Here is a 144,179-nt window from a genome sequence, read left to right as displayed (position 1 = left end):
CTAGTACCGAGGAAGGCCAATCCAACCCTGTGGAGAAGATCCATCTCTAGGTATCAAGTACTTCAGACAAGATCCATGTCCAGAGAAGATCCATCCCTCAATAATATCAACCGCGCTCACGGGGGTGTGTACAGTCTCCGGAGGGGCTCCTACAGCTCAAGCGCTATCACAAATCAATATAACTGCCGCAACGTACAGCCCGATCCTCTAACTGTCACTCATAATCAGGTTATCGGCCTCACTCAGTCATCAATCTCACCTGCGGGCTCACAATGTCATGAACAAGAGAGCAAAATAATAAGTATGATTTTTTATATTTTTACACGAGCCTAAGTATTTACTTTCATATATTATCTTATTTTAAATTATTTTTAGAAATATATTTGATACTTAATTCTATTAAATCTAATACCAAGGCTACTAGACTAAAATACATATGCCACTTGTTTTTCAGCGTGTAACTTGAAAGTTAATCTTACCTTCATCCTATGCAGAGGTGGAATTAGAGTTTTAACTTTATTTGTTTTTGATTTTAGAAAGACGACTTTAAATATTAATAATTAGATTCTAACTTTACTATTTATGTCATGATCTAAAATCAACCGTCGTGATGACGTCTATCGTGGAACTAGGTCAGTCTCAACTCAACAACCCAACACAGTAAAATAACTTTAAAATAACGACGGAAGTAGTTAACATTAAAGAAACCTTTTCTTTGAAAACATAATAAATCCTAGAGTACGATACAATCTAGCTCAAAATCGGGGTGTCACTGAGACACGAGCATCTAAATCAGAATACAGTCCACTACAGTGTCTAGAGAAATAACTAAAAATACAACTAATGATAAAGAGGGAGAGTCACGACTTGCGAATGCCTTGCAACTACCTTGATAGTCTCTGAACTCTGAAACATCAATCAACAATTGCCGCCATAACCGGAATCGCCTAGATCTGCACACGAGGTGTAGAGAGTAATGTGAGTACACCAACTCAGTAAGTAACGAGTGCAAACTTTGGACTGAAAGGTAGTGGCGAACTCAACCGATACAGATAAAATAGAAAAGAATTGTACAAAAACATAGGCATGCTTTCAAATTAAACAGGTAGCTCAAAACAGTACAAGTAAAGTAGGTCTGAACAGTATAAAGGAAATAACTCTGCTATCTCTACATGCCAATGCACATGTTATATGTGATGCACCATGCTATCAACCTCATGTGCTCCCACTCTCAAATGTGCAACCACTCAGTACTGTATGTGGCCCATACGGACCAGGGAAGATCCATTCCGAAACATATACATCACTAATTATAAGTCACCTAGTACCGATGAAGGTCAATCTAGCCCTGTGGAGAAGATTCATCTCCAGGTATCAAGTACTTCGGACAAGATTCATGTCCAGAGAAGATCCATCCTTCAATAATATCAACCGCGCTCACGGGGATGTTTACTGACTCCGGAGGGGCTCCTACAGTCCAAGGCTATCACAACTCAATATAACTGCTGCAACGTATAGCCCGATCCTGTAACTGTAACTCATAATCAGGCTATCGACCTCACTTAGTCATCAATCTCTCCAATTTCGCCTACGGGTTCACAATGTCATGAACAAGAGAGAAAAATAATAAGTATGATTTTTTATATTTTTATACGGGCCTAAGTATTTACTTTCATATATTATCTGATTTTAAATTCTTTTACAAAAAATATTTGATACTTAATTCTATTAAATCTAATGCCAAGGCTACTAGACTAAAATACATATGCCACTTATTTTTCAGCGTGTAACTTGAAAGTTAATCTTACCTTCACCCTATGGAGAGGTGGGATTAGAGTTTTAACTTTATTTGTTTTTGATTTTAGAAAGACGGCTTTAAATATTAATAATTAGATTCTAACTTTACTATTTATATGTCATGATCTAAAATCAACCATCGTGATGGCACCTATTGTGGAACTAGGCCAGCCTCAACTCAACAACCCAACACAGTAAAATAACTTTAAAATAATGACGGAAGTAGTTAACATTAAAGAGACCTTTTTTTTTTGAAAACGTAATAAATGCCAGAGTACGATACAATCCAGCCTAAAATCAAGGTGTCACTCAGACATGAGCGTCTAAATCAGAATACAGTCCACTATAGTGTCTAGAGAAATAACTAAAAATACAACTAATGATAAAGAGGGAGAGTCAAGACTTGCGAATGCCGTGCAACTACCTTGATAGTCTCTGAACTCTGAAACATCGATCAACAATTGGCGCCATAATCGGAATCGTCTGGATCTGCATATGATGTATAGGGAGTAACGTGAGTACACCAACTCAGTAAGTAACGAGTCCAAACTTTAGACTGATAGGTAGTGACGAACTCAACCGGTATAGATAAAATAGAAAATAATTGTGCAGAAACATAGGCATGCTTTCAAATTAAACAGGCAGTTCAAAACAGTAGAAGTAAAGCAGGTCTAAACAGTATAAAGGATATAACTCTGCTATCTCTATATGTCAATGCACATGTTATATGTGATGCACCATGCTATCAGCCTCATGTGCTCTCACTCTCAAATACGCAACCACTCGGTATTGTATGTGGCCCATACGGACCAGGGAAGATCCATCCCGAAACATATACATGACTAATTATAAGTCACCTAGTACCGAGGAAGGCTAATCCAACCCTGTGGAGAAGAACCATCTCCAGGTATCAAGTACTTCGGATAAGGTCCATGTCCAAAGAAGATCCATCCCTGAATAATATCAACCGCGCTCACGGGGGTGTGTACAGTCTCCAGAGGGGCTCCTACAGCCCAAGCGCTATCACAAATCAATATAACTGCTGCAACGTACAGTCCGATCCTGTAACGGTCACTCATAATCAGGCTATCGGCCTCACTCAGTCATCAATCTCATCTGCGGGCTCACAATGTCATGAACAAGAGAGCAGAATAATAAGTATGATTTTTTATATTTTTACACGAGCCTAAGTATTTACTTTCATATATTATCTGATTTTAAATTTTTTTAGAAAAATATTTGATACTTAATTCTATTAAATCTAATGCCAAGTCTACTAGACTAAAATACATATGCCACTTGTTTTTAAGCGTGTAACTTGAAAGTTAATCTTACCTTCATTCTATGCAGAGGTGGAATTAGAGTTTTAACTTTATTTGTTCTTGATTTTAGAAAGACGACTTTAAATATTAAAAATTAGATTCTAACTTTACTATTTATTTGTCATGATCTAAAATCAACCATCATAATGGTGCATATCGTGGAACTAGGCCAACCTTAACTCAACAACCCAACACAGTAAAATAACTTTAAAATAATGACGGAAGTAGTTAACATTAAAGAAACCTTTTTTTTAAAACATAATAAATCCCAGAGTACGATACAATCCAACCCAAAACCAGGGTGTCACTAAGACATGAGCGTCTAAATCAGAATACAGTCCACTACAATGTCTAGAGAAATAACCAAAAATACAACTAATAATAAAGAGGGAGAGTCAAGACTTGCGAATGTCGTGCAACTACCTTGATAGTCTCCGAACTCTGAAACATCGATCATCAACTGCCGCCGTAACCGGAATCGTCTGGATCTGCACACGAGGTGTAGGGAGTAACGTGAGTATACCAACTCAGTAAGTAATGAGTCCAAACTTTGGACTGAAAGGTAGTGACGAACTCAATTGGTACAGATAAAATAGAAAATAATTGTGCAGAAACATTGGCATGCTTTCAAGTTAAACAAGCAACTCAAAATAGTACAAGTAAAGCAGGTCTGAACAGTATAAAGGATATAACTCTGTTATCTCTACATGCCAATGCGCATGTTATATGTCATGCACCATACTATCAGCCTCATGTGCTCCCACTCTCAAATACGCAATCACTCAGTATTGTATGTGACCCATACGGCCCAGGGAAGATCCATCCCGAAATATATACATCACTAATTATAAGTCACCTAGTACCAACGAAGGCCAATTCAGCCCTGTGGAGAAGATCCATCCCTCAATAATATCAACCACGCTCATGGGGGTGTGTAGAGACTCCGGAGGGACTCCTACAACCCAAGCGCTATCACAAATCAATATAACCGCTACAGCGTACAACTCGATCATGTAACTGTCACTCATAATCAGGCTATCGGCCTCACTCAGTCATCAATCTCTCCAGTCTCACCTACAGGTTCACAATGTCATGAAAGCTAAGCCCGAACAATGATATGATGTATCAATAAATAACAACTGAGACTAAGATATGATATAAAATGCATGAATATGACTAAGTATAGAATGTCAATAAAAGTAGTGAGATCACAGCAAGAAACGACCACTAGGGTTCCCAACAGTATTGGCTTAAAGCCTGAACATGATATCTAGCATGATTTACAGCTCATTTACTATATCACATGATAAAAATACAGATATCAACAAGATAGAATCACTATATAGTGCCATGGAACCAACCAGGTTACAATTCTCATGGTGCACGCACGCACGCCCGTCACTTGGAACGTGTGTCACCTCAATACCAACCACATAACACATAATTCGGGGTTTGAACCCTCAGAATCAAGTTTGAAAGTGTTACTTACCTCAAACAGAGCAAATCTCTACTCCGAAATGTCTTTGCCTCTTAAATCGGCCTCTAAACGTCCTGAATCTAACCATAAATAGCACAATACAATTAATATAGGATAAAAGGGATCAATTCCACAAGAAAACTACTAAATTAAACCCAAAAATCAGAAATTGGCTCAACCCAGCTCCCGGGTCCACGTCTCGAAATCCGACAAAAATTACAAAACCCGAAAGCCCATCCACTCATGAGTCCAACCATACTAAATTTATCAAAATTCGACACTATTTGGTTATTTAAAACCCAAAAATTCACTCTCCAATTATCAAGCCCTAAACTTCCAAATTTTCACTTCAAAATCTCACTAATTAAGTGTAAAATCAGTGAGAAAACACCATTATTGAAGATAAATAGACACAAGAAACTTACCTCAGTAATCACTTCGAAATCCCTAAAAGAATCCCCAAAATCCGAGCTAAAAAATGATGAAAAATCTCGAAGTCCAGTTTATATAGGTGCTACCTAGGTTTTTCGCACCTGCGGTTCTATTTCCGCATCAGCGGAGCCACATCAGCGGGCAAAGATCCGCTTCTGCAGAAAACTAGTTAAACACTGTATTTGCTTCTGTGATCAAGAGACTGCATCTAAGCTCATCGCAGGTGCGGAAGTTACATCGCACCTGCGGCCCAAATTTGCACCTGCACCCTGAAATCCGCTTCTGCGACCTTCGCAGGTGCGAGAATGCCATCGCACATGCACCCTCTGCCTAGTTCTTCCTTGGCCGCATCTGCGACCTTTACCTCGCTTCAGCAGACTCTCACCTGCGATGCCCACTCCGCAGGTGCGGTTACACCAGAAGCAACAACACTTTAGTTGCATTCTTCAACTCAAACTCAAGCTGTTAACCACCCGAAATCAACCCGAGGCCCTCGAGACCTCAACCAAATATGCCAACAAGTCTAATAACCCGATAAGAACTTAGTCAAGTTCTCAAATCACCTCAAGCAACATCAAAAACAAGATTTACACACGGATTCAAGCCTAATGAACTTCGAAACTTCCAAATTCTCCAAATGATGGCGAAACCTATCAAATCAAGTCCGATTGACCTCAAATTTTGCACACGAGTCATAAATGACACCATGAACCTAGTCCAACTTTCGGAAATCTAATCCGACCCCGATATCAAAAAGTCCACTCCCGGTCAAACTTTTCAGAATTCCAACTTTCGGCAGTTCAAACCAAATTCTACTACGACCTCCAAAACACAATCCGGACGTACTGCTAAGTCCAAAATCACGTAACGGAGCTAATAGAACTATCAAAATTCAAATCCACGTTCGTTTACACATAAGTCAACATCCGATCAACTTTTTCAACTTAAGCTTTTAATTAAGAGACTAGGTGTCTTAATTCACTCCAAAACCACTCCGGACCCAAACCAACTAACTTGATATTTCATAATACAGTTGTAGAACACAAAAGAAGCAGAAAATGGGGGAACAAGACTATAACTCTCGAAATGACCGGCCGGGTCGTTACATTATATATATTTAATAATATTTTTAAAAATTACTCCCCCCGTTTCAATTTATGTGAACCTATTTCCTTTTTAGTCCGTTCCAAAAAGAATGACCCCTTTCTAAATTTGGAAACAATTTAGCCTAAACTTACAATTCTACCCTTAATGAAAAACTTTTATAACCACACAAATACTCTGGACCCCTTTTGGACTTGTTTAGGACTACAAATTTCAAAAGTCTTTATTTTTTCTTAAACTTAGTGCCTAGTCAAACAGATTCACATAAATTGAAACATAGGGAGTACTGGATTTACCTGAACCAGTAATCGAGCTACTAGCTCCGTCTTTGACTCTAAGTGAGTGGCTCTTACTTAGAACCTTCACACCAAGAAGACTACAAGAGGAAATATACATATATAGAAACTTTTACAGTTATTGAGGGAATGTATGTTGTACAAAAGTCCAAATAAAGCAATACTGTAAATAGTAAACGTACTATGATCAAGTGGCACTTCAAAAGTTTTTGCTATGATCAATTATTATCTCAACTTTCTGCGGAGTGAAGAATAACAAAGTTGGCAGCTAAGCTTCTGGGAAGCATAGTGTACATGGACGAGTTCGCTGAATTCAGTAGCTTTTACTTAGATTTTACATCTATAAATCTTTTGATTTGACTGCAATTGACTTGATCGCTATATCAAACGTATATGATCGCCATTCTTAATCGAGACTCAAAACCGAACAACAAAAAGAGAAAGATAAAATACCTTTTTAAGCTAGTCTAGCGGGTTCTAAACCTACATAGAACAAGAGTCATATCGAAAACATTCCTTTAGAAAATTCACTAATTATTTATAAATATCTAATAGCTAACTCACTAATTAAGGGGAGCTCTGAATTTCTTAACACGTTTAGAACTCATAAATTTTAAATTCTGACTTTGTGTACGATAATTTAGTAAATTATAGAGAAAAAGGGCCACTGCACATGTTCCTGCGACTTGCTAGTGATATGCTTATTATGATTTTTATCGTTCTCCTAACTTTACTTTACGCGTGAACGAACTCATTGCAAATGTCATCAAACCAAAACTTTTTCCTATTTAATTATTAATATCCCTTTTTCATAATATAATTATTAGCCTCATTTTTTATTTTATGTACTATGAAACGTTTATTTATTGTAATTTTTCGAAAAGAAAAGAAATTAATATTTTATCCGTGTAAATTTATGTGACACTTTTTATTTTTCAAGAATCAAACTATTCACTTTTGACCGTATATTTGAACATAGAATCTTTACGTTTTTCAAATTAAATTTATATATTTGAAAATTACATAAAATTTTTTATAAGTTATATTAATTAAGAATTCAAATTATTTAATATCATTAAATAATTTATTTGACACTCGAAATTCAAATGGAGAGCCTAGATTAGTAACCCTGGCCTTAGATAATCAGCTAACAAGCTGGCCAAAGCTGGTGGGGGAAGAATGGGAATATACAAACACACACATATCCCCACCAAATCGTGCATAAATATCACTATAATTTCATCTCAATCTTCTTTTAGATCTTATATAATTCCTTGGAGGTATTTGTTTATCTTATCATTTTTTTTTTTTGGATTTTAGGGTTTGGCCACTATCTAGATCATAGTTGGAACACCGATGGTATAATTAGAGGTGGAGCCAGAATTTGAAATTTATGGATTCTGAACTTATTATCGTATCTATAGCTCGTCTAAGTAAATTACTGTTTTTGTAATGAAATATTATACTTATGTAATGAATTTCATAATACAAATACAAAATCTAAATAAAAAGTACTCGGTTCGTCCGAACCAGAAACTAATACTCTAGCTCTGCTCCTGACAAAGACGGAGCTAGGATTTCAAGCTTATGAGTTTAGGATTCTAATCCGTTTAAGTTATTGGGTTTTAAATTAATATTTGTACATAACTAATGAATTTTTAAAAGATAAATATAAGGTTTGAACTAAAGATACTGAGTTCGGCTGAACCCATAATCGGTACTGTGGCTCCGCCCCTGGTCCCTGGGTATTGTTCATTCCAAAACCCTTAGTATTTGTAGTGTTTAATAAACATTATAAGAAAGGTCAAAACCCTAGCTCCCAATCTTTCATGAAAAGTAGAGAAGCTCCATAAATCCAAGGCCTCATGCACATGCTCCCCTCTTCTTTCCAATGAATTTTCACTCGAGAGGGCCAATTGGTGGTGGGGGTATATCACAGGTGGATCCTACCATGATTTAAAGTTTATGAGTTTTACGGTAATTTCGAGTTATAAATATAATAATAACTGGATTAACAGTTTAATATCTATAGAAATTTACTAAATTCTTTAATACAAATACGTAGTTTAGACAAAAATTATTGTGTTCACTGGAACCCATAAGTTTAAGACTAGATCCGCCCATGATGCATATGGTGTAGAAAAAGAAATTATTCCTCTATTTTAAATGAATGTAGGTACTTGATGAGACTGAACAGGGCAATTGATCAACTAGCTACGGGCAGTGGTTAGGGTGTCAAAATATTAAAAAATAGATATATTGAAAAGTTTAGGGGAATTAACATATAGTAAATATACATAAAACAGAAAAATTTATCTAGTAATACAATGTAATTTTTTGGCAAAGACGTATCTATATGATCCGCTCAAACCCCTTAAGTTGTAACGATGCCGTTTAGTCATATATAACATGTGAGATATGCATGTTGATTTATCGATTTAATTTATATATATTAACAGTGTAAAGAATCTTTACACTATATTATATTTTAACATGTTACTGCAGTATTTTTTAAGTTGCCAATTATAGGATATTTACTTGTAGTTATTTTTCGGCGGACCTCATATATCAGGTAATAACATGTAATTGTCCATAAAAAGTGGGATTAGTAATCTTAAAATAAGGCATTTAATTTAGGATTGGTAAAAGTTCTTTATACTGGAATTAGTATATTTTTCGAAAAAGGCCTAAAAATGTCACTCAACTTTCAGAAATGGTCTATTCATGCCATCCGTTAAAAAAAATCATTTTATGTCACTGCCATTACATATTTGGCCCATCCATGCTATTATTGACTAACAACTCAATTTTTATTTTTTTAATATTTATAACACCCGCATTTCCACGTGTCATATCATTATTGGTCCGAGTTAACCCATGCCCCACTTAATTTTAACCTTGGTTAGGTCTATCTACCCAAACCCACCCGATTAAAACTTACCCGAATCATTAACCCAACCCAAACCCTTCATACCAAATCCTCTTCTCTCCAATCGTCTTCCCCAAGATGTAAATCTTGGTGGTGGTTGTTATGACGATGATGGTGATGACCACCGTAGCATCTCCGAACACCATCTCCACTGCCACCGCTTGTCACCGGAAACTTCCACTCTGCAACCTTGTCTTCTTCTTCTTCTTCTTCTTCTTCTTCTTCTTCTTCTTCTTCTTCTTCTTCTTCTTCTTCATCATCATCATCATCATCATTTTCTTGAATTGTTTCAATCACCTCTTCTTCATCGTTGAGGGGGAAATCTTCATTTTCCTCTTCTGTTTCTTCTTCTTCATCACGAATGAGATGTAATCTCAGCCGTCCATCTTGGCCAGAAGCAAGGAGAGTTTCGGGCCGATCCCAATTTTCACCTCTGTCAACTCTAACCTTCCATCTTTGCTCACCGCACGCATGAAGAAATTTGTCTTTCCATCTGGGTTTAAGGACGATAATGGCGGTGGAAACTTCTTTTCTTTCTTCTCCGAATTACTTCTTTGCCAGCACCTTGAACTAAGTGGGAAAGACGACCGGAGAGAAGGGGATTTGGTATGAAGAGTTTGGGTTGGGTTATTGATTTGGGTATGTTTTAACCGGGTCGGGTTTGGGTAGGTGGACCTAACCAAGGTTAAAATTAAGTGGGGCATGGGTTAACTCAGACCAATAACAACAGGACATGTGGAAATGTGGGTGTTATAAATATTAAAAAAAAAATTGAGCCGTTAGTCAATAACGGCATGGATGTGTCAAGTGTGTAACGGCAGTGGCATGAAATGAGCATTTTTTTAACGGATGGCATAGATAGACCATTTCTAAAAGTTGAGTGGCATTTTTAGGCATTTTCCATATATTCTTTGAATTCAAATTTGAGACCTTTAATTCAGGACGAAGAAATTCTATTAATTACTACTTATCTATTGTATATGGTAAAAAGCAGTCTCAGAAGACTGATGAATTAAGAAACAATGTGTCAATCAGTAGTGATTCAATCATGCTCACACCAGATACAAACATATGGCCGGATAAGATGTTGACATCGAATATAAACTTGTGGTCGAATAAGAAGCAATTTAGGATATGACCGTTACGGAAACGTCACAGAAGACACCAAGATTTCTCTCGTCTTTATTAGCCTTTATTAGGCTTTATTACCCTTTATCATTCTTTATTGTCTTTTTATAATCTTTTATCATAGTATTAATATTAATAATCAATTGGTAGGTCATACACCCTATAGCTCTAGTATAAACAGAAGTTTTCATTTTATTGTAAGACATTAAGAAATGCTAATAGAAAAAGACTAGTATTCTCTCTCTCAAGCTTTATACAAGCGTTGTCGAGATTTTTCACTTATTTTTTATCCCGATGGGAGCATCTAAAGCCCAGACTTATCTTTTCTTCAATTATTCTTGTTTCAATCGCTTTGTTCTTCGTTAGTTTATTTTGTCGGATTAATTTAATTCATATATCTATAAATTACGTTATAAATTCGACTGTATCGTTTTTCCGGTAAACATATGTGGTAAGAGATTTTAAGTGTTTGTTTTAGGCAAATTCTAAGAAGTAGTGGATAAAGAAATAAAGTGGGGTCAATCTACATGGCATCAATAACGTGGTGTAAACCATGGGTTTTTCAGCTGGCAGGAATGGGCATTTTTGTGGCTAAAACGACCTTAGCACATAGCAGTCAAATTATGAGTACCCCCAAGAAGGACATTTTAGGCTAGCCCCCTATTTTATAGTGTGGGGACTGGAATAGAAAATTTAATTTTTGTGCACTGACAGTAAATAATTTTTTAACACCATCAAATTTATTGGTATTTAAAAAATAACTATAAGTAATTGAAAGAGTGTCTTGTGGCATAATTGATAAAATATTGTCATGTCACCAAGAGGTCATGAGTTCGAACCGTGAAAACAGTCACTTTCAGAATGCAAGATAAGATTGCATACAATAGATCCTTGTGATCCTGTCTTTCCCTGGACCTCATGCATAGTGGGAGCTTAATACACGGACTGTCCTTTTTTTTTTTTGTAACTGCAAGTAATTGTCAATTATAAATATAGCTAGTACATATAAAATAAGGCATATAACATAAGAAAAGACAAGTCAATAACTTGTTATAACCGATTAAAATAACAATAATATAAAATCTATATTTAGTATGAACTGATAGTTTGTTTATCAACTAGTTACTCAAATAAAATAATAGTTGGCAAAATCTAGCTTATGATTATATTTGAAAATGACCCATTGAAAGGCATTAACTTCTCACCTTCTATCACATTCCCCTTTCATATATCTCACTACATACGCTTCTATTTAAACACCTTCTTAGTTCTCAATTTCAAATACAAACTTACAAAAAACCAACTTCCTCTTCTTTCAATATCTTTACACACTACCATTGCTCAATAAAAAATCAAGAATAGCAAAAATAGGTTCGTGTTCTGCTTCCAAAGTCAGTCGTCAACTTTTTCACTCCACCATTGAGTAATAAAAACCCAAGAATAACGAAAATAGGTTCGTGTTCTGCTTCCAAAGTCAGTCGTCGACTTTTTCACAATAGATCAACAAACATGGTTAACTTCAATGATCAAGATTTCTTTTCTAGTAAATGTGTATGGGTAAATGGTCCTGTTATTGTAGGTGCAGGTCCATCAGGACTCGCTGTGGGTGCATGTTTAAAAGAACAAGGAATTCCTTGTATTATCTTGGAAAAATCTGATTGCATTGCATCATTATGGCAGAAAAAAACTTATGATAGGTTAAAACTACACCTCCCAAAACAATTCTGTCAATTACCCAAATTCCCATTTCCACAACACTACCCTGAATACCCCACAAAGAAACAATTCATTGAATATCTTGAATCATATGCTAGAAAATTCAATATCAATCCAAGATTCAATGAGTGTGTTAAATTTGCAAAATATGATCAATCTTGCAAATTATGGAAGGTGAAAACTGTTTTACCAAATGGTTCAGAAATTGAATATATTTGTCAGTGGCTTGTTGTGGCTACAGGAGAAAATGCTGAGAAAGTTGTGCCTGATATTGAAGGTTTAAAAGAATTTGGAGGTGAAGTCATTCATGCTTGTGATTATAAGTCTGGTGAGAAGTTTTTTGGGAAAAAAGTTCTTGTTGTTGGATGTGGAAATTCTGGCATGGAAGTTTCTCTTGATCTTTGCAACCATAATGCTCAACCATCAATGGTTTGTCGTAGCTCGGTAAGTAATCAAAACATATACTGACAATATAAAAATATCATATCAAGATACTAATCGTACTTTTTATGGACAGTTACTTGTAACTATATATCTTGCAGCTGACCTGATATATATCAGGTTACACTAAAGATAATTACAAGTGGTTGTTAATAAAAATTGAGGTTAGTAATATTAAAATAAGGTAGATTATCTGCTACATCGAGTTAAAATATACTAAGAGTGTAAAAATTCTTTATACTGTCGGCATATAAGGTTAAATCTTTCTTGAATTTGCTTAAAGCTAAAAAGAAACTACTTATAAAGTTTGGTTCTAATGGAGTTTTGGTTTGTTTTCAGGTTCATGTTTTACCAAGAGAAATCTTTGGAAAATCAACATTTGAGCTAGCTATGTTTATGATGAAATGGCTACCACTTTGGCTAGTTGATAAAACTATACTCATTTTGACATGGTTTATTCTTGGAAATATTGAGAAATTTGGACTAAAAAGGCCATCAACTGGTCCTTTGGAACTAAAGAATACACAAGGGAAAACTCCTGTTTTGGATATTGGTACATTGGAAAAAATTAGATCAAGAAAAATTAATGTTGTCCCTGGAATCAAGAGGTTTTCATGTGGCATTGTTGAACTTGTCAATGGTGAAAAACTTGAAATTGATTCTGTTGTTCTTGCAACTGGTTATTGCAGCAATGTCCCTTATTGGTTACAGGTGAGAAAATGTTCTACTCCTTATCAAATTTTTGGATTTTTTTTTTAAATATTTGGTTTAATACCTAAATTAACGTTCGTACTTGTACGGATATCTAGTGTGGGCCCTTTATCTCGAGGGGTTGTCAGACAGACACCTTAACTCGGTCAAAACACAACTTTTCATCAATAAGACCGAGTTATGGTGTCTGTTTGAGAACCCATCGTTAAGGGTCAGCTTTAGACAACCGTGTACGTACAGGTGTCAAATTTGGGAAGAAAAAAAAAGAAATTTTATGGAATATTCTTGAATAGTGGACTAATGTTGTTTTGTTATGTTTGGTATAGGAAAGTGAATTTTTTTCCAATAATGGATTCCCAAAAGCACCATTTCCAAATAGTTGGAAAGGAAAATCTGGACTATATGCAGTTGGTTTCACAAGGAGAGGGCTAGCTGGTGCTTCTGCTGATGCTATTAGAATTGCACAAGATATTGGCATAGTTTACAAACAAGATCTTAAGCAAAAAAAGCAAAAATTTCCCACACATAGAGGATGCATCTCTACCTTTTGATTCAATCAAATCAATATGTGCTTGGCAACTCGGTGCACAAGACATTCCGCGTCACGCTGCAATGTCCGTGGAAGGGCCGTATCCCAAAGGATGTGATGTAGCCTACATTAATGACTACTTTCACGGCTCGAACGCGTGAAAAAAAAGTGTAATTAGCCCTCTCCACAAAAAGTCCAAGTTTTGGTACAGTTTGGGCATTTTGTATTGGAATTTGGAAGTAGCAACCGGTCCAGTGGAAAGTTCGGTCCTGTATAAGTTATCGGATCCTCAAAAAAAAAAGTTTGACGGGGAAGTATATATATATATATATATATATATATATATATTGACCCATTGTACATTTTTGGTTTTGTACAATTACTACTAATAATTAATCAAATGACAAAGATATTCTTTTATTGTTAAAAGTATTCTTTGTAAGATTGTTCTGAATTTCATGTTTATTGTTTAATAAAAGCACTGATTTAAACCATAAGTTATGGTGAGATACATTAGATAAGCCTCAAATAGACACAAAAATAACCATTCTCTCATTCATATTGGTGCAGTTTTTAATGAAAACTGAGAAAACCTTTAATGAGAAAATGACTCCAAAATTTGCCCTTTCTCTCCATATTTTTCAAAGAACTGAGGGGTCGTTTGGTAGGATATATTAGGAAAAATAATATATATTAGATTTGGTATTATTAGTCCATTGTTTGTAGTGTTTTTAACCTATTCTTATACATAGCAAAACATGGTATTAGCAATACCATAGTTTCTAATATATGGATAAGTATGTATCAATACAGAACTGCCCTTTCAAAATCATTTTCAGATCTTTTTCAAAGAATGTGGAGGATATTTTTATAAACAAATAATTTAAAAAAAAATTAAATGCATGTTATTTTTAATACACCAAATCAAACAGTCGATAAGAACTAAATTCAGCATAATTAATCTCAGGATTACTACCACGCTTTATTCAGTACTATTCTTATACACCCTACCAAATCACCCCTAAATAGAATATGAAGTATTACAAAAGGAATGTCCTGTTTCAAGTTCTTTTCAATTAGTCATAGTCAGTACAGTTAAGGAATTTTGATAGCAACTAGTCATCATTTCAAGTTTCAACACCCTTAGTATACATATACGCATTTACACAAGAAGATCTGGTTGGGATACTTTAGAGAACTAGAAGTCCTTGGACTCTTTTTGTTCGTTGTCATCCGGTGTTTGGTACTTGTACTGGAATCATGACTAAGCATGAAAAGAACTTATAAGGAGCGCATCGATGAGAGTTACTTCAGAAATAAAAAAGTAAAATCAAATTTCCTTAGTTTTATCAAGTTGTGCCTATAGTCAAAATAGTTGTAACAAAGAAAGTAACATGTAAATGAAGCAAACATGATTAAGACCTTGAAGAAGAAATCAATTAAGTTCTAGTTAAGAATAAATGAAAGTAAATGGTCCAAGAATATTTATTAGAAAACCAACTTGCCAATATATGAAAACATGCATTTTGAATAGGTGGATAGGGTTTAATTTCTCTAGGAAGCTGGTGGTCTGACATTTTTATACCATATTTTGCTATAGCGATTAATAATTTTATTCCTTTCCATTTGATACCAAATGAGAGAGAAGCTAGCACATTGTTTTCATTCTTTAACAGATGTTATATGTGCCTACAAAATATAGAGACTAAAAGACAACTTCTCATTGCACAATAGTTAGTGATATTTTGGAACATGTTCATCACTATTTTCGGTTTAAGATGGGTCATGCCTAACAGCATCAAGGATGCCTACATCAGTTGGATCTGTTGGAAAGTTGATAAATCCAAGTAAAAAGAACTTGCAAAGTGTTTCGTCCACCTGTGTTCTTGTTAAGAGATATCTGGTGTTCCTATAGATAGGTGAAAGAAAATTGCAGTTGCTTGAATTCAGTCCATTTTCTAATCCTTCTATTTATTCTCATATATCTGAAGCTGTTGGATTGGAAAACACTCTTGTCTTTGTTGATTGCTTGTCCTTAGGCATCTTGTTAATCATTTAGCTTAATGAGTTCAATGACTGCTTCTGAAAAATGTATTTTTCTGAGGAGTACAGTGAGAAAGCTCCACGAGAGTTTGTCATACTCCTTGGACATATCAAGCTTTATGACAATATTCTCCTCTTTAAATTTACATATGTTATTTTACCAATAGTTATTTATCTATCTTTTCAAACTTTTGTACTTACAGGTTTCGAAGATTGAAGCTACAAGTCAAGATGAAAGTTTAGAAGATGCACAAGCTCATTAATTATTTTGTTAGGACTATTATTCAAAACTTGATATCATAATGTAGCTCAGGATGTTAGCTAAGTTTTTTTTTTTGTTAAGGTGTTGAACAAATATAGAAACTAATATCATAATGGGATGTGTACTTGATATATTATCTTTTTATATCTAGATTTTTCGATAACAATTTCATATTTATTGATAAAAATAACTCTTTGTGGCATTGAGCTTTAGGACTACTCATGGTTAATAAGAGACCAGGAATACGATCGCTAAATTACAACATAATCTAGGACCAGTTAAAGGTTGGTCGCTAAAATGGATTAACGATTGGAATATATATATTTTTCAACGTCTATTAGGGACGAGATATGTAGTTTAAAACTATTTCACGATCAGATTTTTTGCCCATCTCTAAAAGATATTCTAGGACCAGTAAAAGGCTGGTCGCTAACAAGGTTTAACGACGGGAATATATGAATTTTTCATCGTATATTAAGGACAAGATATGCTGTCTCTAAAACTATTTCACAACCAAAATTACTACCCGTCTCTAAATCTTTTTAACGACCAATTTTTTTGACCCGTCGTTATTGACTTTTTGCGGCGGAGGTTATTACGACGGGTTACGACCAGCTTTATCCCGTCGTAATTTCTCCTTTTGGGACCAGATTTGGCCTTTTAGGGACCAGATTTCCCTTCCCTAAAGGCTGTTTTCTTGTAGTGCACCTCATTGTACTAGAGTTCGAGTCAACTTTAATCATAGAGTTTAAGTATATGTACTGACATTGTAAAGATTTTTTTTTTTTACGATAATCTGTGTATTTTGACCTATTATAAAAGGTTTCTTTTTATTTTTTTACGGTTACCAATTAACGTCTGTATATAGAATCACATGCACTTGACTTTTCAGTCATCGGATCGTAATGTAATTTTTTTTATTCCATCAATACACAAAACTTACGCTCTACTAGTAAATATGCAAAAGAATATATAAGAGGTTTTCGTAAATGTCACGATCCGAATTTCCCACCATCGGGACTGTGATGGCGCCTAATATTAAACCCGCTAGGCAAGCCAACGTTACTGATTAGTTTATCATTTTCCTTTATCCTCCTCCACCAATAATGCTGCCGCAAGTCCTGATACATCTTAGCGGCGCCCGGATGAATAGAATACCAGGAACTATGGGCCTCCTCTAGAATCAACTCACGAAGTCCATCCACATTAGGCACAAAAACACAACCCTGCATCCTCAAAACTTCTCAACTCCGACTGTAACCTGCTTAGCACCTCAGTGCCGCACTGTGTCTCTAAGGACAAGCAAATGAGGATCATCATACTGCCGATCTCGGATACACTCAAATAATGAAGAACGAGCGATTGTGCAAGCTAGAACACGGCTGGGCTTAGAAACTTCCAAACTCACGAACTGATTGGCTAAAGCATGAACATCCAAAGCAAGCGGTCTCTCACCGACTGGAATATACACAAGGTTGCGGCTGACTTCCTACTCAAAGCATCGGCCAGTACATTGGCCTTCCCCGGGTGATACAAGATGGTGATATCATAGTATTTCAATAGCTCCAACCACCTCCTCTGCCTCAAATTTAGCTCCTTTCTGCCTCAAATTTAGCTCCTTTTGCTTGAACAAATATTGCAAACTCTTGTGATCCGTGAATACCTCACATGACACACCATATAAATAATGCCTCCAAATCTTCAGCGCGTGAACAATGGCTGCTAGCTCCAAATCATGAACTGGATAATTCTTCTCGTGAATCTTCAACTGTCGCGAAGCATATGCAATAACTTTGCCATTCTGCATCAACACCGCACCAAGCCCAATACGAGATACGTCACAATATACTGTATATGGCCCTGAACCCATGGGCAATACCAACACCGGCGCCGTGGTCAAGGCTATCTTGAGCTTCTGAAAGCTCGCCTCACACTCGTCCGACCACCTGAACTGAACACCTTTCTGGGTCAACCTGGTCATCGAGCTGCAATAGATGAAAACCTCTCCACAAACCGATGGTAATAGCCCGCCAAACCCAAGAACCTCCGGATCTCTATAGCTAATGTGGGTCTGGGCCAGTCCTTGACTGCCGTAATCTTATTAGGATCCACCTGAATACCCTATGTTGATACAACGTGACCCAAGAATGCTACTGAACTTAACCAAAACTCACATTTTGGAAACTTAGCATACAACTGACTATCTCTCAAAGTCCGAAGAACGACTCAAAGGTGATGGTCGTGCTCCTCCTGGCTGCAGGAATAGATCAAAATATCACCAATGAAGACAATCACGAAGGAATCCAAATAAGGATTGAACACTCGGTTCATCAAATCCATGAAAGTTGTTGGGGCATTTGTCAACCCGAATGACATCACTAAGAACTCATAATGCCCGTACCGAGTGCGGAAAGCTGTCTTAGGGACATCAGATGCCCTAATCCTCAACTGATGATAGCCAGACCTCAAATCAATCTTCGAAAATACCTTGGTACCCTGAAGCTGATCAAACAAATTATCAATCCTCGGGAATGGATACTTGTTCTTGATGGTGACTTTGTTCAACTGCCGATAAGCAATGCACATCCTCATCGACCCATCCTTCTTCTTAACGAACAACACCGGCACACCCCAAGGCGAGACACTAGGCCTAATAAATCTTTTATCCAGCAAGTCCTACAACTGTTCTTTCAATTCTTTCAACTTTGGCAGGGTCATATGATAGGAATAGAAATGGGCTGAGTGCCTAGAGCCAAATCAATGCAAAAGTCAATATCCCTATCGGGTGGCATCCCCATAGGTCTGAAGGAAATACCTCTGAAAACTCACGAACAATGGGCACAAAATCCATAGAAGGAACCTCAATACTAGAATCACGAACATACGCCAAATAGGCCAAACATCCCGTATCAACCATATGCCGAGCCTTCATATATGAGATAACCCTGCTAGTTGAATGACCAGGAGTCCCTCTCCACTCCAAACAAGGCAACCCCAGCAATGTTAAGGTCACGGTCTTGGCATGACGGTCCAATATAGCATGATAAGGGGATAACCAATCCATCCCCTAAATGACATCGAAATCTACCATATCGAGAAGCAGGAGATCTACATGGGTCTCAATACCCCCAATAACGACCACGTAAGCACGATAAACACAATCTACCACAATAGAATCACTCATCGGTAGACACATATACAAGAGCACTCAAAGAATCATGACGCACAACCAGATAAGGGGAAAAATAAGATGACACATAGGAATATATGGGCCCTGGATCAAATACAACTGAAGCATCTCTACTGCAAACTGAAATCGTACCTGTAATAACTACATCGGAGGACTCAACCTCGGGTCTGGCAGGAATATCATAACATCGGGGCTGGGCCCTACCACTCTAAACTATATCCTTAGGACGACCTGAATAACCACCCTGGAAACTCTGGAGCGGAGGTGCACTAATAGGAGCTGGTGGTGCACTGTAGGGAAACTAATCAGAATACTGCATATGAGAACCACGGCCACCTGGAGCACCACGAGAAGCCTGAAGTTCTAAATGAAACGACATGGGAAGATGGCCTCTACCAAAAGAATCCCTTCCTCCAAACGAGGCACCACTAAATCTACCCGAATGACGAGGCCTCTTCTCAGACCCCTGACCGCTCCCCTGAGCTAGAACCATCTCAACCCACCTAGCCATATTGGCCGCATCCTGAAAAGAAATCTCGCTCCTGGTCTCCTTAGCCATCTACAATCTAATAGGTTGTGCGAGTCATTCAATAAACCTCCTCACCTTCTCTATCTCGGTGGGGAGTATCAGAAGAGAAGGTCGAGCCAGATCAATAAACCTCGTCTCATTCTCGGTGAGAGTCATAGAACCCTGCTGAAGCTGCTCGAACTGCCTACGGTACTCCTCTCTCTGAGTGACGAGAAGGAACTTCTCGAGAAATAGCTACGAGAACTAGTCCCAAGTGAGAGCTGGTGACCCAGCTGGTCTGGCCAAACAATAATCTCTCCACCATTTCTTGGCGGAACCTGACAGCGAAAAGCAGCAAAGTCGACCCCATTGGTCTCCACTATCCCCACGTTCCGAAGAACCTCGTGACAACTGTCCAAATAATCCTAGGGATCCTCTGAATATGTACCGCCATAGGTAGTAGTGAAGAGCTTGGTGAACATGTCCAACCTCCACATAGCATTTGAAGACATAGTTGATCCATCACCGGTCTAAGCTACAACACCCGGTGGAACTACCCCAACTGGCTAAGCTGCTAGAGTCTAAAACTGGGGAGCCATCTGCTCCGGAGTGCGAGTAGCGGGAGTCTGTGCTCCTCTCCCATCCTAAGAGATGACTGGTGCCACAAGAAGTATCCCTGTCTGAGTGACACTCTCCATAAGGCCCACTAGATGGACCAAAGCATCCTGGAGTACCGGGGTAGCGATGAACCCCTCTAGGTCTTGAGCTGGCCCGCTGGAACTGTCTGGGCCTCAACCTCATCATCAAACTCTACCTGAGGCTCCGACACTGGTGCTGCTACTCTGGGCTGAGCTCTGCCCCTGTCTCAGCCTCTAGCACGGCCTCGTCCTCGGCCACTCGTAGGAGCTACCGCTGGGGGCTCGGGCTGGTGATTAGATGATAAAGCGGTATGAGTTCTCACCATATGCGAAAGAATAGAGTAGAAGTTCAATTAGCATTGAGAAATCAACTGCACAACAGAGATGAATAGAAGTGAAACTATTCCTAACTCTATAGCCTTTGGGGGATAAATACAGACATGTCCGTACCGATCCCTCAGAGTCTACTAAGCTTGTCCGTAACTTGTGAGACCTAAGCAACCTTGAGCTCTGATACCAACTTGTCACGACCCGAATTTCCCATCGCCGGGACCGTGATAGCTCTTAACATTGAACATGTTAGGCAAGCCAACGTTACTGATTAGTTTATCCTTTTACTTTAAATTTCACCTTCGATTCACTTGTATCTAGACATAATTAACTTAATAACATCAATAAATGCTAAAGAACTCAAACCCAATGCCTAATTATAGGTTTTCTATCATTTTTCCCAAAAAGTAAAAAATCGACCCCGGGCCTTCTTGGTCAAAACACAAGGTTCGAACCAAAACCCGATTACCCATTCACCCCCAAGACCGGATATGCAATTGGTTTTGGAATACGAACTCAATTTGAGGTCTAAATCCCCATAGTGATACGCTCCCACTTCCACTCAGAAATCTCAATCTTCTGAAATAAACCACCAGGGCTTTGATGCTCGTACTTTACCTGCTGACAATTCAAACACCGAAAAAATCAAAATTGGAAATTTTATTGCACTTAGAACCTTTTTAGGTTTTAGCAAAAATATTACCTTTCTCTATAAAAAGAATGAACTCATTATATCCCCACGGAGAAGCAAGCTTCTGGAATGGCTTTATTGCTTTGAATTGGTACTTCGCTAAATATCAATGGTAGAACTTCAATCAAAGAGTTAATTCTAAGCAGATTGTATACGATCAAAATCGAGGAGTGTGATTTTAAAGTCTTAAATCGGGCTATAGGCTCGAGTCCGTGAGACTCGAAGTGGGTATCGCATCTGGCTAAGGGACACCTACCTCGAGGAAGCTAATCGAATGCCTGGCATGAACTGCATCGAGGACAACATTATCTCGAAATCAATCAAGAAAGAGCGGGAATTTCTCGAGGACACGTGGACCTGGGTATTAATTATAGGATAAGGGTTGTACGAAATGGTACATGTTCGTACTAGGCCGTTATACACCTGTACCGATAGAATTATTTACCTTTATAAGCAAGGTACTATATTGGGGTTTTCTCCTCCTATATAAAGGGGACCCCAATCATTTTGTAAAAGGATTAGATTATTCACTGCAATAGAACATTCTTATTCTTCTCTTGTTTAACGTGCTCAACAATTATTCTTCAGCTTTATTGCCTTTACTTTATTGTTCATACTTTATTGGTCTTAGCTGACCTCGAGGTCCATGGATAGCCGAGATCGAGGCCCCTACTATTTCAACAATATTCGTTTGGTCTATTATTTCTTCTTACTTAAGCTCAATATCACTTATTTAATCACTAGTATTAGAATATATCACGTATCTTTAAAACCACAAATTATCTTTAATTGTTACTCATATTTTTTGAGATAAACAGTTTGGCGCACACCATGGGGCTAAAGATAATAGTGATTATTTTAGTGCTAGTTTTCTGATAACACACGTTATTCACTTTTTCTTGTCAAAGATTCTTTGATTTTAGGCTTAAAAATGTCTAGCACACAAAATGCACCTGCTCATGATAGTGAGGGACTTTGAGAAAACAACGGCATAGGGCTTGGTGTACCACCCGTAAACCCCGAGGTAGTGCCAAACCTGGGACCAGTTGATATCAGTTCCTACAATGCTCTAAACATGGACGCAGGCACAAACCCGTAAACAATGCACACGAGGAAGCCCGAGTGCGGAGGCCAGGAAACACGTGGACTGGAAGAAGGAGGAGTTAGCCTCCAAGTGATATTCGAGATGTTGCAAGCTTAGAAAGTCGCCATCGCTCAACTACAAAGTTAGAACAGAACTCTTAACACCGCCGGACCAGTAAACACACAGTACGAACCAGTGCTTGAAAGGCCCGATGAAATAAGCTCAGGGACTGACCCCACAATCATGAAGATGCTCGAGGAACTAACTAAAAGAATCGAGTCAGGAGAAAAAAGGATAGAAGACAACGATAAAAAGGTGGAAACTTACAACTCCCGGGTGGACCAAATACCGGGAGCACCTCTAGTTTTGAAGGGTCTAGATGCCAAAAAAATTCATACAAAAACCTTTTCCCCCAAGTGCAGCCCCGATGCCCATTCCCAAGAAGTTTCGCATGCCCGATATACCAAAGTACGATGGAACAACTAACCCTAATGAACATATTACATCATACACTTGTGGAATCGAAGGAAATGACTTGAACGATGATGAAATCAAGTCAGTATTGTTAAAGAAGTTTGGGGAAACATTATCAAAAAGAGCTATTATCTGGTATCAGAAATTTTGGGGACTCATTTGTGATATTGGTGGATGCCTTCGTGAAAGCACACGCCGGGGCCATAAAGGTGGCCATGAGAAAATCAAACATCTTCAAAATAAAATAAAGAGATGACGAGATGCTAAGGGAGTTCGTGTCCTGGTTTCATATGGAAAGGATGGAATTACCCCCGGTCTTCGATGACTGGGCAGTCCAGGCTTTTATGCAAGGTTTGAATGAAAGAAGCTCGATAGCATCTCGACACCTAAAACCGAACTTGATCGAGTACCCAGATATGACATGGTCAGATGTGTACAATCGGTATCAGTCAAAAATTAGGGTCGAGAATGACCAGTTGGGAGCCCCCTCGAACTCAGTTCACCCAAACAGGTTTGCAGCCAAGCACCCGAGGGACACAGACCGGGGATCAAGATTCAACAAGGAAAGGTATCAACCATATGCCGAAGACAGAAGGAACATTTCAAGGCGTAATGCACCTCAGAATGATCGAAGAGTAGATTGAGGCCAAATCTCACAGGGATTTATGGGCAAAATCGGGTCCGGCAGGCGTTCGGTACCAGTAGAGGCCTCCAAATTATCTGAATACAACTTCAATGTCGACGCCTCAAGTATCATCTTGGCCATTGACAAAATTAAAGATACTAGATGGCCCAAGCCCATACAGATATGTCCTTCTCAGAGAAACCCCAACGTAATGTCTAAGTACCATGGTACTCACGGGCATAAGACCGAAGATTGCAGACAACTTAGAGAGGAGGTAGCTCGTCTTTTCAACGAAGGATACCTTCGTGAATTTCTCAGTGACCGGGCCAAAAACCATTTCCGAGAAAGAGATGTAAACAGGAAGAATGAACCCGAAAAACCTCAACATGTCATTCATATGATCATCGGTGGAGATGACATCCCAAAGGGACCTATATTCAAACGTACTAAAGTGTCCATCACAAAGGAAAAACAGACTCGGAGTTATGCGCCCGAGGATGCTCTATCATTCTGCGACAAAGAAGCAAAAGACGTATCCTAGCCTCACAACGACGCCCTGGTAATCTCTATCCTTTTGAATAAAATTTAGGTTAAGCATGTTTTAGTGGATCCAGGTAGCGCGGCGAACATAATCAGATCAAGGGTCGTGTAACAACTCGGCCTGCAAGATCAGATTGTACCTGTGTCTTGGGTGCGGAATGGCTTCAACATGGCAAGTGAAATAATGAGGGGAGAAATTATCTTACATATAAACGTAGTCGGGACCATACAAGACACTAGGTTCCATGTCATCAAAGGTGACATAAGGTATAACGTACTCCTCGGGAGGCCGTGGATACACAATATGAAGGCAGTGCCTTCGACTCTCCATCAGATGATGAAGTTCCCGATAGAGGAAGGAGTGAAAACAGTTCACGGAGAATAGCATGTTGCAAAAGAGATGTTCGCAATTGAGGATATGGTGCTGACACCGGAACCCTTGACCTCGGAGACAACGACCTTCAAAGGTAAGCAGGTGACTAAGTAGTAGTCACAGCTCCGAGTCTCGATGGAAATGGAATAATAGGTAATCGAAGGCGAAGAAAGGAATTCCCCAGATCCTCGAACCCTCGTTGTTCCCGAAAAGCCCGATGCTACCAAGCCAACTACTGAAAAGAAAGGTACACCTAGGAACGGGATTAGTCCCCGCTCTCGGGAAAAAACTCATTTAGTTTCGTATTGATAATATAGATCGCATTGCTTCAACCCGTTTAAATATGACAGGGATTTCACTCGAAGAATAAACAGGTAAAATAATTAAAGCTTGTATTGATGATATGACTGGATAAGTCAATGTGCATTGCTTCAACCCGTTTAAATATGACAGGGATTTCACTCGAAGAATAAACAGGTAAAATAATTAAAGCTTGTATTGATGATATGACTGGATAAGTCAATGTGCGTAGAGGACCACTTTAATTCATTTGCAGGAAATAATCAACGTTTTGGGGCAATACGACCTAGAGAAGGGTTCTCTCGGAGTTGGCGCAACTGAGTTTCTCGGCCTTTGTGGTATTAAATCGGGGCATCAAAATCATCCCCGACTAGGTCAAGGCTCTCAGAGAGGTCATGGTCGCGGATAGCAAGACCTCGGAGTCGTTGATAAAGGATTTTACAGGCTCGGCACCATGGAAGCTCCCAAAAGTTTGTGATATCGAGAATACCCTTTCCTGCTCAAAGGTCGTAGGTCGTAAAGCATGTGTTGCACTCTTTTTCCCTTAGCTCGGATTTTATCCCAATTGGGTTTTACCGGAAAGGTTTTTAACGAGGCAACACTTATATGCTACCCGAGGAACAATCAACAAGCATTCAAGGCTTCTTTTCAATCAAACTCGAATACTGGGGGTGGGCATCACCCTCGGGGGTTAAGCTTTGAGAAAGATATTTTGCGCCTAAGAGGGCCTCAGCAGGAGAACTTTGTAATGGGCCAAACGGTCAATTGAACCTTGTCCATATAGAATAATCGAAGCCTCGATGGAAAAGTGTGTACGCATGTGTTAACTATTTGCAGAAGCATTCTGGTTATATCCAAAAACACTTTGTATCTCATACGAGCTCTATACTTACAATCCTACGGGAAGCGGGTTGAGGGCCAAAGCACCCCGAAATACCCGAGGACTGTCATTGATAATCAATATATCTGAGTCATCGAAAATTCAAATTAATAAGACCCTAAGGAGGCACCCCTTCGAAACAAAGGCCAAGTCCAATACTCTCAGTGTTTAACTTCTCGAACAAGTTCAGAAAGTTATCGGGTAACAAGTCCAAATGACATACCCAAAGGCTACGGTCATATAAAAGCTATGGCCATATAATGCGGCTTAAAGACGTCCGACTTCCTCTTTAAATCAAAAGGCTTTCAAACACTTTGTAAAGACCGGTTAAATCAGGCTACCCTCGGCAAAAGCAAAATACAAAGGGCTTCGATAAATTCAGCCTTCGAAAATCCCAAGGGTTTCGATAACATCGGCCCTCGAAAACACCTCAAGAGGTATTTGATTATGTTTACACAAACAAATCACTAATAAAGTTCCGATATGTCGAACCTTTGAAAAACCTACAGGTGCAAAAAACACATGCTAAGGCATAATTAAATTTTCACTAAGTCTTTTAAGCCGAAATAAGGGAAAAATTATATAGCCATTCTAAGAGGCCGAATCGGCCAAACTTAAGAGCCTAAGGGCTGATATGTAAGAGCCCAAGGGCCAATATATAAGAGCCTAAAGGCCTATATGTAACAGCCCAAGGGCCAATGTATAAGAGCCTAAGGGCCAACATATAAGAGCCTAAGGGCCAACCCCGAAAGGCTTAAGGGCCTAAAACTTATAGTTCGATACTCTACTTTCATTTCAATTCGGACTCGGGGGTCACAATATCCCGAGCCCACAATGAGTTGATTTAAACTCGGCTCAAAAATTATCTAAGGGTTTATAATATCTCGAACCAATCCTCAAACCAGTCATTCAAATGAAGTCTTCCATAAATAAAGGCAATGTTGAATACATGCCATGTTAAAACCAGCATTAGCCAAAGACAAGATAAAAGTTCCCCTCGTATATCCAAAAGATAATTACAAGAAATATTTACACAAGGAAGGCTTACAAGGAAACAAAATAAAGTGACCTAAAACTACTTCGGGGTCACATCCTTAACAGTCGCATCTTCAGGAGTTGCATCTTCCAGAGCGTCACCCTCGGGGACATCATCCCCGTCTCCTTCACTCTTAGAGACACCGGCTAAATCATCATCATCGGAAAGAATAACGGTCGCCCCTTCTTCTAAAATCTTCTCTGCTTTAATATCGGCCGAAAGGTCGAAGCCGTAGGCATGTATCTCCTCGAGGGTCATCCTCCGGGATTGTCGCCTAGCATGGTAAGGGCACTTGGTAACTTAACCTCTACCGTAGAATAAATCTCCCTTGCCCGAGCATTAGCTTTTTCAGCATCGGCTCGATACGAAGCCATAATTGTCGCAGCATCAGATTTAGCCTTGGCTAGCTCAATAGCATATTTGACTTTAAGCTCCTCCATCTCGAGGCCCCGAGCTTGGATCTCTTCCTTTGCACTTCAAAGCTGGCGTTCGAGCGAAGCTAACTACTCTCTTAGGGTTTCCTTCTCAGAGGCGAGATTGTCCATACCTTACCTCAACCCTAGTGTCTCGTTTTCTTTCATCTTAAAATCCTCCCGAAGCTGCACCTCCAAGTCGACCTTTTGCTGAAACTGTGAAATCAAAAATGTCAGCCGCTAATATAAACCGGTGCATAGCAAACCCTCAAGGGTTGTGTTACCTTTTCAACATACTCAGCCCGTCCTTGGCATGCATGCGCCAACTTAACTTGGAGATTGTGGATCTCCAACTCTTTTTTAGCATATAAGGTTTTGACAGCGTCCCTCTCCCCTAAAGTCTTCTTAAGCTCGGCCTCGCATTGAGCAAGATCATCTCGGGACTTGGAAAATTCCCTTTTGTGGAGCACCATAGCCTTCATGAAAAATAAGGAAAGTTAGATTCGGAACAGCTAAAACAAAGGCATAAAAAATAGAAAACTCACTTGTTCAAAAATGAATAAAACATCTGTGTCGGGGACATCTTCAAGCCCTGCGAGACATTCTCTAAAGATGTCATGCCCCTCTTGGCTTGCCTGCACTTTAAAAGATCTCAAATTTTGAGCCTCATTATTCTGTCCCTCGGAGAACTTGGGGCTAGGGGAGAATCATCCACGTTGATTACCCCAAGTGATCCACTCGGGGTAATCTCTTTTACTTGAAGAGGCTCGGGGTCATGTCGTTCGGACTCGACTTCAATATTATCTCCTAAACAAGGTGCCTTCTTTCGGAATGTTGGTTCGGGGACCCTGTTTGAACTCCCTTCGGAGATTTTTTTGGCTCTAGAATGAGCCGCATCGACCGCCATCGGCTCGATAGGCTTCGAAGCATTGACATTCTTTCTTTTACGATTTATCAGTAGGCAATTGTCATCTTCATATTCCTCCTAGTCCAGAAGGCATTGGGCCATTTCAGGAGATAATGCCGTCGCATCGGCCTTAGGCTTTCGAGCCAACCTTTTCTTTGGCTTCAGGGGATTTTTGAATGACTCTCTCCTCATTTTTCTTTCTTTGGGAGGCTTCAGAGCCTCCACTTCACCAGCTAGGGCCAGCCTCAATTCAACGGCGTCTCCAAGACCTACATGAAATCCCGTAACAGAAACACTGAAAATGAACAAGAGAACTCACCATGGTTTTTTGCCTCCCATCGACCCTTAGCCAAATCTTGCTAGCAATGTTGCGTGTAAGAGGAGGTGGAGGCCAGCTTTCGGACCTAACCCTCGAGGTCTGGGACCCCACCGAGAAACCAAGCAGCAGATATGCCATCGTGAAGAGGTCAGATCAAAGAAAAATATAAAGTCGGGGAAAAGAAAAGAAAGCAAGGTATAAACCTACTGCCTACTCATGTTTCATGTTCCACTCCTCAGGGAACGGCATCCAATCAACAGGAATCAGATCGGAGGTCTTGACTCGGACAAATCGGCTCATCCACCCACGGTTTGTCGTCATCGATACTAACAAACAGAGATTTTAAGGATCAGCGTTGCAATTTTATTAAGCCCCCATGATAAAGTTGAGGAGTGTACAGTCTGATCAAATGATCGAGGGTGAAGGACATCCTCTCGATTTAGTTTGAAAAGAACTTGATTAAGTAAATAATTCGCCAGAAGGAGGGGTAGATCTGGCCGAGCGTCACTCGGTATCGTTGGCAAAAATCGAGGATAACTGGGTATATGGGACCCTGAGTTGGAATTGCAGGGTCCAGTGTAAACGGGTAAGTATATATGCTCAAATACCCCGCTTTAAAAGTAGTGATATCCTCCTCAGAGGAAGGAATCACTACTTCCGTATTGTCCCATTTGCAATCCTCCTCTACTTGCTCGATCCCGGCCTTAGTCACCAAACAAATATATTGAGACATGGGCTCACATCGGCCTGGTGTGGAAACAGGTTTTTTGATTTTGTAATCGGATGTTATCTCACACGGCGGTGGGATGCATTCCCCGACATGAGATGGCACTATCAGTTTACTCTTAGTCGATCGAGAAGATGAATGAGCTTTTTCCTTTTGAGGAAGATATTTAGAAGTTTTAGCCATCACTATGCGGTAGATCCAAGAAAGTGAAAAATGTTGTTAGAAAAGAAAAAGGAAGAGCTAAAGGAAATTGAAAAAGACCAAATGGGACTTTAAAAGTAATATTGGAATAAAGTTTGTAAGGTTGTGGGATCTATATATTTATAAAATTATTTAAGCGTGCTGAGGAAGCCAAAAGGCCGACAGTCAGCCGCCTCCAATTAATGATTTTGGAAATCGTACAGAAAGCAACTTTTCAGTCACTTCTACCGCTTATGTCATGATATTGGCATCAGGACCAAGGCATCAGAAATTAATTTGCCAAAATCATTAAGGACAACGTATCGGTCGAGTTCGAACAAACACTCACGTGACTACTAAGCCCAATGGCTACCCGAGTTTGAGAAAATTCTCATTCGAGGACTATCTATAAAGCCTAAGGGCTATCTCTATTTTCAAGTTCGAGCAAATGCTCACTTGACTATTAAGCCTAAGGGATACCCGGGTTCGAGAAAATTCTCATTCGGGGACTATCTATAAAGCCTAAGGGCTATCTCTATTTCGAGTTCAAGCAAATGCTCACTCAACTACTAAGCCCAAGGGCTACCCGAGTTCGAGAAAATTCTCATTCGGGGACTATCCATAAAGCCTAAGGGCTATCTTTATTTCAAGTGCGAGCAAAACTCCACCCGACTATTAACCTCAAGGGCTACCCGAGTTCGAGCAAATTCTCATTCGAGTACCACCTATGAGGCCTAAGGGTTAGCTTTATTTCAAGTTCGAGCAAGTATTCACTCGACTACTAAGCCCAAGGGCTATCCGAGTTCGAGAAAATTCTCACTGGGGACTATCCACGAAGCCCAAAATAGCTAACTTTATTTCAAATTCGAGACCTTGCTCTTACTCAACTCGGACTCAGGAGTCCCAGTGTCCCAAGCTCGCATCAAATTAACCTAAGCTTAGCTCGAGGATTAACAAAGAACCTTAAGAGGTGTTATATTAGTCGATTAAAACCTAATGGTTTATTATGTTCCGGGTGCAGTATTCAGACTAATCGTTAGAGTTATACACTCGGATTTTTCACAAATGAAGGCAGAATGGAATTCAGCACGAGTCGAAGCTAAAATAAAGAAATTCTTATATTGACAAAAGATGTTTACAAAGCCCATGAGGGACCCTTACACAGAAACAAAGAAGTAAAAACAAAAGCCAAATCTACTTTCGGGAGCATATCCTCGAGAACAACATCTTCAAAAGCCTTCTCCTCGGGGACTCTATCTCGATCTTTAGAGAAAATTGTGGCCTGGTGAAAGACTTGACGAGTATGGGTCTTGTCAGCACAGCTATTTTGAAGCCACTTCTTGAGACATTGTACCGGTGTGGGATGCAAAAATTAGTAGATGATAGTGCCACCTCATTCCATGGGAAGCAAGGGGAATGAAGCGCCACACCAGGTTGAGGTTAAGAGAGATAAGTAGTGTCACACCTCCTTTTTACCTACACCCCAGAAGGGCGTAAAAGAGTTTTTCCAATTAAAGGACAATCGAAATGGGATTTGTTTATTTAAAGATTCAGAGTCGCCACTTGGGAGATTTATGGTGTCCCAAGTCACCGGTTGAATCCCGAATCGAGGAAAACTTGACTCTGTTTAACAGTCCGCGAACCAGTAATCCGAGTAAGGAATTCTGTTAATCCGGGAGAAAGTGTTAGGCATTCCTGAATTCCGTGGTTCTAGCACGGTCGCTCAACTATTATAATCGGCTTAATTATCTGATTTTAGACAATTATGGACATATGTGCAATTTTTAACTTTCAACCGCTTGTATTCAATTTATAAGGAAAGATTCAACGTCGTTTAAAACATGTCTTTGGATCGCGCCACATGAAATGCACCCGCAATCTGGAACACATTTTATTCAACGTTTTAAGATTTGATTTGGGTCACATGAAATGCACACCCGAGTTTAGGGAGGTAAATTATTAAAATAGCGCGCCTAAAGCAACTACGCGTTTTCAATTTGCGAGGGCCATGGAAAATTCAACTAAATGGCACACCTCGATTTCTAAAGAATTAAAATTAATTAAGCGAGGGTCATGAGTTTAGAGATTTATTTGGTATGACACACCTCGATTCCGATTTTTAAAGGGAACTTAAACTAAGCTTTTGAGGGCCATAAACTATATCTTACTTACTATGGCACGCCTCAAATCTAATTGCCTAAAATTCTTATTTTTAAAGTTATGAGGTCCATAGACTATTGGTGTTATTAATATCGCTCACCTTAATTATTTTAAGGGCTGAATTATTTAAAACTCTATGAAGTTAAAGTTCCCTATGGTCGTTTAGTTAACAGTCAAAGGCCACAAATGGGCTTCCCTTGTGAAGTCCAGAACCAGGAAGGCTAGTGAAAGAACTGGGCATGATTGGGCCGCAGTTACGACCCAAATCATATTCGAAAGAAGCTGTCAAGCTTGGGCCCAGAAATGAGCCCAATTTCGAAACCTCAACAGGTCTGAGTGAAGAACTCAGTGTCGAGTCCCTGCAGGCCAAAAACCAGCGATATTCAACAATAAAAAATGAGACCAATATGTGTGCAAACAACCTCTGGACTCGTTTTTCTTAGCAGCAAGCAATGACAATGGAATTCTCATCATGGACAACATGTATAATCTAATTTTAAACCTGTATCACTATGAGTAATGCATTTTGACTTTATCCCATTACAGAAAACTTTTACATATCTAAACAAGTCCAAATTTCATTGTCAAACCAATGCATACATCCAATTACCTCGAATACCCAGATATTGATGCCAATCAGACCAGTATTCGTAACATTTTACTCTCACAAAGCAAACAGTCACCCTTTTTAATCGAATGCATTCTGATTCTTAAACAAAACTGAATGATAAGCTAGAACTCAAAAGAGTCTAACCACATGCTTGAACATATGCATAACAAACAGTGAATGACTTAAATCACAGTCCCTATACAGAAGATCCCAAATGTCCTGAACTACTTACACACCATTCAAACCATCAGACCATGTGTTTCTATCACAAACGAAATGCAGCATGAGTTTTCTAGAGAATAACACACTACTCCTATATTAAAATGGACAGGTCAGGCTAAATACTATTACAATATACCACTAAACTCCAGAAATTCCAAGTAAACAACTAATATTGATGATTAAGAAAAAAAAGTATTCATTCATGGGATCTTCATGTAATTATAGCTCTCATACTTGCATTTCATCTCCTATAGAATCAGGGAATACCTAGAATTAAACGAAATAAGAAAAAGGGAAAATCAGTAGCAATGACAGCAGGGAATCAACAGCAGGTTCCAGTAACAAAAGCAAACCAACAAAATATGTCCACAACCTAGAAATGAAGTATTGCAGCCCAGAAACCAGTCTCAAACACACAATTAAACCAGCTGACCTCGAGACCAACCTCAATGACTAAGTTTCAAGCCATTTCTAAGTTCAAACAATCAGGAAAATCGATTCAGGAAGAAGAGGATTTCAGATTACAAAGCTGAAACTCAATGAAACAGTATTCTCTGCAGAAGTTTCAGCCGTTTAGTTGTTTTTCAGAATTTTCCTTCTCCTTTTTTTTTCTTGGGTCTCAAGTAACTATGCCTTTATAGGCAAGTTACTAGGGCAACCTTAGGGGTTTTTTTTCATTTTTTGTCCTTTCTCAGTTTTTCTTTTTGCTAGTTAGTCCCTTATTTTCTGACTTGGTATCCAAGCAAGGCTATTTTCAGCTTTCTAGGAAGCTTCTTGGGTGGTTACTTGAGAGATTCTCTCAGTGTATTGCCCCAATTACCCCTAATTTCCCTGAAATTTACTAGGGTCAAATGAACAAAGACCCTAACCCAAACTTGTCCAATGGGTAGTCTTCCAAATTTGGGTCCTCACTCAATGAGCTGAAACTGACCAAACCCCAAACCCAATCCGAAACAAACTTAAAGAGAAGGCAGCCTAAATCGAAACTGAGATGGCCCAATTAGCAATTATCTGGCTACCAAATAACACAGAACAATTAAACTTCAGACTAAATGGTTTACCAACTAACAATTTGACAACTAACCTAACAAGACTCTGACTACTCATGCATGAATGAATAGACTCCGGAACAAATGAGAATGATTCGAGAAGAGGAGAAAAAATAGAAAATTTGAAAATAAACGAGGGACAGATTAAACGAAAAGAAAGAAAGAAAAAATACCTGAGGAAAGTTCGAAAAATAAAAGGGAAGCCTGGGTCTTCAGATCCTCAGATTTCCGGCCAAATCTGAGGTTAATTGTGTACTCTTACGAAGAACACACGAATAAACTCAGATTTGGCACGAAATTTTGCCAAAACTCGACTTGGGATTTCTGGGCTCGTTTCTCATCTAAGATTCGAGGGGTTGGGGCAACGTTCGAGGGAAACGGAGTGGGGATTCAGAACAAGGGGGTCAGGGTGGTTCAATGGTGTGATTTTGATGGCGTTTGGAGGTGGTGCCGCCACCGGAGGCCGGGGATTTGGGGCGGCTCAGCTAGGGTTTCGGGTGTTTCTGGTGGGGGTGTTGAGCAAAAGGGTTCTGGGGGGGAGGAACAGATTTCGGACACTTAAATATTCCCAAGGCTTCAGTTCTAAGCCGTTCGATCAAGGGGAGATCAACGACTCAGATCAATACTGATCGAAACGACGTCGTTTCGTATGGGGGGATCCAGACCAGGTCAGGCGTGGGTTGGGCTCGGTATTGGGTAGTTTCCATTTGGGCTGGGACGGTTGGGTTGGGTTTGAGCCCAGATTTAGGTCTTCTTGTTTCTTTCTTTTTCTTTTTCAATTCCCCAATTCTTTTCCTTTTTCCAAAATTAAAATAAATCCTAAATTAATTAATAATAATTTAAACTAAATTATCCTACCCAATTAGATTAATCACTCATCATGGTATTTACAATAACTAATTAAATCCTAAATTTAAAGAAAAATTATACAATTCAAAATTGAAAAGTAAAATGCAAAATGAATTATTCTTGTGATTTTCATTTTTATAAAACAAACTAATTTGCTAATTAATCTAAAAATATAAAATTAAATCCTAAATGAAGATGCAACATATTTTGTATTTTTCATGAATTAAATAAAATAAACGTGCACAGACAAATGCAAATAATTAACAGAAAATGCCACGAAATCCAACAAAATTGCAAACATTGAAAGAAATTATTTTATTTTGAATTTGTTGGAGTAATTCATATAGGGCAAAAATCACGTGCTCACAAGCAGCAGAGTAAAGTTTGTGTATCTTCTGATACGGGAAGAATTCGGTGCCCTTATCTCGTTGTTTCGAGCCAATAACAACAATAACAACTCAGTATAATCCCACTTAGCGGGGGAAAGCTTTGAAAAAGGGAGTCATGACATAACTGATAAAGTTGCTGCCATGTGACATTGTGGTCACAGGTTTGAACCATAAAAATAGGTGATTAGATGAGGATATAGAGAAGGGAAAAGGGTAAATGTTGATGAAGAAAGAAGGGGTGTAGTTTTTGTTCAGCCAAGCAACCCCTTATTTATAGAAAGACGACGACGAAACTGATGGCGAATTCAATACTTTTGGGGAAACAAACCAGTGGTACATTCAATGCTTCTGGGGAAACTAACCGACGGGACATTTCGATCACTTCAAATGCCTACATCACGAGCATGATGTCATCACCAGAGGCCCGGGAAAATCGAAGTTCGAATTGTTTCATATTATTTCATTCTAAGAAACGTGGGGACTATCTGTATACGGTCAAAATCGAGGAGTATGATTTTAAGTCTTAAATCGGGCTATAGGCTCGAGTCCGTGAGACTCGAAGTGGGTGTCGTATCTATCTAAGGGACACCTACCTCGAGGAAGCTGATCGAATGTCTGGCACAGACTGCATCGAGGGCAGCATTATCTCGAAGTCAATCAAGAAAGAGCAGAAATTTCTCAAAGACATATGGACCTAGGCATTAATTATAGGATAAGGGTTGCACGAAATGGTACATGTCAGTACTACGCCGTTATACACTTGTACCTATAGAATTCTTTACCTTTATAAGAAAGGTACTATAGTGGGGTTTTCTCCTCCTTTATAAAGGGGACTCCAATCATTTTGTAAAAGAATCAGATCATTCACTGCAATAGAACATTCTTATTCTTCTCTTTTTTAACGTGCTCAACAATTATTCTTCAGCTTTATTGCCGTTACTTTACTGTTCATACTTTATTGGTCTTAGCTGACCTCGAGGTCCCTGGATAGCCGAGCTCGAGGCCCCTACTGTTTCAACAACATTGATTTGGTTTATTATTTCTTCTTACTTAAGCTCAATATCACTTATTTAATCACTAGTATTAGAATATATCACGTATCTTTAAAACCACAAATTATGATTACTCACATTTTTCGAGGTAAACACAGATGAATAACTTGAAAGTTCCTTTTGGTTTTTAAAAGCAAGCAATCATATTTTTTTATCAAGTAAGAATCTTAAACATCTAACTGATTTTGTCGATCAGTCTAGAATTTGGCATCCAATAGCTACTTGTATACACTAAACTAATGTAACATTATTTATATAAAATAGATTAGAAATACAAAAGCCATAAATATCTAAAGGCAAATACATTATGCATTCTGTTTGTATATTCATATTTTTAAGTACTAAGAGAGTTGCTAATTATGACTCACAACTGAAAAATGACCCATCTCGAGAAATTAGCAGAGAATAAATTAGAATGAGATGTAACACAGAAAATGTAATCAACTGAAAGTTAATATCTAAAACTCATATGTACATACTAATATACTAATGAATGTGCTGTATTTTTATTTATTTATTATTATTATTATTATTATTATTATTATTATTATTGTTGTTGTTGTTGTTATTGTTGTTGTTGTTGTTATTTATTGCAATTATACTTATATTATTCATAGTATGCATGACCGAGCTGAAACCTATGAGATCCATTGCAAAAGGTTAGCTTCGCTTAGTTCCTAACTTCCTATTATCTTTGATGTCTCAATAAACTTGTGTAAGTCTGCTTTTGGTCTAAGAGTTGAAACATTAGTTCAATTTAATCATGAAGTAAAATATTTTTGTAAACTGATAACGAGGGGTAGTTATTTGCAGTTCTATGCATCGAATCTTGATAAAACTCCGAACTTATTCATGTATCTAAAAATTGTTCACACATCTTTCAAAAAATATGTTCATACAAAATATGTGTTATCTTTTGTAATTTATCAATTTCAATAAAGTTTAAAAAATCACATATATTATAATTGAAGAAAAGAGCCTTCTTGTGATCAGTCACAAAAATTAATTTTGAAATTAGCTTTGAAAGAACTATACTCCATGTTTCTGTATTTTTTTAATGTTTTATGCATTATAATATTTTCTTGGCATAATTCTTTTTTATAGTAACATGGATAGTAATTGCAAGATGTTTGATTAACTTTTTTACTATTTGTAAGTGCATTTCTTCATAATAAATTTAGTAGAATTTAATATTGCTGGTAGTGATGAGTATATGAAATTGCTAACTAGAATAAAAAAGAGCATAATAACTTGTGGATTTGAGTTGACAAAATTACAAAACTAGAATTCTTTTAAGTTGAATATAGTAACTCATGATTAACTATTTCAGTTTCGGAGTTTCTTTCTCTATTAAGTTAGCTATCTAAGATTAATACTTTGTATTTTTATTTTATAACTCAAACATAATATTTAATACAGTATTTATATAATTTAAAAAAATTAGTACATATTGAGATAAGACACACACGCAAAGCGCGTACTCTAATACTAGTAAGATATATAAAGTTAAATATGTGTTCCAAAACTTCCACTTTTAACTTAAAACAAATACGTCTAAATTTTAGATCTGCTATATTGAAAATAAGATCAAGTCTCAGTTGTATAGCAAATGGATTGACTCGTGCCTTAAGTTTGGATCTTTTACAATTGAGTATGTTGAGTATTGAGATTTTGATGATTAACAAAGTTTGTTCAGATGCAATGTTCGAAGAATTAGGTCTTCAACGTAGTTACTTAACTGTTCTAAGAACGAGCTCCTCAGGGTAAAGGAACGGCTCCTACAGGTTGATGACTGTACGTTTGTTCAAGACAGTAACTTTATCTCAAAGTTACCAGGTCTGAGTTTGTTGGAAAAAGGCTACCACACATGATAAGGGTTGTCGCCCAAGAAGATACGAATAAACCAGTAAGAGACAATAATCCCAAAACTTGTGGAGTCCTTGGAACAGTAGGAGTCCTATCAAACGAGAAGCTGACTAGGACTCTTAGAAGATCTTGGAGTTCAGGAGTTTAAATACTATCTATTTGGACTTCTGAGATTACATTTTTACACATCAACTGAAGAGCTACATTTTGTACACTTCAATCGAGTACCAGTGTTGTACTCTTCTTGAGTCATTCTAGTGAATGTATTTTAGGAAATTGAGTTATAATCAAAGTATCAAAAATAATTAATGGGATGTAGTGAGTGTTTACTTTACAAGTTAGAGTAACTTGTAAATCAAATAGTTGTAGTAGGAGTACTGGAGAGTATTGAATTATAGTCTTGTAATTCATACATTTTGGCTTATTGTTCTTCTGAAGTTGAAGTTGAAAACCCTACGTAGTAGGTCGTGATTTTTGCACCTTTTGAGCTGGGTGGTTTTTCGCGTAAAAATCGTTATTTTTACTTTACTCCTTATTTTACTTCACGTTTAAGGAATATGATAAAGAAACTAGTTCTTTAGTAATTCACACGAGAACTCAAACTAACAATTGACATCAGAACAGGTTCTCTCATAAACACGACTAAAACCTAGAGAGATCTTGGAAACAAAATGAGTGCTCCACCCGGAATTAATGAAGGATAATCAACTACCAGACCACTCCTGTTCAATAAAAAATATCACAATTGGTGGAAAATAAAAATGGAAGACTTTCTGACAGCTGAATACTATGAACTATGGACCATAGTGAACCAAGGTCCACTGACTTCTACTAAACAAAATGCACAAAACAAAACAATTCCTAAAGACCCCTACGAATTTGTGGCAGCAAATTTCATAATGATGGAAAAGAATGCAAAAGCTAAGAAAATCCTTATTTATGGACTTGGCCCTAATGAGTACAAGAAAATATATACATGCTCTAATGCAAAGGAGATATGAGATACACTCCAAACTGCTCATGAAGGAACAAACCAAGTGAAGAGATCAACGATAGAACTACTTATGAAAAACTATAGGTTCTTTACCATGAAGGAGTCCGAGCCCATCCAGGAGATAATGACTAGGTTTACCATAATAACTAATGAACTGAAATCACTTGGAAAGGTATTTACCTCAGAAGAGTTGGTCAACAAAGTTCTAAGGATCCTTCCAGCTTCATGGGAATCCAAAGTCACAACGATCCAGGAAGCCAATGAGGTAGATAAGATCTCACTTGATGAGTTGGTTGGAAACTTAAAAGACTCATGAAATGACAAAGATAGAACTGTATAAGGAAGAACCAAAGAGGGACAAGGCCTTGGTTCTTAAAGTGTATGAGGAAGATAAATCTGACAGTGATGATTCCGACTTAGCAATGTTTGCTAAGTTCAAGAGGTTCATGAAGAACTCCAAAGATACATCTAAGAGAGTGACCAACGATAAGTCTAAATAGATTAACAAGGCTAATTATGATGAGTGCTACAAATGCAGCAAGCTAGACCACATGGTCAAGGAACGCCTGAGTGGAGAAAAGAATGAGCTATAAAGGAGAAACGAGAGATGATGAGAGAAAAAGGTTCCAACAAAGAAAAAATCCTAGTTAAAGGACTCACTGAAGCAATGAAGTAGGCATTCCTGGCAACATATGAGGATAATGGCAGTAATAAAGAGGAAGAAAAGAAGGATAAGGTCGTAAGTCTCTTTGCGGTAATTGATGAACATCAGTCAGTGGAGACAGGGCCTCCAGTACAACTTGGAATGCACATGGGAAAACCTCCTCTATTTGATGGACATAACTATGATGAATGGAAGATACGTATGGAAATATTTTTTTAGGCCACTGTAACACTCCATAAATTCGGACTAGGTGTGTGATCGGGTCCAAGCCTGCACTACTATTAAGTATCGAGGGTGGTCGATGCAGTTTTAACCCAACTAATTCTGGATCAAATCCACTGGGAGTTAATAATTGGAATTAGATTTATATGTAAGCTAGATGCGGGCTTTGAGTCTAGTTACACTTTCACAAGTTTGGATTTGATTTCTACTTCTAACCTTTCTCTAAAGATTGTAGTGTTTGAAACTAAAGACAATATTATTTTTTTGTTGTTTTTCAAGTGTTTAAAGAGACTAGGGTCGTGACTTCCACCTAGGTGGATATCTAACGGGTAGCAAAATTCTAGGGCAAGCTTGATTAGTTGGGATCATAATATAGCTATCACACTCGGGTACTCACTCTATACCTCTCGGTAGTTTGAGTGATTTTGCTAATTTGGCTTTCTTAAGTCCAAATGGGTATTCATACAATTCAAGTGGTTTTAGGTTAAGTCGGGTATTACTATCTCTAGGTTTAACCCTTTAATTGGGGCTCTCAATTTCTTGAGTTCTCCCCAATTCCTTGTTAGCCTAGCTTTCCTAGACTTAGTCTCTCTTTCTCAAGTAGAGACTAAGTAATAAAGGCATGAATCAATGTTTGCAACCATTAATTATATAGTTCTAGCAAGAACTAGGCTAAATATCACTAACCCATTCACATTCAAGCCCTAAAATCAAATACCCATCAAATACTCATACTAGGGTTGGGTCACAAACCTAGCAATTGGTTTAGCTATTCATAGAAATAACAGAAATTAAAGATGAAATGAAAGACAAAATTCATAATACTAGATTAAAGGATGAAAATCTAATGTTAAAAGATGAATCTAGTACAAAAATTCCCAAAACAGAAAACTCAGCCATCTCAGGTACTCCTCTAATATATTACATGACCTAAAAATGACAAAAACGTTCTATTTATACTAAACTAAAAATATCTGACAGAAATACCCCTACGGAGTTTGTGCGGCCGCATAATTCTGAGTGTGGCTGCACTCTTGCTTTCGCGGCTACATAATTCTAAGTGCGGTATGCGTTCTTCAATTTTGGATCTGGGTTGAGCTGAGCTTTTGCGGACCATATAATTTCGATCGCGGCCTCACAACAGACTTCCGCGGCCGCATGATTCTAACACGGACCACACTTTTCTCTTTTACTCAATTTGGAAGCTCTCTGAACCTCAGTCATCGCGGTCCGCGTAATTTCAATTGCGGATGCACAGGGACTTTCACGGCCGCACATTTCTGGTGCGGTGCACACTTATTTTTTAGATCAAAAATCACACTCTCTGAATTTTCCTTATGCGGGCCGCGTAATTATGCTCGTGGCCGCATCATGGCTTTCGTGGCCGCACAATATTTGTGCGATCCGCGCTTCAGAACTCTTTTCCCAGCCTTGTTTTTTGTTCAACTTTTGACTCCTTTGTGAGTTAATTAAAGTTCCTTTGGCTCATTTCGAATAATTCCTGCAAGCAAACATATTTCATTAGTTTCCGGAAATACCTTTAAGCATTTTTGGCCTAAAATACATGTAAAAGAGAGTAAATAATAGGTTAAAATCCCTACTTATGAACTTCCCCAAACTTAAGTTTTTGCTTATCTTCAAGCAAATAAGGTAATTCTCACCTCCACTAGAAAAAAAGGATATTTCAGCTGGCCTAAGGTGAATCAATCATGCATCAATTGGGACTAACAATTACCCTCAACACAAATGAATTATCAACAACACTATGTTATGACCTTTTGAGTACCATAGTTCTATTGTGACGCTGTAGCATCAAGAGATGACTTAATTCATCGAGGAAGCTCGCTCTATCATGTAGATCATTGTAGAACCCAAACTCCTTCTCCTCTACTCTCCATGAGCAAATCTCGCATTAGAATGTAACACTCAAATACTGATTGTTGAGAAGTACGCTCATCTCTCTCAAAAGAATGACACAAGTCCGGCTCTATGTACCATAAGCTTGCCTCTTATGTAAATCACCACAAATGTAATCTCACTCAACTCGAAATCATATATGGCTTTTATGGAAATGTAATGAAGTCTTTTTGATCAAGGTAGGACTTATCGGCATATGATGGTTTAATCTTTCCTTAAGCACTCCATTTTCTCATTTCGGCTCATACTTTCTTGACTCTTTGAGTCATTTTCTTCTTCCTTAGGGGAACTAGAGAGACGCACTGTCACTCTTTCTTGATCATGACAATTATTTTTCTCCTTTTCTAATCATTCCATGCCTTTCATCATTGCTTTCTTTCAATCCCTTCAACTTTTTATCTTATTCACTATCTTTTTGACATATTTATTTTTGGCTTTTCTTTCTTTTCTTTGCCTTCCCTTTTATTCATTTCTTTTTGTTCTTTGTACCTTTTATCACTTTCACATTCCTCGTTTCTCCCCCAAACTTATGCTTTTTCCAATTGTCTATCCAGAATGCCAAGGAAAGATCGGGTGTCAAGAGAGGGTCATTATAGAATGGATAAAGGCTTGTAACGTGATTATTGAAAGAAAAAACGCTTTGGCTCAAAGGGGTTGACTATGGATATCACATTGGTAGGCTACAGAAGCTTTAAAGTTCCAAATTGGATCATGGAGAGCCTACAATCATCTCTCAAGTCAAGCTACACTTAGAATTTTGCCTAGACAAACATTCAGGGCAAGTTCTAGACTTATTGGCATGGAACTTGGACTTGCAATTCAATTCCTCACCTCACAAGATGTTGTATTGTTAAAGGGAGTCGAGGTCCCACAACAACCCTAGCTAAGATTGAACATCACAAATGGCTCAAAGAAACCACTCAATGATTGTTTTAGTCAACAAAAGAGTCTAAAGGTCACAACTAGAGCTATTCTTTGCCAATCAACTTTGTTTCTAACCATAAGGTCGAACGTAAATGTGTTAGTACAAAGTGAAACCTGTTTGAGACACTTTTATTTATTACTACTATATATACCAAAACATAAAGAGAACAGTCTCAATCCCTTAAGAAGGTGGTCACACCATCCATCATTGGGAAGAGCCACCCGGTTCACACAACATCCACCTTTAGAAAGAACCTTGGCATTAAGAAAACCAAAGGCTAATTGTCAACACAAAATTTTTAAAAAAGCTACTAAAGTAAATAAAAGCTATGCTACTAAGGGAAAATAACGAAAAAAGTTATGAAGTATACTACAAAAATTAAACTGAATATATACAAAATTTAGTAAAACGAATATATACATAACGAAAATGAATATATACATCGAATGGTCAAAATATATACATACCAAAAGTGAAAATAAAGATAAAGAAAAATAGTATAATGGTTATTACATACCAAATGTCATCAAATCAAAATGGACCACCCCCCAAATGAAAGATAGCATTGTCCTCAATGCTAATAACAAATAAGAACAGGGAAAAGGGGTAGAGAGTAAAGAGAACTCCCTATATAGTCTCTGTCTACATTGGGTCCTCAATATCAGCACCCTCCGTATCCTCTAACTGGATCTCCACATCCTCTGACTGGGGGACTACAGGGTTACTGAGCATCTGAATTAGCTGCTCAGCAGTGTGTGATGTTGCAAATGGCTCGTCAGACGGGCCGGTTGCTTCCCCTGGTGCCTCAGACTCTGCTGCATGTGTTGTTGTGACTGTCTCCTTCATGTGCCCCCAGTGCATCCCCGTAAAAGGCACCAAAAATTGATTGGGTCTAAGCCTACACTACTATTAAGTAGCGAGGGTGGTCGATGCAGTTTTAACCCAACTAGGTCGAGATCGAATTGATAGGGAGTTAATAATTGGAATTAGGTTTATATCTACGCTAGATGCGGGTTTTGAGTCTAGTTACACTTCCACAAGTTTGGGTTTGATTTCTACTTCTAACTTTACTCTGAGGATTGCAATGATTGAAACTAAGGATAATATTTTTTTGTTGTTGTGTTTTTCAAGTGCTTAAAGAGACTAGGGTCATGACTTCCACCTAGGTAGATATCTAATGGGTAGAAAAATTCTAAGGCAAGCTTGATTATCTGTGATGGTAATATAGCTATCACACCTGAGTGCTCACTCTATACCTCTCGGTAGTTTGAGTGATTTTGCCAATTTGGCTTTCTCAAGTCCAAATAGGTATTCATGCAATTCAAGTGATATTAGCTCAAGTCGAGTATTACTATTTCTAGGTTTAACCCTTTAACTGAGGCTATCAATTTCTTGAGTTCACCCCAATTTCTTATTAGCCTAGCTTTCCTAGACTTAGTCCCTCTTTCTCAAGTAGAGACTAAGTCATAAAGGCATGAATCAATGTTTACAACCATTAATTCTATAGTTCTAGCAAGAACTAGGCTAAATATCACTAACTCATTCACATTCAAGCCCTAAATTCAAATACCCATCAAATACTCATACTAGGGTTGGGTCACAACCCTAGCTATGGATTTAGTTACTCATGAAAATAATAGAAATAAAATATGAAATGAAGATAAAATTCATAATATTAGATTAAAGGATGAAAATCTAATGTTAAAAGATGAATCTAGTACAAAATTTCCCAAAACAAAAAACTCAACCTTCTCAGGTGCTCCACTAATACATTACATGACCTAAAAATGACAAAATTTTTTATTTATACTAAGCTCAAAATTTCTGACAAAAATACCCTTGTGGAGGTTGTGCGGCCGCATAATTTTGAGTGCGGCCGTACAATTCTGAGTGTGGTCCGCATTCTTCAATTTTGGATTTAGGTTGAGCTGAGATTTTGCGGACCGCATAATTTCGATTGCGGCCGCACAATTCTGACGCGGACCACACTTCTCTCATTTGCTCAAATTGTAAGCTCTCTGAACCTCAGTCATCGTGGTCGGCATAATTTCAATCGTGGCCGCACATTTCTAGTGCAGTCCGCGCTTATCTTTTAGTCCAAAAATCACACTCTCTGAATTTCCCTTATTCGGACCGCGTAATTTGCTTGCAGCCGCATCATGGCTTTCGTGGCCTCACAATATTTGTGCGGTCCGCCTTCAGAACTCTTTTCCTAGCCTTGTTTTTTGTTCAACTTTTGACTTTTTTCTGAATTGATTAAGGTTCCTTTGGCTCATTTTAAATAATTCCTACAAGCTTTATATGCCGAAAAAGTTGCTAGATATGAGGTATTGTTTAAACAAATACTAATGTATTGTAGTTCCCATTTATTCCACTTCGTAATTTTCTGGTCACAAGTAAGGAAAAGCGATGTTAAATGGCTTTCAAACTTAACATCTCTGGTAAAACAAAAGATGTAGTATATAACTCTAGCTTATTTTGTGTTGCCTTGGTTACTGTAACGACCCAGTCGGTCGTTTTGAGTATTGCAGCTTTGTTCCCCATTTACTGCTCATTTTATGCTTATTAGCTGCTATATGACTTGCCAGGTTAGTTGGTTCGGTTCCGGGGATGTTTCAGAATGAGTTGAGACACTTAGTCTCAAGGTTGGAAGCTTAAGTTGAAAAGGATGACTAGATGTTAACTTATGTGTAAATGGCTCCGGAATGGAGTTTTGATGGTTCTGATAGCTCCGTTGGATGATTTTGTACTTAGAAGTGTGTCCGAATAGTGATTTGGAGGTCTGTAGTTGATTTAGGTTTATAATAGCAAAAGTTAAAAAATTAGAAGTTTTGGAAATTGAGATGTTTGACCGAGAGTTGACTTTGTTGTTATCGGGCTCGAATTTTGGTTCCGGGAGTTGGAATAGGTCCATTGTGTCATTTATGACTTGTATGTGAAATTTGAGATCAATCAGACTTGATTTGATAGGCTTCGACATCGATTGTAGAAGTTGGAATTTTCTAGTTTTCGTTAGGCTTGAATTGAGGTGTGATTTGTATTTTTGATGTTGTTTGATGTGATTTGAGTATTTGACTAAGCTCGTATCAGATTTTGGGACTTGTTGGTATATTTGGTTGAGGTCCCGGGGGCGTCGGGTGGAGTTCGGATGGTTAACGCATCAAGTTTGGAATTTAAAAGACTGCTGAAGTGCAACAGGTCTGGTGCTATCACACCTGCAGAGTTTTCGTCGCAAGTGCGAGCTTGCAGAAGCGAGCAGAGGAGCACATAAGCAGCCTGGGAAGGGTATGCAATGGTCGCATGTGCAAGGGTATTTCCGCACTTGTGTGGCCGTAGATACTGCAGATTAGGGGCAGAAGCGGAATTGGTTAGCTGGGGGTGTCGTGCAGGTGCGAAGGGAATTTCTGCACCTGCGAGTTTGCAAATGCAGAGGAAGCATCACAAAAGCGAAAGGGGCCTGGTGAGGTAGGACTATAGAAGAGGAGGAATTGTCCGCAATTGCGATACCGCAGACGCGGTTAAGTGGGTCGCAGGTGTGAAATCGATGAGAGAGTTTAAATTCGAAGGATTCCAAAGTTTTAATCATTTTTGGACATTTCAAGCTCGGTCTAAGGCGATTTTTAAGAGGGGTTTCAAGGGGTTTCTTGAGGTTAGTCACTTGTGATCATTTTTATTCAATAATATTGTTTCCCCATTGAATTTCCCACCTAGTTTGTATGTTTTTGAGGTGGAATTTGGGTGTTTGAGGCTAGGAATTCGGAGAGTTTAATTTGGGGATTTGAGCGGTGTTTTGGTATCGGAATTTGGTATATTTTGTATGGTTGGACTCGTGGTTGAAAGGGCTTTCGAGTTTTGTGACTTTTATTGGATTCCGAGATGTGGGCCTAGGGGTCGTCTTTAGAGTTGTTTTTTTGATTAAGAATTTAGTATTTTCTTATAGAATTGATTCCTTTAGCTCGTATTGGTTATATTGAACTGTTTGTGGTTAGATTCAAGGTATTTGGAGGCAGATTTGCGAGGCCAAAGCTTATTGGAGTATGAATTTGCACAGTTTAAGGTAAGTAACACTTCTAAACTTGATTCCGAGGGTATGAAACCTAAAATTACGTGATATGTGATTGATGTTGGGGTGACACACATGCTAGGTAACGAGTACGTGGGCGTGCACCATATGAATTGTGACTTGGTAAATTCCATAGAACTGTATAGTTGAATAATCTTGTCGTTACCCATATTTTTACCATGTGTTAGAGAAGTTGAGCGACTATTCATGTTAGAAATCATACTTAGGCTACGTGTTGGTACTGTTAGGACCCATTGAGGTTATTTCTCCTATTGAATTACTTATTTAATTTGTCATTTTGTACTCAGTCACAACTATTATTTGCATATTATATCTCAGTCTCTGTTGTCCTTTATTGATACATTATATCATCATTGTTTGGGCTGATTATCATGACTATTGTGAACCCTAGAGACTGGAGAGATTGATGGCTGAGTGAGGTCGAGAGCCTAATATTGTAGATATTTATGGGGTCGGACTGCATGCCGCAGCATGTTTATTTGGTCCATGACATGATTGGATTATTATAGCGCTTGGGCTGGAATTTTCTCTTTAGAGTCTGCACACCCACAGTGAGTGCAAGTACCTACTGAGTGAGAGTGCCAAGCGCAAGGGTCAAACGATTGGGAGGATTGAGTGACTGTAAGGATGGAGTGACTGTGAGGATGGAGTAAATGGGAGGACTGAGTGACCGATACTCCGAGAGTATGCATATGATTTCATTACTGTTTTTATACTTCAATTGGCATATATAACTTTCATGTAGATACCCGAGATGTACCATATCTTGTTTCAATTGAACTTGACATGATTTACCTGTTTGGGCTTTAACTGTTAAACTTGAAAGCATTTCTACATTTCTGTATTGTAATCCTATAACTAAACTGTACATGTGAAGCTCGTCACTACTTTCAGCCCAATATTTAAACTTGTTACTTACTGAGTTGGTTGTACTCACGCTACACCCCGCACTTCGTGTGCAGATCGAGGTGTATCTGGACACAATGGTTGCTGATTCTCAGAGTATACTGTCGTTCGGAGATATTCGAGGTAGCTACCCTGGCGTCCGCAAACCTTGACTCTCCTTCCCTATCCCTCAGTCTTATTTATTCAATTTCAGTTTTCTTAGATAGTATTTCAGACTTGTATTGTATAAATGCTCATGTACTCAGTGACACCCTGGTTTTGGGAATTTCTGTAATGAGTTGCGACGATTTTATCAGTTTTATGAGATTTTTATTTATTTAAACATGTTTTTAACATATCTTAAATTTGAAAGTATTTGAATTGACTGAGTAGTCGGCTTGCTTAGTACCATGATAGGACAAGTTGAGTTTTGGGTCGTGACGGTTACATGATTAGAAAAGCTATAAATACGTTTTTCTTATTTTCTGCTTTATATGTTTATTTGGAATATGCAACATTACGGTTTAAATTGGGGAGTAAATATATCAAGAATGCTCCTTCTAGCAAAGTTAAAGAAACTAAGGGGTCGTCTGGTAGGGTGTATAAGAATAATATTGAATAAGGTGTATTAGTAATGTAGGGGTTAGTATTACAAGATTAGTTATGCAGAGATTATTTCTTATCCATTGTTTAGTGTGATGTATTAAAAATTAAAATGCATTGCATAATTTTTAAGAAAATTATTTGTTTACAAAAATGCCCTCCATATTCTTTAGCTTTAAGGGACTTTAGAGATAATTTTGTATTTAACCATGCTAATGCATGCATTGATAGCCTTTGTATTGCTAATACCATGGTTTGCTATGCATTAGCTATACATAGGATAATACCAAATAGGGTGGATAACTAATGATTGTATTAATTATACATATGTTGAAAAAGTGTACCAAACAAGGTATTACTAATACACAAAGCTAATGCATGCATTATTTTCTCTAATACACTCTACCAAACGACCTCTAAGACTAACATCAATGATCTGGTGCCCTTATCCCCTTACCTCTTCTCCTCCAAAAAAAAAATTCAAACTTCTTATCTCAAGCTGTTTGTTTTTTTGGAAAGGGAGAATTCATGAATTCATACATACACCAAAACAGAAAGAAGCCATTTCATACTCTCTGTTGCCTCATTCTAAAGCCATTTCTCAGATTTTTCATCTTCAACACCAACTAAAAAGGTTAGTCAATCATGATCTTAGTTTAACTGAATTTTTATGTATGGCAATATCTGCAAAAATGTTTTCTGCAATAACTTTTTAATGCTTCTTTTCCTCAGTTTCTTTGTATTCTTGCTCCTTCTTCTTCCTACTGCTATGGATTATTTCTTTCCTATCAAGAATACAAGAAGAGAGCTTTAGAGAAAGAAAGGAGGGAACAGTCCCATTTAATCGAAGGTTTTCCCTTACTATATATAGTCAAGGCACCCTTACTCTTTGCTTGGTCTGACGCTCGCCTGCCTCCAATGTGTCTTGGTCGTCCCTTTAGGCGCTACTCCTTCCGACTCGACGGATGTCAGGAAAAGGTTGCAGAGTGAACTATGTTATCTTTCACTGCCCGATCTCTTAAACGGGACGTTGATCAGTTCGATCGTGACGGTCAGATTTTGACCAATACACATATCATGCAACAATAATTCTTAAGAATTCTCGTAAGATGAAGTCTTTGGATTGATGATAATGGGACTCTCAACAGTAATTTCACTCAAAAGCTACAAGTTGTATACAACTTGAATATAATTTTTTGTTGTACAGAATGTGTTAGAAAGTTTCAATTTACATACAACTTATATAAAACTTGTATGCAATTATGTTAGTTGTGTATATTGTATGTCGTTTGTACATGTGACATACAAAATATTTACAATTTATTTATGTCTTCTTCTTCTTCTTCTTCATGTTTCAACCTAAAATTCCAACCAAAACTAACTCGAATCTTAACCAAACTCCCTCAAAATTAAGATATGAACTCCATAGGATATTCCCAATCGTTTGCAACAACACTTAATCCAAATAAATAGCAATATTGTAAAATTTAATTTTTGAATTTAAAGCTTCAATGTTTTTAACGGTTGTTGCCAACATATGGACCGTGTTTCGGCTAGAGAGGAAAAGAAAAGCCTCGCCTTCTTCTATTGAGTAACAATAATACTTCCGCCGCTTTAATTATGTGAACTCATTTGACTGGGCACGAAGTTTAAGAAAAGAGAGAAGACTTTTATATTTGTGGTGTAAAATGAGACACATATATTTTCTGTAGTTATAAATCATTGTATAAAGGTAAATCATTTCCAAATAGTGAAATGGGTCATTCTCTTTTGTACAGACTAAAAAAAATAGGTTCACATAAATTGAAACGGAGGGAGTATATATATACAGATAGTAAACCCTAGTCCTAACAAATATGAAATTAGTCCTAAACATATATGGAGAACAACCACTACTAGAATTCCGGAAAAAGCGACCAAACTTTAGCGACCAAAGTTGGTCTCTCAAGAAAAGCGACCAAAGTTGGTCGCTAAATTGACGAAAATAATAAAATAATTATTTGATATACATTAGCGACCAAGGTTGGTCGCTACTTGGTCGCTAATTTTGTCAAAATATTGACTGGACTGGTCAGACTTACTTAGTCAAAGGTATATTGAGATTAGCGACCAACGTTGGTCGCTACAGGGGGACCCACTTATATAATTATAATAATTATAATATTATTTTAAAAAAATTATAAAATATAAATAAATATAACTTAAATTAGCGACCAAAGTTGGTCGCTAATTAAGGAGTAAGCAGATAGCGATCAACTTTGGTCGCTAAAAGGAAATCCAATTATAAAATTTTAATAATTATATTTTTATTTAAAAAAAATTATAAAATATAAAAAAATATAATTCAAATTTAGCGACCAAAGTTGGTCGCTTACGAAAATAGAGACCAACTTTGGTCGCTAATCTGGGACCGAGTTCTAACGTTTAACAATTATATTATTATTTTAAATATTATATAAAATATAAATAAATTTGATTTAAATTTAGCGACCAACTTTGGTCGCTAATTTAAATTTATGTATATTTAGCGACCAAAGTTGGTCTCTTTTTAGGTCAACAATGGTCAAAATTAAAAATCACTTTTGTATTTACTATCTAAATAATATAAATGTAACCCGCTAACACTTTTGTAATACAAAGGATGAATAGACTAAAATATACTCTAACATGCTATATATGCAGTTAAGCAGTACTACGAAGTGTGCGTGTGTGTCTATATATAAATATATATATAAGAACATGAAACGCTCGGAACATAGTGACAGGTTCTTTTAGGTATTGATACACTTGTAATTTGATTCATCGACTTATAACCTATATATATATATATATATATATATATATATATATATATTAACAATAAATTAAAATGTCTTGACTTATATCAATTAATATCCTAAAAGTCTGTCCCTGCAGAGCAAGACCTGCGCGACCGCGGTCGTTTTTGCGCGGACCCCGCTGGTTTTGCACGGACCGCGGTCATTTTTGTGCGGTCAGCGGTGTCGGAATCCGAGGGGTACTCTATAAATACGAGGTTTTGGGTTTTATTTGATATTTTGACCTAGAGAGCTCGGATTTTGGCGATTTTTCGAAGGTTTTTCAAGAAATTGGTCGGGGTAAGTGATTCTAACTCAGATTTGGTTAGAGTACATGAATCTATCACTAAATTCATCATTTAATTCATGATTTGAGATGGAATTTGGGAAGAAAATTGTGGAACCTTTCAAAAATGTAAAATGATGATTTGAAGGACCAAATAGTATCGGAATTGAATAATTTTGGTATGGTTAGACTCGTGAGGGTATGAGGATTCTGAAAATGTAAATTTTACCCGATTTTAAGATGTGGTCCCGGGGCTCGGGTTTTGCTAATTTCGAGATTTTTGATATTTTTCGAATGTTTTCGCTTGGGCTTTGTTCCCTTAGCATATTCTGACGTATTCGTTCTGATTTTGGATAGATTTGACGCGCGTGGAGGCCAATTCAAGGGGCAAAGGCATCGTGAGCTAGAGAATTAGCCAGTTCGAGGCGAGTAATTGATGTAAATGATGTCCTGAGGGTTTGAAACCCCAGGATTTCACATCGTAACGCTATATTGAGGTGACTTGCACGCCGGATAACAGGCGTGGGGTAGAGCACCATTGGGGATTGTGACTTGGTCCGTCCCGAGAGATATTTTACTACATTTTTGGTTGAGACATATACTTTATTATTCTGAATTGGGCTTTTTGCAATGCTTGGGGCCTTGTGCCGACCTGTAGAACCCTTAGGGGATTTTTGACTGGTTTTCCTCACTTATTTTGTTAAAAAATTCATATCCTCAGTCATGTTTCCAATTGTAGGCTTCTTGCCAATTATTTGAATCCTTCAGGGATTGATATTACTGCTTTCGCATATTTTGCATATCATTTGACCTCAGTCCAAGGTTTTAAATACTGTTTTGCAAACTCAGCCATCTTTCTAAGATTTGAAAACTTAAATGATATTTCGGGCTGAGAACTACTGTTTTACAAATGCCCAAGGGGCTTATTATGATTTCTGGACTGAGCATGGATTGGGCTGCGCGCCGCAGCAGTGATTTGAAACAGTGGTAACAATGACACTATATGATGTGACTTGAAACAGTGGTAACAATGGCACTGTGTGATATAAATTGGTCAGGTAACAATGACTGACCAGGACTTGATTGATGCCACGAGATGGCTTGTTATTGCGCTTGGGCTATAGGATCCCCTCCGGAGTCTGTACACACCCCCAGTGAGCGCTGTGAGCACGTGATTTTTGCCTCACGAAAATTACTCCAAAATAAAAAAAAATAATAAAACAATTTTTTTGCTTAGTGTGCAATTTTTAGAATTTGTGTATCGTTTATTAAATATTTGTGTTATGTCCGTAAATGTCTACTTTGTGTGTTAAAATGAAAAATAAAATAAAAACACATGTTGCATGCATAATTAGGATTTAATTATGCATTTAAGAGTTAATTTAAAGAAAATCACAAAAATAGGCATTTATCTTATTTTGGTCATTTAATTATGTCATTGTGTGATTAATGTTTTGTCTATGTGTTAATAATTGTTAAAAAGTAAGGTTAATTTTGTTTTATAATTTTAATTAGGATTTTTAATAATTAGGAATAGGATTAGGAAATATAAAATAAATTTAAAAAGGTGAAACAATCGGACCTGGACTGAAATCCAGGCCCAAACAAATTAATTCCCCACAGCCTAGTCCAAACAACCCCAGGTCCGGTCCAATTCAAGGCTAATACCAAACGACGACGTTTGGTCGTATTTCATCAAGGGCCGTTGGATCAAATCCATCCAACGGCTGAGATCTCACAACCCTTACCCGTAACCCCCTACCCGATCCACTGCCCCGATCCAGCCTGACCCCAACATTTAACCAAACGACATCGTTTGGTTAAATGAATTGATCTCAACCGTGCATCTTAATTGATCCAACGGATGAGATCAATCCACCCCATCCCTATATAAATCCAAATCCCTACCCCGGCCCCCTAACTAAACACCCCCTCTTCACTATTCATCATCTTCTCCGGAATCACACCCCTAACCCTAGCCGCCCTCATTCCCCATTGCCTGAAACCCGGCGGCAACAACGCCGCCGGTCACCACCTTAACACCCCTGAACCCCCTGACCTTCCTCTATCTGAATCTGTTAGCCACTTGGCTAGAATCCTCCTGAAGGTTCTCGAATCTTCATTTGAAGATTCGAGCCAAACTCAGATCCAAACTCAACCACCTCCGATGGTCCCAACAACGTAGCTTCCCCCAACTACCCTAGCTATAGATCTGGTGTTGGTTTGGCTCGAATCACCTCAGAGTTCTTCGAATCTTCTTTTGAAGGTTCGAACCAAACATGAACTCACTCAGATTCGTTCCAAACTAACACCAAATGACCCCTAGGCCTCCCTCACCCTTGTGTCATCTTTGGTTCCCTTCGAATCTGCCCAGAAGTGTTCGAATTTAAGATCCAAGAATCTGAAACCCTAAAAATTTTCCAATCTTGGAATTTTTCCAATTCGAGTGAAGGATTGAGGTCTAAGAGACTTTAATCGAGGTATTCTCAATTGAGAATACTTCGAATAAAGTCTGTTCAGCCTCAAAAAGGTCCGAATCCAAGTTGAGTTTGAGTTCGTATGAAATTGAAGATTCAGAGGTATTTTCCTATTTCTTTTTGTTTCCTACATATGTTGTTGTCTATTTTAGTTGTCTGTGTAATTTTTCATATTTTTGTTTTGTTTAAATTCTGTGATTCTGTCTTATACCCGCTTACTTGATCAAAGTGTGAATTGTTCTGTTGGTTATGTTTGTTTACAATGTGTGTAATCGACTCGATTAAGTTCGTCGATTAGTTATATTATAGAATTCTGTTTCTGAAAATGTTGTTTGAAATAATCTGTCTATCGGTTGTTTGTTGACAATTGTTGTAAATAATCAGTTTGACTAATACTCGTTAATTAAATCATCTTTGTTTGCAATTCAATAAGATGCTGTTGATTTCTGAGCATTAAGTTTCAGGCATTGTCAATATACTGACAATGCCCCTGCATCTGTTTGATCTTAGTCCAATGTTGAAGTCCAGTTTGATTTGTTATATTAAATTCAGTGTAATGTTGTTGTGATGTTAGGTTTAAATTCAATTTTACAAATGTTGATTAGATACAATTGTGTTAGAAAAGTGCATTCTCAGTTAAGATTCAGTCCAGAACTTAAGAGAATTAGTTATAGCTGTTTTAAATCAGGTTGATAATTAGGTTTGAATAGATTTTTAAATCTGTTTTGTACTAGATTCTGATTTTTGTATTAAGGGCAGTAATAACAGTAGGATTTCAGGGTTGTTTTGGGAATGAAACAGTGAAAGTAATGTGATAATAGTAGTGTGCTAATAGTGGAGTAATAATGGCTATTACTTAATGAGATAATGGGAAACAAAGGGTAATGGAAGTGCTGAAAATAAGGGAAAAAATATCTTTAGAAATCAGCCTTAGTGTTATTTGGGTGGAGATTTTCTGATTTTTAAAAGAGAAAAGGGTCCAGGCAGCACTTAAGAGAAGGGGGGCAGACCTATATAAATACAAGGACTCAGATAAAGAAGAAAAAAAACAGGGATTTTAAGAGAGAGATCAGATTTTAAAAAGAAGGAAAAAATCTGATTTTAAAAGAGAGGAACATATTTTAATACACACAGATATAGAAATACATATACACAGAGAGAGATAGAGAGAAATCTAGACAGAAATTAAGAGAGGAAAAACACACAGGAGCTGAAATAGAGAATAGAAAAGGAAAAGCAAAATCTGAAACATTGTTTTTCTGGAATCTGTCCGGGTCTGTTTGTTGATACTGCTTGATTTTAAAATCTGAAATTTCTTAAAGAGTCATTCTACGTTGTGTCTGGGTTCTCGGGTTCTGTATTGTTGCTCAAATCTGTGGAAATACTGGCATTTTCTGCTGATTTTGTTACTGCTGTCACTGCTGAAATTTACTTCTTCTACCTTCATTTCCAGGTACATATCTGTAAACTCATGTCATGCAAAGCTTTCAACATGACAAATAAATGAAGCTCGAAAATTATAATTTTGTCTTCCACTTGTCTAAATTCAGTAGTTCAAACTTCTGTTTTGTTTCATGTTGGTTAATATAGCAATATGCTTGATATGATAACTATTAGCTAATTATTCCCTTTTGAAGTTCGTATAAATGTTGTAATAAAGTTATTTATTTCGAATTTTCATTTAGTATAAGTTATATTTGAATCATCAAAATAGGGAACATGGCAGAAAACTGGCCATTAATTGCATCTCTTAATATTGCTAGCATAGACTACTGTGGAAATGTCAAGACAACTGCATTACTAGTCTATGTTGTTAAACATCTGATTTTTAAGGCTAAGATAGTATTGATTGTATCTTGTTCATATTTAGCATAATAATGGTCATGTTCACAATCAGTAGCCAAAAGATGCATCGATAAAATCTGTTATATTCACGATATTGGCATATGGTGAATGGTGTAGGGGTATATTCATGTTATATGTGATATTGTCTTATTAAGTCAACGATTTTTTTTATATTAATGTTTGCCAAATAACTCGTGTAGGTGGAAAATAAAAATTGGTTTGATTAAGTATATCTCGAATTCAATCAATAGCAATTAATCAAAAATAACTAGGCCTATCAGATTAAGAACAAGCAATGTAGAAAGAGATTAGATTTATAATGTGTAACAAGTTTAAGAATGTAAAAAATAACATTCGTTGCAAATAGAATAATGAGAATTCCTCGAAAATATCACTTCCTTTCAAGAATTGATTTTTTTTAGTTTCATACGCTATTCACATTTTGAATATACATATGTTGTATTTACTAAAAATAAGTGTTAATCATATGTTCATTCTTTTCTTTAAATTTGAATAGTTTGGAGGAATATAATTCATACGCGAAAAATATAATTTGCGATCAACGTCTAATAAATTGTGAATTCTTTTCAAAGAATTTAAGGGCATCTCAAATGGGGATTTCTCATGATTTTCACAATAAAAATAATATGGATATAATAAACAATTTGTGGAAAATCTATACTACCATTAAGAATATTTTGCGTGATTAGGGATGCGTTCGCGTAACCTGATTATATTTCTAAAATGCAATTCGAATTATGCGTTCGCGCAACTTCGAGCGAACATTTTAATAAAAAAGGGGTTTCTCCGAGGATGTTGAAATAATTTCATATAACCCGAGATGTGCAGTTCACTGTTTAAATACAAGGGTGATGATGTTATTAATTTTTATTTTAAATTTCGAACGTATGATATTTTAATAAAAAATATAATATTGTCAATCTTATCGTGAACGCGTATGCGTGGCACGATTCTCTATGATTATAAAAGGTATATAATACAAATATACGTACGTGTGATTCGTTTATATAATTGTAAACAATCTAAACAAAAGCGGTAATAAAATCAGGTAACAAGAAAAAGGGTATTTAGTAAATCAAGATAATTAAGCCAAGAATAAGAATAGTTAAGCGACCGTGCTAGAACCACGGAATTCGGAAATGCCTAACACCTTCTTCCGGATTAACAGAATTCCTTACTCAGGATTTCTGGTTCGCAGAATAACAAACAGAGTCATATTCTCCTCGATTCAGGGATTAAAACTGGTGACTTGGGACGCCTTAAAATTCCCAGGTGGCGACTCTGAAACAAATAAACAAATCCCGTTTCGACTGTCCTTCAATTGGAGAAAACTCCCTACGCGCCCTCGCGGGGTGGCAAAAAGGAGGTGCGACAAGCGCCGTCGACGATAAATAAAATGGATGGCTCGGGCTGCATGCCGCAGTGGGTACTAGAGAGTACCATCATATGCATTGCATTGCACTGATGCATTTGTTTTTATCTGTTATACTTGTCTCAGTATTTGGTACTCTGATTTAATTGACTTGTTGCTTCACTATTGTTGTTCTAAACTGCCAGTTATAGTTTACTTTGTACTTTTCCACGATTTCTTATTCTCAGCCTTTATTTATGTTTATTACTCACTGGGTCGGAGTACTCACATTAATCCATGCACCTTGCGTGTAGATCCAGGTATACCACAGGCTGAGTGAGGATTTGTTTATCTGAGCAGCAGTATCCGGGAGTATTGAGGTAGCTGCATGGCGTTCGCAACCTTGATCTCTCCCCTCTATCTCTATCTTTTATTCCGCATTTTTCCTAGACAAATTTGTAATAGGTGGATATTCTGTATTAGAGGCTCATATTCGTGACACCGGATTCTTTTGGGCTATGGTGTGGTATTTTAGTTGAATTTCCGCAGATTTTATTATTAATTATACACTTGAGAGTGATGACTTAGTAAATTCTCTGTGATATTTATCTATAATCTGAATAAGAATTTGGGATAATATTGTTGAATGGTCGGGCTTGCCTAGCAGTGTGTTGGGCTTCTTCATGACCGGGGTTGAGGTCGTGACAGTTGAACCTTTAGGATATGAATTGAACATTTAGGATATGAATTGGACTTTTAGTTTATGTATTGGAATTTTAGTTTATAAATTGGAATTTTAGGATATGACTTGAACTTTTATGGATATGAGTTGAACCTTTAGGATATGAATTGAACCTTTAGGATATGAATTAGACTTTTAGTTTATATATTGGAATTATAGTTTATAAATTAAAATTTTAGGAAATGACTTGAACTTTTGTGGATATGAGTTGAACCTTTAGGATATGAATTGAACCTTTAGGATATTAGTTTATGTATTGGAATTTTAGTTTATAAATTGAAATTTTAGGATATGACTTGAACTTTTGTGGATATGAGTTGAACCTTTAGGATATGAATTGAACATTTAGGATATGAATTGGACTTTTAGTTTATGTATTGGAATTTTAGTTTATAAATTGAAATTTTAGGATATGACTTGAACTTTTATGGATATGAGTTGAACCTTTAGGATATGAATTGAACCTTTAGGATATGAATTGGACTTTTAGTTTATGTATTGGAATTTTAGTTTATAAATTGAAATTTTAGGATATGACTTGAACTTTTGTGGATATGAGTTGAACCTTTAGGATATGAATTGAATCTTTAGGATATGAATTGGACTTTTAGTTTATGTATTGGAATTTTAGTTTATAAATTGAAATTTTAGGATATGACTTGAACTTTTGTGGATATGAGTTGAACCTTTAGGATATGAATTGAACCTTTAGGATATTAGTTTATGTATTGGAATTTTAGTTTATAAATTAAAATTTTAGGATATGACTTGAACTTTTGTGGATATGAGTTGAACCTTTAGGATATGAATTGAACCTTTAGGATATGAATTGGACTTTTAGTTTATGTATTGGAATTTTAGTTTATAAATTGGAATTTTAGGATATGACTTGAACTTTTGTGGATATGAGTTGAACCTTTAGGATATGAATTGAATCTTTAGGATATGAATTGGACTTTTAGTTTATGTATTGGAATTTTAGTTTATAAATTGAAATTTTAGGATATGACTTGAACTTTTGTGGATATGAGTTGAACCTTTAGGATATGAATTGAACCTTTAGGATATTAGTTTATGTATTGGAATTTTAGTTTATAAATTAAAATTTTAGGATATGACTTGAACTTTTGTGGATATGAGTTGAACCTTTAGGATATGAATTGAACCTTTAGGATATTAGTTTATGTATTGGAATTTTAGTTTATAAATTGAAATTTTAGGATATGACTTGAACTTTTGTGGATATGAGTTGAACCTTTAGGATATGAATTGAACCTTTAGGATATGAATTGGACTTTTAGTTTATGTATTGGAATTTTAGTTTATAAATTGAAATTTTAGGATATGACTTGAACTTTTGTGGATATGAGTTGAACCTTTAGGATATGAATTGAACCTTTAGGATATGAATTGGACTTTTAGTTTATGTATTGGAATTTTAGTTTATAAATTGAAATTTTAGGATATGACTTGAACTTTTGTGGATATGAGTTGAACCTTTAGGATATGAATTGAACCTTTAGGATATTAGTTTATGTATTGGAATTTTAGTTTATAAATTGAAATTTTAGGATATGACTTAGACATAGTACCTGGCATAGTGTGCCTTTAATTGTTGTTCTCATTAGCGACAATGATGATAAGAAGGCAATGACATGTGTTTCAAATAGTGATGGTGTAGGTAGGAATTTAACATTTCCTAGATTGATAAAAGAAAAGGTTATAGAGGAATTCTCTACTTCATTTTCCAAGAGGAAGTAGAGAATTCCTCTATAACCTCTTCTTTTATCTGCTTAGGAAATGTTAAATTCTTACCTACACCATCACTGTTTGAAACACATGCCATTGCCTTTCTCATCATCATTGTCGCTAATGAGAATAACAATTGATCAAAGACACACCCTGTCGGGTACTGTATCCAAGTTACTCTCTGTATCTAAGTTCATCCCGAGTAATAGTACCACGAGGATACTCACCAAAGCCACCAGACAACTTTATGATGCCAATGAAGTAAGATGAGTTATTCAATGAGACTCGTATTGTAAAGAAGAAGAAAAAGACTGATCCAGAAAGGTGGGTCGAGGGTCGAGCCTCGACTATACATGTAAGTTTTTTACTTTTCATTAAGTATTTTGATTTACTTTTATATAAATTTTGAAATACTAATTCAATATAATTTTTCTTATAGGTTCGCTTCACAGCTGATGTGGGGGAATTCATACGCAATCAGCCACCTAATGAGTCGGGCGAGGCAATCTAACTTTCAGATGAGGATGCTGAAAGAACGCTCCTTGAGTACTTTATATACTTTGAACTAGATAATAGAACCAGTTTTCGAATGGGCTTGTAATAAGCGTTAACTTAGTTTTGTTAGCTTAATGTATTAGTTCTATTGAACTTTATACTTTGTTGCTTTTTATTGTTGTTGTTGTTGGCATAAAATGCATGTTTAGGATTTTTGGTAAGCTGACAGGTGGTGTAGCTGCCAAAACAGAAATTTTCTGGCAAAAATATACCAAGAAAAGCGACTAACTTTGGTCGCTAATTGGTCGCTTTTCCCTTAAAAAAAATAATTTTCTGGGAAATAGCGACCAACCTTGGTCGCTATTTAACCCAGATTTCTCAAAAGCGACCAACTTTGGTCGCTATTCTATTTAAAAAATAATAATTTCTGGAAATATAGCGACCAAAGTTGGTCGCTTATAATTAAAAAAAATTATTTCTTGAAGTTAGTGACCAATTATGGTCGCTTATTTTTTTAAAAAAATAAAAATAATAATAAAAAAGCGACCAATCTTGGTCTCTATTTTTTAGATTTTAAAATATAATATTTGGATTAGAGACCAAAGTTGGTCGCTTTTTTATGATTAATAATAAATAAATAAATAAATAACGTATTTTACATTTAGAGACCAACTTTGGTCGCCAAAATTATATTATTAAAATAATAAAGCGACCAAAGTTGGTCGCTATAGTCTTTACCCGGAATATTTGGTCCTTTTACCTTAGAGACCAAAGTTGGTCGCTAATTAGCGACTAACTTTGGTCCCTAAAATAAAAGGACCAACAATATTGCGACCAGACATGTTTGGTCACTTTTTGGTCGCTTTTAGGCCTATAAGCGACCAAAGTTGGTCTCTTTTTGTGGTCTCTTTTTACCGGATTTCTAGTAGTGAATTAATTATACTATGGACCATCGGTGCTTCACCTCTAGTTACACTATGGACCACTGTTACGACCCAAAACTCAACATGTCGCTATGGCGCCTATCATGGTACTAGGCAAGACGACTACTCAGACATTTGCAACACCTTTAAACTTTATATATATATATATATATATATATATATATATATATATATATATATATATATATATATATATATATATATATATGTATATATATGTATATATATATATATCAAAACAGGTCAAACAAGTAAAAATCTCATAAATAATGGATATAACCGCCACAACCCAATACTGAAGTTTTCCAAAACCAGGATGTCACTGAGGACATAAGCCTCTATACAAATATTGAGTCTGAATCACTATCTATGAAACTGAAACTGAGGGATAGCGGAGGAGAGTCAAGGTCTACAGACACCAGGGATGCTACCTTGATAATCTCACAATGACGGTAAACTCTGATAATCAGCAACCACCATGTCCGGAAACCTGGATCTGCACATGAAATGCAAGATGTAGCGTGATTACAATCAACTCAATAAGTAACAAGTCTAATTATTGGGTTGAAAGTAGTGACACGCTTCACAGGTACAATTAAATTACAAAATTACAGTACAGAAATGTAGGCATGCTTCCAAGTTAAACAGTTAAAACCCAAACAGGTAAAATATGTCAAGTTCACTTGCAACAAGATATGGTACAACTCGATATCTATATGTCAATTATGTATGCCAACTGAAGTCCAAAATAGGGATGAAATCATATGCATACTCTCCGAGTACCAATCACTCAGGCCTCTCATTCACTCCATCCTCACAATCACTCCATCCTCACTATGACTCCTTCCTCACAGTCGCTTGGCACTCGCATCGGTAGGTACCTACGCTCACTGTGGGTGTGCAGACTCCGGAGGGGCAAATCCAGCCCAAGCGCTATAATAAGCCAATCATGGTATGAATCAATAACACATGGTGCAACATGCAGCCTGATCCCATAAATATCACAATCAGGCCCTCGGCCTCACTTAGTCATTAATCTCTCCAGTCTCTCGGGCTCACAAGATTCATGATAATCAGCCCAAATAGTGATGATCTAATGTATAAATAAATACCAACAGAGACTGAGATATAATATGCAAATAGTAGTTATGACTGAGTGCACGATTTCAAATTAAGCAAATACTTCAACATGTAATGCGACCTCTATGGGTACCAACTATACCAACATGTAACCTAAGCATGATTTCTAACATGACTTGCAGCTCAATTTCTCTAACACATGGAGAATATATGGATATCGACAAGATATTCAACTATACAGGTCCATGGAATTGATCAAGTCACAATTCTTATGGTGCATGCCCACATGCTCGTCACCTAGCATGTGTGTCACCCCAACAACAATCACATAATACGTAATTCGGAATTTCATACCCTCAGAACCAAGTTTAGAAGTGCTACATACCTAAAACCATGCAAATCTATACTCTAACAAGCTCTTGCCTCGCGAATCGACCTCCAAATGCCTTGAATTTAGCCACAAACAATTTGATACAATCAACACGATCTAAAAGAATCAATTTCATAAGAAAATACTAAGTTCTTAATCAAAAGTCAACTCAAAAGTCGACCCCCGAGCCCACGTCTCGGAATCATATAAAAATCACAAATATCCGGAAGCCCATTCACCCATAAGTTCAACTACACTAAATTTACCAAATTCCGATACCAAATCACCACTCAAATCCCCAAATTAAACTCTTCAAATCCCTAGCCTCAAACTCCCAAATTCCACCTAAAAATACACAAAACTAGGTGGGAAATTCAATGGGAAAACAAGATTATTGAGTAAAAGTGATCACAAGTGACTTACCTCAAGAAACCCCTAAAACTCCTCTAAAAAATCGCCTTTGCCTAAGCTTGATATGTCCAAAATGATTAAAATCACGAAACCCTCGAGTTTTAAACACTCCCAACCTTTTCTCTTCTATGGATCATTTAACCTGCAGATCTACTTTTGCGGTAATTCTTCCGCTTCAGTGGACCTGCCTCACTAAGTCCCCTTTCTCTTCTGCGATGCTTCCTCCGCATCCGCGAACTCGCAATTGCGGAAATGCCCTACGCACCTGCATAACTACCCCCAGATGGCCAATCTCCGCTTCTGCGCCTAATGCATCGCATCTACGACCACGCAGGAATGAAAAATAACCTTGCACCTGTGACCACTGCCCACTTCCTTGCAGGACACTTCTACAATTCCCTGCTCGCTTCTGCAAGCTCGCATATGCGATCAAAACTCCATAGGTGCGATCGCACCAGTCCTGGTACACTTCAGCAATCTTTAAGTTCTAAATTTTGATCTGTTAACCATCGAAACTTCACCCGAGGCCCCCCGAGACCTTAACCAAACACACCAACAAGTCCAACAATAGGATACGAACTTAGTCAAGTCCTCAAATAATGTCAAACAACATCAAAAATACGAACCACACCCCAATTCAAGTCTAATGAAAACTAAGGAATTCCAACTTCTACAATCAATTCTGAAACCTATCAAATCAAGTCCGATTGACCTCAACTTTTGCACACGAGTCATAAATGACACAACGGTCCTACTCCAACTCCCAGGACCAAAATCTGAGCGTAGTAACCACAAAGTCAACTCTCGTACGAACTTCTAAATTTCAAAAACTTCTAATTTGTCAACTTTTGTCATTTCAAGCCTAAATCAACTACGGACCTCCAAATCACTATCCGGGCACTCTCATAAGTCTAAAATTACCTAATGGAGCTATCGAAACCATCAAAACTCCATTTCAGAGTCGTTTACACATAAGTCAATATTCGATCAACCTTTTCAACTTAAGCTTCCAAATTTGAGACCAACTATCTCATCGCATTCCGAAACATCCCCGGAACTGAATCAACTACCCCGACAAGTCACATAACAGAAACTAAGCATAAAATGAGCAGTAAATAGAGGAACAGGCTACAACACTCAAAATGACCGGTCAGTCATTACATTCTCTCCCCTCTTAAACAAACGTTTGACCTCAAATAAGTCTAGAAACGTACCTGGAGTCTCAAATAGGCGTGGATATCTGATCCGTATCCCCCGCTCGGTCTCCCAAGTATTCTCCTTAATTGGCTTACCTCTCTATTGCACCTTCATTGAAGCTATGTCTTTTGACCTCAACTTTCGAATCAGCCGATCCAAAATGGCCACCGGCTCCACATCGTAAGTTAAATCACAATCCAACTGAACCGTGCTGAAATCCAAAACATGAGACGGATCGCCGAGATACTTTCAGAGCATAAAAACATGAAATATTGGATGGACACTCGACAGACTAGGCGGCAAGGCAAGCTTGTAAGCCACCTCTCCAATCTTATGAAGCATCTTAAACGGCCCAATATACCGAGGGCTGAACTTGCCCTTCTTCCCGAACCTCATAACACCCTTAATGGGTGAAACCTTGAGCAGTACCTTCTCCTGAACCATTTAAGCAACATCACGAACCTTCTGATTGGTGTAACTCTTCTGTATACAATACGTTGTACGAGCCGATCCTGAATCAATTTAACCTTGTCCAAAGCATCCTGAACCAAGTCAGTGTCCAATAGCCTAGCCTCACCCAGCTCAAATCATCCTACCGGAGACCGACACCTTCTCCCATACAAAGCCTTATATAGATCCATCTAAATGCTTGATTGGAAGATGTTGTTGTATGCAAACTGTGCAAGTGGCAGAAACTGATCTCAAGAACCCCCAAAGTCTGTGACACAAGCGCGCACCATATCCTCCAATATCTAAATAGTGCACTCGGACTGTCCGTCTGTGTGAGGGTGAAATGTTGTACTCAACTCAACTTGTGTGCCCAAGTCCCGCTACATTGCTCTTCAAAACTGCAATGTAAACTGTGTGCCCCAATCTGAAATGATGGACACCAGCATACTGTGAAGGCAACGAAGCTCGTGAATGTATATCTCAGCCAACCGCTCTGAAGAATAGGTAGTCCCAACTTAATGAAATGCATAGACTTGGCCAACCGATCCACAATCATTCAAATAGCATCAAACTTCCTCGATGTATGTAGGAGCCCAACTACAAAATCCATAGTGATACGCTCCCATTTCCACTTCGGATTCTAAGCCTCTTAAGCAATCCGCCCGGTCTCCGATGCTCATACTTCACCTGCTAACAATTTAGCCACCGAGCTACAAACCCCACTATATCCTTCTTCATCCTCCTCTACCAATAATGTTGTCTCATGTCCTGGTACATTTTTGCGGCACCCAGATGAATGGAATACCGTGAATATGGGCCTCCGTGCTGAATCGTGTCTTTAAGGACAAGGAAATGAGGATCATCATACTAGCGCTATCTGATATGAACATATAAGAAAGACCGAGAAACCACACAAGCTAGAACCCGATTGGGCTCTGAAACATTTAATATCACGAACTGGTTGACCAAGGCCTGGACATCAACTGCAAGCGGTCTCTCACCAACAGGAATAAATGCAAGGCTACCAATACTCACCGCCTTTCTACTCAAGGCATCGGCTACTACATTGGCCTTACCGAGATGATATAAAATTGCGATACCATAGTCCTTTAGGAGCTACAACCATCTCCGCTGCCTCAAATTTAGATCCTTTTATTTGAACAAATGCTAGACACTCCGATGATCCTTATGGCAACCAACTCCAAAAAGTGAATAGGGTAGTTCTTCTCGTGGGGCTTCAATTGGCTCGAAGCATAAGCAATTACTCTACCCTCCTGCATCAACACACACCTAATACCAATCTGAGAAGCCTCTTAATACACTGTATAAGAGCCAAAAGTTGAAGGCAAAACTCGAACCAGAGTTGTGGTCAAGGCAGTCTTGAGCTTCTGAAAGCTCTCCTCACACTTATCCGACCACCTGAATAGAGCACTTTTCTGGGTTAATTTTGTCAAAGGCACTGCAATAGACGAGAAACCCTCCGCAAAACGATGATAATAAATGGTCAAGCCAAAAAAAACTTCGAATCTCAATAGTTGAGGATGGTCTGGGCCAGCTCTGAACCGCCTCTATCTTCTTTGAATCCATCTTAATCCCCTCACTGGACACCACATGCCCAAGAACTCCACCAAAGTAAGCCAAAACTCACACTTGAGAACTTGGCATAAAGCTTCTCCTCTCTCAGTCACTGTAGTACAATGCTCAAATGTTGGGCGTGCTCCTCCTAGCTACGTGAGTTCACCAGGACATCATCAATGAGTACTATGAGAAACGAGTCGAGATATGGCTGAAATATACTGTTCATCAAATGCATGAATGTTGTTGGGGCATTGGTTATCCCAAAAGACATCACAAGGAACTCATAGTGGCCATAACAGGTCTTGATTGTCGCCTTTAGAATATCTGAGTCCCGAATTTTCAACTTGTGATACCCAGACCTCAAATCAATCTTGGAGAACACCCTCACTCCCTGAAGCTGGTCAAATAGATCATCAATGCGCGATAGAGTATACTTGTTCTTGATTGTAACTTTGTTCAACTGCCTATAGTCGATGCACATCTACATAGTACCATCCTTCTTCTTCACAAATAGAATCGGTGCATCCCACGACTATACACTAGGCCTAATAAACCCCTTATCAAGAATTTCCTTAAGTTTTTCTTTCAATTCCTTCAACTCAGCTGGTGCCATATGATACAGAGGAATAGAAATGACTAAGTGCCCGACATTAAGTCAATACCAAAATTAATATCCCTATCGGGTAGAATACCCTGCAGGTCTGCAGGAAACACATCCAGAAAGTCTCCCGCCACCGGAACATAATCAATAGTAGGAGTATCTGCACCTACATCTCTCACAAATGCCAAATATGACAGACACCCCTTCCCAACCATTTGTGGCCTTCAAACAAGAAATCACCCTGCTGGGAACAAAATCTAGAGAACCTCTCCACTCGATCCTTGGCAACCCTGGCATCGCCAATGTCACAGTCTTAGTGTGACAATCCAGAATAGCATGACATGGAGACATCCAATCCATACCCAAGATCACGTCGAAATCAACCATACTAAGCAATAAGAGATCAAATCTGGTCTCCAATCCCCCAATAGTCACCACACACGACCGATATACACGATCCACAATAATAGTATCGCCCATCAGCACAGATACATAAATAGATGAAGCTAAGGACTCATGGGGCATATCCAGATAATGAGCAAAATATGATGACATATACGAATAAGTATAACCAGGGTCAAATAATGTGAAAGCATCTCTATTGCATACTGAGACAATACTTGTGATAACCGTTTCTGAAGAAACTGCATTTGGCCTGGCAGATATAGCATAGAATCAAGCCTGATCGCCACCTTATCGGCCTCCCCCTCTAAGGTAACCTCTAGCTGTCTACGCCCCACGCTAAGCTTACTAGGCGGGTGGTAAAGTAACTGGTGCTGAAGTTGTGGCCTGACTCCTCTACTGAAATGGACCTCCCAAACGATGAGGATATTGTCTCCACATATGCCCAAACTCCCTACACTCGAAGAAACTCCCCTATAGTGGTGGTGGGGACTGAATCGGGCCCCTAGTACCAGAGTAACTGTAAGAGGGACCTGGCACAGATGAACTATGAATCGATAGAGCATGGGATGAACTCTGATCTAGGAGAGCACTGAGAGATGATTGACCCGGACGAGCACTGTACAAACCATGGCTAGTTGATGCACCATGATTAACTGGGTGAGCTATCTGAGCGAGCCTATAAGGACGACCCCTGCTGTGGTGGAACTAACCCTGGAAGGAACACTGTTGAAACTACCCGAACCACGAGGTATCTTGGCCTCCCTCTCCTCACACTCCTGACTACAGACCATCTCTAGTCGCCGAGCAATATCGACTCCCTCATCGAATATAGCACCTAATACACTCTCCCGATTCATAACAAAACGCAACTAATAGTGGAGGCCATCAATGAACCTCCTAATCCTCTCCCTCTCAGTGGGAACCAACCAAACTACGTGATGAACCAACTTTGAAATCTCATCTCATACTGGGTCATAGACATGTCGTCCTGATGTAGCTGCTCAAACTGCTTGCGCAGCTCCTCCCTGCACGTCTGGGGCACAAACTTCTCCAAGAAGAAAATGGAGAACTCATGCCATGAAAGTGGTATTGCACTGAATGGTCTGCGCCTCACATAGGACTCTCACCATCTGAAAGTAGTCCTAGTAAACTAAAAAGTGGTAAATGAGACCCCACTGGTCTCCAGAATACTCGCCTTATGAAGAATCTGCTGGCACCTATCCAAGAAGTCCCGGGCATCCTCCAACTCAACCCCACTGAATGATGGAAGTTGGAGTCTCCCAGATCTCTCCAGTCTCTTATATTCATCATCACTCATAATGGGGCCCATCTAGGCCCCATCAACTACAACCAACTAGACTGGTAGTACCCTCGGTATCTGAAGTCCCTGCATCACCTACTCTAGAGTACGAACGGCGGGAGTCTGAGTACCTCCCCCGTCCTGAGAAGTGGCTATTGCGGTCTAAATAGAAACCACCTGAGCAAGGCTAGTGTACACAATCAATATCTGAGACAAAGACTCCTGAAGGCTTGTAATCACAATGGGCATAGCTAGTGCCGGAGCTGGCCCCACTGGCTCAACAACATTTGGAACTTGCTCTTGAGTTGGGCAACTGGTGTATTTATAGGTGCTACTCTAGCTGTTGTACGAGCTGCACCTCGACCCCTAATGCGGCTCTGGCCTCTCGTGGCCCTAGCCGGTGGTACTAGTGATTGTTCGTCCACTCCGGTAGCACGTGTCCTTACCATATTTGAGAGAATAGAATAATAAAAGTTTAGTTCCCAAAATCAACAAATTCGGACGATAAGAATATAAGAATGTGAAATTTTCCTAAGGGTTCGGCAGCCTCTCAAAGATAAGTATAGACGTCTTTGTACCGATTGACAAGACTTTACTAAACTGGCTCATGACTCGTGAGACCTATGTAACCTAGATTCTGATACCAACTTATCACAACCCAAAACTCAACCTGTCGTGATGGCGCCTATCATGATACTCGGTAAGCCGACTACTCAAATATTTCTAACACTTTCAAATTTATAAACAAATTTAAAATATATCAAAACAGGTTCAAACAAGTGAAAATCTCATAAATACTGGATAAAACCATCACAACCCAATACTAAAGTTTCCCAAAATCAGGGTGTCACTAAGTATATGAGCATCTATACAAATACAAAGTCTCAATCACTGTCCAAAAAACTGAAACTGAATAAGTAAAAACTGAGGGATAGGGAAGAAAGTCAAGGGTAACTACCTCGATAATCTCTAAATGACGGTATACACTGATAATCAGCAACCACCATGTCCGGAAACACCTGGATTTGCACACAAAGTGCAGGGTGTAGCACGAATACAAAATATTCAGAAAGTAACAAGTCTAACTATTGGGCTGAAAGCAGTGACGAGCTTCACAGGTACAGTTCAATCACAAAATTATAGTACAAAAATGTAGGAATGCTTCTAGAGTATCAATCACTCAGTCATCCCATTCACTACATCCTCACAGTCACTCATTACTCACAATCACTCCATTCTCATAGTCGCTCGACACTCGCACTCGATAGGTACTTGTGCAAGCTCCGGAGGGGAAAATCCAGCCCATAATAAGTCAATCATGGCATGCATCAACAACACATGCTACAATGTGCAGCTTGATCCCATAAATATCCTCACAATCAGGCCATCGGCCTCACTCAATCATAAATCTCTACAGTCTCTCGGGCTTACAGGAATCATGATAATCAGCCCAAACAGAGATGATATAATGTATAAATAAATGGCAACAGAGGCTGAGATATGATATGCAAATAGTAGCTGTGACTGAGTGCATGATTTCAAATTAAGCAAATAATTCAACATGTAATTGGACCTCTGTGGGTTCTAACAGTACCAACATGTAGCCTACGCATGATTTCTAACATAACTTGCAGCTCAATTTCTCTAAAACATAAAGAATATACGGATAATGACAAGATTATTCAACTGTACTATTCCATGGAATTGACCAAGTCCAATTCTTACGGTGCATGCCCACATGCTCTTCACCTAGCATGTGCGTCACCCCGACACCAATCACATAATACGTAATTCGGGATTTCATACCCTCAGAACCAAGTTTAGAAGTGTTACTTACCTCAAACCGTGCAAATCTCTACTGTAATAAGCTTTTGCTCGTGAATCGGCCTCCAAATGCCTCTAATCTAGACACAAACAATTCGATACAATTAACACGAGCTAAAGGAATCAATTCCATAAGAAAATACTAAGTTCTTAATCAAAAGCCAGAAAGTTAACTCGAAAGTCGATCCACCAGCCCACGCCTTGTATCCCATAAAAGTCATAAAAACCCAGAATCCTATTCAACCACGAGTTCAACCATACCAAATTTACCAAATTCCGATACCAAATCACCACTCAAATCCCCAAATTAAACTCTCCAAATCCCTAGCCTCAAACTCCCAAATTCTTCCTCAAAAACACAAACTATGTGGGAAATTCAATGGGGAAATAAGATTATTGAATAAAAATGATCACAAATGACTTACCTCAAGAAACCCCTCGGCAATCCTCTCAAAAATCTCCTTAGCCCGAGGTTGACATGTCCAAAATTATTAAAATCACGAAACTCTCGAGCTTTAAACACTGCCTAGCCTTTTCGCTTATGCAAATCATTTAACCGCACCTGCGGTTTCGCTTTTGCAGTAATTCTTCCGCTTCAGTAGACTTACCTCACTAGGCCCCATTTCTCTTCTGCGATGCTTCCTACGCTCTGCGATCTCGCGGGTGCGGAAATTCTGTTCGCACATGCACAACTTCCCCCAGCTGGCCAATCTCCGCTTCTGCGCCCAATGCGCCGCATCTACTACCACGCAAGTGTGAAAAATAACCTTGTACCTGCGATCACTGCCCATTTCCTTCCAGGCCGCTTCTGCATTCCCCTGCTCGCTTCTGCGAGCTCGCACGTGCGATCAAAACTCCACAGGTGTGATCGCACTAGACCTGGTGATCTTCACAGTCTTTAAGTTTCAAATTTTGATCTGTTAACCATCCGAACTCCACCCGAGGCCTCCGGGACCTCAACCAAACACACCAACAAGTCCTAAAATATGATACGAACTTAGTCGAGCCCTCAAATCACGTCAAACAACATCAAAAACACGGATCGCACCCTAATTCAAGTATAATAAAAATTAAGGATTTTCAACTTCTACAATCGTTGCCGAAACCTATCAAATCAAGTCTGATTGACCTAAAAATTTTCACACGAGTCATAAATAACATAATGGACCTACTCTAACTTCCAGAACCAAAATTCGAGCCTGGTAACCACAAAGTCAACTCTCGGTTAAACTTCTAATTTTTCAATTTTTGCCATTTCAAGCCTAAATCAACTATGGACCTCCAAATCACTATCCAGCCACACTCCTAAGTCCAAAATCACCCAACGGAGCTATCAGAACCATCAAAACTCTATTTTAGAGTGGTTTACACATAAGTCAACATCCGGTCAATATTTTCAACTTAAGCTTCCAACCTTTAGGCTAAGTATTCCGAAACATCTCCGGCACCGAATCAACTACCTCGGCAAGTCACATAACAACAATTAAGCATAAAATGAGCAGTAAATAGGGAAACTGGGCTATAACACTCAAAACGACTGGCCAGATCGTTATAACCACCGATGTTTTCCCCACGCCTTCATAAAAGTCTGCCAATTGCTAATGTGAAGACCCAAAGCTAGTACGAATGCTCTCATTTACTGTCTTCTCACGAATCCACTTTAATATGTTTGGTTATTTCATGAAAGACTGAATTGTTGGTTGTGTGCAATGCTGGTTGACTGTCACGATGAAGATGAATAGGAGAATTGCAAGTCATTCCTTGACTAGACAAAAATTCTTTTAGCCATTTCACCTCACAAAACAATCATTGCCATAGAACGATACTTGGCTTCTGCAGATGATCGAGACATATTATGCTGCTTCTTGGTCTTCTAATATATCAGTGAGTCACCTAAAGATACAAACCAACTTGTGAGTGAGCAACCTGTCAAAGGACAACTTGCCCAATCAGAGTCGCACCATCCATAGAGACACAAATTACATTTACTACTTTACAAAAATGCCTAGTCCCGGATTCCCCTTCAAGTAGAGTATAATCTACAATGTTGCTTGCCAATGCTCTTCTTTCTGTTGTTGTATGAACTGGGATAAAACGTAAATGCAACAGGAAAACTCTAGAAGTGTGAAGCAAAGATATATAAGTTATCCTACCAAACGACGATAATGTTCCGAGTCATCAAAAACTCGTCCTTCTACTGATGATTTTTCCATAAAGGCACTCCCACAAGCTTAGAACCCAAATATCCAACCTCAGAGATAATATCCAAGGCGTATTTATCTTGGCTCAAGAAAATTTTATCAGAGTTTCTAGAAACCTCTACCCCCGAAAAGTATTTCAATCTACCTAAATATTTTATGTGAAAACGTTACCAAGATATATCTTAAAATTGGGGAAAACCGCAGGTTCATTACTAGAAATAATGAAATCATCGACATACACAAGGACATTTATTAGCACTTCACTCCTTTGTGCAGTAAAAAAGAGAGTAATCAGAATATGAGCATTTGAATCCATAATTTCCCAAAGTGATTGATAACTTAACAAACAAACACATTGGCGCTTGTTTCAACCCATAAAGAGATTTCTTAAGTCTACATAACTTCCCTAGACTCACAACCTGAAACCCAGGAAGTAGTTTCATGTATACTTCCTCGTGAAGATCCCCGTTCATATGCACGGTCATTTGATACAACTCTCAATTTTTCACCGCTACAACTACCAAAAATACTCGCACAGTCACTATCTTTGCCACCAGAGAAAATGTTTCAGTATAGTCAATCATTTCTACTTGCTGATTCCTAAAAATAACTAGAAGAGCTTTGTGTCATTCAACCGTTCCATCTGAGTTGTACTTTATCTGGTAAACCTACCTGCAACCAAGAGCTTTCTTATTAGAAGACAGATCTTCTATCACCCATGTCCGACTTCACCAATGCTTGTATTTATTGCTTCATTGCCTCTCCATTTTTCATCATTCATAGCTTCGACAAAAGTCGTTGGTTCATACATCGTAGTAATCGCTGCAAGAAAATTTCTTTATTGCGCGGAAAATTTATCGCAATTCATATAGTGCGCTAAGGGATAGGGCATACCTGATGTGATTTCATGAAGTGGATAAAGGCCAAAATAGACTCAATTTTTGGTTCATATTAGTAACATAATCATACAAATGGATTGGTGTGTATTTCTAGCAATGTCTGCATCCCAATTGCTCTCCCCCTCCATTGTTTCACATTGCCCAACTTCAATTCCTACTTCCTGGCGAGCATATTCGTTGAGTTCGACTTCCTATTGACCATCTTCTCTGTCTCGACTCCACGGTCTTGGACTGGGTCTAAGCCACCCCTTACATCAACCTCATCATCATCTCCAAATTCTTTTGCAAGTGTTTCCTTATCATTATCACTGCCTGGTCCGGTCATCAATGAAGCGAAAGGAAATTTAGTCTCATAGAAGGCAACATCTCGTGAGATAAAATACCTTTTCATTTCTAAATCATGCATTATCCCTTCTTTCTATAGGGATATCACAGAAAAATACACCTACAACTTCTACTCAAAAAGTTGTCACCCGTCCTCCCTAAATTATGTGCATGAACACATGCATCCAACTACTTGAAGAGCCCATATTAGGAACCCGACCATATAAAAGCTCATACGGGGGTTTTTATCCAAAGTTCAGGACAGAGTTCCATTAATCAAATGACATGCCGTCAAAATACATTCCCCCCGAAACTCTAAAGATAAATTATCTCGAAAATGCAAGGCCTGTGCTACAGTCAATATTGACAATGTTTTCTTTCTACTCTTCCATTCTGCTGAGGAGTTATTGTACATGAAGTTTGAAAAATAACCCCATCGCTCCTGAAAATTATAACTCACTTATTGAATTGTCTCTCTATCGTAGCACAAAATTTCTTTACAGTTTGGCTACATCGTTCTAATCAATCAATAAAAAAATCCACACAGCATGCGAATAATCATCAACTATAGTAAAAAAAAATATGATGCACCGTAAGACGAAGTCATCAAAAAGGTCCCCATAAATCACAATAAATTAATTCAAAAATTCTATAAACTCTAAAATTACTTAAAGAAAATTTGTCTTTCTTTTGTTTTCCTGATGACACACATTGCAGCTCTTATTTAAAATGTCAATATTATTCTTAAAATCTACGATAGAAATTAATTTGGTCACTTGTAGAGATGGATGTCCCAAATGCTCGTACCAAAGATCTATCGAGTCAACACCATCAATCTTCAGCGCACACAGTCTCGACTTGTTCTAAAAATAGTAGAGTCCATCTCTTTGTTCATGCGCTCCAATCAACATCCTCGAGGTGTGGTCCTATATAATACATAAAAGTTGAATAGGAAAACAATCTGACTAATCCATCAATTGCGATACAGCTATTAAATTGCTTGTTAAACCAAATTCCCTTCAAATTTTGTTGAACCCTCATTCATGGCTACAACATTGCTTCCATCAAGAGAAATAATAGGACTGTTGAAGTTTGGCAAAATGCCAAAGTCCCACATTGGTTGGGAGTTAAGTTTGGGGGGGATTTTTCCCCTATAAAAGAAGGCCTAATGTTTAGGATTGATACACACCTCTCATTTGCCTTCTCATCTGTTTAAGGCATTTGTATCTTCTCTCTTTAGTATTATTTCACTTGTATTTTTGGAGTGGAATAAAATATTGGTTGTGTCCGAGGAGTAGGCAAAATTAGCCGAACCTCGTAAATTCTGGTGTTCCCTTTATTGTTGCTTTATTGTCTTATTTATTATTTGGTGGCTGTCATAATTTTTGGTATAGTAGTTGTGACTTATTCACACTATATACATTTGGCTTCCGCAACAATTGGTATCAGAGCCAAGGTACTGTCTAAGTATGCTCTGTGGTTGCAGCATAGTCTGATCTTCCACATCAGAAAAGATTTATCTTGGTAACTGAGTCAAGGTTCTGTCTGAGTATGCTCTGTGGTTGCAGCTTAGTCTGATCTTCCACACCAGAAAGGAAATAATCTTGATTTGTGTCGTCAGCTATTAAATAATATTTGTGTCAAAGATGGGAGACAATAAACAAGAAGAATCTACATCAAGTGTCAACAATACGTCATCATTGGCATCTTCGCTTATGACAAGAATTGTGTCAAATGCGAAATTTGCGGTAGAAATATTTGACGGGTCCGGACATTTTGGGATGTGGCAAGGCGAGGTTCTAGATGTCCTTTTTCAACAAGGGCTAGATCTGGCCATTGAAGAAAAGAAACCAGATGTTATTGGAGAAGAAGATTGGAGAATTATCAACCGTGTTGCTTGCGGTACCATTCGATCCTACCTTGCTAGAGAGCAGAAATATCCATACACAAAGGAAACTTCTGCAAGTAAATTATGGAAAGCACTGGAGGATAAATTTTTGAAGAAAAACAGTCAAAATAAATTGTACATGAAGAAGAGACTGTTTCACTTCACCTATGTTCCTGGTACCACGATGAATGAACATATCACCAGTTTCAATAAGTTGGTCACAGATTTGCAAAATATGGATACAACTTATGATGATGGTGACTTGGCCTTAATGTTGTTGGCGTCACTTCCTGATGAGTACGAGCACCTTGAAACTACTCTACTCCATGGAAATGACGAAGTTTCTCTCAGAGAAGTTTGTTCGGCTTTGTACAGCTATGAACAAAGAAAGCGAGAAAAACAGAAGGGCGGAGAAGGAGAAGCACTATTTGTGAGGGGTCGTCCTCAAAATCAAATGAGGACAAAGAAGGGAAGATCCAAGTCAAGATCCAGACCCAGCAAAGATGAATGTGCCTTTTGTCGAGAAAAAGGGCACTGGAAGAAAGACTGTCCGAAGTTGAAGAATAAGGCCAAACATAACAATGGAAAGGCCATTATGGATTCAAATGTAGCTGATTGTGATGATTCAGACTTCTCATTAGTTACAACAGAGTCATCAACATCATCAGACATATGGTTGATGGACTCGGCTTGTAGCTATCATATGTGTCCCAACAAGGACTGGTTCGTGGAATTTCAAGAAGGAGAATATGGAGTCGTCCACACAGCGGATAACAGCCCTCTTACCTCATATGGCATTGGTTCAATACGATTAAGGAACCATGATGGAATGATCAGAACATTAACAGATGTTCGATATGTACCGGATTTGAAGAAGAATCTCATCTCTGTGGGAGCCCTAGAATCAAAAGGGTTCAAAATCATTGCAGAAAATGGAGTGATGAGAGTATGCTCCGGTGCACTAGTGGTAATGAAGGCTAATCGGAAGAATAATAATATGTACCGCTATCGTGGCAGTACAGTTATTGGGACAGCGACAGTGACATCCAGTGATGACAAAGAAGCAGAAGCAACCAAGCTATGGCACATGCGCTTGGGACATGCTGGAGGAAAATCCTTGAAAACTCTATCAGATCAAGGATTGTTAAAAGGAGTAAAGGCTTGCAACTTGGAGTTTTGTGAGCATTGTGTCAAAGGGAAACAGACAAGGGTTAAATTTGGTACAGCGATCCATAATACTAAAGGCATTTTGGATTATGTACACTCTGATGTTTGGGGTCCTTCCAAAACACCTTCATTGGGTGGGAAGCACTATTTTGTAACCTTTGTTGATGATTTTTCCCGAAGAGTATGGGTGTATACAATGAAGAGCAAAGATGAAGTGTTGGGAATTTTTCTCAAATGGAAGACGATGGTGGAGAATCAAACAGGCAAGAGGATCAAGTGTATTCGCACAGACAATGGAGGTGAATACAAAAATGATCATTTCAATAAGGTCTGTGAAAATGATGGCATCGTCCGACACTTCACTGTTAGACATACACCACAACAGAATGGAGTGGCAGAACGTATGAACCGGACCTTGCTGGAGAAGGTACGGTGTATGTTGTCCAATGCTGGCTTGGGCAAAGAATTTTGGGCTGAGGCAGTTACATATGCATGCCACCTCATTAATCGCTTACCATCTGCTGCTATTGATGGCAAGACACCATTTGAAAAATGGTATGGAAAACCTGCTATAGATTATAACTCTTTGCACGTGTTTGGCTCAACTGCATATTATCATGTGACGGAGTCAAAATTGGATCCAAGGGCAAAGAAGGCTATTTTTATGGGAATTACTTCTGGAGTCAAAGGATATCGCTTATGGTGTCCTATGACAAAGAAAGTAATATTCAGCAGGGATGTTACCTTTGATGAATCTGCTATGGTAAATAAGGTAACAGAAGATACCAAACAAAATGAAGGTGCTTCTAAGCAGGTGGAGTTTGAGGGAAAATTTATTTTTCCTACACAAGAAGCAGAGGAGGAAACAAATGAAGATTACCCTCTGGAAGGAGAGCCAGTAGAGGAGATTCCAACTCAGGAATCTCAACAACAACTTGAATCAATAGCAACCAGCAGGCCAAAAAGAACAATAACGAAACCTGTTCGTCTCATAGAGACGGTTGCTTGTGCAACCTCAATTGTAGCTGATGATGTTCCTACTACTTATAAAGACGCTGTCCAAAGTTCAGAAGAAGATAAGTGGAGGATTGCCATGAATGATGAAATACAGTCCCTTCATCAGAATCATACATGGAGATTGGCCAATCTCCCGAAGGGAAAGAAAGCAATTGGGTGCAAATGGGTATTTGCAAAGAAAGAAGGATTTCCTAACCAAGTAGATGTTCGCTACAAAGCAAGATTGGTGGCCAAAGGATATGCTCAAAAGGAGGGAATTGATTACAATGAAGTGTTTTCTCCAGTTGTAAAACATTCCTCCATTAGAATTATGTTGGCTTTGGTAGCACAATTGGATTTGGAACTAGTTCAGATGGATGTAAAAACTGCGTTTTTACATGGAAACTTGGAGGAGGAAATCTACATGACTCAGCCAGAAGGATTCAAAGTTGCTGGAAAAGAAAATATGGTGTGCAAACTTGAAAAATCGTTGTACGGATTGAAACAATCTTCTAGACAATGGTACAAGCGATTTGACGAGTTTATGTTGTGGCAAGGGTACAAGAGAAGCAAATACGATCATTGTGTGTATTTGCACAAGCTTAAAGATGGTTCCTTTGTATATCTTCTCCTATATGTTGATGATATGTTGATAGCTTCCAAGAATTTGGAAGAAATTGATAAGTTGAAGATTCAACTGAAGAAGGAGTTCGAGATGAAGGATTTGGGTGAGGCAAAGAAAATTCTTGGCATGGAGATAATTAGAGATAGACGTTCAAAGAAACTCTGTTTATCTCAAAAGGAATATTTGAAGAGAGTACTTCAACGTTTTGGCATAGATGACAAGACTAAGCCAGTTAGTACTCCACTTGCTTCCCATTTTAAGCTAAGTACTATTATGTCGCCAATGGATGAAGCTGAACGAGAGTATATGTCAAAGGTACCATACGCAAATGTTGTTGGTAGCTTGATGTATGCAATGGTTTGCACAAGGCCTGACATTTCACAAGCTGTTGGAGTTATTAGCAGATATATGCACAATCCAGGGAAGGAGCATTGACAAGCTGTGAAGTGGATTCTACGGTATATTCATAATACTGTAGATGTCGGGTTAGTTTTTGAGCAGGAAGACAATCAGTCTGTAGTTGGATATTGTGACTCAGATTTTGCGGGTGATCTGGACAAACGAAGATCAACTACTGGTTATGTGTTTACTTTTGCAAAGGCACCAGTTAGTTGGAAGTCTACTTTGCAGTCAACAGTTGCTTTGTCTACAACAGAGGCAGAGTACATGGCTATTACAGAGGCTGTGAAAGAGGCAATTTGGCTTCAAGGATTGCTAAAGGAGCTTGGTGTTGAACAAAAAGGTATCACAATTTTTTGTGATAGTCAAAGTGCTATTCAATTAGCGAAGAACCAAGTTTATCATGCAAGGACGAAGCATATTGATGTTCGGTATCATTTCGTACGAGAAATCATAGAAGAAGGAGGAGTCACAGTGAAGAAAATTCATACTACGGAGAATCCTGCTGATATGCTAACTAAGGTGGTGACTGCGATCAAGTTTCAACATTGTTTGGATTTGATCAACATTGTTGAACACTGAAGATTGAAGATGAAGACACAACCAAAATTTGTTATTGAGAGAGAATTGAAAATGTGGAATTTTGCCAAGGTGGAGATTTGTTGAAGTTTGGCAAAATGCCAAAGTCCCACATTGGTTGGGAGTTAAGTTTGGGGGGGATTTTTCCCCTATAAAAGAAGGCCTAATGTTTAGGATTGATACACACCTCTCATTTGCCTTCTCATCTGTTTAAGGCATTTGTATCTTCTCTCTTTAGTATTATTTCACTTGTATTTTTGGAGTGGAATAAAATATTGGCTGTGTCCGAGGAGTAGGCAAAATTAGCCGAACCTCGTAAATTCTGGTGTTCCCTTTATTATTGCTTTATTGTCTTATTTATTATTTGGTGGCTGTCATAATTTTTGGTATAGTAGTTGTGACTTATTCACACTATATACATTTGGCTTCCGCAACAATTGGTATCAGAGCCAAGATACTGTCTAAGTATGAATAATTTGCTAATATGATTAGATGCCCTTGTGTCGATGATCCAAGACACATAGTACCAGTCATGTTTTCACCCGAACTTATCCATTGGTTATTCAAGATAGCAATCAGCCTCTACCATTGCTCGTTTCTCAAGCTCGGAGGCCTAGTATTTTTCGCTTCCGACATAGTCCCGGAGGCACCTCCTCCCATAGTCTGCGCAGTATTGGCGCGTAGTGTAGCACTCACTTGCACCCTCCATTCGTTCCACCCATCTATTGTTGCAGTCCTCTACCACGTCCATCGGTCCTGCCATTGCCACGAGGCTGATCTCCCTACCATTCTGAAAATTCAATAAGCTGTTCGGAATCATACCATGCGCTCTTACAATAGGAGCAGTTCATATTGTTCTTTCCCTTTGTTTCGACCTCTGTAGGTAGGCCCACCTTGCAGTAAAGGCCATAGCATCACCGGGCTCGTCTGTTCCTTGAACCATTATTTTTGCACGTTCTCTTGCACCAGCTTTAAGTAACTTCAATTCAAGGTTGGCAACGAATCTTGAGCGAGCAGGTTCGACCTTACTGTCTCATACAATGTTACATCAATTCCGATGAGGAAACAACTAGCCTTCTCCTCTCCCTTTTCTTCTCTAAGATCACATCAAGATTGCATGTGCATTTTCCGCACATACATGTCAGAATCTGATCGAAGTTAGCAAGTTCGTCCCATAGTTTAGTCAATATTTCATACTACCTCCATTCTAATTTATGTGAACCTGTTTGACTGGACACGGAGTTTAAGAAAAAAATGAAGACTTTTAGAATTTGTGGTCCTAAACAAGTCCAAATAGGCCCCAGGGTATTTGTATGGTTATAAAAGCTTGTCATTAAAGGTAAAGTTGTAAGTTTAAGATAAATTGTTACCAAATTTAGAAAGGGTTCATTCTTTTTGGAACGAACCAAAAAGGAAATAGGTTCACATAAATTGGAACAGAGGAGTAGTAGTTAACTATGGTCATTCCCTTCTGTCTGTACTCTGCAAGTTCAGCCTTCAATTGTTGTATTCTCGGGCCATTAGAGATTGAAAAACATTCTCTAATACTTGTCCACAAGTCTTCAGACACCTCCATATGAAGTATGGTCAAACGCAAAGTGGGTTCAATTATGTTTCGGATCCGAGACACCAACAACGAGTTGATGGTCCAACAATTTTCAAGATTCGGGGACTATTCATTTGGTCTCCTGAGCATCCCGACTATAAAACCAAACTTTCTCCTTGACCGCAAGGAGATTTAGCTCCTTCATCATAATTTTTTCCTCTCAATTGTACATGTGTTATCGGTATTTCAGGATTGTCATTAAATGTTATATCGTATAGAGAGATTGTCTTTCTTTGACTACCTCCATCGCCACTATTACTCCTGCCAGCACCGCCTTTGTCTTTACTGTCGTCTCCGGCCATAGGTATTCGGTCAAAGAGGAAGAGAAAAGTCTTTCCTTCTTGTATTGATTAACAAGAATATATATACAAGTAGTAAACCCCTAGTCCTAACAAATATAGAAAATATTGAACTCATGAAACATATGGTTCACAGAAGAACTTATTTAACAACATTAGGAGAAGTTCAAAGAGAAGTCAGCAAGGATTGATTTATCCCTAAACTCAATCTAATAACCTAGTTATATGTATTAATCCCTTTATCAACGTGGCCACTCGTTGTTTAACTAACTGTCTCACTTAAATTTCCTTTCTCGAGTTCAATTCAAGTTATAGAGGAACTCCAATAAAAGAGCTCTCATTTTTTCAATGGAATGTATAAACAAATAAAGATAATCAAGTAGATCGATTAAATAGAAACAATAATATTAATCAACAAATAATAAGGTCCATAAATTCCTAGATTATTGTGTTTAATAACTGTTGGGATAAAAAAATAAAATATCCCGCCCAGGAATAATATCCACAGTAAATAACAATAACACAAGAGAGTAACAACGACACCAAATCTTTTAACGGGGTAAAACACAATACCTGAGCGGAGCAATATTTTCACTATAATATTACAACTTAGTAGTGTCAAGATACTACTACAACTTCGAAAGAAATAACACTCTTTATTTTAAACACTTCACTATAATATTACTCACACTCACTATTTATCTCACAAACTACAATCTGTGGATTACTCTCTCTACGCTCTATTGCGCTCTCTGATTTTCGGTGTGTCTGAAATGAGGAACAAGGGCCTCTATTTATAGTACGAAGAGTTGATAGTTTAACCAATCAAAATTGATTGGTATCTGACAACTTCAACCAATTTGCCAATTTGCATATCTTGCAAATTGGTTCCACCACCCAGCCCCAAATCCATCCCGTCAACATTTTTCTCTTTTTTTTATTTTATTTATTTGGCTAGGTCCCACAAATCTCTCCCTTAATTTTGATTTTTCTTTTTCATTCCAAGATTCAACCTCAATCTCTAGAAATCTTCAAGTTTGAGAGGCTTTGTGAAGATATCTATAACTTGATCACGAGACTTCACATATTTAAGCTGGACTTCCTTCTTGGCAATGCATTCTCTAATGAAGTGATACCTTGTATATATATGCTTGTTTCGATCATGATACACTGGATTCTTCGCGAGTGCCTGTGCGGATTTGTTATCAGTACAGATCTCTATGTAGCTTCGATTTGTGGCAAATTGAGCTCCTTCAATAATCTTCTTAACCAAATAGCATGACATGTACATGATGTTGCTGCTACATATTCGGCTTCACAAGTCGAGAGAGTAACTATGGACTGTTTCTTTGAACTCCACGAAATAACAGAATCACCCAAGAAAAATACAAAACTAGTTTTTTTTAATCATCAATATCTCTCGCATAATCACTATCACAAAATCCCATAAGGTTGAAATCACTAGAAGAAGAATAAAATAGCTCAAAGTCAGTCGTACCTTTTAGGTAGCGAAGGATTCTTCTAGCGACTTTCAAGTGAGTAGAGCTAGGAGCTTCCATGAAGCGACTTACTACTTTAACTGCAAAAAGTATATCTGGCCTGGTACAAGTCGAGTACCTCAAACTTCCCACAAGACTTTTGAAAAATGTGGGATCCACTTTTTCTCCTTCATCAAACTTGGATAATTTTGTCCCACTCTCTATCGATGTGTTCACGGGGTTGCAATCGAGCATGTTGAACTTCTTCAATATCTTTTTTGTATAGCTTTCTTGAGAGATAAAAATTCCATCCTCCATTTGCTTCACTTCTAGGCCTAGGTAGTATGACATGAGCCCTACATCTGTAATCTCGAACTCACGGGACATATCTTTCGTAAAAGCTTTAAACAAACTTGGGTTATTACCCATGAAAATAAGATCATCAACATAAAGACAAACAAGTAAGATATCTCCATTAGTATGAATTTTAAGGTAAAGAGCATATTCATGGAGACAACGAGTAAACCCATTGTCTTGAAAATACTTGTCGATGTAACTATTTCATGCTTGTGGGTCTTGCTTTAATCCATATAAAGCTTTCTTCATCCGCAACACTTTATCTTCATGGTTTTTGACCACGAAGCCCAATGGTTGTTCAACATAGACTTCTTTTTCAAGATAGCCATTCAAGAAGGCTGACTTGACATCTAGTTGATGGATCTTCCACTTTATTTGCGCCGCCAAAGAGATCAACAAACAAATCATCTCCATGCAAGCAACAGGTGCATAGACTTCTTCATAGTCAATGCCTTGCCTTTGCTTGTAGCCTTTAGCCACAAGTCGTGCCTTGTATCTCTCCACATCTCCATCAGCATTCTTCTTTGTTTTGTATATCAATTCTACTTCAATTTCTCGATCATTCTTGGGAAGAGTTGTTAACTCCCAAGTGTTATTCTTTTCTGCTGACTCGATCTCCTCCTCTATGGCCTGTCTCCACCTTTTATCTGTAACAGCTTCATCAAAGTTCATTGGTTCAGTGTTAGCAAAAAGACAATACAAAAAATCAAAATTAGTAACTTCTTATGTGCTATCATAGAGCTCTAGAATACTCCTTGTCCTTTGCGGCTGTTCATTTGAACTTTCTTGAGAAGAGGGAGATGCAACATTGGTTGGAGAAGGAGGTGGAGTTGTATCCTACACAGGTTCCACGGTCTCTGGTTCTTCTCCATCACCAAAGTATGGAAGAAAATCATATGAAGTTTCTTCCTGAGCTTCCCAATCCCATGCCAATTCTTCATCAAATTCAACATCACAACTTACTACCACCTTGCCGCTGCTTGGGTAGTATAACTTGTAGCCTTTTGAACTCGTATCACAGCCAACAAACACATGCTTGACACTTCGATCGTCAAGCTTTGCTCTCCCTTGATGTGGCACATGAGCATAGGGTATGCTCCCAAAGATTCTCAAGTGTTTGACACTTGGTTTTCTTCCACTCCATGCTTCTTGAGGGGTTTGATCTCTAATATTTCTTGTTGGAGACATGTTGTTCAAATACACTACACAAGAAACAGCTTTGGCCCAAAATTCCTTGGGTATACTTTTAGCTTTCAACATACATCTAGCCATATTAAGAATCGTTCGATTCTTTCTCTATACAACACCATTTTGTTGGGGTGAATAAGGTACCGTTAGAGGGCGACGAATTCCATGAGATTGACAGAAGTCATTAAATTCGTTTGAAGTGAATTCGCCTCATCTATCGGTTCTTAGAGCTTTAATTTTATAGCCATTTTCTTTCTCCACAAGTACTTTAAAAATTTTAAAAGCAGCAAAAGCTTCAAATTTTTGGTTCAAGAAATAAACCCAAGTCTTTCTACTAAAGTCATCAATGAAAAGCATAAAGTATTTACTTTTACCAAAAGAAGGTGGATTGATTGGTCCACACACATCAGTGTGAACAAGCTGGAGCAGCTTGGTTGATCTTGACATGGCCTCCTTTGGAAAACTCCTCCTTGCATGTTTTCCAAGAAGATAAGCTTCACACAATTGATTGGGATGGTTGATTGATGGTATCTCATGCACCATGTTCTTTTCTTCCATTGATTTGAGTGCTTCAAAATTCAAGCGCCCAAATCGCATGTGCCAACACCATGATCATCTTGCACATTAGCCTTTAAACACTTTGCATCAATTATTTTAAAATTCAGAGAAAATAATCTATTCTTTGCCATATGCACTTTAGCAATTAGAATTCCACTTGAATCTCTAAGCCAAAGATGCATATTTTTCATGTGGATGTCATATTCCTTTTCAAAAAGTTGTCCCAAACTCAAAATATTACTTTTTAATTTTGGCACATAATAAACATCTTGAATTAGCTTGTGACTACCATCTTTACAGGAGATCAGAATCGTACCTATCCCTTCGATTTGAATCTTTGAGGTATCTCCAAAGGACACATTACCTCTCACCGTTTTATTGATCTCCACAAACTTCTCTTTGCATCCACACATATGATTGCTTGCTCCATTGTCCAAATACCACGAGCTACAATCATCTATGTCTTCTTCCTTGAGTGCCAGCAACAACGTTGACTCATCTTCTTCTTTCTTGTCGTCAACAAGGTTAGCTTTTTCTTCAACATTGCTACGACATTCCCAAAAGAAATGGCCAAATTTATGACAATTATAACACTCAATTTTTGATTTGTCATACCTTTGTCCATTATTTTCTTGATAGTAGCTGCGTCCTCTTCCGTCTCTTTATTCAGGACCACGACCTCTGAATGTATGGTGGATTTTAACTTCATTGTTGAAGTTGTTACCATTACTTCTTCCTCTTCCATGACCACCACGGCCTCCTCCTCGGTTATTTCCTCGATAGCGTTTTTCACCTCCATAATCCTTAACGGATGCCTGAGTTTTAAGAAGTTGCTCCAATGACACTTCTTGTCTCCTCTTGATCTTTTCTTCATGGGCTTGTAAAGAACCCTCCAATTGCTCCACCGTCATAGAGTCTAAATCTTTAGACTCTTCAATAACACACACCACAAAATCGAATTTAGGTGTTAAAGTGCGAAGGATCTTTTCTACCACACGGACATTTTTTATGTCCTCCCCATATCTTCTTAACTGATTTACAACAGCCTTCACTTTTGAACAATAATCCGAAATGCATTCGGATTCTTTCATTTTTAAAACTTCAAAATCAGCCCTTAGAGTTTGAAGTTTTACCTTCCTCACCTTGTTAACTCCTTGGAGAGAATTTTGTAAAATCTCCCAAGCTTCCTTTGAGGTGGTAGCATCCGTCACCTTCTCAAACGTGGCATCATCCAGACATTGGTGGATGAACATTAGGGCTTGTTGATCCTTCTTCCTTGTCTTTGCCAAAACATCTTTTTCATTTTGAGGCAGAGCTTCCTCATTATCGGGTTTTGCATACCCTCTATCTACGATTTCCCACACATCCTGGGAGCCAAGAATGGCTTTCATGCGTAGACACCATTTCTCATAATTATCTTTTGTGAGCCGGGGATACTGGAAAGATAGCGGACCATTATTCGCCATGGCTCTGATACCACATTGTTGAGATAAAAAATAAAATATCCCGCCCAGGAATAATATCCACGGTAAATAACAATAACACAAGAGAGTAACAACGACACCAAATCTTTTAACGGGGTAAAATACAATACCCTAGCGGAGCAATATTTTCACTATAATATTACAACTTAGTAGTGTCAAGAGACTACTACACCTTTGAAAGAAATAATACTCTTTATTTTAAACATCTCACTATAATATTACTCACACTCACTATTTATCTCACAGACTACAATCTGTGAATTACTCTCTCTACGCTCTATTGCGCTCTCTGATTTTTGGTGTGTCTGAAATGAGGAACGAGGGCCTCTATTTATAGCACGAAGAGTTGATAGTTTAACCAATCAAAATTGATTGGTATCCGACAACTTCAACCAATTTTTCAATTTGCATATCTTGCAATTTGGTTCTACCACCCAGCCACAAATCCATCCAATCAATATTTTTCTCTTTTTTATATTTTATTTTACTTTATTTATTTGGCTAGGTCCCAAATAACAACCCATAACTGAAAGAATAAAAGAAAAAACAATGTAAACATCATAAAACATATCAATCCTGGTTAACTATAGTGTTAGAGGTTGTTCTTTTATGTATTTGACAGTCACCTCTATTCATCTCTTCCTCGGAAAAATGGTTTAAAAAATCCTTCACTAAGTTATTCATCCCTTTTTAGTGTATCATATCATCACGCTATACTAAAACTGGGAAGCCTCTAACTTCAAACTTATATTACCACAAGGCCCATTAAAAGTTATATAACCATTTTATCGTATCTAGTATTTTCTTATAGATAGTGTTTTTTGTATTTGTTTCATTTTATGATATTTTGATTGCTCTGTAATGATCGAAATATGTTAGACGGATTATATACCACATTAAGCCTAAATAGCAAGTGATCATAACCCCATTCCAAATAATAAATAATAAAACTTTAAAAGAATCAAAGGCAGTTAAATGGGTGAATAAGGCCTGGCATAATTCTTATATATTTCGTTTCGCATATAAGTTGTTCATTATTTTATGTATTACTACTTTGTAAAAATATTAACACTATGAGAAGTAACTTTTTTAAGTTTAGCTATGTACTACAAATCATAAAGACACCAACAGTGGTACCTTGCCTTCTCTTCTTTTACATGATTGTGCCTATATTCATTCTGTTTTTTTTTTTTTCACTGCAAAATAATACTACCAATATAGGGATAAAAATTTGATAATGGAGCCATTGATTTGTTATGTATGTGAACGGAAATCAAGTGAGTTACGATCAAGCGGACTCAATATTGGTGGAGCCATGGGGAGGCACTGGTGGATCAGAATGGAATTACAAGCTGAAAAGTCCCATTAAAGAAATATTGATTGTTCATGGAGATTTTATACACTCCATCATGTTTAGAACCGTTACTGAACAAGGTACTCCCATCGACTCACCCAAGTTTGGTGGGAATGGAGGTCGAAGAGACAAGGTAAGTTTAAAAAAATTGTGGTCAGACATATTTATTTCTCATGATTGGAACGTTCTTCTCAAGTTAAATTTGTCTCATGTCATAGCAATGAGCTTAAATTATGTAAAAAAAATTAATTATTAAGATAATTAAACCAGTTATAGCAGGTTATTCATTTATCTTACAGCCTTCAAGACCTTATCACGCTATTGATTTGAAAAATCACGTTATAGGTCAACTTAATATGATAGTGTAGCAACTTTTTGCATTTCCAATGTACGCAGCTTAAAATCTATAGTTATATAAGCGCCTTTCAAGTCAAAGATATGAATGCACATGTTGTTTTATATTTTAAGTTTTCCGCTTCCTTTGCATTGAGAGGATTCAACTAAGTGTCAAATTTGCTTTAGGTCACAGATTTCGAATCCTAATATGACATTCTTGCAATTTTCTGAATTCTTGTCAAAATTCCTGACCCAACTACTTATTTATGTGATTTGCTATAATCTCAGGTTGTTATTAAGAAAACTCCATTGGAATATTTAACAGGCATCAAGGGGACATTTGGACGTCATTATGGCCGTTCGGTTATAAAATCTCTATGTTTTATAACTAATGCAAAGAATTATGGACCATTTGGGTGTGAGGCCGGTGGAAACCCATTTTCACTTGTGATGAAAGAAGATGTAGCTATTGTGGGATTTCACGGGCGTTCTGAGTTGTTCCTTAATGCTATTGGTGTCTATTTGCAGAAACTTGCTCCTCCCACTTCAGCAAAGGAACCTATGGTTGAAGACATTGAAATCTGTGACGTATGTTGTGATAATTCCCTCCTTCGCTTAATCACCTCTACTTCCGTTTCTTCACCTCATACTTCATCAAATGAACCTGAAGCTAAAACAATTGAGGAAAATGAACCTATGGTTGAAGAAATTGAAATCCATGACGTCTATATTATTTTTCTCTTAATATCATGAATCAGATAAATTTCGTTTCTTGTTTGTTTTATTTTATTTCTCTCCGATTAATTGTGACTGTATATACTAAACCAACAGATGCATGCCATGTGTCTGCACTTAAATTTCTTTCACTTAATATATATTTTTACGCTATTAAATCACTTAACCATTATAAGTTAGTATGATTTGGTATAAATACAGAATATGAGCAAGTTTTTATTGTCACAGACATGTGCATTCACTATTTTATAACAAAGAATTGGAACTTATTGATAGAATTATAAACTTCTTGTTGTAAGAATAAAGAAAAAAAACAACTAAGTGTTATAAAGCTTATCAATCCTGGTTAGTTATGATTTTCAAGAGGTTGTGTTTATATGTTTGACAGTTACCTCTATTCATCTCTTCCTTGGAATGGTTAGGATAAATCTTCACTTAATCGTCCATGACACCAAGTGAATATATTCTTTTAATGTAGTTGAACATATGCGTAGTAAACCATTTTCTTGACATGCTTATTTTGGATAAATAACCGGTTGCTCAAACTCTAACAACATATTGTATAGAGAATTAACTATCTTTCTTTGTGAGAATTTGATATAATGTTTGGTCTTTTGGCAGGTGTCATTTCGTAAGGACACTCTCAATGTTCTGGATTTCATAGAGATCTTAAAGAATGAAGAAATTCAAAAAGTTGTTGACTGGATCTAACTGAAAAGCTGGACTTCCTCCTTCTAAATCTCCATCATCTTTCCAAGTATCGTGCTGAACAACCTTCTCCATTCATGACTGAATATGAGATTTTTCATAATGTATGTGGCAACATAAGAGATTTCCACAAGTTGATAGTGAATGGTTGTGTTGGGCATGAGATTGTTGAATATGTCTTACCTCAGTTTCAACTAATGACTGAGAGAGTAGGACGCTTCCTATGGCATAATCAAATTGGTGGACACTCTCGACTCTTCAAGCTAGCACATCTATTCTTGGAGATTATTCCAACTCAATTAGAGGTTATGCACATATGTTTTACAAATTTGAAAGCTTCAACATCAGCAGAAGTTGGACACCTTATTAAGCAGCTCCTAGAAACCTCTCCGAACATTCTTAGAGAATATCTAGTTCATCTACAAGAGCAGATGATAAATGTTATTATTGCTAGCACTCCAGGGGCTCGAAACGTTCATACCATGATAGAGTTCCTATTAATCATTCTCACTTATGTGCCTAAGGACTTTATTCATAATGGCAAGTTGTATGAATTCCTAGCACGTGTTGGAGCAATTACCAGGGACGTATCAGCTATTGCTCGAGACTTAGAAGAGAATCAAAGAATGGAGAGAGTACTAATGAAACAAATAGTGCAACTCTAGGCTTGCTCGAAAATATTGAACTGTGGAAGAGAGAACTCAAAGATGTTTGCTTGAAAGCCTCGGACTCATCTCAACTCTGTTTTCCCATGAGTGATGGACCCTTGCTCAATTCCAATGCTTATTTAGTTGCTTTGATAAAGGAAGAAATTAGGCTGGTAAAAGAAGATCTAAAATTTATAAGATCTTTCTTCGGAAATGTTGAGCAAGAATTGTATAAAGATACCTGGGCACGTGTTTTAGATGTGGCATACGAGACAAAAGTTGTCATTGATTCAATTATTGTAAGAGATAATGGTCTCTTACATCTTATTTTCTCACTTCCCTTTGCCATAAAAGAGATCAATCTTATCAAAGAAGAGGTCTCAAATTTATTTGAGAAGATTCCCAAGAACATGGGTGTCATTGTTGTGAACTCTTCTAACAAGCCAATTGAGAGAAAGTCATCAATAACTGGTAAAATAATCGTAGGTTTTAAAGAGGAGACATACTTGATAATTAGGAAGCTCACGGTGGACCAAAAACACTAGATGTCATTTCGATCACTGGCATGCCGGGTTCCGGTAAAACTACATTGGCGTACAAAGTGTATAATGATAAGTCAGTTTATGGTCATTTTGACATCCGTGCATGGTGTACAGTCGATCAAAAGTATGACGAGATGGAGTTGCTGAAAAAACTTTTTAATCAAGTTGTTGGCTCATCTTCGAAATTCGGTACGAATATTGATGTTGCTAATGAGCTACGGAAACATCTGTTTGGAAAGAGGTACCTTATAGTCTTAGATGATTTGTGGGATACTGCAACATGGGATGATTTGATAAGGCTTTTTCCTGAAGTTGAGAAAGGAAGTCGAATTATTTTGACAACTCGAGAAAAAAAAGTGGCTTTGCATGCACAACGCCACGGTGATCCTCTTGACCTTCGATTGCTAAAACTGGAAGAAAGTTGGGAGTTATTAGAGAAAAAGGTCTTTGGAAAAGAAAGTTGCCCCGATGAACTACTGGAGTAATTGCGGGGAAGAAAAAGAAAAGGAGTGTGTGGCTTTTGCATGATCTTGTGCATGACTTTTGTTTGATCAAAGCAAGAGAGGAAAAGTTGTTTGACGAGATAAGTTCACGTGCTCCATCATCTTCTTCTTCAGATCTGATGCCACGTCAAATGAAAATTAAATATGATAAGGAGCATTTTGGGCATAACAATTTTGTGTTGTTCGATTCAAAACAGAAAAGGCATTCTGGTAAACACCTCTATTCTTTGATGATATATGGACAGAAGCTGGACAAAAGTCTTTATGATATATGTCACCTAAGACACTTGAGGCTTCTTAGAGTGTTGGTACTAGATGACTCTTTTGTCAAGATGAAATATGCACATTGGTCCATTTGAGATTCTTATAAATTCAGACAAAAGTTAAATCTCTGCCTTTGTCTTTTTCAAATCTCTGGAATCTAGAAACTCTGCTGGTGGAAAACGATGGACCGCCCTGGTACTGCTACCGACAATTTGGAATCTTATAAAGTTGCGACTGCTGGGAATAGATGATTGTTCTTTCTTTGATTTGGATACAGATGAACCAATATTGATAGCAGAGGACTCAGAGTTAGAGAACTTGAGAGGATTATCGGGACTCAAACTTTCCTATTCGAAAGACACGGAGGATATTTTCAAAAGGTTTCCCAATCTTCAAGAGCTTCAATTTAATCTCAAGGAATCATGGGATTGTTCAGCAGAGAAATATTGGTTCCCGAAATTGGACTTCCTAAATGAATTAGAATCTCTCAAAGTAACTTTTGAAAGTTCAAATTCAAATGATAGTGTGCTCTTAGTAGCGACAAATCAGCTTTGGATTTTCATTTCCCTTCGAGTTTGAAAGATCTGTGGTTGCAACAATTTCCTTTGATATCCGATTCACTATCAACAATAGCAAGACTGACCAAGCTTGAAATGCTGTACCTTTTTGACGCAATCATCGAGGGGGAAGAATGGAACATGGGGGAGGAAGACACCTTCCAGAAACTCAAATGTTTGAGGCTGCATCGAGCGACTCTTTCTAAGTGGGAGGTTAGAGAGGAATCCTTTCCTGCATTTGAGAAATTAGAACTGTGGGAATGTCATAAGCTTGAGGAGATTCCGCTTTGTTTCGGGGATATTTGTTCATTAAAAAGTATCGTACTGAGGAGGAGCCCTCAACTTGAAGCATCTGCTCTGAAGATTAAGTAAGATGTTGAAGATATGAGTGGGGATATTCAGGTCCTTGTTTATAACTGATTAAGTCTTGAGCACTTTTACCCTGGGAGAATATGTGAGTACAGACGAACTTATTACCTCCTTTATTTCTTTTTATGTGGCAAAAATTGACCAGTGTAATTTTCTTTTGCAGAGAACATGTAAGGAATATATCCAGCTTTTGAGGCTAAAGATGAATCCTCAGGCACCTATTGCTATTTCACTCCTTTTCGTTTACTCTGTTGTGTGGAGAATATTGTATTGATATCGGTTATTACTATATAACTTTTGTCTAATTTCCCCACTTTTTCTTCATTTTGTATGCTTAAAACAGGCACGCTGTTATGTATTCCAAAATTTGTTTTTTCAGATTGTTTCTTTTGTGTACTCTCTTTTCTTTTTTGGGATTGCTGTTTACATATACATGGGATTGCTGGCTCTCTGCTATGATGGGATAATCACTCAGATATTGTAGAAAATTGTTTTTCATTGCATCAGATATATATATATATTTCACCACTAGTTGCTATGTGCTGTATTTTGACCTGCTATTTCAACAAATGTGATGAGTACTCTCAGTTTTTCTTCTTGTATAGAAAATAACTACAGTGTTAAATTCAGTATAATGCTACATCTTCTGTTTTCCATTTTACAAGTGAAATCATTTTTATTAGGGTACATCAATATGGTGTTATGTGTACATAAAAGTATTACTAAACAATTCTTTTCTGTTAACCAATTGTTTTCTGTACAAGTACAACAACTATCATATGATATTTGATGTTACCTTGTTGATTAAGAGTAATGAAGCAAAGGCCAAAAGAGTTCATTTGCTCAATGAAGGTGCTACTTTTATATAGGATGGTGTGAGTTAAGGAATGGAGACTTAGTAGATAATGTGCTTTTTCTTCCTGATTTTTAAGTAAAATTTGTTATCAGGCTCCAAACTCAATAAGGAACTGAAATGCATGGCCATTTTTTATCCAGACTTGTGTATATTCCAGACCAAGAGGATTCTGTCTAATGCTCCTTCAGGTTTAACTCTATCAACTGAAGGAAGAAAGAACGTTAGGCTTGTTGCGGAAGCCAAATGTATATAGTGTGAATAAGTCACAACTACTATACTAAAAATTATGACAGCCACCAAATAATAAATAAGACAATAAAGCAACAATAAAAGGAACACCAAAATTTACGAGGTTCGGCTAATTTTGCCTACTCCTCGGACACAACCAATATTTTATTCCACTCCAAAAATACAAGTGAAATAATACTAAAGAGAGAAGATACAAATGCCTTAAACAGATGAGAAGGCAAATGAGAGGTGTGTTTAAATCCTAAACATTAAGCCTTCTTTTATAGGGGGAAAATCCCCCCAACTCTTCTTTTCCCACCGATGTGGGACAAACATTTCTGCCAAACTTAACAAATCTCCACCTTGGCAAAATTCCACATCTTCAATTTTCTCTCAATAACAAATTTTGATTGTGTCTTCATCTTCAATCTTCAGTTTTCAACAATGTTGATCAAATCCAAACAATGTTGAAACTTGACCGCAGTCACCACCTTTGTCAGCATATCAGCAGGATTCTCTGTAGTATGAATTTTCTTCACCGTGACTCCACCTTCTTCTATGATTTCTCGTACGAAATGATACCGAACATCAATGTGCTTCGTCCTTGCATGATAAACTTGGTTCTTCGCTAATTGAATAGCACTTTGACTATCACAAAAAATTGTGATACCTTTTTGTTCAACACCAAGCTCCTTTAGCAATCCTTGAAGCCAAATTGCCTCTTTCACAGCCTCTGTAATAGCCATGTACTCTGCCTCTGTTGTAGACAAAGCAACTGTTGACTGCAAAGTAGACTTCCAACTAACTGATGCCTTTGCAAAAGTAAACACATAACCAGTAGTTGATCTTCGTTTGTCCAGATCACCCGCAAAATCTGAGTCACAATATCCAACTACAGACTGATTGTCTTCCTGCTCAAAAACTAACCCGACATCTACAGTATTATGAATATACCGTAGAATCCACTTCACAGCTTGCCAATGCTCCTTCCCTGGATTGTGCATATATCTGCTAATAACTCCAACAGCTTGTGAAATGTCAGGCCTTGTGCAAACCATTGCATACATCAAGCTACCAACAACATTTGCGTATGGTACCTTTGACATATACTCTCGTTCAGCTTCATCCATTGGCGACATAGTAGTACTTAGCTTAAAATGGGAAGCAAGTGGAGTACTAACTGGCTTAGTCTTGTCATCTATGCCAAAACGTTGAAGTACTCTCTTCAAATATTCCTTTTGAGATAAACAGAGTTTCTTTGAACGTCTATCTCTAATTATCTCCATGCCAAGAATTTTCTTTGCCTCACCCAAATCCTTCATCTCGAACTCCTTCTTCAGTTGAATCTTCAACTTATCAATTTCTTCCGAATTCTTGGAAGCTATCAACATATCATCAACATATAGGAGAAGATATACAAAGGAACCATCTTTAAGCTTGCGCAAATACACACAATGATCGTATTTGCTTCTCTTGTACCCTTGCCGCAACATAAACTCGTCAAATCGCTTGTACCATTGTCTAGAAGATTGTTTCAATCCGTACAACGATTTTTCAAGTTTGCACACCATATTTTCTTTTCCAGCAACTTTGAATCCTTCTGGCTGAGTCATGTAGATTTCCTCCTCCAAGTTTCCATGTAAAAACGCAGTTTTTACATCCATCTGAACTAGTTCCAAATCCAATTGTGCTACCAAAGCCAACATAATTCTAATGGAGGAATGTTTTACAACTGGAGAAAACACTTCATTGTAATCAATTCCCTCCTTTTGAGCATATCCTTTGGCCACCAATCTTGCTTTGTAGCGAACATCTACTTGGTTAGGAAATCCTTCTTTCTTTGCAAATACCCATTTGCACCCAATTGCTTTCTTTCCCTTCGGGAGATTGGCCAATCTCCATGTATGATTCTGATGAAGGGACTGTATTTCATCATTCATGGCAATCCTCCACTTATCTTCTTCTGAACTTTGGACAGCGTCTTTATAAGTGGTAGGAACATCATCAGCTACAATTGAGGTTGCACAAGCAACCGTCTCTATGAGACGAACAGGTTTCGTTATTGTTCTTTTTGGCCTGCTGGTTGCTATTGATTCAAGTTGTTGTTGAGGTTCCTGAGTTGGAATCTCCTCTACTGGCTCTCCTTCCAGAGGGTAATCTTCATTTGTTTCCTCCTCTGCTTCTTGTGTAGGAAAAATAAATTTTCCCTCAAACTCCACCTGCTTAGAAGCACCTTCATTTTGTTTGGTATCTTCTGTTACCTTATTTACCATAGCAGATTCATCAAAGGTAACATCCCTGCTGAATATTACTTTCTTTGTCATAGGACACCATAAGCGATATCCTTTGACTCCAGAAGTAATTCCCATAAAAATAGCCTTCTTTGCCCTTGGATCCAATTTTGACTCTGTCACATGATAATATGCAGTTGAGCCAAACACGTGCAAAGAGTCATAATCTACAGCAGGCTTTCCATACCATTTTTCAAATGGTGTCTTGCCATCAATAGCAGCAGATGGTAGACGATTAATGAGGTGGCATGCATATGTAATTGCCTCAGCCCAAAATTCTTTGCCCAAGCCAGCATTGGACAACATACACCGTACCTTCTCCAGCAAGGTCCGGTTCATACGTTCTGCCACTCCATTCTGTTGTGGTGTATGTCTAACAGTGAAGTGTCGGACGATGCCATCATTTTCACAGACCTTATTGAAATGATCATTTTTGTATTCACCTCCATTGTCTGTGCGAATACACTTGATCCTCCTGCCTGTTTGATTCTCCACCATCGTCTTCCATTTGAGAAAAATTCCCAGCACTTCATCTTTGTTTTTCATTGTATACACCCACACTCTTCGAGAAAAATCATCAACAAAGGTTACAAAATAGTGCTTCCCACCCAATGAAGGTGTTTTGGAAGGACCCCAAACATCAGAGTGTACATAATCCAAAATGCCTTTAGTATTATGGATCGCTGTACCAAATTTAACCCTTGTCTGTTTCCCTTTGACACAATGCTCACAAAACTCCAAGTTGCAAGCCTTTACTCCTTTTAACAATCCTTGATCTGATAGAGTTTTCAAGGATTTTCCTCCAGCATGTCCCAAGCGCATGTGTCATAGCTTGGTTGCTTCTGCCTCTTTGTCGTCACTGGATGTCACTGTCGCTGTCCCAATAACTGTACTGCCACGATAGCGGTACATATTATTATTCTTCCGATTAGCCTTCATTACCACTAGTGCACCGGAGCATACTCTCATCACTCCATTTTCTGCAATGATTTTGAACCCTTTTGATTCTAGGGCTCCCACAGAGATGAGATTCTTCTTCAAATCCGGTACATATCGAACATCTGTTAATGTTCTGATCATTCCATCATGGTTCCTTAATCGTATTGAACCAATGCCATATGAGGTAAGAGGGCTGTTATCCGCTGTGTGGATGACTCCATATTCTCCTTCTTGAAATTCCATGAACCAGTCCCTGTTGGGACACATATGATAGCTACAAGCCGAGTCCATCAACCATATGTCTGATGATGTTGATGACTCTGTTGTAACTAATGAGAAGTCTGAATCATCACAATCAGCTACATTTGAATCCATAATAGCCTTTCCATTGTTATGTTTGGCCTTATTCTTCAACTTCGGACAGTCTTTCTTCCAGTGCCCTTTTTCTCGACAAAAGGCACATTCATCTTTGCTGGGTCTGGATCTTGACTTGGATCTTCCCTTCTTTGTCCTCGTTTGATTTTGAGGACGACCCCTCACAAATAGTGTTTCTCCTTCTCCGCCCTTCTGTTTTTCTCGCTTTCTTTGTTCATAGCTGTACAAAGCCGAACAAACTTCTCTGAGAGAAACTTCGTCATTTCCATGGAGTAGAGTAGTTTCAAGGTGCTCGTACTCATCAGGAAGTGACGCCAACAACATTAAGGCCAAGTCACCATCATCATAAGTTGTATCCATATTTTGCAAATCTGTGACCAACTTATTGAAACTGGTGATATGTTCATTCATCGTGGTACCAGGAACATAGGTGAAGTGAAACAGTCTCTTCTTCATGTACAATTTATTTTGACTGTTTTTCTTCAAAAATTTATCCTCCAGTGCTTTCCATAATCTACTTGCAGAAGTTTCCTTTGTGTATGGATATTTCTGCTCTCTAGCAAGGTAGGATCGAATGGTACCGCAAGCAACACGATTGATAATTCTCCAATCTTCTTCTCCAATAGCATCTGGTCTCTTTTCTTCAATAGCAAGATCTAGCCCTTGTTGAAAAAGGACATCTAGAACCTCGCCTTGCCACATCCCAAAATGTCCGGACCCGTCAAATATTTCTACCGCAAATTTCGCATTTGACACAATTCTTGTCATAAGCGAAGATGCCAATGATGACGTATTGTTGACACTTGATGTAGATTCTTCTTGTTTATTGTCTCCCATATTTGACACAAATATTATTTAATAGCTGACGACACAAATCAAGATTATTTCCTTTCTGATGTAGAAGATCAGACTAAGCTGCAACCACAGAGCATACTCAGACAGAACCTTGACTCAGTTACCAAGATAAATCTTTTCTGATGTGGAAGATCAGACTATGCTGCAACCACAGAGCATACTTAGACAGTACCTTGGCTCTGATACCAATTGTTGCGGAAGCCAAATGTATATAGTGTGAATAAGTCACAACTACTATACCAAAAATTATGACAGCCACCAAATAATAAATAAGACAATAAAGCAACAATAAAGGGAACACCAGAATTTACGAGGTTCGGCTAATTTTGCCTACTCCTCGGACACAACCAATATTTTATTCCACTCCAAAAATACAAGTGAAATAATACTAAAGAGAGAAGATACAAATGCCTTAAACAGATGAGAAGGCAAATGAGAGGTGTGTTTCAATCCTAAACATTAGGCCTTCTTTTATAGGGGAAAAATCCCCCCCAAACTTAACTCCCAACCAATGTGGGACTTTGGCATTTTGCCAAACTTCAACAAATCTCCACCTTGGCAAAATTCCACATTTTCAATTCTCTCTCAATAACAAATTTTGGTTGTGTCTTCATCTTCAATCTTCAGTGTTCAACAATGTTGATCAAAAGAATATATATTATATGATTTAATTAACAATGTGTTTTTTGTGAAAAAGAATGTAACATTTCAGGAAGATGTATTCCCTTTCAAACAAGGGAAGTATGACAAATTGTCTTAAAAATACAGATGCGGCATGCAACACTTATTGATGATCTTGGCATGCAACACTGGTTGCCTGATGCTCCAAATGCTTATATAGGGTTTGATCTTTGATGCTGATGGACAAAATTATGGTGATGCTGATATTACTACTGATTCCGCCTATTTTCGTGAATATTGGTTCATTAAAAAGTATCGAACTGTGGAGGAGCCCTCAACTTGAAGATATGATGGGGGATATTCAGGTCCTTTATAACTGATTAAGTCTTCACATATAGACGAACTTATTACCTCCTTCATTTCATTCATTATTCATTATATGTTGCAGAGTTTGACCAAGGTAATTGTTTTTTTCAGAACGCATCTTTAGAGGCTAAAGATAAATCCTTAGATATCTAATGCATTTTCCCAGCTATTTCCATCCTCCTTTTCTTCATTTTGTGGGTAAATACTCTAGTTATGTATTCCAAAGAGAATAGTAATCCTTTACTGATGCGACGAAGAGTTTAAACTCTTTATTCATAACTAAATGTGGATAAGTCGCTCAACAAAAAGTAAAATTGATGGTCATATGATCTTCATTCATCTCCCATAACTTTTAGCTCCCGATGTTCCCACCATGACAAGCACTGCAACTACACGAGGCTCGGGCAAAATAAATGCAGGTGAAAGATAAAAGCACCATTTCATCAGAAGAACATGTCACTAGAAAGAGAAGAAAAAAAAGAACTGCTACATAATGATGCAAAAGTCTGCGAGGAGTTTAAACATGCCCCCTTGCACCCAAAAATATAATATAACAGCACAACGCGAAGAGTTTAAGAGGGAAAAGGCCTAAAAATGCCACTCAACTTTCAGAAATGGTCTATCCATGTCATTCGTTAAAAAAATGCTCATTTCATGCCACTGCCGTTACACATTTGGCCCATCCATGCCATTATTGACTAATGACAGTGGCATGGATGGGCCAAATAATAGAAGAGCTAATAAGGAAACTAAATATTTGATCAATGAGAGTGTATGACTGAGATATGATCAATAAGATGTATCACTAATACATAGAACTAATACCTGGGCTCTTCCTAAACAGAAGCCACAGAGCAATTCCCGTTACTATATCGCGTTCATCAATTATCCAAACAAAGTCAGGGGCGTCGAACCTCCATCCTGCCACTGTCCTATATATGTAATGTTTGTCGATTCTGGTCCCATTTCCGGATCACCCCTCTCATCTATAACTTCAACATTAAACTGTTGAAGTTGTCAAACTCCCACATCGGTTGGGGAGAAAAATTGTTGGGATTTTTCCCTTATAAAAGGAGGCCTAATGTTTAGGATTTATACACACCTCTCATTTGCCTTCTTATATTCTTAAGACATTTATATCTTCTCTCTTTAGTATTATTTCACTTGTATTTTTGGAATGGAATAAAATATTGATTGTGTCCGAGGAAGTAGACAAAATTGGCCGAACCTCGTAAATTCTGGTGTTCCTTTTATTGTTGCTTTATTGTCTTATTTATTATTTGGTGGCTACCATAATTTTTGGTATAGTAGTTATGACTCATTCACACTATATACATTTGGCTTAAACATCCAAAGGGATCGCATTGGCCAACAGAGCCTCGTCGTTAAAGGGGCAGTCTCTGATCTCCAACCATTATCCCCAGCAAAAGCTATGGAAAACATCTCTAACTTCTTGAAGGATAGGACCCCACAAAATAGAAAAGCTAACAAAAATGAATACAACTTTTTTTCACTTCTAGAGTAAAGAAAATTGGTTGAGAAAATTGCATAAGTACCCCGACCTATGACCTAAATATCAACTACACATCTTTCCTTTTTTGAGGTCCTATTACCCCCTTGAACTATTTTAAAACAGAATTGTTATACCTTTGAAAGGGCACAACTATATCATATGTTGATTGAAGCCACGCGCCATCTACATTTCATTAAGAAGTTTTTTTAATCTTTTTTTATTCTTTCCCTTATTTTTTGTTTTATTATTCTATTCTTTTTTTCTTTCTTTTTCTTTTCTTTCTCTTCCTCCAATTACTTCTTCCAAGACGTGACCACCCCCATTCCCACAAAATCCATTCCACATTTTCTTTTTTCTTTCATTTTTCTTTTTTATTTATCAAATCTGAAATTATTGTTTAGTTTGTGGTTATGCAAGAAGAATATAATCATAAATGGGATCTGCTGTTAAATATGGTGGACCTGCTGATGAAAGTTCTGCAAAATTTGGCCTGAAAAAATGGGTTTCGATGGTCGGAAAACTTTCCAGCGATGGATTTCCAGCACAACCTGGTTATTTTTCTTGCAAATTTATGGACCGATAATAGGAAAATTTTCTACAACTAATGAATTTCCCAAATTTGTTTACTTTTTAAATCATTTAGAATGAATCTGCAATTACTGAGTTATTTAAACAATTTTGTCTTCTTAAAAAACTAGTTACGCTATCTTCAACTTGGTGCTTCAATGGTGTTTTGATGGCTTACTGTTAATTTTGAAATTGGTTGTAGGGTGGCCTCTTGGTGGATTATGGCAGTAAGGGCAGTGGCGGATCCTGCAGGAATTTATGTTCCTGGGTGCTTAATTTTTTTTTAAAAAAAACGGGTAAACTGTATCAATGTGGTTCAAACTCCCGACCCCTACCTTCTTGAAATCAACGACTACCCCTTGATGACCAAAGCACCGCGTTTTTGGTTGGTATGTGCTTTCTTTTCTTTTTATATTAGAGGCCTCAAATTTCTTATATAACTATACCTATGCTATGTAAAGTTTAATGGGTGCTGAAACACCTAAATTTAGTACGTAGCTCCGCCCCTGAGTGAGGGAGATGGGTGTTGAAACACCTAAATTTAATACGTAGCTCCGCCCCTGAGTAAGGGAGAGGGTGGTTGCTATATACGCCTTGTGGTAGTGGCGGAGAAATTTGGGGGTTGAAACATGGGGTGACATTGGCCATGTTGCTAGTCGGGTGGAGGAAGAAAAGAAATTAAAAAAGAGGTAGAAAGGAAAAGAAAAACTAAAAACCTGTATATATTTAATAAAAGGTATATTAAAAATAAAATTTTAATATTTGTTTTTGTTGCTCCCTCTCTTAAAGAGAGTGAAATACACTCACTTTGCCACATAAGCATTTAGGAGGTAATAATTTCATTTTAAAATAGTTCAAGGGATAATAAGACCCCCGAAAAAAAAAGATGTAGTTGGAACTTCGGTCATAAGATGGGGGTACTTATGCATTTTCCCTTTAAAATGGTTCCACCACATCTACGAAGTATAGCAACAAAAGCGAGGAATAAACGTTTTGTTTAGAAAAGGGAGGATTATAGCAAGTAGTCACAGAATGCGGGATGCTTTGCGTATCGGGCTACCCTTTATTTTATCCATCGTATCATCAACTGTTGAAAATATCATTTGGAATTTTTGCATTTTGATTTGGTAAGACTTAGTACTATTTTTACTTCGATTTTTTGCTTCTTTAGAGTCTGTTTGCACATAAGAAATTTTTTCCTTTTTTTCGAAATCAGCGTTTGTTCATAAAATTTCCAATTTTCACTTGAAGATGCATTTTGAAATTTTTCGAAAATTTGAAAAACTCCAAAAAGCTATTTTTCAAAATTTTCACTCAGATCACTCACAAAACTTCAAAAACAACCCAAAATTATATTCATATCCAAACACAACTCTAATTTTCAAATACCATATTCACTTGAAATGTTTTCCCCCTTTTTTTTGGAATTTTATAATTCTTATGTCCAAACGCCCACTTAGTTTGTTAGCTACAACGTTTTTATCTGAAATGCGATAAGATATTTTTGCCAGTTGGTGTCACTGTTACGTTGTTATCAATCTGTGATTCTTTTTCTTTATTTTTTCCTACTGTTTTCTTTGTATTCACACTGATAATTTTCAGCATTTTCACACCTACAATTTCTTTTCCTCTTTAATATGAGGCCAACACTTTTTCTGGCTAAACGTTATATGCTTATATTCCTGTTGTTTTATTGCTTTAGGTTTTCGAAAATTGAGCATGTTTGGTGACTGTCAAAATATCTAAAAAGTTCTATTTGTTAGATAGCTGAAATTAACTTTGATAAGAGAAGATTTAAGTAGAAACATTAGGAAAGTCCTGTCGAATTCCAAAAATTGGAGCACCAAAGACTGCACTATACATAAACAATAGGACAAAATAATAAAAATTACACCAGAAAATACAACACTAGTCACAAGAAAAAGACCAAAACAGCAGAAACTCTAAAAATTGCACTTCTAACTATGAATAGTTCCCATTAGATTTTACAACCAGAGTTTGTTACTCTCTCCGTCCCATTTTATGTGAGACTCTTTCTTTTTCAATTAGTCCCAAAAAAATGTCATTTTTTCTTATGTAGAAACAATTTATCTCTAATATTTCTAGTTTATCTTTAATGAATTGATTTATAAAAGCTACACAAATATTTATGGTTTATTTTAGACTGCAAATTTCTAAGGTCTTACCTTCTTTTTTGAACTCGTAACAAGTCAAACACCGCTATATGAAAGAGTAAAAATATCAATAGTGCTCACTTCTAATAAACTTAAAGAAACTAAGAGCCCGTTTGGCTTAGCTGATTTAGAGTAGCTGATAAGCATTAGGTGCTGAAAAGCATTTTTAAGTGCTGAAACTGATTTAAAAATAAGCAGTTACGTGTTTGGATAAAAGTGTTGAAATTAATAATAAGCAGTTGAAGAACTGGGTATACGAAGAGTTTTGTTTTAAAAATAAGTATTTTAGGGATAAAATAGTAAATATTTTGGTCGAACCTAAAGTGCTTATAAGCTGAAATTTGATAAGTTGGGGGAGACCAACTTATGACTTTTGGCTTATTTTTGGCTTATAAGCACTTTCAATTTTGCCAAACGCATAAATAAACCAAAAAGTGTTTATAAGTCAGCGTGACCAGAGCTTACTCAAACAACTCTAAGACTATTTTAATATTGGCGTCCAACCAATTTCTACCTAACATCAATGCCCTTATCCTATTTCGAATTTTCAACTTGTTATTATCTCTAAGTAGTTGGTTTGTTGAAAAGGGCAGAATTCATACATTTATACATACACAAAAATAGAGAGGAGTATTTTTCATCTTCAACATCAATTAAAAAGGTTAGTCAACCATGATCTTAGCCAATCATGTTTTCTGCTATGGCTTTTTCATGCTTCTTTTCTTCAGTTTCATTCTATTCTTTCTCCTGATTAGGTTTTATGTCTATTTTATACATCAGATCAGATCTTGAGAACTTGAAGGAAGAAAAGGGAAAATTAGGATCATGCATAGAGGAAAAGAAATTGAAGGAGAAAGAGAGAAAGGGGAAGAATTCAACTTTGAGGTATGCCATACAATATGTATAGTCATATTTATTACGACTATATAGCCTTTGAATTGATGATAATGGGGCTCTCAACAGTAATTTCAGTCAAAAGCTACAATTATATACAATTTGAATACAACCCTTTTGTTGTACGTAAAAAACTATATATGCATACAACTTGTATAAAATTACGTTAGTTGTATATATTGTATGTTGTTTATGCAACCGACATACAAAATATATACAATTTATTTATATCTTCTTCTTCGAGTTTCAACCTAAAATTCCAACCAAAATCAATTCGAATCTTCACCAACCTCCCTCAAAATTTAGGAATAAAATATTTTCAATCGTTTGCAACAACAACAAATATATACAAATAGAAATACTGTAAAATTTAATTTTCAAATTTAAAACTTCAATGCTTTTTACTCCCTCCGTTCCAATTTATATGAACCCGTTTGACTGGGCACGGGGTTTAACAAAAAATAAAGACTTTTGGAATTTGTGGTCCTAAACAAGTTAAAAATGAGCTCGTATTTGTGTGGTTATAAAAGTTTCTCATTAAGGATAGAATTGTAAGTTTAAGCTAAATTATTTCTAAATTTAGAAAGGGGTCATTCTTTTTGGAACGGACCAAAAAGAAAATAGATTCACATAAACTGGAACAGAGGGAGTAATAGTTGTTGCCAAAATATGGACCGAGTTTCAATCAGAAAGGAAGAGAAAAGCCTTGCCTTCATCTATTGAGTAACAAGAATATATATACAAATAGTAAATCCTAGTCCTACAACAACAACAACAACAACCACAACCACCTAGTATAATCCCACTTAGTGGGGTTTGGGGAGGGTAGTGTGTATGCAGACCTCCCCTACCCTGGGGTAGAGAGGCTGTTTCCAAATAGACCCCCGACATCCTTCCCTCCAAGAACTTCCTACCTTGCCCTTAGGGAGACTCGAACTCACAACCTCTTGGTTGGAAGTGGAGGTTGCTTACCATTAGAGCAACCCCTCTTGTCAGTAAATCCTAGTCCTAATAGATATGAAAATTTTTAGTCCCAAACATATATGGAGAACGACTAGATACACTATGAACACCGGTGCTTCGCCTCTAGTTACACTGTGGACCATCGATGCTTCAACTTCATAAAATGTATACAATACATACACGCGTAATACCCTTCGTCAAGTTGGCATATGCGAATCCAACTTGCATAAGAAAGAAACATATTGAGATTTTTCCAATGCCTTCGTAAAGAATATGTCAATTGCTCATGTGAATACACAAAGTTGGTACAAATATTTTCATTTATTATTTGTCATGAATAAAATAACAATCCACTTCAATATGTTTGGTTCTTTCTTGAAAGACTGAATTCTTGTATGTGTGCAATGCTGCTTGACTGTCACAAAGAAGACGAATAGGAGAATTTCAATTCACTCCTTGACTAGACAAAATTTCATTTAGCCATTTCAGCTCACAAATCGTCATCGCCATAGAATGATATTCGGCTTCTACCAATGATCGAGACACGTTATGTTGCTTCTTAGACTTTCAAAATATCGGTGAGTCACCTAAAGTGACAAACCAACCTGTGAGTGAGCAATGAGTCAAAGGACAACATGTCCAATCAGAGTCGCACCATCCATAGAGATGCAAATCACATTTACTAAACAAAATGCCTTGTCCTGCATTCCCCTTCAAGTAGAGTACAACCCGCAATGCTCCTTGCCAATGCTTTTCTTTCGGTTGTTGCATGAATTGGGTTAAAATGTAAATGCAATAGGATAAATCTAGCCGTGGGAAGCAAAGATAGATGAGTCATCCTACCAAATGACGATAACGTTCTGAGTCATCAAAAACCCGTCCTTGTGCCGACGCTAGCCGATGATTCTGCTCTAAAGGCGTTCCCACATGCTTAGAAACCAATAATCCAACCTCTGAGGTAATTTCCAAGGCATATTTATGTTGGCTCAAAAGAATTCCATTGGAGTTTCCGAAAAACTCGAAAAATATTTCAATTTACCTAAATACTTCATGTGAAAATATTCACAAGATATATCTTTAAATTGCGGATAGCCACAGGTCTATTGCCAGAAATAATAAAATCATCGACATACACAAGGTCATTTATTCGCATTTCACTCCTTTACGGAGTAAAAAGGGAGTAATCAGAATAGGAGTGTTCTAATCCATAATCTCCTAAAGTCATTGATAACTTAACAAACAAACACATTGACGCTTGTTTCAACCCATTAAGAATTTTTTTAAGTTTGCATAGCTTCTCTAGACTCGCAACATGAAACCCAGGAGGTAGTTTCATGTATATATCCTCGTGAAGATCCCCGTGCAGGAAGGCATTATGCATGTGGAGCTCCCAGTTTTTCACTGCTGCAATTGCCAGGAATGCTCGGGCAATCACTATCGTTGCCACAGGAGCAAATGTTTCAGTATAGTCAATCTTTTCTACTTGATGATTCCAAAAAATAACTAGACGAGATTTGTGTCATTCAACCGTTCTATGTAAGTTGTATTTTATCCGGTAAACCTACCTACAACTAAGAGTTTTTTATTAGGAGGAAAATCTTCTATCACCCATGTCCCATTATTCACCAACGTTTGTATTTCTTGCTTCATTGCCTCTCTCCACTTTTCATATTTCATGGTTTCAGAGGAAGTCCCCAGTTCGTACGTCGTAGTAATCGCTGCAAGAAAATTTCTTTGTTGTGCCAACTAAGCGTCCACCGAACTGTATAGATAATCGGGTTCTCTATCAGTTCCCAATTTAAGCAACAGACTGTAAAACCAAACAGTAGAGGGAATCAGTCTCTAATTGTTCCCATAGTAAATCGGTAGTAAGTAACGAACACAGAGGAATTTTACGTGAAAAACTCCTAGCTCAACGGGATTAAAAACCACGACCTACCCTTGTAGGATTTCAACTTTACTACTGAGCAATCTTTAGATTACAACCTATTGTAACCTAGGAATTAACCTCTTAATCCCTCACTAACTTGTAACTACACTATTACAAGTCACTTTGTAATAACTCTATTACAAAGACTTAATCACTCACTAACTTGTAACAACACTATTACAAGTCACTTTGTAATAACTCTATTATAAAAACTTCACAACTCGACTAACTCTAGCCAAGACACAAACACACGGGTTTATGATTTACAAAGGGTTTCCTACACAATGCTTCTAACTAAGATAAGTAGGAGTTACAAATGAATAATAAAAACTCAACAAACCTAAGGACTTAAGATATCTTCAATCTTTAGATCTGGTCCTTGAGGTTGCAGCAACTTTGTTCTTGAGAGATGTTGTGGCTAACACTTGAGAGAATATTTTCTTTTGATTTTTGCAAGTATTGGAGAGATGAAATCCCATGCCTTATGTTGATAATATATGTGTGTGATGTCATCAAGGATGATGTTATAAAGTGCCCTTTAGTTTGGCCTTAGCAAGCTACAGTTGTGCTGCTACCAGACGGTAGAGGCAACAACCTACCAGACGGTACAGTGCAACAGCTTTTACAACTGTAGAGTTGATTGTACAACGACAAGGGGAACTGATCCCTATCTGGCCCTCTGTTGTTTCCTTATCTGATTTCATTGAGAATTGAACCAAACATCTGACTCGTTATTCTGAATGCAAGGGAACTTAATTGTATCAGATTCCTTATCTTTTTCTCTCATAAAGTAAGTTGTTTTACCTTCCTTGATTGTATTTATACATGTGTGACATTACTTACAATGATGTAAGCAATGTAGGTAAAAAACCTTCCATATAAAGTTGACGGTTGCATTATTCCTATACAGTAGCGTGTGCAGGCAGCAACTTTCCAGCTGGAGAGTTGATTTCGTACAGTCTCTTCGGAAACTGGTAGGGACCTGTTCCCTCAGCTGTTCCTTCCACTCTGAAGAGTTGAGTTATATCCTATGATGGATCCCAACCTGGAACTTGGTGATCTTAAGGTCTTGTAAATGTGTAACAAGTTCCTTATCTGGTTCTGGATGGTAAGTTTGTTAGATCATCAAAACATAAAGTAAAGTACTTATGACCAAAGTACTTGTAACCTATCAGCTAAAAATTTATCTCAATTTACATAGTATGCTAAGGGATAGGGCGTACATTGTATGATGTCGTGAAATGGATAAAGGCCAAAATAGAGTCAATATTTGGATCATATTAGTAACATAATCATACAAACGGATTGGCCGTACATTGTGCTCATAAGGGATTTTTCCGTCCAAAGTTAAGAACGATGTTCGATTAATCAAATGACATGCCGTCAAATACATTCCCCTAAAACTCTATAGGTAAATTACCTTGAAAATGCAAGGCCCGTGCTACATTCAATATGTGATGATGTTTTCTTTTCACTCTTCCATTCTGCTGAGGAATTCTTGTACATGAAGTTTGATAATAACCCCGCACTCCAGAAAATAATTTTTCATACAAGTAAACTCTAACCATTATTGCTCTAGAAATTTTAACTCGCTTATTGAATTGTATCTCTATCATAGCAAAAATTTCTTCACAATTTGGCTACTTGACGAAGTCATTTGTTAAGGTCCTCATAAAGCACAATGAATTAATTCACAAATGCTAGAAACTATAAAACTACTCAAAGGAAATTTTTCTCTCTTTTGTTTTGCCCGATGAGACACATCACAACTCTTATTCAAAACGTTAAAATTTTTCTGAAAATCTACAACAAAATAAATTTGGTCACTTGTAGAGAAGGATGTCCCAAATGCTTGTACCAAAGATCCAACGAGTCAACACCACCTATCTTCAGCGCACACACCCTTGACTTGTTCTAAAAATAGTAGAGTCCATCTCTTCGTTCACACGCTCCAATCAACATCGAGGTGATACCATGTATAACACATAAAAGTTTAATGCGTAGGAAAACAATCTGAGTGATCCATCAATTGCGACATAGATATCAAATTGCACGTTAAGCCAGACACATAAATAATATTCTTCAAAATCAAATTTCCTTCAAGTTTTGTTAAACCCTCGTTGGTGGATACAACATTGCTTCCAACAGGCGAAGTAACGGGACAACTATATTATGCAATAATTTTAAACAATCTGTCATATGATTAGATGCCATGTGTCAATGATCCTTTATCATTTTTCTTTTTGGTTCCAATATGTTAATTTTTGAGGTTATGCCTCTTTTCCTCTCCCTAAATTGATCCTCTAACCTTTGAATCTTAGTGTTCATTGGGCAATAAGGAAATGTAGAGATGAAAACCAAGAGACACGGCGTGATTAAATGCTAGATTTAAAAAGATAAGAAGTTGTAACATATTCCAAGAAGAAGAGCGTTATTGTTTTATGATATTTGTAAGTTTTATTAATAGATAGATATACTTTTTATATATGAAAAATTAGTTTAAGTATTTATGATATTTCTCCTTTTTATTTATGGCTAATTTATAAAATGGTCACTATGGTAATTTTTTGTGACCGTGCAAATGCGGATAAATTAACTATTTCTCATATATGTTCTGATTATTTCCTCTTCTGCTTATTCACCTCTACCTCCTTTACTTCACCTCATACTTACACACAAGCACAGATCCCTTTCTTAAAGCTAATGAGTTATGTTACTCTTTTAACTCCTTATATATATAGAATGAATAACTTAAAAAGAAAAAGAATGATCAGGATCAGATGATCATAAGAAATATTAAGAGAAAGGGAAAATAACAAAAAGTTAAAGCATATCGCCAATAACGGTACCTTGCCTTCTTTTCTTTTACATGATTGTATCTATATTTGTTCTTTTTTTTTTCCACTGCAAAATAATACTACCAATATAGGGATAAAATTTGATAATGGAGCCATTGATTTGTTATGTACGAGAAGGGAAATCAAGTGAGTTACGATCAAGCAGATTCAATATTGATGGAGCCACGGGGAGGCACTGGTGGATTACAATGGAATTACATGCTGAAAAGTCCCATTAAAGAAATATTGATTACTCATGGAGATTGTATAGACTCCATCATGTTCAGAACCGTTACTGAACAAGGTACTACCATCGACTCACCAAAGTTTGGTGGGGACGGAGGTCGAAGAGACAAGGTAAGTCCAAAACAATTATGGTTGACATATTAATTTCTCATGATTGGCACGTTCTTCTCAAGTTAAATTTGTGTCATGCCATCGCAATGAGCTTAAATTATTCATTTATCTTACAACCTTCAATTACCTTATAAGGCTCTTGATATGAAAAATCACATGTTATGGATCAACTTAACTTGGCAGTGTAGCAACTTTTTGCGTCATTTTCAGTGTACACAACATAAACTGTATATTTATAAATGTTGGGAATAAACCACCTACCAAAATAATATTCACGGTAATAAAAGCGGAATAATAATGTAGCACCGAGATACGGTAATTAACAAGAATAAAAGAGTAACAATGACACCAAGATTTTTACGTGGAAAACCCTTCTGAATAAGGGAAAAACCACGACCCCGAGAGGAGCAACTGATATCACTATAGTAAGGAATTTACACTTTGTAGGCCCGAGTAAAAATACTACAAAGACCACTACAATACTCAAAAGAAATAACCCTCTTTTGATATTTCACCTCACTACAATATCGCTCACACTCTCTATTTTCTTCACAGACTATTTTCTTATATCCTGTCTGTGAAACATCACTCTTTCTTTCTAGCTCTAAGATATATTTTCCTCTGAGATTGATGATCAAAAATGAGAGCCGAAGCTCTCATTTTATAGGCAAAAACGAGCCTCCCATACTTGACATTTCAATGTTCTGTAGCCTACTTTCTTTGACAGATAAAGAAAACGTGGGCTGCTGCTGCCTATATTGAAAACTGAAGCAAGGAAGAAAACTTCTTCCTTAAATTAAGGGGCTGGACCCCACAAATCTCCCCCTCCGGTCTCATTTACCTGAAGGGGATAACACCGCAGTTTCTAGTTTGAGCGTATGCGGACAAGTTCTTTGCATAGCTCAAACTTGTCTCTTGGTACCACTTTGGTTAGCATATTCACAGGATTTTTGCTTGTGTGAATCTTTTTGACCTGTAAAGATTCGTTCACCACGTGCTCACGAATCCAATGATATCTCACATCTATGTGTTTGGTCCTTGCATGGTACATAGAGTTTTTGCTAAGGTCTATTGTACTTTGACTGTCACAATAGACGACATACTCCTTCTGATGCAATCCAAGCTCTTGAAGGAACCGTTTGAGCCATATCATATCCTTGCCAGTTTCTGTAGCGGCAATGTACTCTGCTTCAGTTGTTGAAAGTGCAACACACTTCTGCAACTTAGACTGCCATGATATAGCTCCCCTGAAAATGTAAACAAATATCCAGTAGTGGATTTTCTATTATCAATGTCACCTGCCATATCAGCATCTGTATAGCCCTTCAAGATTGGATCAGATCCTCCAAAGCACAAACAATCTCCTGTGGTACCTCTCAGGTACCTGAGTATCCACTTGACTGCTTCCCAATGTTCCTTTCCAGGATTTTCAAGAAACCTGCTGACAACACCAACTGCGTGAGCAATATCAGGTCTAGTGCATACCATTGCATACATTAAGCTTCCGACTGCTGAAGAATAAGGAACTTTAGCCATGTTCCCTTTCTCCTCCACTGTTGTAGGACACATCTTCTTACTCAACTTTAGATGACCAGCAAGAGGTGTGCTGACTGGCTTAGCATTCTTCATGTTGAAGCGTTCTAGTACACGTTCAATGTACTTCTCCTGAGATAGCCACAACTTTCTACTTGTTCTCTCTCGAACTATCTTCATCCCTAGAATTTGTTGTGCTGGGCCCAAGTCCTTCATATCAAATGACTTGGACAGATCTCCTTTCAACTTTGCTATCAACCCCTTGTCTTTTCCTACAATTAACATGTCATCCACATACAACAACAATATAATAAAGTTATTCTCAGAAAATCTTTTGAAGTATACACATGGATCAGAATAGGTCTTTAGGTATGTTTGACTTTTCATGAATGAATCAAACTTCATGTACCACTGCCTTGGTGCCTGCTTCAATCCATAAAGACTCTTATTCAATTTGCACACCATGTGTTTCTTTCCAGCTACTTCAAATCCTTCTGGTTGCTCCATATAAATCTCCTCTTCCAAATCTCCATGAAGAAATGCAGTTTTCACATCCAACTGCTCCACTTCAAGATCTAGGCTAGCTGCTAAGCTCAAAATTGTTCGAATAGAAGTCATTTTGACAACAGGTGAGAAAATTTCGTCAAAATCAATACCTTTCTTTTGTTCGAAGCCTTTAACCACCAATCGAGCTTTGTATCTGACCAGCTTGCCATTTCCATCTTTCTTGAGTTTAAAGACCCATTTGCATTTGAGTGGTCTTTTACCCTTTGGAAGTTCAACCAGCTTGTATGTGCCATTTTTCTGTAGAGATTCCATCTCTTCTTGCATAGCTTTCATCCACTGGTTCTTTTCTGGATGGGACAACACCTCCTTAAGACTTTCTGGCTCCCCCTCATCACTGATGAGGACATACTCTGTGGAAGGGTACCTGCATGACTCTACCCTTGGCCTCTCTGATCTCCTCAGAGGTTGAGGTTGTTCTTCTCCCTGAGTGGGGTGCTCCACTTCCTCGACACCTTCATCAAGTTGCTCCCCCTGCTCAATAACCTCACCAGGTTGCTCCCCCTGCTCGGCAACCTCGTCGGTCGTACTTTCTGCACTTGTGGGATTGTTAGAAGTAGAAGGAATAGTAACAAAGTTAGGAATTATACCATTCTTCGCCTTTTCTGACATATCAGCAGCAGTTCCAACTTCACTTTCTCGGAAGACTACATCTCTGCTTCTGATGACCTTCTTCTTTACAGGATCCCACAGTCTGTACCCGAACTCTTCATCTCCATATCCGATAAATATGCAGGGAACAGATTTATCATCCAGCTTTGTTCTCTGCTCTTTTGGTACATGTGCAAAAGCTCTGCAACCGAACACCTTCAGATGCGAGTAGGACACCTCCTTGTTGGTCCAAACTCTCTCTGGGATTTCAAACGCCAACGGAACTGATGGACTCCTATTGATCAGGTAACAGGCTGTCTGAACTGCTTCACCCCAGAATGACTTAGGCAGTTTAGCCATTCTGAGCATGCTTCTCACCTTCTCCACAATGGTGCGGTTCATCCTCTCGGCTACGCCATTGTGCTGTGGGGTTCCAGGAACTGTCTTTTCATGTCTGATCCCATGACTTGAACAATACTCTTCAAATTCCCTTGAAGTGTACTCACCTCCATTGTCACTTCGGAGACGCTTTAGCTTTCGACCCGTCTCCCTTTCTACTAGAGCATGAAACTTCTGGAAAACTTGAAACACCTGATCTTTGGTTTTCAAAATATAAACCCATAATTTTCGTGAAGCATCATCAATAAAAGTAACAAAATATTTGTTACCGCCCATTGATTCAATTTCCATTGGGCCGCAAACATCAGAATATACTAAATCAAGTATATTCAATTTTCTTTCAGACGATGTCTGAAATGAGACTCTATGCTGCTTACCAAATAAACAGTAGTCACAAGGTTTTACCGTTGTACCTTTGGCATAAGAAATGAGTGATTTCTTGGCAAGAATCTGCAATCCCTTTTCGCTCATATGACCCATTCTTTTGTGCCACAAATCTGCAGAAATCTCATCTTGTGCCGCGTTCAATTCACCTTGGCATATTTCTGCATTTGTCCTGTACAACGTGCCGCGAGCAACTCCCTTTGCAATCACCAATGATCCCTTAGTGAGTCTCCACTTTTGATTTGCAAAATAGTTCTCGTATCCATCTCGGTCTAAAGCAATTCCCGAGATCAAGTTCATCCGAAAATCAGGTACATGCCGCACATCCTTTAGAACCAATGTGCATCCGACATTTGTCTTGATACAAATGTCACCAATCCCTGCAATCTTTGAGTAACTTGTGTTACCCATTCTCACTGTGCTGAAATCACCTGCTACATATCTGCAAAAAAGATCTCTTACCGGTGTGGCATGGTAAGATGCTGCTGTGTCAACCACCCATTCCGACTCTGGACCTGATAGGTGCATACATTCCTCTTCCTCATTTATAAAGAGGACAACATTATCATTATTTTGCACCATGGCGGCTGTGTTGTCGTCATTTTTCTGGCCACTGGTTTCACCTTTGCCTTTCCTTGGATTTGGGCAATCTCTTTTGAAGTGACCTGGTTGATCACAGTTGTAGCAATTTCTGGCTCTTGATTTAGATCGGTTCTTTGACTTCCTATGAGCTCCGGATCTACCATAGTTGCTCGAACTCCTTTGATAACTCCTGCCTCTACCTTCTGTGATGAGAGCCTATCCTTGATTTTCAGGCTTCTTTCTCATCTTCTCATTGAGTAGAAGAGCCGATGTGACATCTTTCAACTCAATAGTAGTCTTACCGTGCAAGATGGTTGTTGCCAAATTATTGTACGAAGATGGCAACGAGTTCAATAGCAAGATGGCTTTATCTTCTTCCTCGATTTTCACTCCGAGGTTGGCAAGGTGTGTGATTAGTCCGTTAAAAACATTTAAATGTGACAAAAAATTCGTACCTTCACTCATATGTAGGGCGTATAACTGCTTCTTCAGGTACAATTTATTTGTCAGCGTTTTGGACATGTATAGGCTTTCCAACCTTGTCCAAATTCCACCTGCAGTGTCTTTATCAATGATGTTATTTACCACATCATCTGATATGTGCAACCTGATTGCACTAGCAACTCTTTCATCCAAGTCAGCCCAATCTTTAGCTTTCATGGTATGAGGCTTTTTGGAATCAACATCTAGAACCTTGTGTAATCCTTGTTGGATGAGCAGATCTCTCATCCTTCTTTGCCATGTTGAGAAACTGTTATCTCCATTGAATGTTGCTACCCGTACTTTACTCCGGACATTTTTATTTTTCACCAAGTATAGTACTACCGACAGTGAATAGTATTTCAGTGAACGAGCAGAACCTGAGCTCTGATACCAGTTGTTGGGAATAAACCACCTACCAAAATAATATTCACGGTAATAAAAGCGAAATAATAATGTAGCACCGAGATACGGTAATTAACAAGAATAAAAGAGTAACAATGACACCAAGATTTTTACGTGGAAAACCCTTCTGAATAAGGGAAAAACCATGACTCCTAAGAGGAGCAACTGATATCACTATAGTAAGGAATTTACACTTTGTAGGCCCGAGTAAAAATACTACAAAGACCACTACAATACTCAAAAGAAATAACCCTCTTTTGATATTTCACCTCACTACAATATCGTTCACACTCTCTATTTTCTTCACAGACTATTTTCTTATATCCTGTCTGTGAAACCTCACTCTTTCTTTCTAGCTCTCAGATATATTTTCCTCTGAGATTGATGATAAAAAATTAGAGCCGAAGCTCTCATTTTATAGGCAAAAACGAGCCTCCCATACTTGACATTTCAATGTTCTGCAGCCTACTTTCTTTGACAGATAAAGAAAACGTGGGCTATTGCTGCCTATATTGAAAACTGAAGCAAGGAAGAAAACTTCTTCCTTAAATTAAGGGGCTGGACCCCACAATAAAACCATTTTCAAGTCAAAGATATGTATGCACCTGTTGCTACATATTTAACTTTGCCGCTTCCTTTGCATTGAGAGGATTCAACTAAGTGTCCAAATTTTCTTTAGGCCACAGATCTCGAATCCTAGTATGATATTCTTGCACCTTTCTGAATTCTTGTCAAAATTTCTGACCCTGCTACTTATTTAACCGACATGTGATTTGCAATAATCTCAGGTTGTTATTGAGGCAACTCTATTGGAATATTTAACAGGCATCAAGGGGACATTTGGACTTTGTGGTAGCCATTCGGTTATAAAATCTCTATGTTTTATAACTAATGCAAAGAATTATGGACCATTTGGGTCTGAGGCTGGTGGAACCCCATTTTCACTTGTGATAAGAGAAGGTGGAGCTATTGTGGGATTTCACGGGCGTTGTGGAGCGTACCTTGATGCTATTGGTGTTTATTTGCAGAAACTTACTCCTCCCATTTCAACAAAGGAACCTGCAGTTGAAGACATTGAAATCCGTGAAGTATGTTGTGATTATTCCCTCCTTTGCTTAATCGCCTCTACTTCTGTTTTATCACCTCATACTTCATCAATGGAACCTATGGTTGAAGAAATTGAAGTCCATGACATACATACTACTTTTTATCTTAATATCATGAATCGGATAAATTTTGTTTCTTGTTGTTTTATTTTATTTCTTTCCGATTAATTGTGACTTTATATACTAAACCAACAGATGCATACCATGTGTCTGCACATAAATTTCGTTCACTTAATATATATTCTTACATTATTAAATCGCCTAACCATTCTAAGTTAGTATGATTTGGCATAAATACCGAGTACGAGTAATTTTTTGCTGTCAAAGACATGTGCATTCACTATTTTATGACAAACAATAGGAACTTATTGAGAGAGTTATAAACTTCTTGTTGTAAGAATAAAGCAAAAAACAACTAAACATTATAAAGCTTATAAATCCTGGTTAGTTATAATTTTCAAGAGGTTGTGTTTATATGTTTGACAGTTACCTCTATTCATCTTTTCCTCGGACAATTGGTTAGAAAAGATCTTCATTAAGTCGTCCATCCCCCTTTTAGTGCATAATCCAGTAATTTGAAGGGGAAGAAAACACCAGTTGAACATATGCATAGTAAACCATTTTCTTGACATGCTTATTTTGGATACATAACCAGTTGCTCAAACTCTAAGAACATAATATATAGAAAATTAACTGTCTTTCTTTGTGAGAATTTGATATAATGTTTGGTCTTATGGCAGGTGTCATTTTCTACCCTTCGCAAGGACACTCTCAATGTTCTGGATTTCATAGAGAGCTTAAACAATGAAAAAAATCAAAAAGCTGTTGATGTGGATCTAACTGAAAAGTTGAAATTGGAGCTGGACTTCCTCCTCCTAAATCTCCATCATCTTTCCAAGTATCGTGCTGAACAACTTTCTCCATTCATGACCGAATATGAGATTCTTCAGAATGTATATGGCAACATAATAGATTTCTACAGGTTGATAGTGAATGGTTGCGTTGGGCATGAGATTGTTGAATATGCCTTACCTCAGTTTCAACTAATGGGTGAGAGAGTAGGACTCTTCCTATGGCATTACAGAATTGGTGGACATTCTCGACTCTTCAAGCTAGCACATCTATTCGTGGAGATTATTCTAACTCAGTTGAAGGTTATGCAAATATGTTTTACAAATTTGAAAGCTTCAACGTCAGCAAAAGTTGGACGCTTCATTCAGCAGCTCTTAGAAACCTCTCCAGAAATTCTTAGAGGATATCTGATTCATCTACAAGACCACACGGTAAATGTTATTACTGCTAGCACTTCAAGGACTCGAGACATGCATGTCATGATAGAGTTCCTATTAATCATTCTTACCGATATGCCGAAGGAGTATATTCATCATGATAAATTGTTTGATCTCTTGGCACATGTTGGAGAACTTATCATGGAGGTATCAACTCTTGTTCACGACTTAGAAGAGAATTCAAGAAATGAAGAGAGTACCAATGGAAAAAACCATGAAACTTTGGACTTGATGGAAAATATTGAACTCATGAAAGGAGATCTCAAATGTATTTACTTAAAAGCCCCAGACTCATCTCAACTCTGCTTTCCCATGAGTGATGGATCCCTCTTCATGCATCTTCTACTTAAACACTTAAATGATTTGCTCAATTCCAATGCTTATTCAATTGTTTTGATAAAGGAAGAAATTGGACGGGTGAAAGAAGATCTAGAATTCATAAGATCTTTCTTCGTGGATATTGAACAAGAATTGTATAAAGATCTCTGGGCACATGTTTTAGATTTGGCATATGAGGCAAAAGATGTCATTGATTCAATTATTGCACGAGATAATGGTCTCTTACATCTTATTTTCTCACTTCCCTTTGCCATAGAAAAGATCAATCTTATCAAAAACGAAGTCTCCAATTTACTTGAAAAAATTCCCAAGAACTGTAGCCTCATTGTTGTAAACTCTCCCAACAAGCTAGTTGAAAGCAAGTTATCATCAGCTGAGCAAATAATTGTAGGTTTTGAAGAGGAGACAGACTGGATAATTAGGAATCTCACTGGTGGACAAAAAATGCTAGATGTCATTTTGATCACTGGCATGCCGGGTTCGGGTAAAACTACTTTGGCGTACAAAGTGTATAATGATAAGTCAGTTTCTAATCACTTCGACATCCGTGCATGGTGTACAGTCGATAAAAAATATGACGAGAAGAAGTTGCTGGAGAACATTTTTAATCAGGTTACTACCTCAGCTTTGAAATTCAGTGATAATATTGATGTTGCTGATGAGTTACGGAAACAACTATTTGGGAAGAGGTACCTTATTGTCTTAGATGACTTGTGGGATAATACAACATGGGATGAGTTGACAAGACCTTTTCCTGAAGCTCATAAAGGAAGTAGAATTATTTTGACGACTCGAGAAAAGAAAGTGGCTTTGCATGCACAACGCCGCAGTAATCCTCTTGACCTTCGGTTGCTAAGACCAGAAGAAAGTTTGGAGTTAATACAAAAAAGGGTCTTTGGAAAAGAAAGTTTCCCTGATGAACTATTGGATGTTGGTAAAAAAATAGTCCAAAATTGTAAAGGGCTTCCTTTGGTGGTTGATCTGATCGCTGGAGTCATTGCTGGGAAGGAAAAGAAAAAGCCTGTTTGGCTTGAAGTTCTAAATAGTTTGAATTCCTTTATTTTCCAGAATGAAGTGGAAGTGATGAAGGTTATAGAATTAAGTTATGACCATTTACCAGATCACTTAAAGCCGTGCTTGATTTACCTTGCAAGTTATCCGAAGGACGCGGAAATTCGAGTCGATCATTTGAAAATTTTGTGGCCTGCCGAAGGATATTTGAGACAAATAGAGATGAAGAGTGTGGAAGAAGTGGTGGAGGTTTATTTGGATAATTTAATCTCCAGTAGCTTGGTTATTTCTTTCAATGAAATAGGTAAGTACCAAACTTGCCGAATTCATGATCTTGTGCATGACTTTTGTTCCATAAAAGCAAGAGAGGAAAAGTTGTTTGACTTCATAAGTTCAAATGATCCATCATCATCTTCTTCAAATTTGATGCCACGTCACATGACAATTATATATAATAAGGAGCACTTTGGACATAACAATTTTGTGTTGTTCGATTCAAAAAAGAAAAGGTATTCTGGTAAACACCTCTATTCTTTGGAGATATATGGACATGAGATGGACAACCGTCTTTATGATATATGTCACCTAAGACACTTGAGGCTTCTTAGAGTGTTGATACTGTACGTCTCTTTTATCAAGGTGAATGATTCTTTGCTGAATGAAATATGTACATTAGTTCATTTGAGGTACCTAAACATTCGGACAGAAGTTAAATCTCTCCCTTCGTCTTTTTCAAATCTCTGGAATCTAGAAACTCTGTGGGTGAATAACGATGGACCGCCGTTGGTACTACTACCGACAATTTGGAATCTTGTAAAGTTGAGAGTGTTGGTGATACATAATTGTTCTTTCTTTGATTTGGATACAGATGAGCCAATATTGATAGCAGAGAGCTCAAAGTTAGAGAACGTGAGATTAGTACTGGGACTCAAGCTTTCCTATTCGAAAGACAGAGAGGACATCTTCAAAAGATTTCCCAATCTTCAAGAGCTTCGTTTTAATCTCAAGGAATCATGGGATTGTTTAACAGAAAGATATTGGTTTCCGAAATTGGACTTCCTAAATGAACTAGAAAAGGTCATAGTAACTTCTGAAAGTTCAAATATAAATGATGGTGCGCCCTCTGTAGCGACAAATCGGCTGTGGGATTTTCACTTCCCTTTGAGTTTGAAAATATTGTGTTTGCGTAAGTTTCCTTTGACATCCGATTCACTATCAACAATAGCAAGACTGCCCAACCTTGAAGTGTTGTATCTTGAAGACGCAATCATCGAGGGGGGAGTATGGAATATGGGGGAGGATGACACCTTCCAGAATCTCAAATGTTTGACATTGCAGCTAGTGACTCTTGCTAAGTGGGAGGTTAGAGAGGAATCCTTTCCTGTGCTTGAGAAATTACAATTGTGGGAATGTCATAAGCTTGAAGAGATTCCTCCTAGTTTCGGGGATATTTATTCATTAAAAATTATGGAACTGTGGAGGAGCCCTCAACTTGAAGAATCTGCTCTAATGATTAAGCAATATATTGAAGATACGACGGGAGAAGACAAGCTTCAGGTCTGTTATTTACAGGTCCCTAGTGAGTCTTGAGTGCTCTTGCCAAGGGAAAATATGTGAGTACAGATGAATTTATTACCTCCTTTATTTCATTTTATATGGCAGAGTTTGACTAGTGTAATTTTCTTTTGCAGAACACATGTAAGGAATACATCCAGCTTTAGAGGCTAATGCAGTCTCCCTGCTATTTCCCAACTTTTTTTATACACTGTTGCGTGGTGAATAAGTGATGGATTTGTATTGATATGAATTATTCCTATTCAACTTTCCTCTAATTTCCCCACTTTTTCTTCATTTTCTAGTTATGTATTCGAAAGTTTGGTTCTTTTCAAATTGTTGTTCTTAAATACTCTTTTTTCTTCTTCGGCATGTCTTGAATTTTTTACATACATGGGATTGCTAACTCTCCGCAATGATGTGATATTGATTACAAGGGCATGAGAATAATGCTTTAGGAAGCGGATTTGGAGGATAGCAAGAAGTAAGTGAAACAAAAGGGGGCAACCTCTGTACTAGATGAAAGTTATCTTATATCTCAGCTTTTTCAAGTTCTTATATTTTTCTTTCACAATCAGCCCAGCATATATAGAGTTTTAATTGTGATGCAGGCTGGTGGAATTCCCACGCACCAAGAATCAGCCCATCGACGCATTTGGAGTTTAGGTTGCTGTATCCTTGATCAAGATGTGAATTCACTTTAAATAATAGTGAAGAAAGAGTAGATGGTGGTGCAACTTCAACTGTAATGCAGAAAATGTAATTGATGCACATGGGATGAAAGAAAAAGAAGTGCAGATGGATGAATTTGCAGTTAGATGCAGCTGTAGTTGCATTTAGCTCTACACGTGTAGATAATTTTGCTGCTATTCTTGCTCCGTCTTCTGTGAAACAACAAAACAAACATGAGGCTCACACTTTCATCCTCCCAAATCGACAATGACTTGATTGTTGTTCAACAGCCCGACTCAACAGACTCACCAGCTTTGGCTGCAAAAGCTAACTCATGATGTGAAAAGTTGCAAACTGCTTATATACTGCCCAGGAATCTCGCTCCAATGTAAGCTACTTGGGCATTCAACTTGGGTTGGTGCCATGTTTTTTCTTGTTGGAAGTCACACAGTGCAGCAGTCTTGCAGTCACATGCTTTTGACCTACCGAGTGCTTACATCATTCAAGTGATGTCATCAAGGGTGTATTAACAAGTGCATTATAACAAAACATCAATTGAACTCTTGAGAATTCGCTTCAAGCATTCGGGCCTTCTAAAAACAGTGAACTCAATTCTCAAGAGCTTGAAGAACAAAGTTAAACGCTACTACGGACCAGTTCCTAAATCTAGTATATTGTTGTCCTTAGTTAAGTTGTAACTTTGTGATTGTTCTTATTGTAATTCCTAAAATTTCTTAGCTAGAAGCGTTGCCTAAGAGCCTCCGTGTAAAACCATAAACTTTCTGAGTTTGTGTTGTGACTAGAGTTAGTCATAAGTTAAAGTCTTTGTAACTAGTGAGTGACAAAGTGACTTATGATAAGAGTATCATAAGTTAGTTGAGTTGAAGTCTTTGTAATAGAGTCATTACAAAGTGGCTTGTAATAGAGTGTTTACAAGTTAGTGAAGTTGAAAGACTAAAGTGTAGGTCGTGGTTTTTGTTCCCTTGTGTGGGATTTTTGTCTCATTTACTTACTGTTTCATTAAGATTCTCAGTGAAAACTCATAGAGGACGAGGTACTCTATAGTTTGGTGGATCATATAAACTAACGTATTCCTTTTCTTTTTCCTAGCGCTCTTTTCTTCTTTCTCTTATGTATTCTATAGTCCATATCCCATTTGGTCGACAACCAATGACATAAAATAATGAAAGATCCATTTTGGATATGAGAGGAACCCTCAACTCGCTGTCAAGACCCAAGATCCAACTAGTCGTGATGACACCTAACCCAACCAGCTAGATAAGTCAATTAACAACTAGCCAATTCCAATAAAATTTATAAAACAAATAAATAAAAGAAATTATCTGAATCTTATACATTTCTCAAGGACCGATAGTACAAATCATGAGCTTCTAAAGTTAGAATTTACAAAGCTGATATGAGATAAATACATAATCTGTTCGAAAAATAGATGTGAGCAACTAATTTTTTACAATATTTAAATTTATTCCCACTTTTCTCGCTCACTATCCAAAAATAGATGTGAGCAACTAATTTTTTACAATATTTAAATTTATTCCCACTTTTCTCGCTCACTATCCACTTCCCCGTTTTCTCCACTCACTACCCACTTCCCCACTTTCCCCGCTCATGTTACCCACTCTCCTCAAAAATATTACCTACACATTATCACAATATCAAAAACCCACGCCCAAAAAAAAACTCTAAGGAAGGGCCGTTTCTGAAAATGGCAATACACAATGACGCCTAAAAAATACTCTGCAAAAAAGTGAGGATCCGCCGTTTTCTTTCATATGAGAAGAGACTAAAATCAAAAAATCATTCCCAGCAGCCTTCTTCTTCACGAAAAGGCAGCAACCAAATGTAAAAACAGACCCCACCTTCAACGTTGGATCGTGCTTTTCAGCTGCAGAAGACCAAAAATCGGATCTCCCTTCTTCACTTCTTCAACTCTCATCGTGTAGCAGCAACCCTAGAGACCTAGGAACTTCAGCCGCTTCCATGAAAGGGTGAAGCTTCTTCATCTTCCTTGAGCTGCCTGAAAACGCTAGACGCCGCTGCTCCTTCTTCTTCTGCCTGAAACTCGCCGGAGAAACGAGCTCCAGCAAGCTCGTCGGATTAACGAGCTCCAGCCGCGACAAACAGAACCAAACAACCCCGCACCAGATCTCCATAGCCAACACTCTGCACCTCTCTAAAATTGGCAGCCACACACACGTTCAGTCCAAAATCGAGTGAATGTTAGCTTCGAGCTTGAGTGTCGAGTTTCTCGGTATCGTTTCGAGCTTCCGTCTAGCGTCGGTGGTTCATGCTTCAGCTGTCCCGTTTGCTGTAACAGTTTTTGCATCCAAACATAAAACTGTAAAGTTGGGAAATTCTCGTTAATATGCAACACTCTATTTGGAGGTCCGTTTCTTTCCTCCTCTTCGATTATCTGTGTGATGGTTTACTAAGAGAAGATGCTATTTTGTTCATAAATGGGTTAAAATTTCTGATCGTTGTATTAATAAATCTGAAATGTTGTTTGGATATAGCTGAGATGATATTTGGGAATATTTTCTTGGGTTGCTTTCATTCTCATTTAAAATGCCAAATTTAATTTGATCTAATTAATTGGGCAACTGAAGGCATGAGATATATGGAACTGAGTATATTTAATTGGTTTGGAAGAAAACCTCAATTGTCATTCTGCTGAGATTTCGTTTTTTTTTTTAATATCAATTTGAGATGCTACTGTTTGCTAAACTTTGTGCTTTTCCTCAAAGTAAGTCATCCATGATGTCAAGTTTGTTAGATATGCTTTTAAATTTGTCATATAATCCTTCATGGAAATTTCAAAAGAAAAACTTGATTCACGCCTTGGCATTCCTTCACTCACAATAAAATGTTCCATAATTCTTGAACCTTCACGTTTGATCTCAAACTTAGAAATAAATAATTCATGAACATCGTGGCTTGCTTTAGGCACGATTAATAAATCAACCATTGTGACTATGGGTACGGTTCCCGTGACATAGTTACGATGCCTAATTCCCAAATTCGGGGTATATTTATGTGACCCGGCCATAACAACTAATATTTTAAAATAATTTAAACATGTTATAGATCGTGGTACGGTTCTCGTGACACGATTCACAACCTGTATCAAACAAACAGGTGTACGACAATCGTAACTTGTTCCAGATTAATTCCATAAAAATAATTAAAAGCGGTTAAAAGGAATAAAATGCACAGTAGGTTTAAAACGGGTAATAAATCAGATAATTAGGCCAATTTTAATAGTTTAAGCGACCGTGCTAGTACCACGAAATCCGGGGATGCCTAACACCTTCCCCGGGTTAACAGAATTACTTATTTAGAATTTTTGGTTTGCAGATTTCAAAAGCAAAGTCAAAATTTCCTCGATTTGGGATTAAAAATAGACCGGTGACTTGGGACACCAATAAAAATATTCCAAGTGGCGACTCTAAGATTAAAATAATAATCTTATTTCGAATAATGTCACTTTAATTGGAAAAACTCTCTTATATACTTTCGGGTGTGTAAAAAAGGAGGTGTGACAGTACATAAACAAATTTTTATACTCTAAGGCTACCATGAACAAGAGGCCGCTACAACCGGAGCACAAGTACGTTTTCAATTCCAGCATATATACACTTGGTGTTTCGAGAAATGCTATCTGGCCTAATCATAATATGGAGTAATCATGTTGGAGTTTTGATGTTGAATACTTATACAGACGATGGATTCACTTTAACATAACAGAGAAGAAAGGGTAGATCGATGGTGGTGCAATTTGAGATGTAATGCAGAAAATTCAAATTCTCCAGCCTTTGTAGTTTGTGTGAAAAAGTAAAGTTGATTTTTTGAAAGAGTAAAAATTATAATTAGAAGAAGTTTCTAGAAAGTTATGGAGTAATATCTTTGATATTTGTTGTACTTAAGAAATATCTGGATATTCTAAAGTCTTGGATATTTAAGGAGGATATTAGTAGAAGATGATATAATTGTCTAGATTATTTTTGTATCTAGAATCATTCCAAGACAAGTATAAATAGGAGTAGACTTAGGCATTTGTAATGAAGCCAAATTCAAGAAAGTCTTCTTCAATAACAAAGTTCTCCTTTCAAAAATCTCTCTTCTCTTTTCAAGCTTTCTCTTTTTTAGTTGAATCCTCCAATCTTTGTTAACGATCTTTGGCTAGCAGAAGGTCTCTGAAAAATACTCTTCTTCTGCTATTCTTTACCGTTTGTATCTACCGCAGTGTGTTGAGCAACAAGTTGATGCACATGGATGGGATGAAAAGAAAAAGAAGTACAGGTGGATGAATTTGCAACAAGTGCAGCTGTAGTTTCTGTTGCAGCTAGCTCTACATTTGTAGATAACTTACCTGCTACTCTTGCTCCGTTAGCTGTGAGACAACAGACAACAAGTTCAGACTTTCAATGTCGACAGCGCCTTGATTGGTGATACTAAACGTTGATACCACTCTACCATAGAATCTCCAACTTTGGCTGCAAAAGCTAACTCATGATGTGAAAAGTTGTTTTTAAACTGCCCAGGAATCTCTCTCCAACTTGGGTCTAAGCCCCATCCTGTCATGACCACGTTTTCTTGTTGGGCGTCACATCATAAACTCGTTCAATTCGATTATTTAAAGTCTTATGCAATTGCATTCCTTTTTCCTTTTTCATTTTTCATGTTCAAAGATGAGCCAACGCCTTTGTAAGTGATTGTACATACTCTACAATGATAATGCTAAAACAATGGTTTAAAATAAAAGCAAGCAAGAGTACCAGATTATGCAGCTAAATTATCTACAAATGTAGAACTAGCGAGCATTTTATGCTAATTAGTCCTGAGCAAAATTGGAAAAGAATTAACTATAGGATGATATAACTTTTCAGGAAGTTGACATTCTTAATGCTACCGGATTTTAAGGAAACTCATATTTGGAGGTGCAGTTTTTTACAGTAAGTTTGGTCTATTTCTTGTGGCTTATACAGTATTTTGTTCCTACTAAATGTGGATAAATCGCTCAACAAACGCGTAAAACTGATGGTTATGTGAGCTTCAATCCTCTTCCATATGTCTTTGCAACTACACAAGGCTCGGGCAAATAAATGCAGGAGAAAGATTAACATAGAACTAATACCTGCACTCTACCTAAGCAAAAGGCATAGAGCAATTCCAGTTACTATATCGCATTGATATTGCACCTTCATCGATTGTCGAAACAAAATCAGGGGTGTTGAACAGAGCCTTGTCACCAAAGGGATCGAATTATCTCTAGCTTTGCAGCAGTAGAAATTAAATGGGTGGAAATCACGGATTCACTGCTCATCTTTTTTCCAATTCTTAAGGGATAGGACCACACGAAAGCTAACAAAAATGAATACAACTTTTTTTACTTCTAGAGTAAAGAAAATTATAGCAACAAAAGGGAGGAATAAACATTTTGTTTAGAATGTGGGATGCTTTGTGCACCGGGCTACTCTTTATTTTATCCATCGTATCATCAACCATTGAAAATGTCATTTGGAATTTTTGCATTTTAATTTTGTAAGACTTAGTACTATTTCTACTTTGATTTTTTGCTTTCTTAGTTTGTTACTTTCTACAACGTTAGTTCCTGGAATGGGGTCAGATATTTTTGCCAGTTCGTGTCTGTTATTTGTGGCTTGAATTATTTCTTTGTATTTTTAGGAAACTCATAATCCCTATAGGTTTAGAAAAACTCATTGTCCTAATAGATTTGGGAAAGGAAAACATACAGTCCTTGTTAAATTGGGAAACATTTCTCTTATATGTTTGAGACCTTTTGGGATCTATATATAGGGGTTATAGTTGGGGATCCTAGAGATAGTACGGTGCTTTTCTTCTCATTCATAGTGGAAAACTCTCTCTGCTTTTGCCCCGAGGATTAGGCTTAGCCGAACCTCATTAAATCCTTGTGTTGATTTTTCTTCTCTATTTGTTTTGTGTGTGATTGTGTGCTAGTTAACCCACGATATTCCGTAACAATTGGTATCAAAGCAAGGTTCAGGTTTCTACATATAATCTAGGGTTAAGATGTCTTCATCATCTTCAACAAAGTACGAAGTAGAGAAATTTGACAGGGGTTCTAGTTTCAGTCTATGGAAGATTAGGATGAAATCGTTCTTGGTGTTACAAGGGTTATGAAAGACAATTGATGAGGATTTTCCTGAAGAGATGAAAGAAACAGAGAAGGCAACCTAAAGGAGAGGGCTTTGAGTGCGATCTTCATGAGCGTTACAGATGGCGTTCTTTGGGAAATTGCTGAAGAAACTTCTGCAGCAACGACATGGAAGAAGCTGGAAGATCTGTATTCTAAGAAAATCGCTAACAAACCGCCTCTACCTGAAAAGAGGTTATTCAATTTCCGTATGAATGAAGGTACACTTGTTAAAACTCACATTGATGAGTTTAATTCAATTATAATAGACCTGAAGAATGTGGATATCAAAACTGAAAGTGAGGATCATGCCTTGATTGTGTTATGTTCTTTACCACCGTCTTATGATACTTTTGCCGATACGCTACTATATGGGAAATACAACATTTCACTAGAAGATGTTAGTAATGCACTAAAAACTAAAAAGTTAAAGCAGAATTGAGGTCGAGGGTCTTGTGATTAGAGGAAGAACATAACAAAAGGACTTTAACAGAAAAAAGTCAACCGCCAGATCAAAGTCTAGAGCAAGGAAGCAACACTGTTATGAGTGCGGGGAACAAGGTCACTACAAGAGAGATTGTTTTAAGCTGAAGGAGAATAGAGGGAAGCAGAAAATAGATAATTCCGCAAATATTGTTGACACTGGCAATAATTCTGATGATAGTGACTATGTAGGGGAAGTCTGTGCTGCGAGTTCTAGTCATGGACAGAATTCTTGGGTTCTTGATTCTGGTGCTACTTTACACGTGTGTCCACACAAGAATTGGTTTGTAATTTACAAGCAAATGAGTGGGATTGTCTATATGGGAGAAGATAATCCACTACCAGTAGAGGGGGTTGGTAACATCAAATTGAGAATGTTTGACAGAATTATCAGAAATATTGAGTGTTGGCATGTTCCTCGGATAAAGAGAAATTTGATTTCTGTTTCGACATTGGATGATTAAGGGTATAAATTTCACTTTGAGAATGGAATATTTAAAATGTGTAAAGTCTCCATGGTACTTATGAATGGTAAACTACATTCTAAATTGTATCATCTTCAGGCCAGTGTAGTTGAAGGGGAAGCTGCTATAGCTTCTGGGAAAAGTGATCTGAATCAGTCTCAGTTATGGCACTTGCAACTTGACCATATGAGTGATAATAGATTGTCTTTGTTGAGTAAGCAGAATTTGTTGAATGGGTACAAAAATCAAGTTTTGAATTTTTGTGAGCATTGTGTGTTTGGTAAACAGACAAGGGTAAAGTTCAGCAAGAAAGCCGAGCACAAGACCAGAGACAAGTTAGATTATATACACTCTGACTTGTGGGGTCCAAACAGAGTTTCCTCCAAGAATGGTGGCAGGTATTTTATGACTTTGATTGATGATTAATCAAGGATGGTGTGAGTGTATTTTATGACTTTGATTGATGATTAATCAAGGATGGTGTGAGTGTATTTTATGAAAACAAAAGATGAGGCATTTTTGACATTTGTTAAATGGAAGACGATGGTTGAGAGGCAGACAGGAAGAAAAGTTAAGTGTTCTTCGAATTGACAATGGGTCGGAATTTTGCAATTCTGAGTTCGATAAATTTTGCAGAAGAGAGGACATAGTGAGACACCGCACTTGTGTTGGAACACCACAATAAAATGGTGTTGCAGAACGTATTAATAGAACACTTTGTTATACGACATGAAGCATGCTTTCACACTCATGTGTTAGCAAAGATTTTTGGGCTGACGCAATCAAAACAACCTGTTATTTGGTCAACAGAACTCCATCCACAGCTATTGAGTTCAAAACTCCTTTTGAGGTATGGTCCGGTTCACCTGCTGATTATTCAAATTTAAGGATATTTAGTTGTCCTGCTTATGCTCATGTGAGGAATAGAAAACTTGAGCCAAGAGCAAAGAAGTGCATATTTCTAGGGTATACAACTGGAGTGAAAGGTTATAGGTTGTAGTGCACAGATTTAAAGACTCCAGGGCTAATTATCAGTAGGGATATAATTCTCAATGAATCCGCCGCACTGGACAGTCAGAGGGAGAAGGCAATAGCAGAAACTGATCGTGGTGTCAGTGACCGCATAGAGCTTGAAATTGAATCTCCACTAGCTCAACCCAGTAGTTCTAAAGTAGAGGAAGTGGAGGATGTGCAAAATATTGATCAAAATGATAATGTTGATGCATCTGCGCAACAACAACCATATAACATTGCAACAGGCAGAGAGAAGAGAGTGATTAACCAACCGCAAAGGTTTGCAAACGTAGTTGATGGGAATCTTCTTGGATATTCGAACCCAGTGGGATTTTCTTTGGTAGTTGCAGAGAACCTTGATGCATTTGAGTGCTATAGCTATTCAGAAGCTATTCAGAGTACAGGACCAAATCGATAGATTAGTGCTATTGCTAAAGAGATTGAGTCTCTTAACAAGTTTAGGCGTGGCCTAGACTTGGTTGATGTGTGTAGCAATGGATAGAGCCCTTGTGAGTGCTGAGGGCAAGGTAGAGAGACGTTGTTCCTATTGATAAAGAGAATTCACGCCAAGGGGAAAATTTGTTATTTGTGGCTTGAATTATTTCCTTGTATTTTTAGGAAACCTATAATCCCTATAGGTTTAGGAAAATTCATTGTCCTAATGGATTTGGTAAAGGAAAACATATAGTCCTTATCAAATTGGGAAACCTTTGTCTTATGTGGTTGGTGTTAGGGTTAAGTATTATAATTTAGTGATGACAATGTTCTTATGTCTACGGGGCAAACAATATGGAACAATAGTCGACAATGAGAATGGGCAAACAAGAGAAGCTGAGTTTTTTAATCTTCATCCAAGACAACATGCGTTGTCCATATGGGCAATCTAGAAATGCTAATTGTTTTATTTTCAACAGGGAAGCATGCTTTGCCCATAAATATTATCCTATGTTATAGTGGAGACAAAAATGAAAAACACTTAGTGCTTTCAGAGCAACACATTATCTTGTCTTCCATCATGGAAACAGTTTGCCCTTGAATCCAGCTGTGACAAGGAAGGTCACAAATTGAATTTGGGCTTTTCAAAGAGCAAGATTCGAAGAGGCACCCTTGGGTCAAGTCCCTTAATCAATGATCATGTGCCTCTAATTCTACTGAAGACTCAACGACTCTTGTCTCCATCTGAAGAATCAACGGCTCCTTTCTCTGTCCTATAAGAAGGCTAATCCTTCAAGAAGAACACACGCAACTACACACATTGTATTTTAAGTCTTTCTGCTGCTTAGTTCAAACACTGTAACTCTTGTTTGTCAGTGTCCAAAAAGATAGGGAGATCTAGAACACAAAAGAGAATTGTGTCAATTATTCTCAACTCAAGTGTTGCTATTATTCGTTGGTGGTGAACGCATTAAAACCATCCATACTGTAACTTTATTTAAAGATCTAAAGGGAACCCTTGTGACCCAAGGGAAACTGGATGTAAGTATCACAACGGTACCGAACCAATATAAATTATTATGTGTCATTTTCTCTTATTTACTAACTACCTTCTTTGTGCTCCAAGGTCAGTCAACTAATAATCGTATTAGTCGACTAATTTCAATAAGCAACAATTCAACCCCCTTCTTGTACTTTCAGTTGGGACCTTTTGGAATCTATATATAGGGTTGTAGTTGGGGATCCTAAAGATGGTATTGTGTTTTTCTTCTCATTCATAGTGGAAAACTCTCTCTGCTTTTGCCCGAGGATTAGACTTACCGAACCTCGTTAAATCCTTGTGTCAATTTTTCTACTCTATTTACTTTGTGTGTAATTGTGTGCTAGTTAACCCACGATATTCCGCAGTGTCAACGTTACGTTGTTATCAATCTGTGATTCTTTTTCTTTATGTTTTTTCCTACTGTTTTTTTGTATTCATACTGATAATTTTCAGCATTCTCACGCCGACTATTTCTTTTCCTCTTTAATATGAGGCCAATGCTATTTCTTGCTAAGCGTTACACCTGAATGTGATCTCGTATATTTCGCTTCTCCGACATCTCACTGAGTTTCCCCCTCATCTTTTTGCAAAAAGCCGCTCCACGGTGGTAAGGTGAGATGAGTCTAGTTCTGATACATTCGATCACGAACTCTAAATATTGCACTTCCAACTATGAATAGTTCACGTTAAATTTTACAACCAGAGTTTGTTACTCTCTCTCTCTCTCCAATTTTATGTGAGACTCTTTTTTATTTTTTAATCAATCCCAAAATTAATGTCGTCTTCTCTTATCTAAAAATAATCTATCTTTAATATTTCTACTTTATCTCTAATGAATTGATTTGTAGCCACATAAATATTTATAGTTTATTTTAGACCATAAATTTCAAAAATTTCTTTTTATAACTCGGTGACAAGTCAAGCACCGACATATAATAGAGTGAATATATCAACAGTGCTCACTTGTAACAAAGTTAAAGAAACTAAGAGACTTCCAAATTTGGCGTCCAACCAATTTCTACCTAACATCAATGACCTCATCTTCACCCTAATTTTCAACTTGTTATCTCAAGTAGTAGTTGGTTTGTTGAAAAGGGGAGAATTCATACATACACAAAAACGAACAGAAAGAAGCAACCATTCGATACTCTCTGTTGCCTCATTCTAAAGCCATTTCTCAGATTTTTCATCTTCAATATCAAGTAAAAAGGTTAGTCAACCATGATCTTATTCTCTATTAGCTAAACAAATCTTTATGTATGGCTATATCTGCAAAAATGTTTTCTGCTATATATTCTTATTTCTTCAGTTTCTTTGTATCCTGATAATGTTTTATGCACATTTTATACATCAGATGTTGAGAATTTGAAAAGAAGGGAAGGAGAAATTACTTTGGGACTGACCAGTGAATTACAATCATGGAAAGAGAGAAAAGAGAAAGTCTATTCAACTACTGTGGAGGAATCCTTAAAGCTGCTTTCTACAAAATAATGGAACTATGTTCTACTACTCAAGTATGACTTTAAACTGTGAAATTTCATGATTATAGATCTTGAAGGAACTGTCTGTTCTTAATTGTGTAAGGAATTTTTAGTGTTCTTACTTATTGGTAGTAATACATCTGTTAGGGTTCGTCAGCTACTCATCGGTCGGAGACATCACAACCATCCAGGGGTGTAGTTTCACTTGGAGATCCTACCGATCATCCTGTCGAGACGCAGGTTAGATTTAATAATGTATACTCCCTCCGTTTCATATTATATGAGTTAGTTTGACTCGGCACGGAGTTTAAGAAAAAAGAAAGAACTTTTGAAACTTTGGTGTTAAAAGCTTGAGGGGTAAAAAGTTTGTGGGGTTATGATATTTGTGCGGCTATAAAAGCTTCTCATTGGGGTAAATGGGTAAAATGAAAGAGTTTAAAGTTGAATTATTTCCAAATTTAGAAATGTGTCATTTATTTTGAACGGAGGGAGTAGTATATTTCAATACTAGTAACATTTTATACAAAAACACCTTATGTGTGGCTATATCTGCAAAAGTGTTTCCTTATTTCTCCTAATAATGTTTTATGTACATTTTATGCATCAGATCCTGAGTACTACAACCATGGAAAGAGGAAAAGAAATTAAAGAAGAAAGAGAGAAAGGGGAATTAGCAAATAACTTTGAGGTATGTCATTCAATATATATTCATACGTATTAAAACTAATGTTGACTACAATTATGTTATTCAAATGTTATGATCTTCTTACATTATTAGTGAATTTTAATTATTCACGTGCAAGTAGTTGAATGAATTTATATAATTAAATTAATGGATTGATTAAAAAAAAAATGAAACTTATTCTGCGCATATGTGGGCAAGTAAGAAACAAATAATGTTTGGTCTTTTGGCAGGAGTCATTTTCTGCTCTTCGCAAGGATATTGTCAATGTTCTGGATTTCATAGAGAGCTTCAAGAATGAAGAAAATCAAATAGCTCTTGACGAGGATATAATTGAAATACTGGAATTGGAGCTGGCATTTGTTTGTACATATGTCCAGCTTTCTTATTCCGATTTGGAAGAGTTTGAAGATGTAATGACTCGCAAAGAACAAAGGATTAGAGATCTACTTCGATCAATATTTAATCATGTTGGCCGCAACATGCTGTTTAAATATGACATGCATCATGGTCTTCCTTGCTTCATGGATAATATGGATGATTGTATCCGGTCACGTTATCGTTCTGAATCAACTGCCACCATGACTGAGGAGCAGTTAGACTTGCTCCTCTTGAATCTCCACCATCTATCCAAGTATCATGCTAAACAGGTTTTTCCATCAGTGAGTGAATATGAGATTCTTCAGAATGTATGTGGCAACATAAAAGATTTCCATGGGTTGAAAGTGAATGGTTCTTTTGAGCATGAGATTATTGAATATGTCTCACCTCAGTTTAAACTTATGGCTGAGAGAGTAGGACTTTTCCTTTGGGATAGTTGGATTCATGGAGATTCTCGACTCTTCGAGCTAGCACATCTACTCTTGAATGTTGTTCCAATTGAGCTGGAGGTTATGCACATATGTTTTACAAATTTGAAAGCTTCAACATCAGCAGAAGTTGGAAACTTTATTAAACAGCTCCTAGAAACCTTTCCGGACATTCTTAGAGAATATCTGATTCATCTACAAGAGCACATGGTAAATGTTATTACCGCTAGCTCTTCAGGGGCTCGAGACATTCATGTCATGATAGAGTTCCTATTAATCATTCTCACTGATGTGCCTAAGGACTTTATTCGTAATGGCAAGTTGTTTGAATTCCTAGCACGTGTTGGAGCACTTACCAGGGGCGTATCAGCTATTGCTTGCAACTTAGAAGAGAAATCAAGGAATGGAGAGAGTACCAATGAAACAAACGGTGCAACTCTAGGCTTGCTCGAAAATATTAAATTCTTGAAGAGAGAACTCAAAGATGTTTACTTGAAAGCCCCGGACTCACCTCAACTCTGCTTTCCCATGAGTGATGGACCCCTGTTCATGCATCTTCTACTGAGACACTTAAATGATATTCTCAATTCTAATGTTTATTCAGTTGCTTTGATAAAGGAAGAAATCAGGCTGGTGAAAGAAGATCTTGAATTCATAAGATCTTTCTTCGAAAATGTTGAGCAAGAATTGTATAAAGATCTCTGGGCACGTACTTTAGATGTGGCATATGAAGCAAAAGATGTCATTGATTCAATTATTTTAAGAGATAATGGTCTCTTACATCTTATTTTCTCACTTCCCTTTGCCATTAAAAAAACCAATCTTATCAAAGAAGAGGTCTCAAATTTTCTTGAGAAGATTTCCAAGAACAGGGGTGTCATTGTTGTGAACACTCCCAATAAGCCAGTTGAGCGCAAGTCATCAATAGTTGGTAAAATAATTGTAGGTTTTAAAGAGGAGACATACTTGATAATTAGGAAGCTCAGCAATGGACCAAAAACGCTAGATATCATTTCGATCACTGGTATGCCGGGTTCGGGTAAAACTACTTTGGCGTACAAAGTGTATAATGATAAGTCAGTTTCCAGTCATTTTGACATCCGTGCATGGTGTACAGTCGATCAAAAATATGACGAGAAGGATTTGCTGGAAAAACTATTTAAACAAGTTACTGGCTCAGCTTCAAAATTCAGTGAGAATATTAATGTTGCTGATGAGCTATGGAAAAATCTGTTTGGAAAGAAGTACCTTATAGTCTTAGATGATTTGTGGGATACTGCAGCATGGGATAAGTTGAGAAGACATTTTCCTAGAGTTGAGAAAGGAAGTAGAATTATTTTGACGACTCGGGATAAGAAAGTGGCTTTGTATGCACAACACCACAGTGATCCGCTTGATCTTCGATTGCTAAGATTAGCAGAAAGTATGGAGTTATTAGAGAAAAGGGTCTTTGGAAAAGAAAGCTTCCCTGATGAACTACTGGATGTTGGAAAAGAAATAGTCCAAAACTGTAAAGGGCTTCCTTTGGTGGTTGATCTGATTGCTGGAGTCATTGCTCGGAAGGAAAAGAAAAGGAGTGTGTGGCTTGATGTTCTGAATAATTTGCATTCCTTTATTTTCAAGAAGGAAGTGGAAGTGATGAAGGTTATAGGATTAAGTTACGAACATTTACCAGATCACCTAAAGCCATGCTTACTTTACTTTGCAAGTTATCAGAAGGGCATAGCACTTAACGTCCTTGTTTTGAAAAATCTTTGGTGTGGCGAAGGACTTGTGCAACAGACAGAGATGAAGAGTTTGGAAGAAGTGATGGAGGTTTATTTGGATAATTTAATTTCTAGCAGCTTGTTAATTTCTTTCAATGAAATAGGTAACGATCGGACTTGCCAAATTCATGATCTTGTGCATGACTTTTGTTTGATAAAAGCAAGAGAGGAAAAGTTGTTTGACTTGATAAGTTCAAGTGCTCCATCATCATCATCTTCTGATTTAATGTCACGTCAAATAACCATTGAATATGATAAGGAGCACTTTGGGCACAACAATTTTGTCCTGTTCGATTCAAAAAAGAAAAGGCACTCTGCTAAACACCTCTATTCTTTGAGGATAACTGGACACGAGCTGGACAACCGTCTTTATGATACATGTCACCTAAGACATTTGAGGCTTCTTGGAGTGTTGTACCTGGAAGGCTCTTTTATCAAGGTGAATGATTCTTTGCTGAATGAGATATGTACGTTGGTTCACTTGAGGTTCTTACAGATTAAGACAGAAGTTAAATCTCTACCTTCGTCTTTTTCAAATCTCTGGAATCTAGAAACTCTGCTGGTGGAAAACGACGGACCGCCCTTGGTACTTCTACCGACAATTTTGGATCTTGTAAAGTTGCGAGTGCTGGACATAGATGACTGTTCTATCTTTGATTTGGATACCAATGAACCTATACTGGTAGCAGAGGACTCAAAGTTAGAGAACTTGAGAATATTGGGACTCAAGCTTTCTTATTCGAAAGACATAGAGGATATTTTCAAAAGGTTTCCCAATCTTCAAGAGCTTGATTTTTTTCTCAAGGAATCATGGGATTGTTCAGCAGAGCAATATTGGTTCCCGAAATTGGACTTCCTAAATGAACTAGCATCCCTCCATGTAGAATTTGAAAGTTCAAATTCAAATGATTGTGCACCCTCTATAGAGACAAATCGACCGTGGGATTTTCGCTTCCCTTTGAGTTTGAAAATATTGGGTTTGTGTAAGTTTCCTTTGACATCTGATTCACTATCAACAATAGCAAAACTGCCCAAGCTTGAAGAGTTGTACCTTGAAGACACAATCATTGAGGGGGAAAAATGGAACATGGGGGAGGAAGACACCTTCCAGAAACTCAAATGTTTGACATTGCAGCGAGTGAGTCTTGCTAAGTGGGAGGTTAGAGAGGAATCCTTTCTTGCGGTTGAGAAATTACGACTGTGGGAATGTCCTAAGCTTGTGGAGATTCCACCTAGTTTCGGGAATATTTGTTCATTAAAAATTATCGAACTGTGGAGGAGCCCTCAACTTGAAGCATCTACTTTGAAGATTAAGCAAGATGTTGAAGAAATGATGGGAGATATTCAGGTCCTTGTTTTTAACTGATAAAGTCTTGAGCACTTTTACCCTGTGAAATTATGTGAGTATATACGAACTTATTACCTCCTTCATTTCATAATATATGGCAGAGTTTGACCAGTGTAATCTTCTTTTGCAGAATGCATGTAAGGAATTCATCCAATTTTAGAGGCTAATGATAAATCCTCCGACATCTAATGCATTCTCCCTGCTCTTTCTGTCCTCCTTTTCTTCATTTTGTGGGTAAATACTCCAAAGTTTGGTTCTTTTCGAATTGTTGTTCTTGTATACTCTCTTTTCTTCTTCTACATGTCTTGAATTGTTTGCATATCGTATGTTACTCCTCAACTCCAGAAATGGTGGGATAATATTCACTCGGATATTGATTATAAGGGGATGAGAATAGTGCTTTTGGAGGTGTATTTGGAGGATAGCAAAAAGGTGGGCAACAGGTCAATTTCTGGCTATTCAAATATATGTATCTAAGAATTTTTTTCATGTTTTTATATGTCTTTCAAGAAATACCATCACAATCAGCTCATCGACGCACATAGTTTTAATTGTGATGCAGGCTGGTGGAATTCACTCGCACCAAGAATCAGGCCATCGACGCATTTGGAGTTGAGACTGCTGTATCTTTGATCAAGATGTTTCAATTGGTGCTGCTGTACAATATTTGGCCTCATGTGCAACAGTAAGTGTTATTAAAAATCCTCCAGTGCCTATTAATACATCAATACAGGATATCCTATCCCAAACTTCAGACAAATTGGTGCAAGAAAAATGTACTAATCCTAATGTGAGTGGGAAATTAAAATGCAGTATTTCAGTCAAATTTGAGTACTAGCGCTACTGGTGGCTGTGATAATATAAGGGAAGCTGAAAATTTTAATCGAAAGTGTACAAGAGCCGCTAAGCTATCACCTCCTTCACTGATACATTGTGCTTTCAATACCTTGTGCAGACTGAACATGGCTATCACTGATGAGCACGCTGTTTCTGTTCTTCTGTCAAGAATCTCCAAGGCCTCTATTGTTGATTTTGATGCCAAAGTTGATGACACAATCTATTGAAAAGTATTACAAGGTCATCCTTTATGCCATCCTTTATCATATTTCCTGTTCCTTTCTTTTTTCTGTTCAAAGATAATCCAAGATTTTAAGACAGCGAATGTAAAATAGCACCACAACACCAGAGAATATTTGCATAGGTGAATCCTCAACCTCAAGCAAGTCAAGATGGACTATATGAATCCTCACTAACAATTCAATATAATACCAGAGAATCATATAACCAACCACCATATTTAGGATTGTGGCATAGGTGATTGATTGATTGGCATTTGCTGCACTCTGCTTCAATAAACTGGATTTGATGCCACATTGCAAGTATACTTAGTCATGTTTCAAAATGTTGATTAAATATGTAAAAACATGCCTAAGAATTCTAAAATGTAATGGATCCCATGCTGCCTTCAAATTTATAGTTTAAAGCAATATTATCAATAGACATCAAAGAATAGTCACACCTGTAGTCTTGACAAGAGCCAATAAGTAGATGACAGCACCATTTCATCATTGGAACTGACGACTAAAAAAGAAAAAGAACTGACAACTACCAATTAATTATGTTTAACCATACATGACATAATCAATTACTTATCAGCTAAGAAGTACATGACAGCACCATTTCATCACTGGAAAGAGAGAAAAAACTGCTACATAATGATACAAAAGTCTGCTAGTTGACATACACAGTTGAACCTGCCCCTTCCCACCAAAAAACTAAATAGTAACAGCACAACAGGAAGAGTTTAAACTCTTTACTCGTAAATAAATGCCGAGAAGTCGCTCAACATAACTTATGGCTAATGCTGTATTTTGTCCCGGGCCCGGGCCTTAGTGGGCCTAACGGGCCGGGCCTCGCGGTCCCGGGCTTCGTGGTCCCGGGCTCTGGCGGTCCCGGTCTTCGTGGGCCTAATGGGTGGAACCGGCCCGTGACTGGGCCCTGTGCTTAACGGGCCGGGCTCGTGGGCTTCGCGGGCCTAGCGGGCTTTTTTTTTTTTTTAAAGACAATTTCTTGTAGTATCATGGCTATATTAAAAATATATATGTAGTATATATGTATATCTAATTATTAAAGTGCTTGACGAAAAAGAAAATAACAAAACAATAGTAAAACACTAAATTGTCATGCATAAATATCACTTCTTGAAGTATATTATATTGTATCTTATGTATATATATTCTCTTATATATTTTCTTTTAGTATATGTATTGTATCTTATGTATATATATTCGCATAATAATATATTTTCTTGTTGTAGTATATATATTGTATATTATGTATATATTGTAGCTTATAAATAATTCTAAGTATAGACAAAGAAATATTGCGAAAAGAAGCTCATGGGTAGAAGCAATAAATTTTATTACCAAAAAATGACATATCTTTCTTAGTCATCCTTCCCCCAATGGAATGAGCACAACAAGGTACTAATACCACCATTAGAAGGAAAAAAACTAAGGAAGATGTGCCAAAATACAAGTTACATATTATTCTATGTATTATCTCTAACAAATCTCATAAATCCTTCAAGGTTCGGAGGAGGTTGCGTTGGTGGTGGTGGAAAAGAAGCTTGTTCATCACCACTTCCGGGCGAAGCCGAATCCTCCGTAAGTTCCGCTATCATTTCTTCATAAGCTTCATCTATCGCCGGTTGTGCTTCTGCAATTCCAAAGTTTCTTCTTTCCGAGCGGATCCAATCTCTAAACAATACTGATTTTTCCAAGCTATCCCTCATAGACGCTCTATGATCACCTATTTGCAGTCTTGCTTGACTGAAAGCGCTCTCTGATGCAACAGTTGAAGCTTGAATTGATAAAATATCCCGAGCCATCCTTGCAAGAACAGGAAAATGTTTTTCCCTTGCCTTCCACCATTCCAAAAGATCAAAAGAGCCGTCTGGATTCTCCTTTTCAAGTCCCTGAGACAAATAAACTTGAAGCTCATTTAGATGTGAAGTTTCATCATAATTTTCACCTTGAGACCCCCTGAACTCCGTCCAAGATTTAAGAGCTTTTAAGCCCGCAACTCTTTTAGAGGATTGTGAGCTAGACGAAGTAGGGGTTGGAATAGTTGGCCTAGCATGCTCTAAGGCAAGTTGATAAGCATTATAAACTGTTTGAGCGTTAATCTTAATTGAAGCTTTTGCATCTGCAAGTGTCGCAATTTCCTCATTTGAAAGATCTAAAGCCTTATAAATATTTGAATACCAAAAATGAGGACCTCCCAATTTCATTGTAGGATTTAGCATTGCAGCAAGACCATAAATAGGAGGGATAGGAAAAAAATATTTTTTAAACTTTTGTTTCATTTCATTTATAGCAAGTTCATAAATATCCCCACCCTCACTAAATTCAACAAACAAATCAGATAGTGCTGCAATATAAACTAAACAGTTTGAAATAGTAGGATAATATTGCCCAGAAAATGCATTTGTTGCAATTTGAAAATGTTCTAAAAAATCTAAAAGAATTTTAACATTAGTCCAATCTTGAGTGGTAAGCATTTCATCATCATCTTCACCACCTACCCGAGAATTAAACGTTGCATTAATTGGGTTTCTATATTCATATGCTACTACTAAACTTTCGTACATACAATTCCATCTAGTCGGGCAAGGTTTAGGAACCTTTCTTTCTCTAAGGCCATATTCATCACATTTTTTAAAATACTCTCTAAGTCTACTTCTACGGTTTGAATAAAAAAGCCAATTAAGAGCCATTCTAACCTTTTCAATTTCTATGTTTAATATTCGCATACCATCACCGACAATTAAATGATAAATATGACAAATACATCTAACATGGAAAATATTAGTAAATGCAGGATTTAGTGTTGTTGTAAGCATGCCTATAGCACTGGTGTTACTAGAAGCATTATCCATTGAAATTGCCATTATTTTATCGCTAAAGCAAAAATATCTACAAATATCTGCAACAGTGTTAGCTATAAACTTACCTGTGTGACGCGAATTAATTATTCTATATGCAATTATGCGTTTTTGCATTATCCATTCCTCATCTATCCAATGACTTGTAACAGTTAGGTAATCACAATCATTACCACTTCTACCAATATCAGTAGTAATAGAAATCCGATTAGGTATATGAGTAAATAAATAACGCAAATATTGTTCATATTCATGTTTGAATTTATAAATATCACTCTTAACTGTTGCGCGAGGCCAACCTTTATAAGTAGGATTAAACACTCTTCTAATATAATGAACCCAATTAGGATTAGAAGCAAAAGTATAAGGTAAGCACATAACAGTAATCATCTTTGCTAATTCTTCACGATCTCTATTTGGATCGTAATATAAAATACCTCCAGTGACAGTGTTAATTCCTGGTTGAACTAGATTTGAACCTGTACTAGGGTTAACCGCAGAATCTACACTTGTCCCCTCTAGATGCGCTTTCATTTGAAAAAATCTAGCCTTATCTCTAGGGTGTGTTTTTATGTGCCTAGTCAAACTACCTGTGCCGCTACGGTCTCCTACATATTTATGCGACATTAATTTCCCACAAGTTTTACACTTAGCCTTATTTTTTTCTCTTACTTGAGTAAAAAAATTCCAAACTAATGATGTTTCTAAGCGTTTAGCAGGTTCTCTATTAAAAGTAGGAGTTTCTACAGGTGGGTCGACCGGTGCATCACTTGGGTTATTAAGAGGACTAGTAGGTGTATCATCTAAATCCGGTGCTTGAGTTTCATCATCATCCTCATTTTCCTCATTATTTTCTAAGATGGTTTCATTAGGATAAAGAGCATTCATAATTTCATCATCTAATCTATCACCTGGTGCAACATTATGATAAAATTCACTATCGGTAAATTGAAAACAAGGGTGATCACTATCAAGAATTACGGAAGGAGGAGGACGTCTAGGTTGGCGACTACTTTCAACTTGCTTATCTTTTCTAGGTCGGGGAGCCGGGGGAAGGGTAGTTGGTTGGCCACTACTTTCACCGGTTTTATCTTTTCCTTTACCAAACATTTTTTTCAAAGTAAATGCCATATTAATTATAATTATGCAAACTAAACCACACAAAAATATATTCTAAAAACGTAAGAGTTGAAACGAGTTTACCGGATTGCCGAACAACTTCTTGAAAATTGAAAATCGTTGAACACTTGAAAACTTCAATTCAACAACTTCACAATTTTTCACGAAATTTCAACAATAAATTAAGTAATTGTAGTAGAGAGATTGAGAGAGATTGAGAGAGATTGAGAGATATTGAGAGATATTGATGAATTGGTGAATAAAAATGAAAGAATGAGGGGGTATTTATAGTTGAGAAATGGGGAAAAGTGTAATTATATAAAGTTTGGGGGCCAAATGGCCATTTTTTTAACTTAAAAAACGGTCATATTTTCAGCCCAAACGGCTAGATTTTAAATATGGCCGTTGGAGATTTTTTTTTTTTTTTTTTGAAAAATAGCCGTTGGGCCCGCCAGGCCCGCCTGCCGGTCCCGGGCTCGTGGGCTCAACCATGGAGACCAGCCCGTGACGGGCTCAGGAGGCCCACCAAGACCGGCCCACCCAGGACCGGCCCACCAGGCCCACTAGGCCCGTTAGGACCGCGGGCCCGGTCCGGTCCGGTTCAGACCCGGCCCACCGAGCAGCATTACTTATGGCCAATAAGCTTCAATCCTCTCCCATAACTCTTAGCTCCCACTGTTCCCACAACAACCAGCACTGCAACTACACAAGGCTCAGGCAAACAAATGTAGGAGAAAGATTAACATACAACTTATACCTGCACTCTTCCTAAGCACAAGTAACAGAGCAATTCCCATTACTATATCGTGATTGATGCTGCATCTTCATCGATTATCCAAACAAAATCAGGGGTGTCGAGCCTCCGTCCTGCCAGTGTCCTGTATATATGAAGTTACTCGATAGGGCAACTTTCTGGTCTCGTTTTCGGATCACCCATCTCATCCATAACTTCAAAATTAAGCCCTGGAAACTTCTGACCTAGCAGTTTACATGCTCCAAAACTTACTGCACAATTAGACATCCACATTGTCTCCAGCTTTGTAGCATTGGCCAACAGAGCCTTGTCAATAAAGGAGCAGTCTCTGATCTCCAACTTTTGGAGGCTTTCACAACCAGAGAGCACGTAATGGAGGACCACGTTTTCTTGTTGGACGTCACATTATGCACTCGTGCAATACTTTTTTTTTTGGAACCCAGGAAAACCCGCAGCCGCTACAACCTCTGCCCTTCGGGTGAGCACTCTGTGCGCACTGGGTAAACCCCCCATTGTGTAATAGCCTGCAAACCACATAGGGGATGTAAACCGTACTAGGCAAGCCCTGTGCGACAGGCTCAGACCCAGAGGGCATTGAGGGTGGATTGATCCCTCGTCAACTCGTGCAATACAGTTATCTATAGTCTTTTTATGCAATTGGATTATATTATTTATTTTCCCTATACCTTTCTATTTCCTTTTGAAAGATGATTTTAAGTCAGGTGAATGTAAATTACCACCACAATAATTTGTGCTAATGAGTTCAAGTGATTGTACCAATATTTACCAAACATTCACACAAGATGCTTATAATATAACTTCCATTATTACTATTCTTTATTTGTAACTAATTGCTGAGAAGTCGCACAAATTGATGGGATAAATGAATGGGGAAAAATTGGTGGGATCCTCTCCATAACTTTTAGCTCCGAATGTTCCACCATGACAAGTACCGCAACTACACGAGGCTCGGGAAAATAAATGCAGTAGAAAGATTAACGAAGAACGAATACCTGCACTCTTCCTTAGCAGAAGCCACTTTATTCAGAAGGGTTTCCACGTAAAATCTTGGTGTCATTATTGCTGCATTTCTATTCTTCCTGATTTAACCATAACTTAGTGTTCCGCGTTTATCACTAATACCGTGAATATTATTTTTGCGGGTCTATATTTTCCCAACAAGTGGTATCAGAGCCAAATTTCTGTCTTAGTGTGCTCTGAGGTTGCAGCACAGTCTAAACTTCCACATCAGAAAAGAATTACTTTGGTCTCCTAATAAATAGTATTTGTATTTGTGATAAACGATGAAAGCCAACACTAGTAGAATGATTACTTTGAGTGGCACAAATTATTCCATTTGGAAGGGCAAAATGGAATATTTGCTCTATGTCAAGAACTTTCATCAACCTGTCTTCACCACTATCAAGCCTGATAATAAATCAGATAAAGAGTAGAATTTGTTATACATACAGGTTTGCGGCTTTATTAGACAGTGGGTTTAGACAGTGGGTTGACGATAATGTTTTGAACCATATTTCTGGGGAGACACATGCTCGGACCCTATGGGAGCACCTTGAAAGATTGTATGCTCGAAAAACTAGAGACAACAAGATGTTTCTGATAAAGCAGATGTTGGGTTTAAAATACCATGATGGTTCCGCGATGACAGATCATCTGAATAATTTTCAGGGGATCATGAACCAGTTATCTGCTATGAGCATTAAATTTGATGAAGAAATTCATTTTCTGATGATGACTTTATCATCCTCTTGCTATACGTGGATGATATGTTGATTGTGGGCAAGAATGCTTCCAAGATTGACGAGTTGAAGAAATAGTTGAATAAGTCTTTTGCAATGAAAGACTTGGGTCATGCTAAACAGATTTTGGGCATGAGAATTACTTGTTCGAGAAACGAAAGGAAGTTTTACTTGTCACAGGAGAAGTACATAGAACGTGTACTGGAGCACTTCAATATGAAGAGTGATAAATTGGTTCGCACACCCCTTCCTGGTCATGTGAAGTTGAGAAAGAAGATGTGCCATACAACAACGGAGGAAAAAGAGA

At 37.6% G+C, this 144,179-nt stretch overlaps 5 protein-coding genes and 1 pseudogene across 14 annotated transcripts; 4 read left to right on the top strand and 2 right to left on the bottom strand.

Annotated features, from left to right (window-relative positions):
* The first annotated feature begins 11,791 nt into the window (after positions 1-11,791).
* LOC104222322 (probable indole-3-pyruvate monooxygenase YUCCA8) lies at positions 11,792-14,185 on the top strand. Its single transcript, XM_009773551.1, has 3 exons — positions 11,792-12,645; positions 12,982-13,353; positions 13,680-14,185. Exons 1-3 carry the CDS (start codon positions 11,995-11,997, stop codon positions 13,902-13,904), a joined length of 1,248 nt encoding a protein of 415 aa, XP_009771853.1. The 5' UTR covers positions 11,792-11,994; the 3' UTR covers positions 13,905-14,185.
* A 68,036-nt stretch (positions 14,186-82,221) lies between these two features.
* LOC138886249 (uncharacterized mitochondrial protein AtMg00810-like) lies at positions 82,222-82,683 on the bottom strand. Its single transcript, XM_070167314.1, has one exon. The coding sequence runs from the start codon at positions 82,681-82,683 to the stop codon at positions 82,222-82,224; it is 462 nt and encodes a 153-aa protein (XP_070023415.1).
* Positions 82,684-85,061: 2,378 nt separating this feature from the next.
* Positions 85,062-85,865, bottom strand: LOC138886248 (uncharacterized). Its single transcript, XM_070167313.1, has one exon. The coding sequence runs from the start codon at positions 85,863-85,865 to the stop codon at positions 85,062-85,064; it is 804 nt and encodes a 267-aa protein (XP_070023414.1).
* Positions 85,866-87,139: 1,274 nt separating this feature from the next.
* On the top strand, positions 87,140-92,382 carry LOC104223948 (putative late blight resistance protein homolog R1B-13; annotated as a pseudogene).
* A 7,837-nt stretch (positions 92,383-100,219) lies between these two features.
* On the top strand, positions 100,220-121,495 carry LOC104219635 (putative late blight resistance protein homolog R1A-3). Of its 5 annotated transcripts, XM_009770336.2 has the most exons (9): positions 100,220-100,493; positions 100,712-100,898; positions 103,277-103,344; positions 103,464-103,568; positions 109,446-109,664; positions 115,391-115,690; positions 116,449-119,960; positions 120,039-120,385; positions 120,513-121,495. In XM_009770336.2, the coding sequence occupies exons 4-7, from the start codon at positions 103,509-103,511 to the stop codon at positions 119,935-119,937; spliced, it is 4,068 nt and encodes a 1,355-aa protein (XP_009768638.1). In that variant the 5' UTR covers positions 100,220-100,493; positions 100,712-100,898; positions 103,277-103,344; positions 103,464-103,508; the 3' UTR covers positions 119,938-119,960; positions 120,039-120,385; positions 120,513-121,495. The 5 variants fall into 5 exon arrangements, with proteins under 5 accessions (XP_009768638.1, XP_009768636.1, XP_009768641.1 ...); XM_009770334.2 differs by lacking the exon at positions 103,277-103,344; XM_009770339.2 differs by lacking the exons at positions 103,277-103,344; positions 109,446-109,664.
* Positions 121,496-122,236: 741 nt separating this feature from the next.
* LOC104219633 (putative disease resistance RPP13-like protein 3) lies at positions 122,237-137,664 on the top strand. 6 transcript variants are annotated; one of them, XM_070168471.1, is made up of 11 exons: positions 122,237-122,979; positions 124,838-124,893; positions 125,481-125,546; positions 131,562-131,721; positions 131,836-131,928; positions 132,296-132,376; positions 132,604-136,293; positions 136,424-136,527; positions 136,639-136,725; positions 136,856-136,978; positions 137,249-137,664. In XM_070168471.1, the coding sequence occupies exons 4-8, from the start codon at positions 131,626-131,628 to the stop codon at positions 136,451-136,453; spliced, it is 3,990 nt and encodes a 1,329-aa protein (XP_070024572.1). In that variant the 5' UTR covers positions 122,237-122,979; positions 124,838-124,893; positions 125,481-125,546; positions 131,562-131,625; the 3' UTR covers positions 136,454-136,527; positions 136,639-136,725; positions 136,856-136,978; positions 137,249-137,664. The 6 variants fall into 6 exon arrangements, with proteins under 6 accessions (XP_070024572.1, XP_070024571.1, XP_070024570.1 ...); XM_070168470.1 differs by lacking the exon at positions 124,838-124,893; XM_070168469.1 differs by lacking the exons at positions 124,838-124,893; positions 125,481-125,546.
* Positions 137,665-144,179: the final 6,515 nt, after the last annotated feature.

The sequence above is a fragment of the Nicotiana sylvestris genome, chromosome 2 (assembly GCF_000393655.2).
Source record: "Nicotiana sylvestris chromosome 2, ASM39365v2, whole genome shotgun sequence".
NCBI classification, from domain to species: domain Eukaryota; kingdom Viridiplantae; phylum Streptophyta; class Magnoliopsida; order Solanales; family Solanaceae; genus Nicotiana; species Nicotiana sylvestris.
This window is presented reverse-complemented; position numbering and strand designations above follow the sequence as displayed.

Excerpts from the sequence above, each read along its gene's own strand:
- LOC104222322 (XM_009773551.1), top strand. The coding sequence starts at position 11,995 with ATGGTTAACTTCAATGATCAAGATTTCTTTTCTAGTAAATGTGTATGG. Across the intron at positions 12,646-12,981 it reads CAATGGTTTGTCGTAGCTCG|GTTCATGTTTTACCAAGAGA; the intron begins GTAAGTAATCAA and ends GTTTGTTTTCAG. Across the intron at positions 13,354-13,679 it reads ATGTCCCTTATTGGTTACAG|GAAAGTGAATTTTTTTCCAA; the intron begins GTGAGAAAATGT and ends TGTTTGGTATAG.
- LOC138886249 (XM_070167314.1), bottom strand. The coding sequence starts at position 82,683 with ATGTCCCGTGAGTTCGAGATTACAGATGTAGGGCTCATGTCATACTAC.
- LOC138886248 (XM_070167313.1), bottom strand. The coding sequence starts at position 85,865 with ATGGCGAATAATGGTCCGCTATCTTTCCAGTATCCCCGGCTCACAAAA.
- LOC104219635 (XM_009770334.2), top strand. The coding sequence starts at position 103,509 with ATGCATAGAGGAAAAGAAATTGAAGGAGAAAGAGAGAAAGGGGAAGAA. Across the intron at positions 103,569-109,445 it reads GGGAAGAATTCAACTTTGAG|GGAAATCAAGTGAGTTACGA; the intron begins GTATGCCATACA and ends ATGTACGAGAAG. Across the intron at positions 115,691-116,448 it reads AAGACATTGAAATCCGTGAA|GTGTCATTTTCTACCCTTCG; the intron begins GTATGTTGTGAT and ends GTCTTATGGCAG.
- LOC104219633 (XM_070168469.1), top strand. The coding sequence starts at position 131,626 with ATGGAAAGAGAGAAAAGAGAAAGTCTATTCAACTACTGTGGAGGAATC. Across the intron at positions 131,722-131,835 it reads AACTATGTTCTACTACTCAA|GGTTCGTCAGCTACTCATCG; the intron begins GTATGACTTTAA and ends TACATCTGTTAG. Across the intron at positions 132,377-132,603 it reads AATTAGCAAATAACTTTGAG|GAGTCATTTTCTGCTCTTCG; the intron begins GTATGTCATTCA and ends GTCTTTTGGCAG.